Source organism: Tenrec ecaudatus, chromosome X (assembly GCF_050624435.1).
Source record: "Tenrec ecaudatus isolate mTenEca1 chromosome X, mTenEca1.hap1, whole genome shotgun sequence".
NCBI classification, from domain to species: Eukaryota; Metazoa; Chordata; class Mammalia; order Afrosoricida; family Tenrecidae; genus Tenrec; species Tenrec ecaudatus.
In genome coordinates, this window is record NC_134548.1 from 100,164,769 (window position 1) to 100,308,947 (window position 144,179).

Below are 144,179 nucleotides of genomic sequence, written 5' to 3' on the forward strand. Positions count from 1 at the left end.
GCAAGTCCATAGAGTAGAACTGCTGTCCATAATGTTTAAGGGCTTATCTATAAGAGGAAAATTGCTATATTTGGGTAGGATAAACATGCAAATGTTTCTTTATTTTGTTTTATTTTTTACTTTGTGTTTGCCTTTAATATCTTGTTGTTAGGTGCTACCAAATCTGTTGCAACTCATAGAGACTCTATGCACAACAGAGTGAAACATTGCCCACTCCTGCACCTTGAGCATAAACTCACTGCCAGCGAGTCAATAAGGAGTCATAGCGACCACTTGTGCATTTCTGAGACTGTTTACAGGATTAGGTAGTCCAGTCTATCCACCGCGGAGTTGCTGATGGTTTTGAAATGCTGACCAGGCAAATAACCACTACATCACCAGAGCTCCATACCAACTACCAATTTGAAGTTTAACAAATCTAATATTTGTAGAAATTTGTATATTTTGTAATACAGGTTATATTGCTATTAGAGTAATTCTAGTTCCTTAACGTACCTGAGTAAAACTGCTTCTTTACCAATGAAACAGAGCAAGTAAAACTTGGTCATGTGATCTGGATATTATTTTCACCACGTTGTTGTCCAGAAGCAAAGAGCTCCTTTTTTGGATGCTATTGATGACTAATAACCCTGAGATGTTCAGGAAATATTACTTCTAAGCTGTCCATTTAAAATTTAAATTAATTTATGCAAAAGCAATAGCCTTTCAATGAGCTTATTTTCCTCTTGATGACCTACTTTGGTACAAAAAATTCCTTGCAGGAATTAATTAGTCTGTAGGAAATCTGCCATTATAAATAGTTGTATATTGGTGTTTAAAAAGTTCCCTTAAAATTAAAGTAAAACCTTTTAGGAGTAGAAATTGGTGGTTAATGGTTTTATTAAGTAATATTCCCCCTTTATACAAGCCATATATAGGCTGATAGAAACATTCATAAAATACCAGACCTTATCTTCCCAATAAGATGTGCCCTGATTATGTAAAGAGATGCATCTTGGTCAATATGATGCAACTGGCATCACGACAGCTTAATGCGATAATAATAACACTGATCTAGGTCTCAGACAACCTAGGTCTGCTTCTATCCCTGCTAGTGGTGGGCAATTATTTATTGTATTTATTTAGTGTTATATGTTAGCTTCCTTATTTGTAAAACAATGTAGTAGTATTAATTAATTTTATAATTACCTTCTAGCCCTAATATCCTATAGTTATTTTTAAAATTTGTCATGGTAGACCTCATTTGGATCCTATTTACCTTTACTTTTAGTGCTTAATTTTTTAGGAAAATAAGGTTTTAATTACTTGTAGATATTCTATTGAATTGCAATTACCAGCTCAATATCTGGCTTTTCATTAAAAGCAGAGATATGGTTAAATTTGTTTGGTTTAATAATATATCACCAGTATATGCCAAATAAACAACGACAAACAAGCTCACTGCCATTGAGTTGATTCTGACTCATAGCAACCCTGTAAGACAGGGTAGAATTGCCCCTGTGAGTTTCCACGATAGAAGTAAAAAGTCTCATCTTTCTCCCTTGGAGCAGCTGGTGGTTTTGAACTGCTGACTTTTTGGACAGACCAATGCAAAACCACTAAGCGACCAGGGCTCCATATTGCATATAGTACCTAAAATAAAAAAGAGGTTTTGATCTATATAGGTCAATAATCCATAATGTTCATCAATAAAAAGATAATAAGGTCTCTAATATAGGCTAGGGACATATATAAATGATAGAAATACGAATGGATTTGAGCTCATACCTAATTTCAGACTTAATTTAAGAACAAGTAATTCTTATGATCTGGCCCTACTTGATACTTGCCCTCATGAAGAGATCACTGAAAATATGTATCCATAGCATGGTGAAGAAATCAGATTGTGGTCGAGTATCAGAAAGAATAGTGTCTGGAATTGTAAGGTTTACCAAGACTGTGAACTTTTAGAAGTAGATTGACAGCCAGGTAGTTCTTCTAAAGATCAGTGCTTTATCATTGCATCACTCAGGGACTCAATTTTGTAAAACATACTTGAATATTTGTAGAATGAATGAAGAGAATTTAAATGCTTTGTTTTTTATTGATTGGTGTTTTTCATCTCACTGTGTTTTAGAATTTTTGCTCAGTTTTTTAGATACCAGAGTAAGCAAGTTATCTCTTTTATCAGGACCTAGTATTCAAAACCTCCTAGTTTCTTGCACTTATGGTCTGTTTACATTACAAGTTGGATTCAGATCATTGCAAACATCAGCAGCTTCCTGACTAGGAAATTCTATGAAAAAAATTCTGAAGAATTAGAATATATCTCAAAAACTGTATACTCGAATATAAACCAGCCTGAGTATAAACCGAGGTACCTAATTATTACCTAGGAAACCAAAAAACTGATTGACTCGAGTATAAGCCTAGGGTGGAAAATGCAGCAGCTATTGGTGAGTTTCAATAATCAAAACAAAGAAAAATAAAATTACTAAAAATTGAGACATCAGTGGGGTGATGTATTTAAATATTTAAATAAAAAACAAAAATAAAAGGACAAGTCATTTAGCATTAGTAAACCAGCACAGTAAATGGAAAATAGGTTCAACAAAAACAATAAAGTATCAACAATGATACCTTAAGAGTACTATTCCCTGAGCTCAATCAGCAACCAAGCTAAAATGTAAAGAGTCAAATCCTTCAAAACTGGATTCCTCATCATCATCCATATCCCAATGCAGAGCTTCAGCTGGTGTGAGGTCATCATAGACGCTGTCCTCACTGAGATCGCCGTCATCACCATCACTGCTGTCCTTTTCATACAAAGCGCAGTCTTCACTGCCATCCATAGCATTACTAATACTACATTTCTGGAAGGCACGTCACACCATGATGTCTTCAAGGACGTCTTCCCACGCATCTTGAACCCCCTTTGCTATTAACTCTGTGTCAGGCTTCATGAGATTTCCTCCTTTTGTTAGTTGGGCTTGACCAGATGACATCCATTCATGCCACATCCTTTGCACACGGTCTTTAAAAGGCTTATTCAAAGATACACGTCATAGGATGGCTCTGAATGGTTAGATGTGAGTAAACAAACATTCAAAGCCCTGCAGTGTCAGCGGGGCTTTGAATGAACAGCGGAGAAAGGGCAATAACCTGTGAGATAAGGGGCGCTCATTCCATTACCTGTGGGGGGGGGTGGGCAACAGCGAGATGGTACACCTAACTGGGGCACCATTGACCCGTGTATAAGCTGAACCCCAGTTTTTTAACACATTTTTGTGCTGAAAAACTCGGCTTATCCACGAATATATTCGGTAATTAAAATATGAGACTTAGTTGACGAGAGAGCAAGAGAGAGATATTAGTTTCTGAAACCATTAGAAAAAGTGCTAGGTCACCAAGTACCCAATGACTGCATCAAGTCAATATTCCCTATAGCTCACCTATAATTTATTGTTAATAAGAGGAATAAGAATGAGGTTCATGATAGCATTTGTGGTGAATAATTTATATTTTCCATTAAAAAGCACTTAGAAGGCATGCCAAAATGATTCTTTTTAATTGTATATATACAGTTCCAATTAAAGACTCTCAAATAGTACCTCTATGCAGAAGGTAGGGGCCTTGGTGAATATTGTGCATCATTTGCAGCATATCTACCCAGTAAAATTAGATTAGACTAATGTGACAAAGCTACCTACTCAAGAGTAGAAACTACTTTTTTTGTGACCCATTCATGGTTTATTCAAAATACAGAAAACTACATAATTTTGTCACACTGACTCAACCTTGCTTTTTTATTAATGTTTACCTTTTAGAATTAGAGAATTTCTTTCATTTATGCAGCATTCAATTTTCAAAGGAATATCATGTCCATATTCTCTTAGAAATATTTTGTGGTATCCTTTTTAAAAGCAAAATTTACATTCAGGAGGAATTTATTTTGGTGTAAGGAACAAGAAATTAAGAAACTAGTTGCCCCAGTACAATTTATTGAATAATGTAATTGTATCGAAGTACCTTTCATTTCAAATGACAGAAACGATCATTCTGAGTTAAATAATAAAGCAGCCCTATTGACTCATGAATGGGAGAAAGACGGGGCTTTCTACGCCCATAAAGAGTTACAGTCCGCCGCAGCTTCAGCACCTCGGCCCAGAACCATGCTAAAGTAGCCTGCTGGGCGCTTCTGGAGGAATCGGGCAGCCCCTCTCACTTCTCCTGAAGAGCAGCCCCTTGGTGAGCCGCCTGACCATGTACGATACCACTCATACTCCTGGAGTAGCCGCCGACCTGAGCCACATCGAGACCAGAGCCCATGTGAAAGGGTGCCTTGGACCCGAACAGCTGCTCGACTGCTTGAAAGGTTACGACGTGGTGGTCATCCCAGCGGGAGTCCCAAGAAAGCCAGGCATGACGCGATACGACCTTTTCAACACCAACGCCACGATCGGGGCCACCCTGTGCCCAGCATTGCCCCGAAGCCGTGATCCGCATCATCGCCAATCCGGTCAGCGCCACCATCCCCATTACCATGGAGGTGTTCAAAAAGCACGGCGTGGACACCTCAAGAAGATCTTCAGCGTGACCACCCTGGACGTCGTCAGGGCCAGCACTTTCGTGCGGAGCTGAAGGGTTTGGACCTGGCTTGAGTCAACTTCCCTGATCTTCCAGTGAACGCCCAAGGTGGACTTTCCCCAGGATCAGCTGACGGCCTACACCGGGCGCATCCAGGAGGCCGGCACGGAGGTGGTCCAGGCAAAACCGAGGGCAGGCTCTGCCACCTTGTCCATGGCCTACACGGGCGCCCGCTTCATCTTCTCCATCGTGGATGTGTTGAACTGCAAGGAGGGCGTCATCCAGTGCTCCTTTGTAAAGTGCCAGGAGACGGACTGCACCTACTTCCCCACGCCGTTGCTGCTGGGGAAAAACGGGCTGGAGAAGAACCTGGGCATCGGCAAGGTGTCCTCGTTCGAGGAGAAGATGATTGCCGACGCCATCCCCAAGCTGAAAACCTCCATCAAGAAAGGGGAGGAGTTTGTGAAGAACACGAAGTAAGATGCCTGCCAGAGGAAGCCGCAGGTCCCTTAGCTTATTTGGGCTTCTTGTCACAGAAAGTCATTTCAAAGATCTTCGTTGCTTTTCTAACTTTCCCTGACAATGTTTGTTGTAAGAATGTTACCATCCCTTCCAAATCGGAGCATCAATAAAAGCCATCTTTGATTTCTTTTCCAAAGCCCCATAAAAAAAAAAAAGTTACAGTCTCAGAACCCAAAGGTTCAGACCCTGTCCTATAGGGTCACCATGAATCGGCATCAAGTCCATGGCAGTTAATTAGTTATGGACTCATTAAGAGAGCCTCGTGCAGGTTCCTCTGGGTAAGCATTGGACAGTTAACAGCAAAGTTGGCAGTTCAAACCTACCAGTCTTTCTTTGGGAGAAAGTTGAAATTGGTCTCTAAAGATTTACAGCCGCAGGCACCCTATAGGGTTGTTTTGAGTTTGAATGAACTCTATGAAAGTGGATTTGTGACAATCTATTGCCTAATATAATTGTTAGTTCAGCATTAAGGTACCTTAAGGCTTGGTACTTCTACTTAACTCTACTTACTTGCTATGCTTTGTCCTTAGGCCAGCTTCTCTCTGAGAAAAATTGCCTGAAGAAGTTTCAATCTCCCCTTAACTATCCTTTACCCTCTATCCTTTAACTCCTTCCTCTTATTTTAGTAATATTTGTCTCTCTTGTCATTAGGTGGCATCAAGTTGATTTTGATTCGTAGAGAGCCCAGGTTCAATGAAATGACGCACAGCCAGGTCCTCCATCATCTTCACAATTGTTATGTTTGAGCTATTGCTACAGGCACTGTGTCAATTAATCTCATCAAGGAACTTCCTCTCTTTCAGCAAGCCCCTAATGTCCTCTCACCACCCAGCATACTGTGCATTTCCAGGGATTGATATTTCCTAACAGCATGTCCGACGTATGTGGGCCGAAGTCGTGCCATCCTACTTTCTACAAAGTACTCTGCCTGCATTTCTTCCAAGACAGATTTGTTTGTTTTCTGACACTCCACGGTACTTTCAATATTGCTCATGAACAATATCACTGAAATGTATCCATTCTTCTCTGGTCTTCTTTATTTATCATTCAGCTGCCCTATGAAGGTGAGATCTCTAATTATGAAATATTTTGCATCTTAATTTTTAAAATTTTAAGTACTTTCTATTTTTTTTCACTCTGGACAATGCAGATACTTTTCTCTTCCATGACAGCCCACATTCCTAATGACTCCCGCTGAGTCCTTTCAGATCCATAAGACTTTGAAGAATATTAATATATATTTATGGCTTTATCATGATTTTACAACAGTAGAATTGAACACTGTTAAACTTTGATTATTTTTCATTTTTTAACTTCTCCCTAATTATTTTCACTTTTTGAAATCTGCTTTGCTTTTCCTTTAACTCTTATTACTTCAAACACAAATACTTGTCAATTTAAATGAATCTTCATTTAGCATACTGAGAAACATGCTACTTGATCTAGTTCATCTTTGATGATCACTCACTCCTATGATTTTTTTCAAGCACCCCAATCTAGACTAGGTTATCATCTCCACTGGTGCACAATATTGATCCTAGGACCTCTTTTCCCTGTCATCGTTGGGCTTACCCTTGTCTCTCTCTAATCTGGATTCCTGTATTTCATGGTCCACATCTTCATCATGTAAAAATGTTCTCCCTCATTTTGATGGATTACATCCTCCAATAAATTCCTAGCAACGTGTTAATGGAAAGAAATTTGTGGGCATGAATGTATGAAAATAACCTTTTGTCCTAATATATGTGGGGATAAATATCTAAATTATTGTCTAACTTTCATTGCTGCTGTTGTGAAGTTGAATGTCATTCTAATTCCTGATCATTTGTATGCTAATTTTTCTCTTTTGGGAACCTTGTAGATTTCCTTCATTTATCTTAGTGTTTTAAAATTTAATATTGAAGTCCTTTGCTACCTGGCTATTTTATTTCAAATATTGTATGGGGTATTCAGGGGGCCTTTTTGATCATTCCTTTCATTTCTAAAAATATGTATTTTAATTATTTAATTGATAGTCATTTCCTCTGCCATTTTTACTCTGCTCTCATTCTGGACTTTGTGGTTCTGCTGTCTAATTTTCTTATGTTTTCTGTTCTTAGTCCATCTCATTCCCTTTTTGCTTTCTGTTCAGAGTAATGCCTTCAATGTTACCTTCTAACATTTTAATAACTCAGCTACCATAATGTTTTCTAAAAGCACACTAATATTCTCTCATATTTCTTTTTCAAGTTTCCTTGAATGGTTCTCAATCCTGGAATGTTTGTTCATAATTAGGAGCAGAGACTAAAAATCTAATTTGAGCATTTGATCCCACGTGGGTTGTGAGTTGTCTTGCAAACCACTAGGTCAGCAGTTCAAAAAAACCAGCCTCTCCCTTGTGTCCACATGACAACTGCCTTCTCAAGTAGCAACTTTCATTCATTGCTGTAAGAATATACCCTTTAAAATAAATTGGCTACAGTAGTTGAGAAAGTGCTCAGTATCTCAGTTGGAAAATTTTAACTGCATTTTTGTTAGCATTTGTCTTTATTATTGTTAAAGATTTGTTTGTCTGTTTTAGACTTTCAGATATCTGCTCCTTCCACATATCTGCTCGGTTAGCTTGAATGTATAGTAAGTAGATAGTAAGCTACTTGAATATAATTATTCTTACACAAATGAACATATTATAATACATAGAGAGGAGAAGCGCAAGGGTCAGGATTTATACCACTAGATTTTAGGTCTAGACCCACCACTTACTAATAAGTATTTAATCTTGCTTAGCTTCAATATTCTCATATCTAAAACAGGAATAATTTAAGCCTATTATTATAGGACTGTTGTTAGTAGCAAATAAGAATGCGTGTTAAATGCCTGGCTTGTATGTGTAGTTCCTCACTGATACGACTTTCTGTTAATACATACTTTGAGCTTTTTAAAATAATGAGAATTCTTGATAATTTGATGATGTTAGTAAGTGAATTTTTATAATGACTACAGCATTAATATTGGTTCATCTATTTCACACTCTTTCCTGTCTTCACTTTTTTTTCCCCACAGGATCTCTTGATTGCTGGATAAACCAGTACTAACATGGTGACAGGGAGCCTTTCAGGTTATCTGCCTAATCAGATCCTGTGCTAGACTCAAGTGTGGGATAATCAAATTTTCAAAAACAATTAGGACGTTCTAACTAGCATGAAGGTTACAGTAATATTCATAGTGGCACTTGTAAGAAAAATCCCTGATCTTCAGTCTTGTAAGGGATAATAACGGCAGGTGAAATCTCAAAAAAGTGCAAATCAACATTCATAAGAACTCCACACACACACACCCTGAAGAATGCCAAGAAAGTTAAAACATTAGTAGAACTATTAAATACCAACCATCAATGGAGGGTATGTATCAGAAACACTGCACATATGCTTGATGCTGGGTCCAACGGTTGGGGTTATTTAGTTGAAGTTATCCTTGCCAACAGTTTAGCACACACTGCAGATGACAGCATGTGCTCATCTCAATGGGGCTCTCTATTTTAGGGTGCTTTCCTTGAATGTCAGCATAACTATAAAAGGAGAATTAAGGCTTTTAGACATGTTATAACTGAAACCTTTCTGACACTACATACTCCTTGGCTGATGAATGTCAACTGAAATTTCCTGTGTTGTGCTCAATGATGTATAATAAATCAACTAAAATACAATGGCAAGCATTCTGAAAAAAGGCAAGGGTCACAGAAGAATAAGTAAGTGTTTCATCCATGTCAATTATACTGCAGCCATTTGAAATGATAATCTTCAGGCTCAATTGATTAGACATTGACACTTATTTATATTAAGAGACACCCAAATAGTATTCTTCTGGTCTTTAAATGCACTTCTTTAACATAAAGTGGTGTTTGCCATATTTTTTCACTATAGAAGTAATTTTTTCTTCTTTGTAATTAAGAAAAAAGTAAGGATATGCTTGGCAAATAAATCAGAGAAAGATGAATGGTGTCAAACACAATGATTGTGAAGATGGCACAGGACTGAGCAGTGTTTCGTGCTGAAGAACAATGAATCAGAAGCAGCTAGATGCCACCTAACATCATTAGACTTGGCACAATGGTTACAGGCTTAGCAAATAACTGAAAGGTTGGCAGTTCAAGTAAATTAGTTACTCCAGGGGAGAAAGGGGATGTGGCAGTCCCCATGGAAACTCTATAGGGTCACTTTGCACACCATAATCAACTCAACAACAGTGAGCATTTAATTTTAAGTAAATATATTGAAACTTTATATATATTCTTATCCCTAGCAAATTCTCTTTCAATAAAACAATTAGAGGTAATTGATAGAGTTTTCCTGAATCAATTATTGCTATCATGGTCGTAGAAATGGTGATTTTCTAACTCAATCAATCCTCCGTTTATTACTTGGCATTCTACCAGTTTTATATTCAACAGATTATTATTGCTATTGATGATTAACAGACTTTGGATTAGGCTCTGCATTTGAATGCCATTACCCATTACAACTTGCTTATGAGCAATATTCAGAATCTAATTCCTTCTTTGTTTTCTATGTATTTTATTTTAAAACATCTCATGTTGACTGGACTACATATTGGTCATTTAACCAATTATTTTGGTATGCTAATGAAGAAAAGGAACAATTAACATAGGCTAGGATCAAGTATAACTATTATTTTGATGTATGAATAAGAATTATGAAGCTTGGAAATTTTACTTTTGCGTATCTTTCTAATTATGCTTTTAAAATGAAAGTACTCATTATATCACTATTAATTATTTTACTTCTGTAAACATAGGACCCTGTCTGTGAAATCTGATGGCCTTAAAGTGAAGTTATTTTCATAACAAATCTCTATTATAATACTTAAAGAATCTATTATTAAGATTAATCCACTTATAATTCAAAATAAGCACATTTATAGTACAGCTAAATTTTTCCTTAGAAATCAAAATGGTGAGATTGTGTCTCACATACTTTGGACATGCCATCAGGAAAGACTGGTCCCCTGAGCAGGGCATCATACTTCTTAGAGAATCAGTGAAAAGAGGAAGATCCTCAAGTACATTTCATTTCGCACAGACTCTAAAATTGAAACTCACTGCCTTTAAGTCTTGCCAACTCATAGTGTACCTACAGAGACTGTAACTCTTCACTGGAATAGAAAGTTCAGTCTTTCTACCTGCATTGGGCATATCTGCTGTGAAATACCTCTTTAAGATGTCAAAAAAAATATGTCCCTTTCAAGACCAAGGTGCAGTAGACTCAAGCCATGGTATTTTTATTTCCTTCATATGCATGTGAAAGCTGGACAATGAATAATTATGCTTTCAAAGTATGTCGAAAACAAAGAGGAAGATACACATGAGCTAGATTGACAATTACTGCAACATTTGGCTCACACAGAGCAACGATTTTGCGATTGCCACAGGACTAAGCAATGTTTTATTCTGTTGTACATTTTGGTTCTGTGTGATTTGTTACTTATTTGATGGCACCAAATAACAATGAAAATGTAAGTGTAGAAAAAAGTCAGCATTAATCAGATAGATCCTGTGGGAATGGAGCTTTGGGGATTTTCATTCGCTGATGGGGCACAAGTCAAGATAAGGAGAAAAACCTGCAAAAATCTGCAGAAATGAAACTAGAGATTGCATAATAAAATTTTGCAATATTAATGTCTTGTTCATAGCAAATCCCTACACATGAATCAGTTAGAATACACAGAAATCAAGTTGACTACATCTATAGGAAGAAACAATGGAGAAGCTCAATATCAGCAGCCAAAACCAGGACAATGACTGGCTGTAGAACAGGTCATCAGTTTCTTACACAGAAATTCAAGATAAAAGTTGAGGAAAAGTAAATCAGGACAATGAGAAGCAAAATGTGACCTTGAGACTATCCTGAATTTCAAAAACATCTCAAGAACAGATGTGAAGTGTGGAGCACTAATGACAGAAGACCTGATTAGCGGTGTAAGGACATTAAGAACATCATTCACAAAGAAAGCAAAAGGTCATTAAAATGACAGGAAAGAAAGAAAAGATCAAAGTAGATGTCAGAAATGATTGAAACTTGACCTTAATTGTAGAGAGCTAAAGCAAATGGAAGAAACAACTAAATCAGAGAGCTGACTAGAAAATTTCAAAGGGTCGCTTGAGAAGACAAAGCAAAATATTATAATTAAATGTGCAAAGACCTAGTATTAGAAAACCACAAGGGAAGAGCACACTTAGTTTATCTGAAATTGAAAGAACTGAAGAAATATTCAAGCCTTAATTGCAATATTGAAAGATCCTATAGGCTAAATATTGAATAATAAAGGAAGCATCAAAAGAAAATGGAAAGAATACACAGACTCACTGAACCAAAAAGAACTGGTTTATATCCCACCATTTCAGGAGGTAGCATATGAGCAAGAACCAGTGGTGCTGACAGAGAACTTTTCAGCTGTACTGAAAGCATTACCCCCAGACAAGGCGCTAGGAATAGATGGAATACCAAATGCTATGTTGCAGCATGCTGATGAAGAATGAAATCACTTACTTGTCTATACTAGGAAGTTTGGAAGACAACTAAAGAAAGATGACCCTACAGAATGCGTGAAGTATAGAACAATATCATTGATACTGCATGTAAGTGAAAGTCTACCGAAGAACATCCAACAATGGTTGTAAGCAGTACCTTGATAGCAAGCTGCCAGATGTTCACACTGGGTTCAGAAAAGGATGTGAAACAAGGGATATCATTGCTAATGTCAGATAATACCAGAAATGTGTTTACTTGTGTTTTATATTGGCTATGCCAAGGCAGCCAAATCAATGGAACACAATAAACTATGGATAAGCTTGAGATGAATGGGAATTCTTGAACTCTTCATTGTGCTCATGATGAATTTGTACATTAAGGATGAGGCAGTTATGCAAACAGAACAAGCAAATACTACATGGTTTAAAATCAAGAAAGATGTCAATCAAGGTTGTATCATCTCACCATATTTATTAAATCTGTATGCTGAGCAAATCATCCTAGAAGCTTTCTTATATGAAGAAGAATGTGGCATCAGAATTAGAGGAAGGTTTATCAAAACCTGAAATATGCAAATGACATAATCTTGCTTACGGACAGCAAGGACTTCTTGAAGTGCATGTTGATTAAGAACAAGGATTGTAACCTTCAGTGTGGATTACAACTCAATGTAAAAAAGATCAAAATACAACTGGACCAATACGGAACATCATGTTAAACGGTAGAAGATTAAAGTTGTCAAGGATTTTGTCTTGCTTGGATCCACAATCAATCCTCATGAAAACAGCAGTCAAGATATCAAGAGATGAGTTTCATTGGGTAAATCTACAGCAAAAGGCCTCTGTAGAGTATTGAAAAACAAGGATGTTCTTTTGAGGACTAAGCTGTGCCTGACCTAACACATGATATTTTCAAGTGCTTCATATGCATGTGAAAGTTGGACACTGAATAAGGAAGACCGAAGAAGAATTGACACACTTGAATGATAGTATTGGTTGAAGATTATTGAAAGTGCCAAAAGGACAAATCAATTTGTGTTAGAAGAAATAAGGGCACAGTGCCCCTTAGAGGCAATGATAGTGAGACTTTGTCTTACATATTTTGGACATATGTCAGGAGAGACCAGTCCCTGGAGAAGGACATCATGTTTGGTAAAGCAGAGGGGCAGGGAGAAAGAAGACCCTCAATGAAATGGTTTGACACCGTGGCTGCAACAATGGACTCTAGCACAGAAACGATTTTGAGGATGGTGCAGGACCAGGCAGTGTTTTGTTCTGTTGTACATAGGGTTGCTATGTTAGACAGGGTTCTCTAGAGAACAAAAACAGGACACTTATGAATATATATAACCAAACAGCTCATTATAGAGCAGTACAAATGGCTCAGTGCAACTCACTTTCGTGAAACACTGGCAGTCCTTCAAGTCTTGAGGGCCGCTGGGTGCAAGTTAAGGAAGCAGACAGCTATTCAGCCACAGGCAGCAAACAGCAAGGCAGGTCACCAACAGACAGCCAGATACCAGGGGTCCGACAGTCCCCAGCTCAAGTGATGTATGCTCCAGTAGCGTGGCGAAGCAGGCCTTGAAGGAACCTCAAACTACAGCGACACAGTCCACGGGTTAGGTGTCCCACAGGTAGCATAGCTTGCAAATTGAGGCAGAGAGCAAGCTAAGGCAGCCACACTCTGATCCAATCATAAAAGAGCGAGAGATCAGAGAACAAGAAAGGCGAGGCTTTTATGAGCCATTTCTCTCTCCGCCCTTCAATTATTCCCACATGTGTTTATCAGCCAGGTTGGCACAATAAACCTTACCTATCACAGTTGCTATGGATCGGAACTGACTCGATGGCACCTGACAACAACGTAAATTTAGAACCTGAGTTTTCAATGCCTACCATTTTCTAAAGCACATAAGATTATTTGTTATGCTTAAGCTTACACCATGCACTATTTCTGTGTGACATTCGATTACATTTTATATTTCTTTCAGAAATTCCTGGTGGCAGTGAGAAATAATGATTCTTAGCCAACTATGACACTTAGCAATTTTCAGTAAGTGAAAAGTCCTGCCATCGAGTTGATTCTGATAGAGTTACCCTTTGGACAGTGTTCCTCAGGGTTCCTGAGGTTGTGCCAGTGCAGAATGTCTCATGTTTCTCCCGAGAATTGGCTGATAAGTTTGAACAACTGACTTTTTGGTTAGCAGTCTCAAACACGACCAACTACAACAGGAGGATTCCTTCTTGAAGCTCTAAGAGGTTTCTTCCACTTACTCTCTTAGAAAAGATGTCAGGGCTTATTCAAGGTCACTGAATTGAAAACGAGAGATTCCTTCAGCATGAGGTAATTTTATAACATAATACTTTACTCCTGGGTTTTACGGGTCACTCTGAGCTGGTATCAACACAATGGCAGTGAGTTTGGAGGGGTTTTGTTTTGTTGAGATTTTAAAATGGCTGGATTAAATGTGCCTTTAAATGCATTCATGTGTGCCAAACAAATGTTTATAGTAGTCAGATGTCTTAATTGTAAGAGATTACTAAATCCATTATGGCTAGTTGAAATATGAAATCAATTTGTTAAAGGACATTAGGTAATTCAAAGGGTTATGAAAATGGACTTTAAGATAAGCTTCCAGTTGCAGAACTCAAAGCCACATCATAGAATTGAACTAAAGAAGAAGCAACTGCTACCATTGCTCTGCCCATGTTCCAGTGACCAGGAACTCACACTTTCTACAACAGTCGTAGCTGATTTTTAAAAACACAGATGCCAATGGTATAACATGAGCTAGGTCAATGCAAAGTTAATCCAAATCCTCTTTCCTCATACTGCTCACTCATAGTCAAAATCTGAACCTGGCATATGTGCTAAATAATATATGTGAGCCTGTCTAAAATCCAGTATTTTGCATCCAACTTTGAGGTAAGATTTATTGTCTGGAACAATAAAATGTAAAAATGTTTCTCAAAAGGTAGCCTCAAATGGTGGATGTCTATTATATAGAGTACTCTTTAAAAGTATGCATATACATGCATATATGCACAACCATGTGCATACACACAGAGAAACAGAGTTTCACCTTAGTATCTGGATGGCTTGTGCTATGATAACTAATATATCTAAACTCTAGTTTTTTCCTTAAGATGGAAATATTGTCTTTATGTCTTCCATATATTTTGCTTATTTGGTTGGTTAAAATTAAATGATATAAAGAAAGGAAATGTCATAAAATTGATTATGATGATGATTTCACAACTCTTAAATATGATCAAGTTAATGACTTATAATATATGTTCATTATGTGTCCATAAAACTGTTAAGAAAAAAAGGTAAATTGTATAATCCATGTAACGTTCTCAGCCCTCTGACTTACTCATAGCAATAGCCAAGTAAGGGTAAGCCATATTAATTATTTGTTTTCATTTCAGTGACTTATTTTTCTTAAATCCAGTGTGCAAAGTGTTTAATTCCAGGATTGAAGCAAAACAACACATTGCTGTCTGGTCAAATTCCATCTAATCGTGACATGGTAGGACAGAATACAATAGCCCCTGGGTTTCTGAGGATATAAATCTTTAGAGAAGCACAACCACTTCGTTTTGTGGCTTGTGGGTTCAAATTTTTGGTAAGCAATAAAATGCTTAATCACTGCACCACAATTCTGAGATAGCCCAATCACTTCCATGAAGTTAAATCTAACTTATTACTCCCTAGGATTTCTGAGACTTTAAAGGAACAAAGTCACATCTCTCTCCCATTGAGATCTGATGGTTCCAACTGCTGACCTTACAGTTAACAGGCCAGCATTTAACCCACTGTGCCACAACGTCTCCTTAATAGGAGGTTAGGAAAATGAATTGTTCTCATTTATAGTTAAAGGTAAATGTACCTTCTTGAGTTCCATTGCTTTGTCTTCCAAAGAATAGGTTTTTTTCCCCTTTATTCTTTGCTTTTTTTTTCAATCTTATAACACACGTGCTAAAATTTGTTCGCTGTGATTATAGCTTGTTCCCTGTACTGATGATAATTCACAGGTACTCATTCATAAGTGCTTCTTAATAATTTAACCCCCACATTAAAATAGTCATACACATTTTTTGTTAATCTTCTGCTATGCAAACTAAACAAAAGAACTAAAAGGTCATATTTATAACTATAATTTAAAACTTTTTGAATCACTGTGCTGATTTCTTTTAAGTAAGGAAATTATAAAGTTTCTGAAATTTAATAAGAAGCAAAAGACATTATTAACTTCAATCCATTTTCTGATATTATAATCTATCAATTGTCACAATGCCACTACTTGTCTGTCATGTTTGTCGTACTGTGATAACTTATGTGTTGCTGTTATGCTGGAAGCTATGCCACTGGTGTTTCAAATGCCAACAAAGTCACACAAAGTGATCCGATTTCAGTAGAGGTTCTAGACGAAGAACTAACAACAAAGCAAGACTCCGCTCCCCACATTGGAGGAAGGAGCCAATGAAAACCTTATGTATAGCTTTGGAATGGCAGATCTGATGAACTGATGAATGGTAGCAGAAAGTGCTCAATGATAGTTTAGAGGAAGGGCCCTTGGGTTTAGACAGCCCTAGAAATGTGATTGAGAAGGAACTGATTTCTAGGAGTGGAGTCAACAGTGGTGCTGTGAGATGGGTAAAAGCTGTGTAAATGGAGACTTCAGGATCTCCATTTGCAGATGGGACGTGACTCAAAATGTCCCCAAAAGGAGACAGAGTGACAAAAATCTGCTAAGTATCAGATTTTGGAATGTGCAATGTATAAATCTAGGAAAATTGGAAGTGATCAAAAATTAAATGAAATGCACAAAGATTGATATACTACACTGAGCTGAAATGGACTGGTATTGGCTATTTTGAATGAGAAAAGCATCTGATTTGCTATGCAGAGAATAACAAAATCAAGAGGAATGACTTAGCAATCATAGTCAAAGAGGACTTTGCAAGATCAATCAGAAGTACAATGCTGTCTGTGATAGGATTATATCTATTTACCTTCAAGGAAACTAAATCTATATGATTATTATTCAAATTTATGCTCACATCACAAAAACCAGTGATGAAGCTATTGAATATATCAATCAAGGTCTTCAGTCTGAAACTGATCAAACATGCAATCAAGATGCTTTGATAATTATTGGCGACTGGAATGCAAATGAAGAGGAATGAATAGTAGTTGGAAAATATGGACTTGGTGTTAGAAATAAAACTGGAGATTCTATGACAGAATTTCTGAAGACCAACAACTTGTTCATGGCAAATACCTTTTTTCAGCAACACGAACAGTGACTATACACATGAATTCCACCAAGTGAAATGCTCAGAAATCAAACTGACTATATCTGTGGGAAGAAACTATGCAGAAGCTCATTATTAGCAGCTAAAACCAGGCCAGGGGTTGCAAATGGAATGAACTATCAAATGCTCATATGTGAGTTCAGTATAAAATGGAGGAAAATTAAAACAAGCACACAAGAGCCAAAATATGACTTTGTGTCTATCTCACCTGAATTTTGAGACCATCTCAAGGGTGTATTTGATGCACTGAACACTAATAATAGAAGACTTGATGAGCTGTAGGAGGACATCAGGAACACCGTTTCTGAAGACAGCAAAGGTCATTGAAGAAGCAGGAAAGAAAAAAAGATCTTTGTGGATGTCATAAAAGACAGAAAATTCCTCTTAATGGTAGAATAGCTCAAGCAAATGGAAGAAATCATGAAGTGAAAGAGCTGAACACAAAGTTCCAAAGGGCATCTTGAAAAAACAGCCCAATATTATAAAGAAATGTGCGAAAACCTAGAATTAGAAAACAAAAGGTAAATACATGTTCAGCATATCTTAAATTGAAAGAGTTGAATAAAAAAGCAAGTCTCAAGTTGCAATATTGAATGATTCTATAGGAAAAACAAAGCAGAAATATCAAAATAATATAGACAATACACAGTCACAATACCAAAAAAAAAATCAACAATCTCGCTAATGCTCCACCATTTCAGATTGTAACATTTGATCAAGAACCAATTGTGCTGAAGAAAAACGTTGAAGCTGCACTGAAAGCATTAACCAAAACCAAGGCTATGGAATAACAAATGAAATATTTCAGCAAACTGATGAAACACTCATCTATGCCAGGTAATTTAAAAGACAGCTACATGGCCAATTGACTAGAAGAAATCCATATTTGTACCCATTCCAATGGAAAGTGACCCAACAGAATCCACACAGTGTAGAACAACATCATTGATTTCACATGTAAGTAAAAATTTACTGAAGCTCATCCAACAATGGTTGCAACCGTACATTGACGGGGAACAGCCCAAAGTTCAGGCTGGATTCAGAAGAGGATGCGGAACAAGAGATTTCATTGCTGATGTCAGATGGATCTTGGCCGAAAGCAAAGAATACCTGAAATATTTTTGCCTGTTTTTTTTTTTAATTGACCATACCAAGACATTCAACTTTGTGGAGCATAACAAGCTTTGGGTAACCTTGAGAAGAATGGGAATTCTTGAACACTTCGTTATGCCCATGAGGAATTTGTACATTAATGAAGAAGTAGTTGTGCCAACAGAACAAGGGAATACTGCGTGTTTTAAAAGCAAGAAAGATGTGAGTCAATATGTATGCTGAGTAAATTATCCTAGAAGCGGGCTTATATGAAGAAGAATGTGGCATCAGGATTGGAGGAAGGCAATATGCAGGTGACATAATCTTGCTTACTGAAAGTAAAGAAGACTTGAAGTACATGCTAATGAAGATTAAGAATTGCAGCCTTCAGTATGACTTTTGACTCAATGTAAAAAAATACTCACAAATAGATCTATAGGTAACACGACACTAAATGGAGTAAAGCTTGAAGTTGTCAAACATTTTGTCTTGCTTGGATCCATCATCAATCCTCATGGAAGCAGTAGTCAAGAGATCATTGGGTAAATTTAGTGAGCAAGACATCTTTAGAAGATAGAAAAACAAGGATGTCACCTTGAGGTCTAAGGTGTGCTTGAACCAAGCCATGGTATTTTCCAATTTCCACATATGCATGTGAAAGCTGTACGTTGAATAAGAAAGACTGAAGAAGAATCAACAAATTTGAATTGTGGTGCTGAAGAGGACTATTGAAAGTGCTGCTGAAACGAGATACCGACCGATCATGGAAGAAGTACAGCCGCAGTGCTCCTTAGAGACCAGGATGGCAAGGTTTCACCTTACATACTTTGGATATGTCAGGAGACACCAGTTCCTGGAGAAGGAGCTCATGTTTAATAAAGTGGAGGGGCAATAAAAAAGAGGAACACCCTTGATGAGATGGATTGACACAGTGGTTGTCACAATGGGCGCAGGAATGGGACCAATTCTGATGATGGAACAGGACTGGGCAAGTTATACATAAGGTCACTATTAGAACTGCTTCAGTGACATCTAACAACAATAGCATGCTATCTATAGTATCCGACAGTATATGAAGAAAAAACCTATTTGCATATTGTGGTAGTTACCTAAACTCCTGTGGAGTCTAGCCTGTCAATCAAATTGCAGCTTGAAGACCTCATCTGGAGGCTCAAGGAGATAAATAGCTCACTGGAGGCCAGACCCACACAGATTCTCTCTGCTTCGTCTTCCAGCTTACAAGCCGCATTGGCTACACTGATGCAGCCACAGCCCTGGAACTGGAGGAGCCATGTGGAGACCCACACCAGCACTGAGATGCTTCCACCAGTGTGGATCCACAAGACCTTCCACCTACTGGCCTATGATCTTCCTGCTTTCAGTATCACTGCATGGCTGTGTGAGTATAAAGAGGAATTTATGGAATGACTAGTATTGACATATGGGATAATATTGGACTTTTGAACTTGATCTGGACTGGGCTAGGATGTTTCCTTAATGTACAATTGCTTTTTGATATAAAATTCTCTCTTACACACATATGAGTATCTCTGGAGTTGTTTCTCTCATCAACCCGGACTATGTTAGACAGGGTTCTCTAAAGAAACAAAACCAGAATGCTAATAATTTATATATATTTGTACAGATAGAGATATAAGAAATAAACAGTTAATTAAATTATAAAGCAGTACAAATAGCTTAGTGCTACTCACTCCTGTGAGACAGTTGTGAGACACTGGCAGTCCTTCAAGTGTTGAGGGCTGCTGAGTAGTCCTCTGTAGAGCAATTCAGGCTATCCTGGCACAGTCAGCAAACAGCAAGGCAGGTCACCAACACTCAGCCAGATGACTGGGTCTGACAGTCCCTAGCTCAAGAGATGTAAATTCCAATGGTGTGGCGAAGCAGGTCTGAAGGATCCTCAATTTACAGTGAAACGGTCCATGGGTTAAGTGTCCCACAGGTAGTGTAGCTTGCAAATTGAGGCACAGAACAAATAAGGCAGCCACACACTGGTTGGATGATCAAAGAGCAGGAGACAAGAAAGGCGAATCTCACTGAGCCATTTATCTCTCCGCCCTTTAATTAATTAATTGCACATGTGTTTATCAGCCAGCTTGGAACAATAAACTACCTCAATTCATCCCTTGCCAACTTGGCACCTGTACACAATTCTTTAGCCATATATAATTCCTGAACATTAATGAAATCACTGATATTTAACATCAAACATCTACCATACATATAAATGAAAAGATATCCAATAAGCACATATAAAGAAAATACAGTGAGAATTACAAACCTTGATTTTACAATTGCTCACATGGTCGTACTGATAGGTAGAACTATCTTCTTGTACTAGCCACTCTGTATTACCTTCGCCCTCGGCAAGCATTTCAGCTGGCTGTGCTTTTTGCCTGGTAGGGTGGCCAAGACCTTCATTCCTGTAGGGGTCTGGGTCATTATACATCCTGTCAGGATTGGGTTGCTGTAAATTACCACTTAGTTTAATCACAGGGCATGATAACAGAAAGAGTTGGCCTATGGATCTAATGGATTCCAGACATATCTTCTTTACCTCCATTATGTAGCACCATTCCAATTTCCCAAGATCAATCACACCATTCAGTACAGTGACACATTTCCTGGCCTGTTGATCAAAAGGCATGAGAAGCCCAAAGTGGTCAGGGGGCATTCTCAGCTGCCAGTTCAGTGAAATCCGTGCTGTTTCCGGGCGGGAGAATTCCTTCTCTTAGGACCAGAACCTCCAGGCCTGAAGCACAAAGAGTTTCTGGGAGAAGCAGCAAAAATGCTGCAAATGGATCACTAGGAGTAATAGTCACTGGTGCCAATCCAGCTTCTACCCCTTGTTTCCTGAACTCATGAATTCTGGCTATGCTATTGGAGACACAGCACCATATATTGGCCACTGGTTTAGAGCATATACAGCGTCCTGGAGAACATTGCCCCAGGCCCACAAGTTGTTGCCACCTAGTTGGCATCATAATTGTCTCTCTAGGAGCCCATTCTGCCGTTCTATCAAGCCAGCAGCTTCAGGATGATGAGGAACATGATCCGACCAGTGGAATCCATGGGCATGGGCCCATTGCCACACTGCATTTGCTGTGAAGTAAGTTCCTTGATCTGAAGCAATGCTACGTGGGATGCCATGATAGTGGATGAGGCAGTCTGTAAGTCCACGAATGATAGTTTTGGGAGAAGCATCACGTGCAGGGAAAGCAAATCCATATCCAGAGTAGGTATCTATTCCAGTAAGAGAAAAATGCTGCCCCCTCCGTAACGGAAGTGGCCCTATGTAATCAACCTGCCACCAACTTGCTGGTTGATCTCCCTGAGGAATGGTCCCATATCATGGACTTAGTGTTGGTTTGTGCTGCTGGCAAATGGGGCACTCAGCAGTGGCAGTGGCCAAGTCAGCCTGGGTGAGTGGAAGTCCATATTGCTGCGCCCATGCATAATCTCCATCCCTTCCACCATGTCCACTTTGTTCATGTGCCCATTGGGTGATAACAGGACTGGAAGAGAAAAGAGGAGGACCAATCTCCACAGTGCATGTCATCTAATCCCCTTGATTGTTTAAGTCCTCCTCTTCAGAGGTAACCCTTTGGTGAGTGTTCACATGAGATACAATTACCTTTACATTCTTGGCCCATTCAGAAAGATCTATCCACATACCTCTTCCCCATACCTCCCTGTCACCAAAAATCATGTTCCTTCCAATTCCCTGACCATCCAGCCAAGCCATCAACCACAGCCTATGAATCAGGATACAGTCTCACATCTGGCCATTTTTCCCTCTAGGCAAACTGAACGGCCAGGTGCCCTGCTCGAAGTTCTTCCCATTGGAAATATTTCCCTTCACCACTGTCCTTTAGGGAGATTCCCAAAAGGGGCTGTAGTGCTGCTGCTGTCCACTTATGAGTGGCACCTGCACATCATGCAGAGCCATCCATAAACAAAGCATAGAAAGAAGGTAATGTGGTAGAAAGAAGTTAATGTGACAGGAGTGGAGGCTGTGGGCATTTGGGCCACTTCTTCATGCAGCGTACTTGTCCCTTCAGGTCCTCCTTTGGCCCGATCTCATATATACCACTTCCATGTAACAATGGAGTGTTGCTGTGCACGTCCAACTTTATGAGTCTATGGGTCAGACAATAGCCAGTTCTTTTTGGGTGGTTCAGTCCTCATGGTGACTTGGTGGCCCATGGTGAGTAACCAAGGTGCAGTAACAAGCCAGCAGCTGTTTTTCAAAGGGGGGGTAGTTGTCTACAGAGGATGGCAGGACTTTACTCCAAAATCCCAATAGACTACACTGTGATTCACCAATAGGGGTCTGCTAAAGACCACACATTGCATCTTTATCTACAAATGACACTTCTAGCACCATCAGATCAGCTGGATCATATGGTTGCATAGGCAAAGCAGCTTGTGTGACAGCCTGAACCTCTTGAAGAGCCATTTCTTGTTCTGGGCCCCACTCAAAATCAGAGGCTTTTCAGGTCACTTGATGGATAGGTTGAAGTAGAACATCCAAGTGAGGGACATGTTGCCTCCGAAATTTGAAAAAAGTCCACTAGGCATTGTGCCTCTTTTTGGTCATGGGGGGGGGGGGGGTTGTCAAATGCAATAGCTTATTCTTCACTTTAGTAGGAATATCTTGACATGCCCCATATTCCCTGCACCCCTAGACATTTTACTGAGGTGGAGGGTGCCTGAATCTTCGTTGGGTTAATTTCCCAACCTCTTGTACACAGATGTTGTACCAATGAATCTAGAATCTTTGATATATCTTCCTTAATGGGTCCAATTAGCATAATATCATCAATAAAGTGGACCAGTGTGACATTTTGTGAAATACACAGGTGATAGGTGAATTAAACGGGAATGGGGTAGGAATCACCACACTTGCATCTTTCAAGTCTTTGATGGTGGCACTGATCTCTGCAGTCTCTCCAGGAGTGCGGTACTACTTTGGGTTTACTATTTTCCTAGGATATGGCAGTTCTAGTGGTGTCCACTTGGCCTTTCTTACCATGCTAGCCCTTATTCCACATTTCAGGGATCCAATATGGGGGCTCTGCCAGTTAGTAAGAATGCCTATTCCAATGATGCTTTCTGGAACTGGGGAAGTAACCACAGGATGGGTCCGGGGGCCCACTGGACCCACAGTGAGGCATACTTGAGCTAAAACACCATTGACATCTTGACCTCCATAAGCCCCCACTCTGACTGGTGGGCCTTTGAAACACTTTGGGTCTCCTGGAACTAGTGTCAGTAGCGAGCCAGTGTCCAGTAATCCCCTAAAAAGTTTGATTATTTCCTTTCCCCCAAAGAATACCAACTCTTGTGAAAAGCCACAGGTCCCTTTGGGGAAGACTAGAAGAAAGACTAACAGTATAGACCTTCGGTGATGTAGCAGGGCCCTCCTTCAAAGGGACCCAACTTTCCCCTCATTCAAGGAGTGTGGGTCTGTAAATTGGCTCAGGTCTGGGAATAGATTGAGTGATCATGACGGTCTATTTTGCTGTTCACCTGATATACCATTCTTCTGCCTGTATAGATCACATACATATTTAGTAGGTTTCCCATCAATTTCACTCCTAGGGACACTGTGGCTAAGTAGCCAATGCCATAATTCCACATGAGACAGGTTGCTTTGATTATTATTGAAAACTTATTGTCTATTATAACCACGCCCACCCTGTCTCTGCTGCTTCAGTGCTGACACCTGCCTACTACCACCACGGGGACCAATCAGCCCATGTGGGCAAAAGTCGGAGTTCGCTTAGGGCAGTTCCCACTGTTCAACCTGATGCACATAAAACAGAAATTACAGGAGTCTTAAGAGATGCTGGGGCCCACTTCACAAAGTCGTTCCCTTATGGTTGTGGTAAAGGGCATGCCCCTTTTGGGTCTATGGGAATATCCTTATAGATCCATTCCAACATACCAATGTCCCTAAGCTTTTGGATGCCTTCTTCTACAGTGTACCAAGGTAGGTCAGGTACTTCAAATTGGTTTAATCTAGGCCATCTGGCAGTCCATGCTTCAGCGAACCAACCAAATAAAGAATTAGATCCTCTCTTAGCCTCTCTAGCAGAGATATTGAAAGAAGAATCTGTGCTTAGGGTTCCCTTAATCCAGAAACTCAGACCAGTCTAATATTCCATTTTGTGCACCAGTATCCCACACCCTTAGTAACCATTCCCAGGGATATTCCCCAGGCTTCTGCTTGAAAACTCGAGACCTTTGTGAGTATAGCATGCTTCTTCTTCTTAACTTAATAACAATTAAGTTACAGGTCTAGAGGAAATAATGGGTGGTGAGGGTGTTTCTGGGGTGCTCTCAGCAATATCTTTTAAGGCATTTCCCTCAGGCAATGCTGCCAATTAAGCCCCACCCAGCATTTCAGCTTGAACAGTTTGGTTAATCTTCTCAGGTGTGGATTGTTTTATTGATAGTAAATTAATACCTTCAGCTTGGCGGGGTGGATCTATTGATTAGGGTGGGTCGATTGTTTTTAGGGGCTCAATATCCACCTCTTCTGGATCATCAGCCCATATGCTCCCATCCCATGTTTCAGGGTCCCAACGTTTTCTGATCAATGCCCTCACTTTGGTATCAGACACTGCTCTAGATGTGCAATTCAGCTGACGTTGTAATTCAGTCACTCACATAATGAGACTTCGGACCTGGTTCTCAGCTCTTTTACTAGAGGAGAAAAGGCTCTCATTTGTAGCACAGATGGAAGCTTTCAAATCTGCTGGTCGGCACCGGGGCATGCTTCTGAGGCTCTGAGACCATCCCTCTCCTTAAACACACTTTCCATTGTAAGAAAGACCAGCCAAACAGCTTCCCTATACTTGTCACCCTGACAAAATTCCTGGAGAATAGCAAAGATACAATCAGTCAAAGCCTCTGGTTTAACCAGCACCTCATCTATCAGAGGTGATACTGTAGATACTAGCTTTGCTATTTCACACCATGGATTAGAAAGAGTAGCATGCATATCCAATCTTTTGGGCATAGAAGTAGCATTAGTAGTGCTTTTAAGAATAATCAGGCTGGAAAGCCAATTTAAGAAGCCACTATTTATGATTTTACTTCTCTAGAAGCACTCCTGATACCAAATGTGTTAGACAGGGTTCTCTAAAGAAACAAAACAAGAATGCTAATAATTATATAGATAGATAATATAAGAAATAAACAATTAATTAAATTATAAAGCTGTAAAAATGGCTCAGTGTTACTCACTCCCATGAGACAGTTGTCAGACACTGGCAGTCCTTCAAGTCTTGAGGGCCGCCGGGTAGTCCTCTGTAGAGAAATTCAGGCTCTGGGTAATGGCAGCAAACAGCAAAGCAGGTCACCAACAATCAGCCAGATGACAGGGTCTGACAGTCCCCAGCTCAAGAGATGTAAATTCCAATGGTGTGGCGAAGAAGGTCTTGAAGGAACCTCAAATTATAGCGACACAGTCAACGGGTTAGGTGTCCCACAGATAGTGTAGTTTGCAAATTGAGGCACAGAACAAGCGAGGCAGCCACACACTGGTCTGATGATCAAAGAGTGAGAGACAAGAAAGGTGAGTCTCACCGAGCCATTTATCTCTCCGCCCTTCAATTAATCCCACATGTGTTTATCGGCCAGGTTGGCACAATAAAAAACTATCTCATGAACTAACACTCATATACTAATAATTGCAACCTATATATCAAAAGAAAACATTTGATATGCATATATTTTATATCCAACTATCAAAACTTGATATAGAAGACAGCTGTTCATTTGATGTTATGTAGAATTTTTTTTAAAGCAAATGATGATAATAGCAGGTTCTTCTGACCGGCTCCTGATATCAATAGTCTCTGGGTCTACAATGTCAATCGGGATCTCTTTTGAACATTTTATTATGATTTGGATGAAAGTTTACAAATCATACTAGTTTCTCATTCAACAATTTATAAACCTTTTGTTTCATGACATTGATTGAATGTCCCTCCTTTTAATAACACTTTCCCTATTCTTTCATTCCTTTTTCCCAGCTGTTCTTCTTTCCTGACTTATCCTATGGTCTGAAATTTGTTTTAAAGCAAATATTGCCCTTTAGTATTGTATGGTTGATTGTTCTGAAGAGTATAGACCCCACATATGATATTGTTGACTCTGTTGTTTGACTGGGCAGGGACCCCAGAGTATTCTTCAGTGCCAAGGTTGAAGGATTTTAAGGGCTATAGTCTCATTAGCTCTTCCAGTCTCTATTAGCCAGTAATTCTGGTCTTTTAAAAATGATTTTAATGTGTTATATAGTTTTCTCCAACTCTGCCCTAAACTATCTCTTGTGATTCAGATAAGATGGATCTATTGTGCTCCATAGTCATAGTCAGGCACCATGTAGTTCTGGCCTCAGACTAGTGGAAGCAGTGATTCATATGGTCCATTCACCCAAGATCAAATTTTAGAGCACAAGAAGAGTCAGAAAGAAAGATTCCCATGTGTAAGATAGCATAGAGACTAGCTCATCTTACAAATAGCACGGGTTAGAGGGTATGATCTGCAAGGAGAAAATTTATATAAAAAAGGACAGCCAAATTTGAGGCTCAGGGGACAGTGCAGTATAGACTCTCCATGGCTTCAAACTTTACTAGAGGCAGGCTTAAATACATTCCATGCACATAGCCTGCAACATTTGACAGAATTCCACAAAGGGACAGTTCACTATTCTTTGAAGGTTTACAAAGAAACATTGACACAGCAGCCAAGTTATTAACAGATGAGAGGGGAGGATAAGGTTGGAAACATGGAATACCTGATATGTTTGCAGACTGCTGCTTTCTGCAACTTTTTTCAGGGAACTGGAGGCAAGTGTCCATTTATCTCAGGAGGAGAGACAGGCCAGCCATTGCTTCATCAGCACCCAGGACTGAGCCATCAACATTCTCGCATGGGCCATGAACTGTGGAAGGTGGTGGTCTTGCCCCATTTGCCTAAGAAACAAACAGCTTTACCCTCCCATTCATGAATGTTCTTTTTTTAAAAAAAAACATTTTATTAGGGGTCATACAACTCATCACAATCCATGCATACATCAATTGTATAAAGCACATCTATACATTCATGAATGTTTTTGTTCACTTTATGGGCCTATTGTTTGACTGAAAGGTAGTCTATGAGAGGGGGTTCAGTTCCAGGTTTGATGTTGGTGTAAGGGCCATTATCTAGGGGATCATTATTCTCTATTATAGTAATATGTCTACTATTTTTAATGATTTTTATTTTTGTTCAATAATTCACTCACATTCCATAAAAGAATTTGCTTTGTGAAACTATGGTTCCCATAGTACATTAGTCCTTGGAATGAGTGCTTCCTTGACTCTGATTTTCTTTACTCTCCTTTGCTTCAAATAACTTGACAGTAATTGTTACCTTTTAGGCGGCCACTCTAAGATTTGAAGTCCCAGTTGCTATGCACCAAATATGATGTTGCAGAAAGAGTGTGGGGTGGTATGTGACCTCCTCTGACTTCACAAGGGGGGGATGAGAATCAAACTCAATATCAGCCCAAGGAAAATTCCTATGAGGTAGAAGTAAGACATGTATCTCCCAGCCAACATTCTTTACTGATTCCAATAGCAACTATTCCATCCAAGACACTCTCTTCTTCTCTACTGGGGAGGGAGATTCATCTCAATATCTACACAGAAGTCACAAACGATAATTACAAGAATAGGGGTTTATTAAGAAATTTAACAACCATTGATTGCCAGTTTATATTACTATGGTGAAATGTGTGTTGCTGTGATGCTGGAAGCTGTGTCACTGGTATGCCAGAGACCATCAGGGTCAACCAAGTGAGCAGGTTTCAGTGGAGCTTCAAAACTAAGAACAGACGATGAAGAAGAACTAGGTTGCCCTTTTTGAAGCAGGTAGCCACTGAAAACCTCATGCATATCTTTGAAATATTATCAGATATTAAATGCTTAATGAATGGAAGCAGAACACTGTTAGAGATAGTGCTAGAGGATGGGCCTCTCAGTTTAGAAGGCGCTCAAAATGTGGCAGAGGGGAGCTGATTTCTCAAAAAAGTGTAAACTATGGTGTAAAACCTGTGAGAGTAGAAACTTCCTGATCTTTATTTGCTGAAAAGGCATGGTTCAAGGCAAGAGGAAACAACTGAAAAAATCTAATAATTAGAGTTTGAAATGTATCTGGGAAAATTCTAAGTTGTCAAAAAGGAAATATAATGCACAATGATCCATGTTCTAGTGGTTAGGAAGCTGAAATTGGCTGATATAGAACATTTTAAATCAGAAAATCATATGGTTTACTATGCTGCAAATGTCACAATCAAGAGGAAAGTTTTTGAACTCAAAGTTAAAAAGAGTATTTCAAAATATAATTTGAAGGATAAATCTGTGATAGGATTTTAGCTATATACTTTCAAGTAAATTCAATCAATGCAACTATTATTCAAATTTATGCACCAACCATAAAAGTTAGTGATAAAGAAACTGAAGATTTCTACCAATGTTTACAGTCTAAAATTGATCAAACATATAATCAAGATGCATTGTTAATTATTGGAGACTGGAATGTAAAAATTGGAAGCAAGAAGGAAGGAACAGTAGTTGGAAAATATGGGCTTACTGATAGAAACTAAGCTGGAGAACACATGATAAGATTTTGAAAGACGAACAACTTGTTTATAGAAAATATCTTTTTTTTCAACAACACAAACAGCGATTATACACATGGACATCTTAAGATGGAATACACAGAAATTTACTACATCTGTGAGAAGAAACAATGGTGAAGCTCAAAATTAGCAGCTAAAACCAGGCCAAGGACTGACAGTAGAACAGACCATTAATTGCTCATATGTAAGTCAATACTGAAACAAAAAGAAAGTTCTAGGTCCACAAGAGCCAAAATATGACCTTGGATCAATCCTACCTGAATTTTGAGAACATCACAAGAGTAGATCTGATACATTGAATGCTAATGATGGAAGACCGACCTGTTGAGTTATGGCAGGACTTAAATTCTGGAAGAAAGTAAACGGTCCATTAAAAGACAAGAAAGAAGAAGGAAAAAATTAAGTGGAATGCAAACTCTAAAGAGACTCTAAAATTTGCTCTTTACCTTAGGGCAGCTAAGGCACATGGACAAAATTATGATGTCAAAGACCTCAACAGAAAATTTCAAAGGCAAGTTCAAGGAAACAAAGTCAAATATTATAATGAAATGTGCAAAAACCTAGCTAGAGTTAGAAAATCAGAAAGGAGGAACATGCTCAGTATATCTTAAACTGGATGAACCAAAGAAAAATTCAAACCTTGAGTTGCAATAGTGAAAGATTCTATGAACAAAATATCGAAAGATTCAGGCTGCATCAAAAGAAGATGGAAAGAGTCAACAGAGTCACTGTACCCCCCAAAACTAGTTGATATCCTACCATTTAAGGAAGTCGCATAGGATCAAGGACCACTGGTACTAAAGAAAGAAATACAATTATACTAAATGCATTTCTCCAAAAACAGGAATCCAGGAATTGGTGAGAAATTCAAATTAAAATGTTTCAACAAGCTGATAAAGCACTTACTGATCTTTGTCAGGAAATATGGAAGACAGCTACATGGCCAACGGACTGAAAAAGATCCATATTTGTACCCATTCCAAAGAAAAGTGACCCAACGGAATGCTCAAATTATAGAACAATGTCACTGATACCACATGCAATTAAAATTTTGGTGAAGATCATCCACCGATGGTTGTAGCAGTACATTGACAGGGAGGTGATAGAGATTCAGACTAAATTCAGGAAAAAAAATGTGTAATGAGGGATATCACTGCTGATGTCAGATGGAGCTTGTCTGAAAGCAGAGAGTACCAGAAAGATGTTTACTTGTATTTTATTGAATATGCTAAGGTATTTAATGGCGTAAATCATTAAAAAAACAACCTCTGGATGACCTTGAGAAGAATCAGAATCCTGAACCATCCATTGTGCTCATGAGGAATCTGTAGATGGATCAAGAGGCAATTTTGTGAACAGAACAAGGGAATGCTGCGTGGTTTAAAATCAGGAAAGGTGTGTGTCAGGGTTGTATCCTCTCACCATACTTACTCAAACTTCGTGTGGAGCAAATATTCAGAGAAACTGGATTATATGCAGAAGTATGTGGGATCAGGATTGGAAGAAGGCTTATTAGCAACTGCAATATGCAGATTACACAAATATGCTTGCTGAAGGTGTGGAAGACTTGAAGCACTTACTGTTGAAGATCAAGGATTGCAACCTTCCCTATGAATTACAACTCAATATAAAGAAGACCAAAATCCTCATGAGTGGACCAACAGTTAACATCATGATAAATGGAGAAACGTTTGAAGCTGCCAAAGATTTCGTCGTGCTTTGATCCACAATCAATCCTCATGGAAGCAGAAGTTGAGATTAAAAGAAGAGTTTCAGTAGGTTAATCTTTGGCACAAGACCTCTTTAAAATACTGAAAAGCAAGGACATACTTTGAGGAATAAGATGTGCTGGGCTCAAGGCATGGTATGTTCAAATGTCTCATTTGCATAAGAAAGTTGAACATTGAATAAGAAAGACTGAAAGAGAGTCTATGCATTTAAATTGAGGCATTGGTGAAGAATATTGAAAGTACCATGCATGGACTGACACAAAGATGAACTAATCTGTCTTGAGAGAATATGGCCATAGTGCTCTGCATAAGCAAGTATGGTGACATTTAGTTTTACATGCTTTTGACATTCCGTAAGGAGATATCAGTGCCTAGAGAAAGACATCATGCATGTTAATTAGCGGGGCAGTGAAAAGGAGGAAGGTCCTCAATGAGATGAATTGACAGAGTGGCTGCAACAATGGGCTCACAGATAGGAGCTATTATGAGGATGGCACAGGAGTGGGGGGGGTGATTTGTTCTGTTGTGTATAGGGCTTCTATTGATCAGAACAGCCTCGATGGCACCTAACAACCAGGGAAGTTAACAGCTTAGGTCTGAAAATTAGAAGTGCTCATGATACAATTTTTCTTTCTGTTCAGGATGTCCTCTTCTCAACTGTAATTGCAGAAAGCCCCTTGTTCTTTTAGTGCTGCTGATAAAATGAGTGTGCCACTCTGCCATACACCTCAGCCCAAAGGTGCTTGGCTCTAGCTCTGTGGAACAGCAAACATAGCTACTTAATTGTCTGGCAGCACCACACTTCACAAGTGAGCCTCTTGCCTGAGGGCGCTCAAAGGTTACTGAATCCACTGAAGCCCACAGTTCTGTAATGCTCTCGGTGCAGCTGCCTCTCATACAATCACTTCACCTCATCTCTGATTCACAGCCTTCTGAGTTAAGAAGGTCCAATGGCGGTATCTCGGGGTCCAGAGGAAAGCTTCCACTCCCAGCTCTACTTTGTGGCTTGCAGTAACATCCTTATAACAGCTTCTCAGAGGGCTCTTTTAAAATTCAACATGGTGGCCAACGGACCAATCCCTTCCTTAAAATGTCATAAGCCTTATTTGCATATTTCTATTCACTCACTTAGTGGGAGTTACAAATACTATGGCTAGCAAAGCCATAAAAAATAAGTCACTGAACCACAGATGTAGAACATTGTCTATATGGACTGTACGGCCAATTCATACCCCTTGAGACTTTGTTCCTAAACCTCAAGCTCAGTGACTCACTCATCTCTTCAGGAATATTGTCATGACTAAGAAGTTTTTATAATATTGCCACCTGCATGTTCTACCATGTACATTAATATCTTTGTAGGACAGGCAAATATATATGTAAAAGTATCCTCTAACAAACTTACTGCATGCTGGTTGGTGTACTTCCATATGCCATCCCATTCCTGTTCAGTTTTCATATTTATTTATATATCCACTTATATATTATTTAATACCTTGTAGCTTTGCCTTTGCTCTTGTGCATCTTCCAGTGTTTTCCATTCTCTTCATCATGTTATGTTAACTACTCAAATTGCATATTTTCTGTCACTTCACCTAAATTAATACATGTCTACTATTTCCTTAGTGATTTTCCCTTTCTCCTGCTCTCATCCCTGGAAATCACAAAAGAATGCTTTTTTGCCTGGGTAAACTTTTTCTTGACTCTTTACTATAGTGATCTCATGCAATATTTTCCCTTTTCTAAGTGACTGAATTCATTCAGTGTAAGTCTTCCAAGCTCATCAATGTTGTGAGGCGTTGCACAGATTCATTGTTACGCTGTCATGTTCCATAGGATTGCACTGTGTGTGTACCATAGTTTGTTTTCCCGCCATCCATTGATGGACACTTGTGTTACTTCTATCCTTTTGTTCTTTTGAATAATGCTAACATGGACATGAGTATACATATATCATTTTGGATCAAATATCTTATTTTTCTAGGATATACACCTAGTAGTGGGATGGGTGGGTCACATGGCATACCTTTTTTTTAATTTTTAAGGAAGAGCTTTACCGTTTTTCCCACAGTGGTTTGCTTTTTCACAACCCCCCACAGCATGGTACGGTATTTTGAATCTCTTAACAGCCTGTCCTGCATTTGTCATTTGCATTCTTTTTGAAATTCCCTACTATTGCTGGGGTGGAGTAAGAGCTCATTGTTAGTTTGGTGTGAATGTCTCTAATTACTATTTATCCTGAGAATTTCTTCTTGTATGTGTTGACTGCCTGAATGTCTTCTTTAATGAATTGTCTGTTCCTATGTGTATTTGTATGTTGATATTGTACTCTAACACGTTGCTGATTTCAATTATTAGTGCTAGCTGCTTTCTTATGGAATCATTGCGTTTCTATGTATAGGAGTTTATCATCCACAAATATAATTTTATTTATCTCTTACCAATTCAGATGCATTTTATTTCCACTCTTGCCTCATTGTTCTGGCTAGCACTTTCAATACAATATTGAATATGAGTGGTGAAAGGTCATTTTTGTCCAGTTACTGTTCTCAAGGGCAATGTTTTAAGTCTCTCTCCTTGAGAATAATATTGGTTGTTAGTTTGGTTCATGTACCCTTAGTTATGTTGAGGAATATCCCTTCTATTTGTTTTTTTAAAGATATAATTTTATTGGGGGCTCTAACAGCTCTTGTAACAATCAATACATCAACTGTATCAAGCATATTTGTTCATATGTCGCTATCATTATTTCTGAACATTTACATTCTGTTTGAGCCCTTGGTACCAGCTCCTCTTTTTCCCCTCCCCCACCTTCATGATACCTTGATAAGTTATAAATTATTATTAATTTTATATCTTACACAGATCACTGTCTCCCTTCCCCCACAGTTTCTCACACACACATTAACCTCCCCCCCACCCATCTGGTATTACTACTCCCATTTCTGTTCCTGAGGGGTTTATCTGACCTGGATTCCATGTATCCTTAGCTCTTAGCTATACCTGTGTACATGCTCCAGTGTACCTGCAGTGAAAGGTATGATTGGGGTCATGATAGTGGGGGCTAAGAAAGCCTTAAGGAGCCAGAGGAATATTTTGTGTCTCATTGGTGCTATACTTCACCCTGGTTGACTCATACCTTCCTAGTGACTCTACTATAAGAGGCTGTCCCATTGTCTATAGATGGATTTGGGGTCTCTGCTCCAACCCCCATCATTCTCAACAATATGTTTTATTTGTTTGTTTATTTGTTTTAGATCTTCTGATGCCTGTTACCTGATCCTGTTGATACTACATGATCACACATGCTGGTATGTTTCTTTTATGTGGGCTTGTTGCTTCTCAGACTACTTTTTTAACTTCAAGCCTTTAAGACCCCAGATGCTATATCTTTTGATAGCCGGCCACCATCGGACATCTTCACCACATTTGCTTGTGCATCCATTTGTCTTCAGCAATCTTGCAAGGAGGGTGAGCATCACAGAATGACAGGTTGTTATAACAAAGTGTTCTTGTATTGAGTGAGGGCTTGAGCAGAGGCCCAAAGTCCATCCATTTCCTCAATTTATTGCCATATAATATATGTACCCATGTGAATACCTCTATTTTTATGAATTAATATATTTACATAAGTGCACATCTATGTTGACATCTCTTTCTATAGCTTTGCTTCCTAGTTCTTTCCTCTGCTTCCTAGTTCTTTCCTTTGTTTCCTTTTACCTTCCTTCTTTCCCACCATCACACTCACCCTTCTTCTGCCTCTTAGTAATTCCTCTCAGCTAGATTGCCATTGATGCAACACCCCCAGGATCTCTATGTCCTGATTTTAATTCCCTCGTTGTTCTTCTCTCTATGGCGTTGTTTGCTCACCACTCCCTTCCCCCACTTCATCCTCACCCTAAGTCCCTCCAGAACCTTCAGTCCTGTTGTTTTCTCTCGGGTTTGCTTCCCATACCTATCTTATACAGGTAGGCAAGCCAACAATAAGTTAGCAGCACAAAAAGAAAACAAAAAAATAATATAAAGAGGAAAAAAGAAATAGAAAAAATATATTTTTCTATATATATATATAAAATAACTAACAAAAATGTAAAAGTATAGATAATTCCAGGTCTGTCTGCTGACCTTTATGATAATCCCCACTGGTCGTGGGGGATTCCAGGAACTGACCTCCTAGCCTGAAGTCTATTTTGGGGGCTCCTGAAGGTCTTTGTGACTTGGCTTTGCTCCCGTTGCTGATCAGTTATGTTCCCTTCTTGGTTTGCCCTGCTGTGGAGGATTCATACTGGATTCACTGCTCGCCCTGTGTCCCCAGTATTGTCCTCTGTCACAGTATGCTCCAGTGAGGTGGTCATCATGTCTTGAGCTGTTGTTGGCCCTACAGTCCTCTTGGTGCAGGGACATTGTGCTTAAGGCTTGATGTGCCGATATGGGGTCTAGAACCTAAATCTGGCTTTTTCTTTCTTGGTTTGCTTCCGTGTGGGCATGGCAGGCAGGCCCCTCTCCCCAACCTGTAGGTTTAGTGTTGTCCTCTGTAGCACGTACTTTTAGGGAGGGGGTCAGTTTGGCTGTGATTGGGCCAGCCCTCTGGCCAACTCTGTTCACGCGTTGCTCCATGTGGTTATGTTGCCCTCAAGGTTTGGTGTGTCGTGGTGGGGTCTGCATGCACACTCCCAACTCTTAATTTTCTGGTCTAACAACAGGAGCGCTGGGCAGGTGATTTAACCTGAATGCCACTTTGACTCTGACCCCTTCTATTCTTATTTCACTGAGAGAGTTTATCAAGAATGGATGCTGGGTTTTGACAAATGCCTTTCTACATCAATCGATATTATAATGTTCCCTCATCCTCTTTTATTTATGTAGTGGATTAAGTTGCTTGTTTTGTGTAGGATCATCCTGTACACATAATATGAATCCCACTTTGTCATGATGTAGATGTATCATATTTTGTTTCTGAATTCTACTGGTTAGGATTTTGGTTAGAATGTTTACATAAATGTTATTGAGGGAGATTTGTATATAATTTTCCTTTTAAGTGTTGTGTTTGCCTAGCTCAATACCAGGGTTATGCTTATTTGATAGAATGAATTTGGTAATATTGCACCCTTTTTTTCCTAACTCATGTAACTGCAGGGCAAGTGTGCCCAAGATTTACAGGAAGGCAACAGGCTAGTGACTACAGAAACTAAAGAATCCAAGATTAGCAGGGGAGACTTTGATGACAGAGTTTGATTATTTCAAAGTCAGCAAGTCGGGTTTGGCTGCAGAGGTTAATAAATCCATGTTTGGCATGTCACATAGCAGGCCACTGAAGATGCCCAGGAAGAGCAGACACTATGCCAGGCAATTGACTCAGGTCAGTGAACTAGGTGCAGGATCCAAACCCAGGCAAAATCAAGCAAGCTTTCCTACAGCATTTATATTAGAAGCAGGCCACGGCTCTGACACCATGAATGGCATCATGTCTGAGTCCTGAATAAGAGTGTTTTAGTCCATCCTAATATTAAACCATTATTTAGGCTTACAACTAATTGGTTGTAATTACGTTGCACTAGGTCAGGTCATGGGTAATTAATAGATGTTAACTGCCAAACCACTGATAACCGTGACCTAGCCAAGTTGACATAAAACATTAACTATCATGCGTTACATTGAAATGTAATTCATACTGAATACCTTTATCTTTGATTCAATCAGTAAGGGTTTCAATTCTTCACTTCCGGCAAACAATGTCCTGTTATCTGCATATGACAGGTTGTTAATGAGTCTTTCTTCAATCCTGATGCCACATTTTAAAAATATAGCTTAGCTAATTATCTGCTCCACACACAAATTGAATAACTATGGTAGAAGACTATAACCCTAGAGAATATATTTTCTGGTTTTATATGGAAAAACTTGCTTAGCATTTCTCAAGCTGAAAGTAAACTTCAAGCCTCAAGTTTCAAAGCTGTAGATTTCCATGAGCATAATGTTGAGCAATTCTGGAAGCATCAAAAGATGATATAAGGAATACAAAGTCACTATACCAAAAAGAAATGGTCAATATGCAACTACATCGGAGGTAGCATATTATCAGGAACTGATACTGAAGGGAAAATATCCAAGCTGCTATGAAAGCATTAGTGAAAATCAAGGCTACAGGAATTCGTGAAATAGTAATTGAGATATTTCAACAAGTAGATATGCTACCCACTTGTCTATGCCGAGAAATTTGGAAGACATGGTTATTCAACGGGAAGAGATTCATGTTAGCACCCATTTCAAAGAAGGTGTAGAAAGTATCAAACAGTATAATCAATATCCCACAGAAATAAATTTTGTTGAAGATATTTCAAAAATATTTATATTAGCACATCAACAGGGAACTACCATAAATTCTAATACAGTGCAGAAGAGGGCATGGAATAAAGAATATCAAAACTGATATCAGATGGATATTTGCTAAAATTAGAAAATATAAGAATGATGTTTATCCGTTTTACTTACTATGTAATTTATTTGGCTGTGTGGAATCTAACAAATTATGGATAACTGTGTGAAGCACGAGGATTTCAATCCATCTAATCATTCTTATACAGAACCAGTGCATAGACCCAGAATAAAAAAAAAGAACAAGGATATAAATCCACCCTAACAAAGTCTAACTCTGTTTTCTTGAGACTATCCTGATCTATTAGAACAAAATTCAACATGTTTTAGAAATGGATCACAGAGCCCATAGTCTCCATAAAACAAGCAGGAAAATAGCCCATTTAAGCTAAAACCCAAACTCACTGCCATCAAGTTGATTCCAACTCATCATTATCATGTGCAGGGTTTCCAAAGTCATAAATCTTGACGGGAACAGATAGCCTCATCGCTCTCCTGCTGAATGAGTGGTGCGTTCGAATTGCCAACCGTGTGGCTAGCAGGCTATAGTAACCCCCAGATACTATCAGAATACCTCATTAAGAAACTATTTCTAGAAATTATAGAGTTGAAAAAATATGATATCTGAAGTACAAAATGTGTTTAATATATAAAGCAGATTAGTTAAACAGAAGAAACAATGAGTGTATTTAAAGATCATAGTAATCATTTATACTGACAGATTAAAAATTAAGTAAAACATTAAAATATCTTCAAATGTTTATAGTCTTCAGTAGTCTGAAGTACATAATCAGAGTCTCCAAAGGAGAGGAGAGGTATGGACCAAAATTATTTAAAGAAACATTGGTTTAGATTTTTCCAAATTTGAGTAGAACAAAACTCAACTCTCTATAGTTCCAGAAACCACCCAAAGAAAACACTTAGCATGAAAATTACCCCCAAAGGCCATACTTTTGGAGCTTCATTGGACTTCAGAGCAATGGGTTACAATATAAATCTATTGGGAATTACTGATGTATCTTCATTTCAGTTTTCCAAGAATTATGACATTGTGTCTCCCATATTAATTTTATGAACTTCTTTATGGGTATATGCTTGTACAAAGCAAACACACAAACAAAGTAAAGGTGCTTCTGTGAAGTCCATTTTGGCTGACAACTTATATATACTTATAATAGTAAATCGCTATTAATTTGGTTTGCAATTTTCATTAGAGCAGAGTTCAGATTCTCCTGAATATAGATGTGTTTTTTTCTCCCTTTTTCTTCCTTCCTTCCTTTCTTTCTTTCCAAAATCCTTATGTAACTGTCCAATGCATCATGGCTTGTGCTAATCCATTTGGAGGGTTTTTGTTTTCAAAGAGAAGAAGAAAAAAACTGCATTTTATTCTGTATAATAGTAACCAGAGCATGGTTTCTCTTGCTTCAGCCCTTTGGCTCTTATATAGTTAGTTAACTACAAAATTGTACTTATAATACTGTGCATTCTAATACTCTAGTTTACATATTATTTCCATATTGTATAGTAGATGTATATATCAGTGTGGTACCACAGTGCAATGAATTATTTAATATGACTCTCTGCTTTGTGAAACCAGAAATCTGATGTGAGCCTTAGGTATATATTGTGGGGTGTGTGTGTGTGTGCGTGTGTGTGTGTGTGTGTGTGTGTGTGGATGTGTGTGGGGGGTGGAGGCGCAGGGGGATAATTAAAGGGTTTGTGAAAAAAGGAGAAAAGAACTTTTGGGGGAGGGGGAAGAAAGAAACACTTCTTAGTAGTTACTATTTGGATTTTTCCTTTAAAAAATAGGATTGACTGCAAAGAATTTTCTTTTTTCAATGTCCTGCTTTTTCATTATTCAGATTTGGTCATTATTTATTTATATATTCTAATTCTGACAAACCCTATATCAAGTATCGTTATTAGAAACAATTGCATTGAAGAAGGATAATGTTCTTCAATAGGCTGACTATAAAACCTTGAAGCACAACAATTGCTCCAATGTTAACTTCACATTTCGCTATTTAGAAAAATATATAACTAATTATCAGCAAAATTGAAATGCTTCAAATGCCAATTGTAACAGAGAACATCAATTACTAATCCAATTCTATGAATTTATTACATATTTTTGCTTCAGTGGAAGACTGGGCAATTTTTATGAATGCTTTTAAAAATTAACATGTAATTTATTAAGAATAAGAAATGCCTTTGCTACTTCACTATTACACCCAATTTCCTAAAAATATTTTAATAGTATACCATTAATTTCTGTTACTGCCCATCATGAATAAAGCAGATGAGTTTGACCTATCAAAAACATTTTAAGGAAATTATCAGCCTAACTTTTAAAAAATAGTGGTTCCTAAATCAACGATCACCAACTATAGCATCATTATATCTTGCAATAAATGCAACTCTAACAACTTTTGATCAGTAAATAATCTATTCTTAATTTAGGCCATATAACTTGCATTCCTATATGGTGACAATAATAGGGAATGTCACCCTAAATTGTTGTACATTAGAAATATGTTATATATATATATATATATAACATATGTAATTGGGAAATATGTGAGCAATCCCTTCTCTCCAATTGGCAATTTCTGAAACCATCTTTGCTTGCCAAAATAATGAAAGCGAACTACTGACATATAGTGGATAGAGGCAAGGATTTTAGAAATATGCAATAATGTACAGTACAGGCACTCTGCCTGAACACAAAGAATCATCTAGACAAATGTGCTAACAGTGACAGGATGAACGCATTATGGTTTAAGTCTATGTATTTTACAATTAAATAAGGAAAGCATTATTGTAACTGCATTGTGATTAGATATTATCAGAATGCCTCACTTTATGTGTTGTTGCTAGGTACCATCAAGTTGGTTCTGACCCCCAGTGACACTATGTATAATAGAACGAAATCCTGCCCAGTCTTTTGCCATCCTCACAATTGTTCCTATGACTGAGCCCATTGTTTCAGTCACTGTGTCGATACATCTTCTTGGGGGATTTCCTCTTTTTCACAAGGACAAAATGACCTATCCGAGGTGTGGATCACCTGTGAAGAAGTGTTTTTAGATTTAAAAATACAGGAGCGATAACCAGTTCATGCGCATTAGACAGTCACATCACAACATTGTTTGGGAGACCATAATAAATGATTACATGATCGGAGAATAGGTGCTCTGTCTTGGTGTTTACTATTATAGTAGTAGTCTCATATAATGTTTGTTCTTTTGTGATTGTCCAGCTTTGCTCAGCATAATGTTATATCCATGTCATAAGGTACTTTGTGATTTCTTCAATACTTTTTAGAGATACATAGCATTCCATTGTGTGTATGTACCAAAGTTTCTTTATCTAATCTACTGTTGGGTTTCTGAGTTTTTTCCAACCTCTTGCTCGTGTGAACAGTGCTGTGATGAACATGGGAGTGCATATGTCTGTTTATGATATGTCTCTTCATTCATTAGGGCATCTACCCATCTACACTGCTGAAGCTTAAGGAATTTTTGTTCCCATTTGATTGGCATATCGTCATCATGCTTCCCACAGTGGTTGTGCATATTTACACACCCACCAACAGTGGATGAGAGTTCCAATCTCTCCTCCCACTTCGCAGCATTTCTTGTTTTTTTTTAGAAATGGTATATCATTGTTGGTGTAAAGTGATACCTCATCACTGTTTTGATTTGCAACTCCCCTATGGAAAATGATTGTGGGCATTTTTTCATGTACGTGTTTGCCATTCAAATGTCTACTTTGGTGAAATGTTTTTTCATCTCTTAAGGTTACCTAGACATGCACATATTCCTTTTCACACCAGTATTTTAAATTTTATACCATTAACTAGATTAAGAATATTATTAATAGAATTACTTTATATCCGCGGTATGTTATTCATCATATTTTTCAAGAACCTCATGATGCTGCCTCTAAAGTAAACCAAGCATATATGTAAACAATAGACATACAGATGGATTTTGAGCTCGCCCTTAAACATAAGCTCTAATCCAAGAACAATTCCTTCGATGGTGAACCTGCTCGATGAAATGAACACTGAAGGTATGGGTGCTAGAGCAAAGTGTGGTGAAGAAATCAGATGATATACAGCTTCCAGAAAGTATACTGTTGGGGATCGTAAAGGTTTGTCTTTAAAAAGCAGCCATTCAAATGAGGTGCCAACTAAATCCACAAGGAAGAAGTACATCATCCCCCTGTGATTCAATGATTTCAAATGGTAGTTCCTAAGATAAGACGAGGATATGGTATCAAAGCATAAATTCTGAATATTCAGCTTGCAGAAGGTTAAGGATGACAGTGAAAACCCAAAATCCATTTAAAGAGTCCCCACATGGAATAAGTCTCCACTAAATTCCTTATATGACTGAACAGGGATATGAACAGTCTTATTCACAGACAGGGTGAATTGGAAAGGAGGTTAATGCTGATACAGTTTTATTTAAATTTAACACCATCCTGTTTATTTGTCCTTTAAGAAGGGAAGACTGTCCGGAGCCATGAGGCCTGGCCATTACTTGGAATTTATTAGCCTGACAGAGCACTGCAGTTGTAAAGCTTGAGCAAACAAGGGGTGATGCTCTTTAGATAAGCGCCCATGCGCTGCGTACCCTTGATTGGGCAAAAGATCGTCCTCCCCTGTGCTTGATTTGCATGTACATGCCACTCCTCTGCATACCTAATTGAAGACTGTAAGCCCTTACTGACTCATGGGCAGGGCACGCTCCCCTGAACTCCCTGATTGGCCTGTTGCCAAGGTAGCCTAATCTGCATGTGCTGCTGAGGCTTCCCCCCCTTTGTTGGCCATTATAAGCTGTGACTCTGTTCATTAAAACAGGACTTGATCAGGATATTGTCTTGTCCTCATTCTCCGTGCCTCTTGTACCCCCCCACCCCCCCAATTCCCACTCTCTCCTCCAGAATCCACAGTGAATGTCCCGCGGGACGGGACAGAAGACCAAAGAAGAATTGATGCATTTGAATGATGATCCTGGTGAAGAATATTGAAAGGAGGATGGACTACAAAAAGAACAAACAAATCTGTCTTGAAAGAAGTGCAATCAGAATGCTCCTTAGGAACAAGATGGCAAGAGTTCTGCTCATGCGCTTTGGACATGTTATCAAGAGACACCAATCCCTGGAAAAGGACATCAGACTTGCTGAAGCAGATGGGCAGCAAAAAAGAGCAGGACACCTGACAAGATGGCTACAGTAGTGGGTTCAAACATAACCACAACTGGGAGGCTGGCACAGGAGCAGGGTGTCATGCTATGGCACAGAGGCTTGCTATGACTCGACACCATTTAACAGCTTGTACACTTTCAGCAGGAACTGGGTAATTGGCTACCAATAAAAGTTGTATTTTTCTAACGAAAATTATTTTATTTTTGTGAGAGTTTATAGAATATCCTGAATAGCGGTGCAAAATAACCTTTTATTAATAAGCCTCACAGTTTACTTAAGCCAATGTAATTCTGCCGTATGCTAAACTTGATGCTCTACTTATTTCAGATTGCACATAAAAAGGTAAATAGGCTTTTGTAAAGGTTAATCAGGCACTATTGTTTGAATGTGGTTTTTTCAGGAGTCTGTGCCCTTTAAATATGCTCCTTGCTATGTTCCCACTTTCCTGTTGTTTGCTTCTTTTAAAGCATAACATATTATTAGTTGATCTGTTAATCTCAAAAGAACACTGGGGCTAATTACATGAAAAATGTTCACTCACTGGAAAATAAGATACAAAAGTCAGCAGTTGTTTTTTTCACACTCCCAGAACATCCTAAGGATGGCATCTCTTGAGGAACAATTAACTTTGGCAGGGCACTGAATTCAAACACACTGAGATTTCATTTTCTGTACATGGAGAATCATAATTAATAAAGAAATGGTATCATGTTGTCAAAGACTATCCAATTACTTTGATAACATTCCTTTTCTCTGAAAGCTTGAGGGGAAACATTTTTAAATCACTGAGGTGGCAGTAGAAAGTGCTTTTAGGTTTCTTACATAGTTAAAATACAGTATGAATGACTGGTGAGGAATATGTTTCAAGTAGTTATAATATTAACATATAATTTTTAAAAGTCCATTTGTTTCACTTATGAGTAAAATACGACTGTTTTCTTATCTAGATATTATGAGTATTTTCTTATTCAGACAAAACACCCAAAGTCCAAACCACACTAGAAAAATACACAAGATTTTTGTTCTGAAACACATGGTTTAAAATCAAGAAAGGTGTGACTCAGTGTTATATTGCCATTAAACTTATTTAATCTGTATGCTGAGAAAATAATCGGAGATGCAGGGTTATAGGAAGAAAGTGGTATTAGGATTGGAGACAGGCTTACTGGTAACCTTCAATATTCAGATGCCACAGCCTTACTTGCTGAGAGTGGAGGACTTGAAGCATTGCTTAATAAGATAGAGGATCACAGCCTTCGATGCTATTAAACTCAAAGAAAAGAAACCAAAATCGTCACAAATGGTCCAATAGGTTATATCATAATAAACAGAGCAAAGATTGAAGTTTGTAAGTATTTTGTTTTGCTTTGATTCAGTCAATGCTGATGAAATCAGCAGTCCTGAGATCAAATGATACATTACACTGATTAAATCTGCTACATAAGACCTACTTAAAAGTGTTGAAAAGGACGTTACTTTGAGGCCTAAGGTGTGCCTGACCCAAACCATGGTATTTTCAATCGCTTCATAGCCTCATATGCATGTGAATGTTAGACATTTAATAAGAACGATTGAAAAATTGATGCATTTGATTTATGGTGCTGGCAAAGACTTGAAAGTACTATTGACAAAAGAAAATAGAAATTCCTATTCTAGCACTCTGTCTTAGAGTTGTCGCCTGCGCCAGAACCTCCCCGAGTGTTGTCTGGTCTTCCTGTGAGAAGGGCATCATGTTTAGTAAAGTGGAGGGGCAGTGAAAAAGAGGGAAACCCTTGACAAGACGGATTGACACAGTGGTTGCTCCAATGGGCTCAAACATCAGAACATTTATGAGGACGATGCAGGACCTGGCGGTGATTCATACTGTATGTGTAGAGTCGGTATGGGTCAGAACTGACTTAACAGCACTTAACAAGGGAAGAAATGGGTAATTTTCTAGAAATGTATGAGCTACAAAACTTGAATGCAAAAAAGGAAAAGAAAAAGAAAGAAAGAAGTAAACAAAAAGAACAGACCTATAACAAAAGAAAATATTGATCTGGTTGGTAGGAACTCCTCCCCAAAGGGCAGACAGCATTGTTTGCATTTCCTAACAACATTCAGATAAGAGCTGATGCCAATTCTACTCAAACTAATAGAAAATTCAGAAAAATCTGGCAGAGTACTGAATTGATTTTATGGAGTATCACCCAGATACCAGATAACAGACAAAGACATCACACACAAAAAAGAAAATTATAGACTAGTGCTCTTTATGACCACAGAAGCAAAAATTCTCAATAAAATTCCAGTCAATAGAATACAACAAATTATTTTTTAAAATGCATCAACTTAGGTTCAAAGAGGTATCCAGATTGACATAATAACTCAAATTTAAAAACTATTTATTTGCTCGTTCTTCGTTCTTCTTGCCGACCTTTGTCCGTCTGTCTCCACGCCTCTGCAATCTCTGCGTCACATGCGCAGCTCAGCTCCACCGCCGCGGCTGCGTGGACTCCTTCTCTGGGGTCCCGCAGGCCAGAGGGAGCCAGTGAGCCCAGCCTCGATGCAGGGCCAGGTGCTGCTCACCCAGAACATGGCGCCCCCTCTGAGGCAAAGCGGTCTGGTCCAGGACTACACCCAGATGAAGACCTGCAGCGGCGCCTCGGCTCCGGGGCCTGGTCGTGCTAGGTGTCCTTTGCAACCAGTTTGGGCATCAGGAGAAAGCCAAGAACGAAGAGATTCTGAATTCCCTCAAGTACATCCTACCAGGCAGTGGGTTCGAGCCCAACTTCTGCCTGTTTGAGAAGTGCGAGGTGAACGGCGCCAATGCACACCCGCTCTTTGCCTTCCTCCAGGAGGCCCTGCCGGCGCCCAGCAACAATGCCACCTATCTCATGACCGACCCCAAGCTTATCACCTGGTTGCCCATGTGCCGCAAACACATCGCCTGGAACTTCGAGAAGTTCCTGGTGTGCCTGTGCACAGGTACAGCTGCTTCCCCACCACCGAAGTCTAGCCGGACCTCCAGGTCCAGCTCTCCAAGGGCCCCCGCAGTGCCTAGGGCGCACCGCCCTCCAGCAGGCTGCCTGGAGGGCACTACGCTGCCTGCCTCGCGTGGGGACTTCATCAATGAGTGTTTCTTCTAAACCTGAATGGAGGAACCGCCGATGTCCGGGAAAGCCCCCACAGGTGGGCACTATCCCTGCCCGTCCCAGCCTCCCCTCCCAGACCAAATAGAATTGCTCCGCGTGTAAGGAAAAAATACTATTAATTTGCAGATATGATTCTATACTCAGAAAACAACAATGAATTGAAAAAGAAATAGAACTAATTGAAAAATTCAATAACGTGGCAGGGTAGATGAACAACATGAAAAATCCCTGTATACTAATGAAGAGAACTTTCAAAAAGAATTCAAGAAAACAATATTATTCACAATAAACCAAACAAAACCAAAACCCCAAAGACTCAAATTCCTTGGCATTGAGTCAGTTCTGATTCAGAGACCTCATCGAACAGGATAGAACTGACTTTGTAGGTTTCTGAGACTGATTGTTTCAGGAGTCAACAGCCTGTGCGTTCTCCTACGGAGTGGTTGGTGGTTTCAAATGATTCATCTTGCAGTTAAGAGCCCAGTGCATAACCATCACGCCAACAGGGCTCCTTTTACAATAGCCACCCCCAAAGATATAGTATGTTGGGCTAGGTCATCTGGGAGAAGCAAAACGAGTGACACTTATATGTGCATATTGAGAAAGAAATTTATATCAAGAAAGTGACTCGCCCAGTGGTAGAAGGGAGTAAGCCCGTTTAGGTTCAAGCCTGTGGGTCAGATGTTCCGCAGGAGGCCTCTCCTTTCCTGACGCATGTAGCTGTTGCTGGTGCTGGGTGTTCTGCCTCATAGTGACCCCAAGTGAAACACGGCACCCTTTGCACGATTGTTCCTAGGCTTGAACCAATTGGTGCAGCTGCTGTGTCTGTTCATTTTGCTGAGGCTCTCCCGCTTTTTCACTGCTCCTCTACTTTAACACGCATGATTCCGTTTTCAGAACACGTCTCTCCTGACAACATGCCCTAAGTATGTAAGAAAAAGTCTCACCATCCTTGCCTCTAAGAAGCACTCTGCCCAGACTTCTTCTAAGGCAGATTGATGTGGCTGTTGGCAGTCTACAGTGCTCTCGATATTCTTTGCCGTAATTCAAATGCATAGGTCCTTCTTCAGTTTTCCCAATTCAATGTCTACCTTCCACATGCATATGAGGCAACTGAAAATATTATGGTCTGGGTCAGGCACACCTCAGTCCTCAAAGTTACGTCCCTGCTGTGCAACATTCTAAAGTGGTTTTCTACAGCAGTTGTGCAAAACAGAAAAAGAGAATGTTGCATGGTTTTAAATCAGAAAAGTTGCATGGCAAAGTTGTATTTTCTTACCATGCTTCTTCAACCTGTATGTGAACAAATAATCAAAGAAGATGGATTATATGAAGTCCAATTTGACATCAACACTCGCAATAAGCCTTATTAACAGCCTGAGTTATGCAGATGGCCCAACCTTGCTTGCTGAAAGCGAGGACTTGAAGAACTTGCTGTTGAAGATCAAGGATTACAGCCTTCAGTGTAGATTACAACTCAATATAAACAAGACCAAAGTTCTCACAACTGGACCAATAAGTAATATCATAGTAAATTGAGAAAAGATTGAAGTTGTCAAGGATTTTGTGGTGCTTGGATCCAGAATATGCTTTGTAGCTGTTGAAGCTAACACACCAGGAAGCCGGAATACTATAAATGGGTAGGTGTATAATTCAGGGAATGTATCCCGATGATGACTCTTTGGAATATCAGGCAACATACCCCCACACTACTGGGCACCTAGAAATTTAACTGACATGGAAGGTGCCTGAAATTTTTTTCGATTAATTTCCCATTCTGTAGCCCACAAATATTTTGCCTATAAGTCTAGAGGCATAGATACTTCCTCCTTCCAAATCCAATATTGGCAAAATGTCACCAATGTAATGGACAAGTGTGACGTTTTGTTGAAAGGAAAGTCAATCAATTTTCCTTTGGACTAAATTGTGACATGGTGCTGGAACGTAGATATTACGGAGTGAGAATCATGAAAACGTACATATAAAAGAATTGTTTTCTTTTCTAACAGAAGCAAATTGCTTCTGGTGGTCCTTAGAAACTGGAATTGAGAAACAGGCATTTGCTAGCTCAAGCTGTACATACCAGGTAGGAGAAGAATAAATTTCCTCAAACACTGAAACCACATTTGGAACAGCAGCTGCAATTGGAGTCATTACCTGATGATGTTTATGATAATCTGTTGTCATTTTCTGAGAGTCATCGTTTTCTGTACAAATCAGATAGGCAAGTTAAATGGCGATGTGGTGGGAATCACCTCCCCTGCACCCCTCAAGTCCATGATAATGGTTATCATCTCTGTAATTCCTCCAGGAATGTGATACTGCTTTTGGTTTATCATTTCCCTAAATAGAGACATTCTAATGGCTTCCAGTTAGCTTTTCCTACCACAGTAGCCCCTATTACACATGTCAATATGGGGGTTTTGCTAGTTGCTGAGTATATTTATTTCAATTATTCATTTTGGCACCAGGGAAATTACTACAGAACATGTTTGTGGACTCACAAGAACCACTGTGAGGTGTCCCTGAGTTAGGACTCTAATGATAACTTGACCTCCATACACTCCCACTCTGACTCATGGGCTGTCAAAACATTTTGAGTCTCCTGGGTTAGTTGCAATTCCAAGCTAATGTCCCACCCCCACCCCCCATTTCTGATGATTTTCTTTACTACAATGAACAGTCACTATTGTAAAATGTCTCAGATCCCGTTGGGTAATGTTGGGAGAAGAACTAATGGTATAAAATGTTGGTGGTGCAGTGGATCCTTTCTTGAAGGGGCTTTGTCTCCCCTTCAATCACAGGGTGTGGGTCTGCAAACTTTCTCAAGCCTGGGAACTGAATTGCAGGACTATGAATCCCTGCTCTGCTTATCTCAGTTAGATTGCCACTTATGGGATGTTGAAATCCACCACTTGTTCTGATCAAGCAAATATTTGTAGGGTTCCCATCAAATTCACTTTTAGGACCACTCTACTTAAGTAGCCAAAGACTTAAATCCATAAGAATCATTACTATTCTGATTATAACTTTGAATTTATTGTCCATTACAGGAACCATGTCCAGCCAATCTTTGTCATTTAAGTGCTGTTACTGACTGCTACTCCCAGGGGGCCCAATCTTCCCATTGCAATTAGGTATCTTAATTCAATTAGAGTAGTTCCCACTGCCAAACCTGGCTAACATAAATAACAATTACATGAATCTTCAGAGATACTGGTTGATGCTTTCTTTCAACTTCATCAGGATTGTGACATGATCCTGGGTGCCACATTCCACCAGGACTACTAGCTGCTCTCTAAGTTAATTGTGTTATGTTAAATCCAAACTTGGAGCTAATTGCGTTATGTTAGATCACATAACGGAAGACGATGGAAAACACTGACCCAGCCAAGTTGAAACAGAACCTAACCATCATACTTATGAATAAACATAACGAGAAAAACAAAAGAATTGTATAGAGAAAAGTATAAAATACTATTAATACAAACCAAAAGAGACCTACATAAATGAAAGAAAATACCATGTTTGTAAATAGTAGGAATTGACATTGGGAAAATGTCAGTACTATCTAAAGCAATCTATAAATATAATGCAATTCTCATCCAGATCCCAGTATCAATTCTTCAAAGAGATGAAAAAAATAATCAATAACTTTATATGGAAAGAGACCCAGGGTAAGCAAAGCACTATTAAATAAGAATAAGGTAAAAGCCTATCTCTTCCTGTTCTCAAAACATACTACATAACCACAGTAGTCAAAACAGCCTGGTACTGGTACAATGAGAGACACAAAGGCCAATGGAATAAGTGAGAGAACTCAGATAAGTACATCCACCTACTGACAACAAATATTTGACAAAGGAGTGAAGCACTTTAAATAGTGAAGAAATTGCCAATTCTACGATTGGCAAAATTGGATTCCATTTGCAGATGACTGAATTTGTACCCATACTGTACTCTTTATATGAAAACAAGCTCAAGATGGATAAAAGACATAAGTATAAACCTCAGCACTATAAAGATAATCAATGGGGAAAAAAGTGAGAGAGCGACAAATGTAGGGAACCTGATACATAGTATAAACACACTATCAAACATAATGAAAAATATGTCCACGGCAGAAGGCATAAGAATAGCTGACTGTGACCTCCTATAGACAAGACATAAAAGACATAAAAATAATTTCACCCAAGGACTGGGGAAAATATTGGGCCGTGATCTATCAGAGAAAGGACTAATTTCTAAAAGGCATAGAAAACTTCAATAGTTCTGTAAGAAAAAGGCAAATCACCCTGTTGAAAAATTGTACAGAAGGTATGCACAGTTAACCAAAGAAAGCATACAGGCAGCCAATAAACATGAAGAAATGTTTGAAGTCACTCGCCAGCCACAAGATAACACCTGAACCCTGCATTGATAGCATAGTTCAAAAAAGCAGAAAACAAATGCTAGACGGAGTGCAGAGAAACTATTCGTCGTACTTGGCCTGTAAATGAGTACTCCACCGAGGAAAGCAAAGGAAAGGAAGGGAAATGCCACAGGACACAGTGATAACATACTTGGTGTATGCTCTCAGGAAATAAGGAACACCACTTAATCAAGTATATCTGCACATATGTTCATTGCAGAACTATTCACAATAGCAGGAAGATGGCTACAACTTAAATGGCAATTATGTAAATAAACTTTGGTACATATATCCCTACATGCTTCACTAAAGAATAATGATGGAATTGCGAAATACTACAAGACATGGATGGACTTATGAGTCATTCCAATACGAAAGAACAAACATTATGTGATTCCACTGTTATTAAAGAAATCAAGAAAATGTTTTTATACCAAAAGAAATAGACTTTTAAAAAACATTTTACATGGCCTATAAATCGCATATCACTTAATTCAAGAGTTCAGTCACATCGAGAAGCGTTGTATAATCTTCTCTACAGTTTTGAGACATTTTCTGCATTCTTCTTTTCATTTCTCCTCAACCTCCTCTCCACAACCCCAAGAAACCATAAATTCAGCTACGGTCTCTCTACATTTCCCTTACCTGGATTCATATACAAAACAACACCTAACAACAATAACAAAATAAAGCCTCAATCTAAAGGAAAGCAGAAAACATTACAAACTAGTCGTGAAGTTCTGTCTAGTGTTTCTAAGAAGGCAATGATGTGCCTTTGGGAGAAAACCCATGTGCGAGGGAAGTTTCAGGAATCCTGGTGGCATAGTGGTTACACATTGGGCTGTGATTTACAAGGTTGTTCAAAACCACGAGTGCCTCCATGGAAAAAGATAGGGCTTTCTACTCCTGTAAACAGTGCACAGTCTTGGAAACTCACAGTCACTGTTCTACCTTATCTTATAGGCTTTCTTTGAGTCAGTATCGACTCAATGGCAGTGAAGGAAGTTTCATTCAGGCATGAGTTAAAGTACTAGTGGCCATGCATATAATTTTAATTATATATTAAATCAATGTGTATTAAATGTTTTTAAACAGAAATGCATATAAAACCAGTTTATGTATTGCTCAGCTGATGAAAATTTGGGGAACAGAAACTCACAGGAATCCAACCCTGTATTTCCCCTAAGGGGCATAGTTCAAATTTAGAACTGGTTGCTATCGAGTCAATTCCAACTCATAGTAACCCTATAGGACTGAGTAGGGTTCCCAGGGCTGTAATCTTTTTTTTAAAAGAACGATTTTATTAGGACATAATCTAAACATCATATCATTCAATAGTTCTGTCATATTAAACAGTGTTTTATAATAGCTACCACAATCACTTTCAAAATATTTTCTTCCTTTTTCAACTCCTTAATATTGTCCCCCCATTATCTCCTTCTTCCCCTGCCATCGCCCCCAGAAACCCTTATTCTAGTGAGAAATAGATTTTGATGGTTGCCAGAGATAGGTGAAGAAAGGAGGAAATTGGAGTCATAGGCTAGATGAGTGAAGGGGAACATCATATACTTTGAGAGTGAGATGGGAAGAAGAGTGAGGAGAACAGAGCAAGCCATTAGGAGTTTCGATACATTTTTAAAGTTATTGAATGCAAAAATATTGATGTAATATGCAAACCACCAGCTAATTAGTAATAAAAAATGGAGAGAAAATCTTCATAACGTGATCGATGGAAAGCATTATGATCAACAGAGACAGGATTGAGGTTGTCCAGGATTTTTTATTGCTTGGTGTGTTAGTCTGGTATGATTAGAGAAACAAATTCAGGAAGACTCATATGTGAATAAGAAAAAGGTTTATATATAAAAGCAACTGAATATTGAGAAAATGTCCCAGCCCAGTCCAGATCAAGTCCATAAATCTGATATTAGCCCATATATCCAATACCAATCTATAAAGTCCTCTTCAGACTCAAGAAACACATGCAATGACACCAAATTCAGGAAGACAGGCCAGTGGGTGGCAAGTCTTGTGAATCTAGTGGCTTTGCAAGCATCTCAGCATTGGCAGGGGTCTATGTCTCATAGGGAGTGAGGAGAGTGAGAGTGAGTGAGTGAGAGAGAGAGAGAGAGAGAAAGAGAGAGAGAGAGAAGAAGAAGAAGAAGAAGAAGAAGAAGAAGAAGAAGAAGAAGAAGAAGAAGAAGAAGAAGAAGAAGAAGAAGAAGAAGAAGAAGAAGAAGATGATGAAGAAGAAGAAGAAGAAGAAGAAGAAAAGAGGGAAGAAAAGGAAAGGGCGAAGAGGGAAGAGAGAATGTCTTCCACCTCCAAGGAGGAAATCCAGGAATTCCTAGGATTCTCAGGAGAAGGCCATGCTCACACAGATTGACACACTAGACTCCACCTCTTCACTCTTAATGATCTCAAGTCCCAATTGACACCAAATTATGTAACTACCACACTTGGATACACAGGCAAAGCTCATGATGAAAATCAAATGATGTACTGAACTGAAAAATCTGCTGCATAAGGAGCCAAGTTAACACGTTGTTAGCTAGCGTGACTCAAGGCATGGTCTATGCATGTAAACAGTGGGCAGTAAATGATGAAGACCATTGGAAAATTGATGCATTTGAAGACTGTACAGTGAAGACTTTTGAAAGTATTCTGTCAGAAAACCAAGAAGATCTGTCATGGAAGAAGCAGTCAGACTGTTCCTTTGAGATGAGGATGGTGAGACTTCGTCTTACCTATTTTTGGCATGTTATCAAAAGAGACTAGTCCCTGGGAAAAGACATAATGCTCAGTGAAGTGAAATAACAGTGAAAAACACTAAGACACTCAAAGACATGGTGATGGCAATTATGGGCTCAAACAACAGCATTTGTGAGGATGACAAAGGACTGGATTCTGCTTCATTGTAGATAGGATCACTATGAGTATATGAGTCAGATATTATGTGATTTACATAACAAGAAAAGCAACGTATATACATATGTAAGCATATATACATATGCACACATATGCATACATGAGGGAACTCTCAAATAGTTCATGGAAAAATTTAATTAAATCATAAGGGAATTTTTTCATGAACTTTTTAAAGCCTTTCTGTGTGTGTTTGTGTGTGTTGTTGTTGTTAGGGGCCATCGAGTCAGTTCTGACCCATAGTAACATAGTGTGGACAACAATGAAACACTGCATGGCCCTTTACCATCCTCACAATGACTCTTCTGTTTGAGCCCATTGTTACAGCCACTGCATCTATCCATCTCATTGAGGGCCTTCCTCTCTTTCACTGCTCCTCTACTTCATCAGCATAATGTCCTTGTACAGGTACTGGTCTCTCCTGAAAACATGTCCAAAGTATGTAAGATGAAGTCGCACCATTCTTGCCTCTTAGGAGCACTCTGGTCATACTTCTTCCAAGACAAATTGGTTTATCCTTTTAGCAGTCTATAGTACGTTCAATAATAGTCACTAGTAATGTAATTCCAATGTATCAATTTTTCTTGTCTTTCTTATTCAATCTCCAACGTACACATGCATATGGGGCAATTGAAAATACAATGACTGGGGTCAGGGCCACCTCAGTCCTCAAAGTAACATCCTTGCTTTTCAAAATTCTAAAGAGGTCTTGTGCAGCAGATTTACCCAACATGATGTGTTATTTGATCTCTTTACTGCTGCTTCTAGGAGGCATGGTTATAGATTCAAGCAAGACAAAATCCTTGACAACTTCCTTCTTTTCTCTGTATTTCATGAATTATCTGTTATGCTTTGAAATAAATGAAAGCCACGATAATCTCTTGAGAATTTAGAAGAGTGTTTATTCAGTTTAACTGGACTGCTGGAATCTAAAAGTGATTCTTTGATTGCAGTCCTGACAAAAACTCATTTATCATTTCTTATTATTAGGACTGAAGCAAGCATGGACTGAAGCAAGCATGGACAGAAGCAGAAAGGAAAATTAATGTTACTATTCTTTACAGTTAGTGAGCGTTACAGGGTATAGCATTGATTATAACAACCTGGACCCTGGTTACAACATCAAAAGGAACAATATTATTAATTACAATGCTCTGATTTAGAGAACCTGAGAGTACATTCACAAATCAACCACGAGTGGAACTTTCTTACATTGGAGGCAGAAGAAGGCAGGTCATTCAGCAGCTAACAAAAATGAATTTTCTTTTGCTAGTCTGCCTCACCAACCATCATTCTGTTACAATACTGTACCCCCTATCCCCGGCCTAGGTCAGAGGGCTGCCTTATCTGGTCATCAGCACTGGCTGTGGCAAACCTATTCCCATCAGAGGAGAATGTCACATAGTTGACAAAGTGCCTCTGGTCCTTCAGGAAACAGAGCACTTACTGACGTGAACAACAGGCCCTGCCTGGACACTGAGGTTCTGGAATGCCTGCTATAAACAGAAAGCCAGCTCCAATTACCAGTGGACACCATTCAGTGGACACCATTCACCTTCTAAGAACTGACTGAACTTCAGGAAACCTACACCACCACCCAAGGTTGATCCTGTGGCCAGCCCCCACTTTGGGGACATTCCTGAACATGTGCCATCAGCACAGTGTCACCTTGGCTATGAACCCATCCCTCATCTTCACACACAGAAAGGACCCCACTTTCCCCTGGCCCCAAAGGAGTGCTTCCTCTGAGCCCAAGGGCACAGTGTGGGTGTGTGGTAAGGCCACGCAGAGACTCACAAGGACCAGGGTCTCTGCTACTCTGTGGAGGGTGGAGGCCTATGTGTATGAAAACCTCGTCCTCAGGAACAACTGCATTCAATGTGCAAGCTGGCCCCTGGGCAGAGCAGGACAGCGGTAAGAGGTGAGCTGCTGTGGCAGGAAGCGCTGCTTGCCCTGGGCAGGGAAGGGCCTGGCAGCTCTGTGAGGAGAAGCAGCCCATCTGACAGATGAAGACCGTGGATCTTGGAGGAGACCCATGTCTTGGGACTACAGCAAGGCCTCCCAAGTCAGAAAGGAACCCGTGAATCTCTGGCAAAGCGCTGTGACTTCACCGAGCAACCTTCCTGAGGGCCTGGGTCGGAAAGCAGGACACTAATGGAGCAGGGGGCTGAGCTCTGAGCGTCTGCCGCTCAAAAGCACAGGGAAGGATCTCACTATCAGTGAGGGTCTCTCTGGGGTGCAGTGGGCTCCTCATTGGGCTCCTTACCACAAAGTCCAAGGTTTGAACCCAATAGCTGCTCCACAGTCCAGGACAAAGCAGTCCAGATTCCTGTCCAGATTCTATCTCTGAAACCCAAGGGAGCATCCTACTGTCCCCGAGAACTGAATGACAGTGGATTTGGTTTGGGCGGAGAGAAGAACCAGGAGTATAGCACCTCATTTGGACCTCAAGATCCCTGGACAATGAGCCACCTGACCACGGAGACAGCTGTGATGCTAGAGGATCAGCAGCAGCTGAACCAGGAGCCAGAGCAGTGGCCTGCCCGGCCCACAGAACAACAAAAGCAGAGGGGTTTGGAGCACCAGGCTGCCTTGTGAAGGTGGGTGCCTCTGGTCACTTAATTGGGGGGGCTTGGTTTGCTGACCCAAGGAGGTGGAGCTGAGTACCTTTAGGCTGAGCCTTATTGTGGTGTGGCATGCCCTTAGCTAATGGCAGCCCTAAAAAAGCTGGGTAACAATGTGTGAGCAGGGCACAGAAGGAACAGTCACGACTGAAGTTATGCTAAATATTTATTTCCTGAATTGTAACCTGTAAAATTGCATATTATCATCTGGGAGTACTGTGTGGCCATTGCCATGAGTTCCTGAACCTGTACAGAGAGTAAGCAAGCGGTGCGAGCGTACCTGGGGTCATAACAGGCAGCAAGGCTGGAGGGAGCCCCAGGAGGTTGGGTGTGACCCCTGGGACTTTCTGTGGCACATCAGAGCCAAAGGAGCAGCCCCAGAATGTGGAAGTAGCAGTCACCATACCAAACCACCACGGAGTATCCAGACACTTGCTACCCACCCTGAAGAGGACACAAAGACACTTCCTTCCAGACAGGGACCCAGACCCACAACACCAGCGCCCATTTCTGTTCCTCAGCTTCTCCCACAGATGTGGACAGGTCAGACTGGCTGACCATGGTCTGCAAGTGCGCCATCCCCCCACCCCCAGCCCCACCGGTCTGATTGTGAAGGGAAGGCGTTTCGTTCAGTGTTGGAAGCATAGGGACATCCTGGTTCACTGGCTAGGCTGGTTAGCATGCCTTGGACTGCCCCGCTACCATCTATTCTGGTACACAGGGCCTGCTGTGCTCACAGAGCAGCCATCCAAAGTAGGGCAGTAGGTCTGTGTGCCTGGAGCCAGAGGAGGACGACACCAGAAACAGCAGGTGGAAGCTGCAGGAGGATGGTGGCCCACGGGAGGGGGCTCAATCTGCTCAGCTTTTACTCCTCTCTCCCCCAACCCCAGGACAGTGTTCAGAGGGTCACATCCTGCCATCCTGAGCTGCACTAGCTCTGGACTGCGTACGTGTGTGTTACTATTCATTCTGCGGGGAACCCAGTATTAAGGAGGAAGCAGCACAGAAGCCTGAAACACTAGTCCCCCACACCAGACCTTCGAATACACTGCCCTTTTAACTCTCAGGAGGACGGGGCTCACAGACCCCTTACCCCTAAGAATGGAAAACCACCAGGCCTTCAAAAGCCATCGCTGGAATAATAGGGAGCTCTGGTGGCACAGTGGTTAAGGCGCTGGGCTCTTCAGAAGAGAGATGGTGGCTGGAGAAACCCTCTAGGCAGTTCTCTGCCCTACAGGGTCCCAGAGGCCGGAATCAACTACATGGCAGTGGGGATGGGGACGTGACAAACTTCTACTTCTCACAGCTGACCAGACCACCGCTTGCTGCTTACACTCCACAGGGCCCACTGATCTCCCAGGCCCGTCCCTGTACTCTCTGTTCCTCTGTCTCCCCAAAGGTCCTTGTTGCTAGCACAGATCACAACCTGCGGCGAACTGTCATTTAGGAGAGGATTTGGTGAATGTGGTGCATGCCTGGTGCTGTGAATGGGTTTGTGTAGGTGGGGGTAAGGTGTGGTGTGCATGTGTGGGTTCCAATTTGTCTGTGCTGAAAACATGCAGTTGTCGAAGGCCACACTGCTGAATCATGCCCATCTTCCTACAGCCTCCATCTTCCTATTCCTCCTCCTCAGAGATACAAGCAAGAGCCAGTGAGCTCCACACTTATCACAGATGGGCAGACCACTAGCACTCAAACTATGCGCTCTCCACCCGCCCCCCCGTGGACCCCGCCCCCGTGGACCCCGCCCCCGTGGACCCCGCCCCCGTGGACCCCGCCCCCGTGGACCCCGCCCCCGTGGACCCCGCCCCCGTGGGCCCTGCCCCCGTGGGCCCCGCCCCCGTGGGCCCCGCCCCCCGGTGGGACCCGCCCCCCGGTGGGACCCGCCCCCCGGTGGGACCCGCCCCCGGTGGGACCCGCCCCCGTCGGGACCTGCCTAGTGACCCGCCCAGGAAATGACATTTCTGAGCACACCTCCCTCAGCCCCTTGTAAAGGCAGCAGCAGCCGCGCTTTACGCAGAAGTGTCTTGGGAAACAAAGCTAGGGGTAGCTTCAGTGAAGCAGGGTCTTAAAAGCTAGGAGGGTGGATGTAACTAACCAGCAATGTAAATGGGGACTGGCCGCTTCTGGTTGCTGTTAGTTTCGGGCTGGGCCGTGCAGAAAAAAGTGGGGCGACCTTGGAAGCACGGCTGAACTCAGACTGTCTTCATGGCCTGGCCCACGTGGCTGGAGGCGGAGAAGCCGCCAGGAGCTCCAGACTTCCGGTGACCTCTGCACCCTGGAGTTTGCGCAGCTTGCTTGGGCTGGCAAACACGCGGGGAGTTTGTTTTTCTTTCTTGAAAGTATGCTCTCACAGAAGAAAGTACTCTTGTTTGAGTTGAACGCTTTCAGAACACGCTTTCAAAAAGCTACGAAGCTACAAGGGCAAATGATGTAAGAAAGCTTTAGGTCACAAAATTAAAAGTAAAGTGAGGGGGGGGGCATGGGATTTGAAACCCAAAAGTCTGGTGGGCAAGGGAAGGCAGGGGGCCGTGAGTGGGTGGTGGGGAAGAAGCGGGGTGGGGGGACGGTCACAAGGTCGGGTTTGGGAAGAAGTAAAATGGGGCTCTAGTGTGTACTGTAGATTCACATTAACTACCAAGTCTCGTTCGACTTCATCGCTAATTTATCTCACCAACAGCCTGAATAAGTCTGTAGAATTAAGATTTGAAACCTTTGTAGCTTCCAAAAATTCGCTGCTGTCTATGAGGTGCTGACTCAGTGTCCCTAGGACACTAGAACGGCCAGGAGTTTCAGAGAATAAGTCTCAACAGGAGTGGCTGCTTGTTTTGAATTGCTGACCTTGCAGGTCAAAACCCACCTTGTACTAAATCCAGTTCGTGTTGGTCCCTGGAGTACAAATTACTGAGGCTTCTGTCAACCGTGGCCTGGAAGCAGCCGGCCTTTCTGTGTGCCTTCTGAACTGGTAGAGCTTCAAAAGCCTTCGGAACTCCACACCCCCAACTCTGCCACTCATGGGTGCCAACTTCAAAGCTGGCCCTGTAAGGGAGGAGAATTGTCTCACTAAGATTTTCTTAGGTTATAGGTAATTGGTACTGAAGCAAGAATGCCTTATTTTTCTTTCACTGCACCCTGTAATGGCTCATAATATGAGCTAAAGTCTTTCCTAAGTTATCGAACCCCATTTTCCTACCCACAGTCTTATGCTGTGTACCCACTATTAGCTATCAAACAACTTGGTCCAGGAATGTTCAAACCTCCTGCCTCCCATGGGCCTTGATAGCATCCTCCATGCAGATCGACCTGGCTAGTCTGCACATGTCCTTCCTTCCTCAATAGTCATCAATGAGTGTCCCGTGCTCCTAACTGCCTTTAAAATGGCACTCTCCTAGTCATGCCATGCGAGACACCTTACCTTTCTTTCTCGACCTTAGATCTTAATGGCTGTGCAGGGTTTGTGCATGACCCATGGTCCCTACTCAAGCTGGCTGAGTCCTTGTTCAGTTTGTAACGGAAACAGCGCCCTGAGACTCTTGAGCTTGAAATGGCTGTCCTTGGAGGAAACCTGAATTCCTCAAGCAAAAACACAAAATAGAGGGTGGGAAAGGGGGTAATGCTGTATTGATTGGAGGAACCAGCTGGCTTGAACTCTCGTCTGCTGGGGCAGGGATTTATTCAGAGCAAGTGCTTCCACACCAGAGGGCTGCTCCCAATCAAGGGAGAAGGGAAGGGAACTCGGACTGGGATTTGATTGCAGAGCTGATGACGGCTTATGGCACATTGTTCTGGCTCTTCAACTGCTGCAAAGGGGACCACAAAGCAAACGTAGGATTTCAAACTGAACGATTCGTGGGGAGTGCTAGGCAAACTTCTATAGTGTATTTGCTGTTCATGAGGAAGTTGGGGTGGGAGAGAGGAGGGGGTTGCTATAAAAGGCTGACTTGACGCAGCTGCTGCACTTTTCAAACGCCACCGCTTGACAGTTTACAGATGGGATGTCTGGAGAGCTGCTTCTGGGCATTGAGCTGCCCAGCTCTTGAGAGGAGGGGGCTGTGTGTTCAACTGGGTACAGGGTAGGCAGAGTTGAAGGCCAGTACTGCACGTGAGTGTTCCCTGAGACACAAGGAAATGGTTCCGGAAGCTGGGAGTCTTTTGAGACCAGTGAAAGAAGCCTTCCCTGGAAAGTAAGGGGGGCTGTTGCGTAAAGACAGAGGAAGGGCCAGCTGCTCACCTTTAACACTGTAGGATGAAGCTCAGGCTTCATTAACTGATAAGCCGGAAGTTGCGTGGCAAGTGCTGGCACAAGGGTTGTAAGTGGAGGGGGAGGTGTGGAGAAAGCAGTCCATTACACACTTCCGTGCCAGACGTGGTTTCTGGGTACATGAAAAGGACTCAAGTGCCTTGAGTCAAGTCTGACTCATGATGTGATTCCCTGTGTATTTCCAAGTCAGTTTTTGAGAATGGAAATAAGATACTTGGCATCAATGCTGACTCAGATAGTGACCCTTATGGCAGAGTGGAACTGTCCCTGTTTTCAGTGAACTCTTGAACCTGGAGTAGAATAACCCCATCTGCTATGGAGAGGGACTGGTTTTAAACTTGGGACATTGTAGATCGCCTGGAACTGGGCATAATTACCGTGTCACCAAGGGTTCCTTACGGGAAATAGAAAGCCTTTCTTACCTTGGAGAAGGAGGGCACTTGGGGACTGCTGCATTTGAAGTGCCTGCCTTGTAGTTGGCAGCTCAATGCCAAATCCCCACTACTCCACCAAGCACTCTGGTTCAAGGCCAGGTGTGTTTATTTGCACTTGATATGGGATGAATGGATTGTATCTGCAGCAAAGCCAGGGGCATGGGGTGAGGTTTTAATGTGTGTTGATGTTGGGGTGAAACTGGCGGTCCAACCATGCACCTGACAGTGCCAGCAGTACTCCTGGTTAGCACAAGCTAAGCACCGACTCTTGTCTCCTGTGTGACAAGCACTTAAACTTGACAAGGCAAACTGGGGGCTGTCATTTAGCCAATAATGACTCAGCAAACTTACAGGACCTGGGACACAGTGAGATCTGCCCCTGTGGGTTTCTGAAGCTGTAAATCTCTCATAGGCATAGTATGCCTCATCTTTGTTTCTCTGAGGAGTGGCTTGGTCATTTTGAACTGCTAACCTTAAACACCACCACAGATCTAGCTTGATGCTGAACTTGAAAATCACCCTTCCAGTTATAGTTCTGGGACACAGCAGCCATTTCGTTGATCAAATTGCCTGTTGGAATTTTGCTTCCACAGAACATTATTTAAACCTATGGGTGGTATAAAATGTGGGTAAAAAAAATCCTATGCAGACTCATTTGTATGTACATGTTTTTTTTGTCAAATTAGGAGAACACAGACTGGGGAAAATGGCAGTGATCTATCACACAAGGAACTTGTTTCTGAAATCTATAGAAAACTTCAGCTCCACAAAGGTAAATAACCCAATTATTAAAAATGGGCAGATGCTGAGAACTAAAAAAAAGAAAGAGGTTTGAACCAATAGATAATAAAAGGGCCTATTGCCTGTTCACTATCTTAACGGAAATACTCATCTACTCTGGGTCAGATAATAAAACTTGGAACTATTAATTGTATGATCTTAATTTTTAAATTTTTTTCTATAAAATAGGCAGGATAAGCAATCCCAAGTAGACATAAACAGGACCAATGGGGGTGTGGGGGACTTGACATTGGACGAGGAGGGTAGAAGAAGGGGAGGGGCAGTGAGTTAATTATGACAGCAACAGGGGAATAGCAAGGGATCTAAAAGTGACAGTGAGGAGGGCAGTAGCATACGTGGTCATGTTTGATCAATTGAAATATATCTGAGAGGAATTTGAAGTGAACTGACTATAGGTAACCATGAAAGTTGGGCAGAAAGAAAGAACAAAGAACAAATGATACATACAGGTATAAATACAGGTAGATAATATATATATATGTAAATATATAAAGATATAAAGATAGGTATATTTGTATATGAATATACATCTAGATATAACAAAGAATGAAGATGGACTTTGGGCCTCTACTTAAATCTTACCTCAGTACAAGAACAGTTTGTTCTAATAATGTGGCTGTGCATTATACCGTCCTGACATGACCGCTGAAGACAAAGTGGGTGCATAAGCAAATGTGGTGATGAAAAAACTGATGGTGCCTATCTATCAAAAGATACAGCGTCTGGGGTCTTAAAGGCTTGATGTCAAACAAGTGCCCATCTAGTAGAGAAGCAACAAAGCCCACATGGAAGAAACACACCAGCCTGTGTGATCATGTGTCAATGGGAATAAATATCACAATTTCAAAACTAAGCAATTACATTGATGTGGAATGTGGACAAAGTGGAGACCCAAAACCCATCAGCAAGGAAATTGGACAGCCCTCATAGAAGGGCCACACTGAAGGGATGATATATCCAGGGTGTAGAATAGCACAGAAAAAACACGTAACTGTAACCATCCTCTAGTTTTTTAGTATTTCTTCCCCTCACTCTTAGGTTCTTTATTTAATGCCATTAATCCTATTAAAAGACCTGTGTATGTTCATTTGTATAATTCATATTGTTTGATGCCAAAAAGCCAAGATGGAAAACCCTTGAGAAATAGTAATGGGAGTAATGATTCCCTGAGGGTATTGGAAAGGGGCAGGAGATGGGGGGGAACAGATAGTAGTGACTGTAGAACCCCACTGATGTGTGGAACAAAACATTGTAAAGGTATAGCAAAAATAAAACATAATGGTTCCTGGGTGGCGGGTATGCTGGGGGAAGAGAAAAGGGAGCTGATATGAGTGCAAGAAGAATAAATGTTTTGAACTCAGCAACAATCATACAGTTATGCTTGATCTAATTGAATTATGGATTGTTCATATATCTGTAAAAGCTCCCAATAAAATAATAACGAGTTGCCCATCTCATTTGTTAGGGGCAAGGAGGTGCCATATGGTTTTGCTTTGGGCTGCTAAACACAATGTCAGTAGTTGGGGACCACTGGCTCATCTTCAGGAGGAAGATGAGACCCTACCTACCCCACTCTACCATGTGGAAAATGTATAGGGAAGGCTGGGGTGTGTGGAATCCTGTCCTGTCCTCCTTAGGTTTCTATGAGTTGGCATTGACTACATGGCATTTTTGTTTGTTTGTCTTTAGTAGAATATCTATAACACTGCCCTCGGGGGTGGCCATGGGGGGCAGGGGGAAGCCGTGGTGTTCTGATGGTCTGTCTTCAACCTTTCTGATTCTTGCCACCTAGGAACAACTAATGGCTCATTGTGGCAGTGAACTCACTTGTCCTTACATGTCCTGGACTTGGCTGAGGCTGTTTTGGGTCCCTGTGGCCATGTTGGGCTGTGCATGCTCTCCTTCCATGCAAATGTTTGGTGTGTTGTACAGACAACTGAATCTGCTTGTGGCATAGGATGAGAGTTTGCTCACATTAAACTGCTCTGGTTTACCTGAGCCTGTGTGTTGACCCATTGTCCATGGCAGTTGTTGGGCATGCCAGGAGAACACTGGTGAATCACTGAGGACCCAGTGAGGGGGGTTTTGCCTGCTGAGACAGCTGAGCTCTAGGCACTTCTCAGCCTTGATCTCTAGTTGGTCCTGGACTTGGCAGTTCGTCCTCTATTCCCCCCCTGCCCCACCCAGCTATTCATCCTTGATATATGGGGTGTGGTTTTCACAGCCCTCTGGCTATGTGATGGGTGGGCTCTGTGGAAACTCTCGTAAATCTCAAGTGGAACAACTTTTTCTTCTGCTTCTACTGGCTTCTGCTGCCAGTAGCTTGGATGAAAAATTAAGCTGGGACATCCATCTCATGGACTGTTACTGAAGTGGCTTTGAAAGGACTCTGCCACCCCTAACTGGGATCAAGAGTTAACCTGGTCCATCAAAGCAGACTTGCCTAGCACCCTCAGTCTGAGCAGAGAAAGCTTCCTCCGTCAGGTGTTAGGTGAAAACAAAGGTGTAGCTTGGACCCCCGAAGAAAGCCCCACCCCCAGCCTAATATTATACTGCAAACATGTTGACAAAGCCTGTAGAGAGGCTGTTATTGCTGGGGTCCTTCTTGGTGGGCTCTCAAATCCGGTGATGGTCAGGGAGGGGAAGAGGGTCAGAAGCACTGCTTTAGGGATATCTGGACAGTTTTTGAGATGCTTCTTGGTGTGAGATGGGCTAGGTTGGTGCCCTCTGGGTGGGAGTAAGTATATACCCAGAGAGGAAACCTGCAGGGCCTGTGAGGCTCACTTCAAGAACGTTCAGTGTATCAATAGGGAGGACGAAGAAACCCCCCAGTCCTGAGCTCACTTCCCTGTGGGCTTTTGCATGTTATGTCTGAGTAGCCTGGGAGTTGATCCAGGGTCGGTGAACCTTGCTGTCCTTAGCACAGTAAAGGCGGTGGGGTGAGTGGGGGCGAGTGTCTGTGCCTCCTGTATGCCCTGTGTGCTTCAGTAGCCCTTGACTGCTCTGCCCCCGCGTGCCCCCCACCCCTTAGCACCTTATGGAGGCGCCTGGACTAATAGGCTGCTCATAAAACCCAGTAGAATTTTGGAGCCTGACTGGCAATTGAACTGGGTGGATCCTTCTCGCTGTGCAAGAGGTGTTGCTTTTAGAACGCAACTACCCCATCTCAGCAGAGCATCAGTGACACAGAAGCCAGGCCCTGGCTCCTGTTGGAGCACACAATGCCCTGTGAATGTTGTCGTGAAGATTTCAGGGGTTCCTTTGACCCTAGGAAAAAGGCGGGGGTTGGCACACAGAGGGTGGCGACTATGGCAGAAATCCAAATATCCTTAGTGTGAACGGCCTCTTAACACCTGCTCACTCTTGGGAAAGGCTTGTGTGCTCAAGTGGAGAAGGACCCTAAGGATGGTAGCGGAAGTGGGAGGAGGGGACATAATGGGGATAAACCTAAAAGTTGTGACCATGGGGGGTGGGTTGTCTTCACTTTTCCCTGTTCAAAGTGATAGGTAGTGACAGAAATAGAAATACATGAAGTGTAGAAAAGACTTCGTGTCCACTTCCCTTGTCCTGCCCTGTGGGCTCATGATGAGTTGAATATGGTGATTACCTCTAGACTTTACCCTGGAGGGAAAAGCATGCTGGGGAGGGACAAGTCGGTGGGAGGGGAACAGGGGTGGCTTTTGGAACTGGGAGCTTCAGTGTTGACTACCACTACCTCTCTGGTATCTTGTTCTTAATGTGTGCTGCAAATTTCCTGGAGGTGGGATATGGGATAGTTCATTAGTTTGCCAGGACTGCTACAAAGTGGTTTCCTGGAAGATCTTGATTCTCAATGTCTCCATGGAAGCAATCACCCCCAGCCCTACCCCACTCCATTGGATGGTCTGTTGCAAGTTCAAGTATTAAAACCGCAGCATTCTCTTCTAGGCAAGGTTTATTCAGTACGAAATGGCACTTGAAGGGCAAAACAGAAAAGTGGGTGTGCAGTGTTGCCTGGTATTGTAGTCACTCTTGCTTTGCTCTCTGGTGGGTGTCACGTGGGTCTGGATCTAGAAAATACCTCCCTGCTGGGCTACCACTCTGCCAGGAAACTCACATTAGGGCTGTAGTATTGACTGAACCCTCTTATGGGTGCCAAAGGACCCGTCCTCTTGTTAGGCTGTGGGGCGATGGAGCTACATCAGGTATCCTGGGAGGAGGGAAGGGCATAATACTATGCCAACTTGCCACCAAGTTTGTGGAAGACTGCTGGTCTTTGACCTAATCCCAAGTGTGATGTGCCCTGGCCTATGAAACTGCAGGTGTGCTCAAAAAGGGGGTTGGGTGGGTGTGAGAGGGTAGACTTGCTGCCAGTCAAGTCAACAAAACAAAGTCTGAGCCACATTGAGCTGAGACTTTTAGAAGGTCATCACATGGGCTAGCTAATTGGCAGGGCTTAGGGGTGTGCAGCTGGTTATAAAGGAAGTCTTTCAAGTAGAAGGTAATCAATGGAAACAGGCAGAACATGAATTTCAACAACCTCTGGCCATCTTGTTACACAGTATTCATAGGACCACAGAAGGGTGGCGCTCCTGGTGCGACAGGGTTAGATGCTCCTGGAAACTTCTGTCGGCATACTTAACTAAAAATGAACTTTCTCTTATAACGGAAGGAAGGACTACATGTTAGACAGGGTTCTCTAGAGAAAAAAAAAACAGGACACTTATGATTATATATATATATATATATATATATATATATATATATATATATATATATATAAACTAACCTACTGTATTACTCTGGGTACTTTAGAGAAACAAATGACAGAAATTCATGTATAAGAGATTTTTATATAAAGGGTAAGTGCACATCAAGAAAACATCCCAACCCTGTGCTGCCCAAGCCCACAAGGCCAACATTAACCCATATGTCTGACACCAATCCACAAAGTCCTCCTCCATCTCACAAAACACACACTATGATGCAGACTGCAGAAGGAAAACCAAATTAGTGAATGTGTAAGCATCTTAGCACTGGCAGGGGTCTCCACACTGCTGCTCCAGCACTCAAGGCTGCATTGGGGTAGGTCCATGTGGCTTCTTGGGGATGTCTTGCAGGAAGTGAGCCTTGCCAGCTGAAGCAAGGACCTGGCTAAGTCAGCTGCACCCTGATCTGACCATCACAAAGCAAAAGACCTGAGAACTAGAAAGGTGAGGCTCACAGCCATTTATATCTCTGCCCTTCAATTAACCCCACATGTGTTTATTGTCCAGGTTGGCACAATAAACTAACTCACCTACCTTGGTGTACACTGTAGAAGAAAGGCATCCAAAATCTTAGATCCATTGCTACATACCAATTTCCCTATCAGGATACTCCCATAGACCCAAAAAGGGAGTGGCTTGAGGACATATCTTTCACCACAACCATAAGGAACAAGTTTGTGAAGTGAGCCCCAGCATTTCTGATGGCTCCTGTGATTGCTATATTATGTAAACCAGGATTAACACTGGGAACTGCCCCACATGAACTCTGACATTTGCCTACAATGGGGCTGATTGGACCCCGTGGTAGTAGAGAGACTGGGAAAGATGGTGGTTGCAGTATTGGGAGACTTGGGTGCTGTGTGGATGCAGAGCCAGAGCCTCAGTACCTGAAAACTTGGCCTTGGGGCTTTTTCATCTCAGAATGTTTTTCTCCAGTCACATACTCATACAAATGCTACCCACTCCAGGCAGTAATCTTTACACAGGGTACTCTTGAGACAGTTAATACACTGGCAGTCTTTCAACTCATGAGGGCCGCTGGGTGCCAGTCAAGGAAGCAGACAGATGCATCTTGTAGAGCAATAGAGGCAATCCTACACAGGCAGCAAGCAGGGCAAGTCACCAACAGTTAGTCCGATGACAGGGTCCGATTGTCCCCAGCTCAATTGATGTATACACGAGCAGTGTGCTGAAGCAGGTCTCGAAGGAACCTCAAACTAGAGCGACATGGTCCACAGATTGGCTGTCCCACAGGTCATGTAGCTCACAGGTTGAGGCAGAGAACTAGCTAAGACTGCGGCAGACTGGTCTGGTCATCAGAGCAAGAAACGGAAAGGCAAGGCTCACCGAGCCATTTATGTTTTTACTCTTTAATTAAACTGCAACCTTATTAAGCTCATATATGTTTTGGGGGCACGTTGATGCAATAAACCTACAAGCTACTTTAGGAGTCTGACAACCAGTTTGTACAGGAGCCCCCCCTCCCCAACCACCCCGTGTAAATGGGAGTCTGAGTCTCTGAGGACAACCCATGGCACATATTGGCATGGCTCACACAGTGTCTGCTCTGGAACAGTTTGGTTGCCAGCTGCTTGGGACAGGGAGACTGGGTGGTTTGGGACATTATGACAGGTGATTTCTCGCATGTGCTTGTATGTGTGGTTTATCTTTAGAGTTCCTCTCTCACATCCGATCCAGTCTTCAGGCACAGGGTGCATGGAGACTGAGCACAGAGCATGTGCTTTGGTGAAATATGTCAGGTTCTGGTCTTGAGTTCTTGTGCTTTCAGAATGTAGATGCTTACCTCTGTAGCTGGTGTCAGTTCCCAAACATTCAGGCAGCTTTTCCTCCAGGGTTGGGTGGGCTCTTAACTTCCCAGGGTTGGGTCCCCAGGAAAAGACCATTTAAAGGGCAGGATCAAGTAGGGTGTGCTCAGACTTCCTGTAGGGCAGAAGCCAGCTCTGTGGACTGATGTGTGACTGAAGTCACTCAATACTTCAAACATTCTCATGGTAGTTCAAACGCTCAATACTTTAAACATTGTCATGGCACTTCAAACGGACCTTGAAGTTTGTTTTCCCAAGGACTTACATTTCTCAGGAATGAGAGTGTGGGGACCCCTCATAACTTACTGCCATTGATCCTATTTTGACATGGAGGCCCCTCTGTACATATACAGGGTTTCCCAGACTGGAAAATCCTTATTGCCATGTGCCCATGTTACTCCAGCTTTCCTGCCTCTGAGGAGCTGGCTCTAGAGAGCCATGTATGACAGGACATTCGTAGGCCATAAAGCAAAGCACAAAAATTCAATAAGCAAAAGCACATGTAGAGACCAAAGCGGGAGTTTCTTGAGTTGAAGAGCTGATGGGAGGCAAAAGCACCCGGTTTAATAGGCAATGGGACCAGCATTCCGTACAATACAATGAGGTGATTTCCCTGGACAGTTTGCTGTGTGTGTTTGGGGGTTGGGGGAGAGCAGTTAATGGCAGGAGCCAGATGAGCTACCCTTGCTCCTCCTGCAAGGGGCATGCTGATGCACATGGCCGTGTCCAGCAATGTAACTGGGTTTCACATGCTTCTTCACTTTAAAGGGCCTGCTGCTTGCTGTCAACAGCCACACAGATTCCTACACCACTACTAAACTCTGGATGTTCCTAGTATAAGGAAGAAGCAGTGGGAAGTGGCAGGTAAGCCTGTGTGGCTGGCATCCAGGAGTGACGATAATCTCTCTAATGTCTTAGTTACAAGGACATCCCAGGAGGATGTCAGACAGCCCTCCAGGCTGTCTCAGTGCACTGGCTTAGGACCCCTTCAGTGCAAGATAAAAGGGCACTGCTGGTACCCACAGCAAAGAGCCATTTGGATGCGTAATGCAAAGAGCCTCTGCACATAAATCTGAGCAAGAACCAGCTGATTCAGCCTGGCCTCCCTGACTAGAGGTCTAGGGCACTGTCTCCTCCCTCACTCCCCTGAAGAGAGGCAAGCCTGGGTGATTGAGGTTTGAGAACAAAGTAGAAAGGAAGGAAGAGGATTGTCAGGTGGGAGGGGTACGGTTTCCCAGTGACACACTCCTAGGACAGCCCTTGCTTCTCCTCAAGGGTCATGTGCATTAGGATGGAGTAGAAATCCCTGGGTGACATTTCCTGGCCTTTGTCTGACCAATGGCAGCTCTGTGGGTGTGAAACTGCTTCAGAATGAGCCCATCCGGATCTTGTGCCCTTTAAGGAAAACCTTCGAACTCTCCCTAAAATATCCACCCCCCCCCCCAACCTTTGAGCTGACCTCTGTCCCTTAAACTGAACTGGCCCAGGGCGTCCCCTTGGAAGTCACTGCTTTGATCAGGACTGCTCCAGCTGGATTGAATTGGTAAAACAAGGCTTTGTCCTGATTCTCTCCCTCAAATATGCCTTCGTTCCCTTGCATGTTGCTTCAAAGGGCTCCTGGGGAGTGCTTGGAGCTTGCTGAGGTCCCTGCTGTACCTCTGAACTGAACCCAATCCCTGCTGGTGTTTTGCCAATGCTGTTCCTGTGCAGTGAAAATGCCCACCGGGAGCCCAGTGTGAGGAGTGGTTCCATCAGCAGGCAGTCCTAGTCTTCCATGCCTGTCTGACTTGAGCTGCTTTTTTCATTGGTGGAAGTTGACGCTCCTCATGGACTTTTACAAGGTTGGCTCAACCGAGAAACTGTTCGACAGCACAGATAGTTTGGGAAGGGGAACCATTTTGAGCTGCATTAAAAATTAGGATATTAGCCCAATCTTGGATCACTTTACCATGGCAATTTTTAAGTGCACCCTAGTGACCCATACTGTATTACTGAGCTACCTTGTGTGTAGCCAGACCTCTCCTGTGGGGAGCAGAGACCTAAGCAAACACAGTTGTATGAAGTATACATGGGAGAGATGCCCAGAGTGAAATGGAACCACCCCCTCCCTCTTCAACATACTTGTTGGACCCTGAGCCACCCTAAGTGCTTCAAAAATCATTCTCCCAGGACTTTAATGTAAAATTGCTACAACCCGCTCCCCAGGCTGTGCAAATAACCTCTGAATCAACTTAAAGACCTAGACTTCATAAAATACAGTTCAAAATTTTTGCTCAGCAACTTTTACAATTGACTTGGAATCTCCTGACATATTGGAAATTTGTGTAGTAACATAGCTAAACTCCATCTTGTTCCAAAACTGCCTCTAAGCCCTGATAGCAGCTGCCCTTCTCTTCCCTCTCCCGGCTTTCCCAACAAGACCTTGACTTTTTCAAAGACCAAAACCTGCCTGCCAAGTTAGCAAGAAATGTATACTATCTTGAATTAGCAGCTTTGCTCTACCCCACAATACCGTTACCCTGAAAACCTGTGAATGTAATGTCTAGAATATCCCCATCCACTTGAGCAAGCCCTCTAATCTGAACTATTAAAAAGTTTGCAATTTATTTGTCCTGATTAGGCTTCTTTAAAGTATCCATGAATTCAAAGTGTCTGAGGTCCTAAAGGCTCATCTTCAAAGCAACCATCTAAGTGGTGAGGCATCATCAAGTCCACGCAGAAGCACACCAAAGCCTGTGTTTCAAACCAACAAACTACCAGAGCTTAAATTGTGAACACAACTTGTAGAAGGCAATGGAGGACAGTGGAAGGCGAAAATCAAAAGTCCATCTGCAGACCCAGACTAGTATTTTTAGTCACAGGCAAGGAAAACAGGGCCTCCAACAGCTTTAAGATCCAGATTATTGTGAACTTGATTATTGTGGATCAAATCATGGTATAATCCTTGTCAGATAATTTCCCTCCTGACTAAGCCTGCATTTCCTCTAGGCTTGAGTTGTTCCATCCCCTCACAGAAGCGTCTCCAGGAGGAGACAAGCTAGTCAGTACAGTGTAGCAGCGATGAAACATACAACTTTTTCCTCTTTTTTTAATGCTTCCTCCCCCTACTATCATGACCCTAATTCTACCTTAACAAATCTGGCTAGATCAAACAGCATGTACAGATAAGAGCTGGAAACACAGGGATTGAGAGGTTTTGCAGGTGCTAGCCTGCCTACTCGGTCCAGCTGTTTAAGAAAGGTGTTATTTATTAATATAGTGGTGGTGGTGGATCTCTCCCATTTCCAACACTTGCAGTGAAGGCATTGGAGGAGAAACCTGTATTTGGAAAGGGTCTCTACAAAGTCTCCTTCCACAATGATTTATGGAAATATATACTCAGTGATCTTTTTTTTCCCTTGTACTCATTGATGATTTTTTCTACAAATTGTCCAATTCCATAACTTGTATGTGTACAATAAAATGTACATACATCACAATCAGTTCTAGTAATCCCTCCCCACTCCTACATTGTTAGCTCCCCACGTCCCCCCTCTCCCTCCCCCCAATAAAATATTGCCATCCCTGATAATCTGTTACATCAGTTACTGTCACTATGCATCTACTCCTGTTTAACAAACTGGGGAAACCCAACAAAAAAGAATAAATGGCAAGAAAAAATATATAAAATTTCTGTCATGGCAATACAGGCAATCCAGGACAGATAAATCCCTTGGGACCAATATTGAGGGTAGCCATACCAGGAGGGTAAGGGGAAGGTGGGAGGAGAGAGGATGAACTGATCATAATGATCTACATATAACTCCCTCCCAGGGGGATGGACAACAGAAAAGTGGGTAAAGGGAGACATAAATTATCAAGGGTTCGTGAGGGAGGGGAGGTGGAAATGAGCTTATACCAAAGGCTCAAGAAGAAAGAAAATGTTTTACAAATGTACAAATGTGCTGGACACAATGGATAGATATATGGATTGTGATAAGAGTTGTATGGGCCCCCAATAAAATTATCTATTAAAAAAAAGTCTGTGTCTGAAAGGTGTTCGTATTAGCTGCAGGCATTTTAGGTAGTGAGCAGAGGTGAGCGGCGAGAGAGAGAGAGAGAGAGAGAGAGAGAGAGAGAGAGAGAGAGAGAGAGAGAGAGAGAGAGATGAAATTCCAGAGTATATGTTTTTGGCCGTCTATTAGTTTTGTAGATATGATGAATCCCACGCACCTTTCCAGTTGGTGCCCTTCACTCCAATGGGCTGGGCTCCAGCTTCGGTGAACTGATGTCACTTAATCAGGAGGGAAGACAGGCAGAGTAAGCTTTGTAAACAGAAGCGAGGCCTGCTTCGGCCACCGGACCCTAGATCCCTGCCTTTTGAAAATATGAAATATGGCCAAAGATCTCTCTGTAGTGAACTTCCAGCTTGCCATGAGCGACAAAAACCTAAAGTTGTCCTATCTTGGCAGGGTCTGGTGAACGCTTTGACTTTGAATCCAGCCATGTACAGCTCCATGTAAATCTGATTGGCAAAGACAATGTGTACAACTGCAAACAATTTTGATAACACTGAAAGAAACAAGCATGCCCCCAAACACAGAAATACACACATTAAACCAAAAAGTCCTCGGAGTGGCAGAACCCACAATGAGAGATATACAATAGTAAAGGGGAGTCTCCAGAGGTCATAGGAGCTGAATCACCTCTACCCCCCTCCCCCTGCTGAGCCCCACCAGGATCTCTGCTCCGAGTGGCATCAACTAATGGCCATGTAATCCAGCTCAGTCGCTGGTTCTGTGAGGGGAATCTGACGTGTGTGAGAGGAATCCTCATGCTTCGGGTGTCTGAGCTATCTCAAGTATAAGGTGGAAGAATTGCAGTGCCTTTTGGGGGGGAGGAATTATGACTGGATGTGAGCATACTACTCATCACCCTCTGGGCAGAGGACTTCATGGTCTGGGGGCCCAACCTGCACAGACTCGGATGGAGATGGCTGCTGTGCTTTCTTCAGATCCTGTGATGGCCGTTTGGAACCAAAACCCCCCTGACCCCCTCAACCTATTTAGTTCATAGGCAAGACAATACAAATGGTGTGGCACCCCAAGGTTTGCACAGAAATCCTACTAAAGTGAACTGGAAAGGTCACGTAGCATGGTTGTGAAAGAAGGTCGTCGGGGAGTCCACTGCTGAGAGCAGAGCTCCACAAGGACTAGGAGGTCATGGCGGATTAGAGAGGGGTGGGAGGGGAAACTGGGGAAATCCGTGGAAAAGCTTCTGAGGGTGGCTGCTGAGGGACAGGATGAACTGATTCCCAAAGTATTAAGCTTCAAGGTCTCATCTGAAGATCTTAGGGTCACCCATGCAGCCATTGACCCCTTCTCCTGGGTGGGTGGAGCGCATGTTCCTGGGACACTTTGGGGGAGGGCTGTGTTTGCAATAACATATCCTGCGGTATACTTCCCATAATTCCAGGTGGGCGTTTCTAGGAAGCGTGGATAGAATGAGAAAGCAGCCCAACAACCACACTCAGGAATGAATGCTGGAGCATTTGCAGTCCTACTGTTAGGGGTTCCAATAAAGGAACAGCCTTAATAATTTAGTGGCGTCTTTATTCAGTTATAATCAGACTGCTAGGACCTAAAAGTGATTCTTTGATGGCAGTCTTGAGTACACATTTCTGTGCATCTTTAAAGGTAGAAATTCATGTATCACCTGTCTAGGATTCAAGCAAGTGTGAATAGATGCAGGAAGCAAAGTGAATGGATTAATTGTAACGTCAAGAGAGCAAGCATGCATTACAAGGTACATTCCTTATCATAAAAGAACCAATGCAAAAATGGATCATAACATCCTGGTTACCATAACAAGATTATCTCTCTAAAACTGAATGTTACATTCTGGTTATCATGACAAGATTAACTACACCATTCAGATTACAACATCAAAGGGAACAATATTTTAAAAATAATCAAACGATATATTGAATAGTTGAAACTAGTTGCAGTGTCCAACACCTGGGAACATTGGAGTACATTCTAAAATTGATCACCAGCAGAGACTTTCTCAAAAAGGGGAGGGGGAGAATAGGTAGGTCAACTAGCTGTCAACTTTCTGAGGGAAGGAGAAATGGACAAGTTACTTAGCTAACAAAAATGGAGTTTCTTTTGCTAGTCTGCCTCACTACAAGCAGTTTGTGCATCAGTGAAAAGAAGCAGGTGGGACTGGAGACTGCCCCTTCCCCAATGTTTGCAAGAGAAAAGTGGAGAGGGATATCAAGACCCTAGGTTCCTCTGACCCCCATAGTTCTAGAGCCATTGGACAGTACCACCTCTGTTGAAGATAACTGTCTTGGGCCTCCAGTGGTAGGAAGTGCTCTTCCGTCATTTCTGCCCTCTTTAAACATTGAACTGTCCTAATTGTTTTGTCTTGTAATCACTCCTATTCTGATGGCCTGGGAAGTCTTAAAAGAAATGTGTGGGTGTGTGGAGAGGTGGTGGTGTTAGTCTGGGTAGACTAGAAAAACAAAATTCATACTCATGCGTATAAGAGTATATAAAAGAGAAACTGAATATTGAGAAAACCTCCCAGCCCAGTCCAGATCAATTCTATAAGTCTGATATTAGCCCCTATGTCTGATACCATATTTCTTCAGAATCAAGAAACACAGGTGATGACTCTGAATGCAGGAAGATCACAGGCCAGTGGGTCGGGGGAGGTCTTGTGGATCCAGTGGCGGTGTAAGCATCTCAGTGCTGGCAGGGGTTTCCATGTGGCTCCTTTAGCTCCAGGGCTCTAGCATTGCACCGCATATCTTCTCAATGGTCATGTTTCACAGAGTATGTGTGTCCAGGCTCCACCAAGCTACTTAGTTCCTTAGTGCTTCCAAATGAGGTCATCAAGCTGCTACCTGATCGACAGCCTAAACTCCACCTCTTCACTCTTTAAATCTCAAATTATAACTACCACAAGGGGCTGTGGGGCATAAGATTATACAAAACAAAAAACCACTATAGAGGCAAAGAACAGTGTGAAGGGGTGTGTGGCAGGTCCCCAAGTAATGCTGCCAAAGTCTCCATCTAGTAATTTTAGGGGACACGGTGCCTACCTACCTTTTGGGCAGTTATTTCAAGGGTAGAAATTAACATAAAGAACTTGGATGGGGAGGGGCCTTGCCAGTCGGGGTGGAAATATGGTGACTCTTTTGTTTGCATGACTGCTCTTTCAAGATGTGTGGAGATGGTTGGCAATTAGCCAAGGAGCTGTCTTCCACATTTCCTGGCATAAACAGTGCTTCATCAGCTTGCATAGAAGCATATGAAACACTTCCATTGGTAGTCCATCAATAATTCCTGGAACCTGGTTTTTGACTGCCTTCAGTGCAGTTTGAACGTATTCCTTCAATACGATTGGTACTTGCTCATATATTACCTTCTGAACTGGAATATTGACTAGTTTTTGGTTTTTTTTGGAACAGTGACACTTTGCCTCTTTTGATGCATCTTGCATCATTCAATATTTTAGCTGTAACTATAGGTATAGAAGAAAAGCCACTTATCTCACACAAGATGTGGATTGATGTACAGGCAGTTAGGTGGAGGTCAGATCAAACTCAAAGGGGGTACATGTTAATCAAACACAAAAAAGGGGAAGGGGGAGGGAGAAGAGAGGGGAAATAGTGAAAGGATAGCATGGGGGGGAGCAGGGCACTAACCCACCCAAAGGGGCCGAGTATTGGTTATGTCTCCAGTGTTCATACAGACCCCACCACAGTGTACCAAGCTGAGGGCAATGTAAGCATGAGGAGGTATGAATGAAAATATTGGGCTACAGGGATGGCCCAAACTAGAGCCAAAGTGGACCCCCTCCCTAGAAGAATGTATGACAAAGAACACTAAACCTACAGGTTGAGGTGAGGACCTGCATATCACGCCCACACAAAAGAAAGCCAAGAATGAGAAAAGGACATCGATCTAGACCCCATATTGGCATATCAAGCACAGATGATGATATCCCGGCATGTAATTGCTAAGGCACAGAGAGAACTGTAGGGCTAAGAACAGATCATGACATATGTCCCCTTACTGGAGCATACTGCAATAGGAAAATACTAGGGACACACGGTGCAGTCTGAACACCCCACCCCACCTCCCATACAGTGGGGCAAATCAAGAAGGGAACATAACACATCAGAAACTGGAGCCAAAGCAAGCCACACATCCCCTAAAGATCCCCCCAAATAGACTGCAGGCTAGGAGGACAGCTCCCGGAATTCCCCAGGACCAGTGGGAAGATAAGTCATAAAGGTCAGCGGACAGACCTGGAACTATGTAAATTTTTTTCTCTTTTCTTTTTTCAATCTTTTGTTTTCTTTTTGTTTGGTCTATGCCATCATAGGTTTGTTACTTATATAAGACAGGCATGGGAAGCAAGCTCGAGGAGAAAGCAACAGAACCAAAGGTCCCAGAGGGACTTGGTGGGAGAAGGGTGCAGTGAACAAACAATGCTACAGACAGAGGAACAACCAGGGAATAAAAATCAACAACAAGGAGGATATAGAGATCCTGTTGGTGTTGGAACAACAACAATATAGCTGAGAGGAAGTACTATGAGGCAGAATTAGGGCGAGCACGAAGGAAATGGGAATGATCTAGGAAGCAAAGTTAATGGATAGAGATATAAGCATAGGTGTGTCCATATATAAATGCATTAATCCATAAAAATAGAGGTATTGGCTTATGTATTTGTATGTCAATACACTGAAGTAGTGCACAGACTTCTAGCCCCTGCTCATATCCTCCCTTAATACAAAAATGTTTTGTTCTAACTCATTCTGTGATGCCCACCCTCCCAGGACAATCATTGAAGACAAAATGGGTGCATAAGCAAATGTGGTGAAGAAGGCAGATGGTACTCGGCTATTAAAAGATAGTGTCTGGGGTCTTGAAGGCTTGAAGTGAAACAAGGGGCCATCCAGCAGAGAAACAAGCCCACATGGAAGAAGCACACCAGCCTGTGTGATCATGAGGTGATAGTGGGACCGGGTAACAGGCATCAGAAGACCTATAACAAGCAAACTAACCACAAGAAAACATAATGAGAATGAGGGAGGTCGGAACAGAGTCCCAAAGTCCATCTCTAGACAATGGAACCATCACTCCAGAGAGGTGTCACAGGGACGGGATGAATCAAACAGAGTGCAGTAAAGCACCGATGAAACACAATATTCCTCGGGTTCCTTGAGGAATATTGAGGCTTCCCAGTGCTGCTTCTCACTTCGAACTAGGCTGGAACATGTACACAGGTAGAGATAAGAGCTCATGACACAGGCAACCCAAGAGCAGGAATGGAAATAGCAATACTAGAAGGGTAGGGAGAATAGGGAGGGAGGGGATGAAGGGGGAATGGATCATTATGATGGAAACGCAACCATACATACAAACCCTTCCCTCCAGGGGGAAGAACAACAGAAACCATGGGGGAAGGGAGACAGTGGTCAGTGTGAGATAGGAAATAATTTATAATGAAGGGGTCGGGGTGGGGGAGGGAGAAACTGATACTAGGGGATCAATAGAAAATAATTGGCTAGAAAAGAATGATGACAACATATGTTCAAAAGCCTGACACAATTGATGTATGGATTGTAATAAGAGTTGGAAGAGCCCCCAATGAAATGATCTTTTAATAAAAAAGAATACCAAATATCTATATAAATATTTTAGTTACAGACCCTATCAATATTGCAACCAGAGGCTTGATATTTTTCTTCAGTTCTATTTAAGAATGTTGAATATGTTCTTCCTTTTGGGTTTTCTCGCTCTAAGGTTCTTGCACATTTCATAATATTTGACTGTTCAACCTGCTCTTTGAAATGTTCTATTCAGCTGTTTGCTTCATCACTTCTTCCATTTGTCTTAGTTGCTCTATGATTAAGAGAAAGTTTGAGTCTCTCTGACCTCCACGTTTTTCTTTTCCTGTCTTTTGACCTTTAGCTTTCTTCATGAATTATATATATTTTTATGTCCTCCCCAGCTCATTAGGTTTTCTTTCATTAATGTTCAATGCAGCAAATTTGTGCTTGAGATGTTCTCAAATTTCAGGTGGGATAACCTTGGGTAGTATTTTCTGAACTTACTTTCATTTTCTGCAGTTTCAACCTGAAATTACATATGAGTAATTGGTGGTCTGGTTCCACATTCAGTTCCTGGACTCTTTAGCTACTGATATTGAGCTTTGCCAGCCTCTTCCCACAGATTTACTCAATTTTATTTCTCTGTATTCATCTGGAGAGACCCACCTGTATATTTCCCTTTGGGTTGTACATAATTGGTGTTTGCCATTATGAACTCGTTGGTCTTGCAAAATTATATTATGTGGTCTCCAGCTGGGTGTCTTGTCACCAAGACCACATTTTCTAACTACTTTGCCTTCCAATTTGTTTCCAAAATTGCATTCAAGTTGCTAATAATTATCAATGTATGAGTGACTACTTTCAGACTGAAGATAACTTCTGCAGCTCTAGTGGTGGTGCCTAAATTTGAATGATACTTGTATGGGATTCATCAGACAGCATTGTATTTCACTATAGATCTTGAAATGTCTTTTTCTGATGAATGCAATGCTATTCCCTCTTGTGTCATTCCTAGAATAGTAAATTGCATGATTTTCTGATTCAAAATCATCAGTACTAGTACATTTCAACTCACTAACACCTACGATATCGATCTTTATATATCCCATTTCATTTTTTCAAAACCTCCAATTTTCCTGGATCCATACTTCATTCATTTCAGGTTCTGCTTATTAATTGATTCTTGCAGCTGTTATTTTTGAGTTGTGCCTCATCAGACGAAGGTCACTCCCACAGGGTTTGTGCCATTCATTTCATGACATTAAACTTCACCCTGAGGAAGCAACTCTTCCTCAGTCATATTTTGAGTGCCTTCTGTCATGAGAAGCTCATCTTCTGGCACTATCTCTGACAATGTCCTGCTTCAATCCAATAATCCTGAAAGTGTCTGACAGTGTTCAGATGTTACATATAATGCTTTCAGCAGCTAATTCCTCTGAAGTTAGCAGTCACTTCCTTCTTTCTAGTGTGTACAATCTACTGAAATGCATTCCCTTTGGGTGACCTTGCTGGCATTTGAAATACCAGTGACAGCTTCTAGCATCACAACACACACAAGCCACCAAACTATGACAAACTGACAGACAAATGGTGCTCTTGACTCCTAGAAGAGAGTTTTCTCTGAGAGGCATAAACTTTTCTCGCCTGGATTGATCCAAAAGAAAACCACTGGCTTGAAATATGAAAAAGCCAAATAGTTTTTTTGTTCGGTTGCTGGCCTTTACTTCAAGTGTAAATTTCCTATTCTCTAAGGCAATTTGGGGTGGAGGTGGGGGTGTCTTTTCAAATGCAAATTTCCTGATGTTAAAAATTCAGTGGGGAAAAGTGGGTGAAGGGAGACCTCAGACAGTGTAAGATATGACAAAATAATTTATAAATTATCAAGGGTTCATGAGGGAGGGGAGAGCAGGAAGGGAATGGGGAAAATGAGGAGTTAATGCCAAGGGCTTAAGTGGAGAGCAAATATTTTGAGAATGATGAGGGCAACGAATGTACAAATGTGCTTTACACAATTTCTGTATGTATGGATTGTGACAAGAGTTGTATGAGCCCCCAATAAAATGATTTAAAAAATTCTGTGGGACTCAAATTTTCCACCTAAGGCTCCATTTTTTATATTAGTTTAAAACTAGAAGTCTATTCTAAATATTGACTGACTTCCTTCTAGCAAGCCTAATTAAGTATAAAAAGTCTCAAGATGGCCTTACAAACACTCTGTAATCATAATTCCCAACACATCACATGTATGTGGTCAGAGAAGAAAAATTTCAATCTCCAGGAAAGAAAGTATAGAAAGTGATTTTCTTGGCGAAGCACTGGACTGTTTAACTACTTCACCAATGGCTCAAGGGAAAAAATTAAGGATGTTTCTGTACCTGCAGGAATATCACTCATTTTGTTTCTCTTCTCAACCAGGTTTACCTGTGCCCCAATCATGGTCCCATTCCCATTTCCGTAGTCCCTTATGAATCCAAAAAAACTCACTGCCACCGAGTCAGTTTTTACTCATGGCAACCCAGTAAGTTAGGGTCGCAGTGCCCTTGTGATTCTGTGAGAGTAACGATGGCAGTAGAAAACCTCATCTTTTTCCCATGGAGTGGTTCATGGATTCTAACTACTGACCTTGTAGTTAGCAGCTCAATGCCTAACTACACAACCAGGGCTCCTAAGATGAACTGATCCATCGCCAATCAGGCTTTTGTGAGCGTTTTCTTTGCCCTCCCATAAGCCCCGTACCCCAGCAAATCCTCACACACTATTATGACTTCATGCTAATTCCCCTCATCCAGATCATGTGTCTTTGTCTTGCCTTTGCTCTGTTTAAGATTTGGTAAATGTTCTCCTTAAATGATCTTCGGAGACTGAAGGTTTCTTTTGCACTCTAACCACTTAGCTGCTGCTTTTGTTAAGCCATCACAATGTCCACACAGAGCTCACTTTATTCATGATTATGAAGTTTATTAGGGAAATTGTTAGATGTCATCAAATTGGTTCTGCCTCATAGCACCACCTGGCCCTGTGACAGCCTCACAAATGTTCTTACATTGTAACCCATTGTTGCAGTCACTGTGTCAATCCATCTTGTTAAGGGTTTTCCTTTTTTTTTTTTTTTGCTGCTCCTCCACTTTACCAAGCATGGTATCCTCCTCCAGGGACTAGTTTTTCTTGATAACATGTCCGGGTTACTTTCAGGTTCAGAAAGCAATTCTCTGATTAGTAACATATTTTCTCAGTCATGCTGACAAACATGGTTCTCTCTGGTGTTCAACCTCTCAGCCATAAGACACTTTGGCCTCAACCCTGATAGGGTAGGTGCTAACAAAGCCTCTTTAGTACTACCACATGCCCTAAGGATGCCCCACTCCGCAAGCCAGCCTCTCCAAAGGCACTGGACTTTATGCCTTCCTTAATCCAGGAAGTCTGCCATTATGCCCCATGGTCTTTATGCCTCTGCTTCTATTACCAACTCTTCTCTACACGGAGATCTTGAGGTCAGAAAGATGTTCTTCACTCATGGCTCTTTGTGATCTTGAGATTCCCCATTCTTCTGAGATGCCTCACTTTATACCTGATGGCATAGCAACAATGACTAATATCTATACATATTTTTTGTAGGCTCACACCTATTCATCCAGTAGAAGTTACAAAGACAACAGCTAGAAAGCCATACCAAGCAATTCAACTGCAACACAGAAATCATAGAACTTTTGTTTCATAGAAAAGTGTAGATGATTTTGAATCCTTAAAATTAACTGGCTATTACCTATAGGAATTAGCTCAGTAATATATTAAAATAGTATTTGATGAATGCTTATATATTTTGAAATATATAAACAAAGTAAGCAGATAAAGAACTCCCCCTGAGGTCATAGACAGATTTGGAAGAAATATATTGTGACAGGAATGGAGACAATGAGCACTTGGGCCACTTTCTCACATAACTTACTTGTATCCGCAGGTCCTGCTGATGACCAATCTCAAATATGCCTGTCCATTTAATGACATAGTGCTGTGAATTTACAATTTCATGACTTCATGGGTCATACAAAATCTTCGTTCATGATGGATACCTCAGGCTCCATGATATTTTGGTAGCCCATGGTTAGGTATTCCGTCTTTCCTAAGATCAAAGAACAAGCCAAAATCTCCTCTAAAAGAGAAGAATTATCTACAGGGGATGGCAGGTCTGTGTTCTAAAATCTTTAGGGGTCCGTTATTCAATAATAGGAGCCTTCAAAGGACTCCGACTACATGTCTATCCGCCACGGATACTTCAGACCCCATTTTGTCAACTGGATCTTATGGTTCAAGCGGAAAACTGTTGTATGGAGCTTCCACTTGTAGAGCCTTCTTTCATGCTGGACCCTCTCAAAAGTAGCAGCACTTGATAAGTAGCCACTCAAATCAAGGATATGTTACCTCCCACATCCATAAATGTCTGCTAGGCATTGTGCCTTCTTTGTAGCTATGGGAGTTGAGCAGATTCAAACATTTATCCTTTGCTTTATTAAGACTGTCTTAACATGCTCCACAACTGGAAGCCTAAAAATTTCACTGAAGTAGGAGCTTGAATTTTTCCTGGGTTAACCCAATCTCCATCCTTAGCATGCAGATATATCACCAATAAGTCTTATTAGGTCCTGTCAGCATAGTGTCATCAATGTAATTGACCGTACAATATCATGTGAAAGGGAAAGGGGATCAAGCTCCCTGCAGGCTAACCTAAGATGGAGTGTTAGAAAGTTCATGCACCTCTGACATTGGACATTATAACTCAATGGTTGGACTTTTCAGCTGACAGCAAGCTGCTTTGGTGATCCTTAGAAACCAGAATTGGGAAAGAATCACTGGCTAGATCAACAGCTGCCAACCAGATATCAGGAGATAGATTAATTTACTCAAGCAAAAAAAACATATCTACAACAGTAGCTGCTTTGAAAATAACTGCCTGGTTAGGTTTATAATAATTCACTGTATTTAAAAAAAATTTTGTCCAGGCCAAATAGGTGGGTGAAAAGTGGATGTGATGGGAACCAGTATCCCTGCAATTTTAAAGTACTTGATGATGGTACTAATCTCTAAAATCCCTCCAGGAATAAGATAATGCTTTTGGTATACTATTTTTCTAGGTGGAAGAAATTCTGATGGCTTTGACTTGGCTTTTCCGAACATAATAATACTTATTTCACATGTCAACAATTCAATATAAGGGTTTTTCCATTGGCTGAGTATGTCTATTTCAGTGATGTGTTCTGGAATTGGGAAATAACTACAGGATGAGGTTGGGGACCTCCTAACCCCACTGTGAAATAGATCTGAGGTAAACTCCATTAATACATTGACCTCCTTATGCACCCACTCTGACTGGTAGGCTATTATGATGATTTAAGTAAATATAGCTTAGGTCAAGTGCATCTTAGCCTTCAAAAACGACATCCTTGTTCTTCAACCCTTTAAAAATATTGTGAAGCATCATTGTTTTGATTTGCAACACCTAGATGACTAGTAATAGTGAGCATTTTTTCATGTGCTTTTTAGCCATTTGAATGTCATTTTAGTTAACTCTATAGTTTCTTTGGTTTTATTCTTATTGAAGTCTTACAGCGTTCTATGTATTTGATAATAGTCACTTGTCTTTGATAAATAATTTTTCCAGTCCATGGGCTCCTTTTACTCTTTTCATGAAGTCTTTTGCACATAAGTGCCTTTCTTTTAGTAGGCCCCAGGCATCTATTTGCCTCCTATGTGTTTCGTACATTATATTCGAAATTATGTGTATGCACTACAATAGGGCCCTTAAGTTTGTTCCTATTTTCACATTGATGATTTTTATAGCTCTGGGATTTACATTTAGGTCTCAAGATCCATCTTGAGTTTGTTTATGGTTATGGGGCAAGGTATAGGTACTAGTTCATATTTCTGCAACAGATCCAAATTTGCCAACACCATTTGTAAAAGAGACTGTTTCTTTCCCATTGATTGTTTGGCACTTTGTCGAACAATTGCCTGTAAGTGTATGTATTTATTTCTAGGTTTTCTAGTTTTTTACTTCAGTCTGTGTACCTATTATTTTTTAGTATATTCTACCATTTTCCATGCATGTTAACAATACTCAATTAATCTATTTAATATGAGAAAATACACATAGCACCTGAGGATCAGATATGGCCATGTAGTTGGAAGCTTCGTGAAACCCTCTTCAAAGAAAACTTCAGAAAAAGCAGAGGGGAGACAGTAACATGTCTTCTAGACCTCCCATGATGAGTAGATTAATTTATCAAGTAGACCTTGATGGTCTGCTTGGCCAGCCCCAATCCAAACTGTGGACAGTCACACCCCCTTCCTTCCCAGAAGAATGCACTACAAAGGACAGCATTGAAGCTACAGCTCAGTGCTTCTGATCAGAGCACACAGAGGGAAGGAGAGTGGAACACATCCTGGCCGACCAAGTCCCGAGGACGATATTCCTGCTCAGAGCAGCCAATGCACAGGGAGGACCATAGGGCCGGCCCCACCATGAGACTCGAAGTCCCTCACTGACCCATAGTGCTTTGAGGGATAATACTGGAGGCACAGTGTGGGAATTGTGCCCTATCTGACCCCACCACTCGGGTCAAACCCTAATGGCATGCAACAGTGCAGCAAAGGGAGCAAAGTAATGAAGTCCCCAGGGAATAACAATAATAGACTTTGGGGCCAGGGCACACCCCAGCATACCTTACCAGAAAACACTCCTAAAGGTTAACAAACAGACCTGGAACTATTAATAGGCTTTTTTTTTTTTTTTTGTCTTTGGATTTTTGTTTTTGTTTGCTCTCTTGTTTTTCTGCTTGTCTCTGCATGCCTAACTAGATAAGATAGCCAAGATAAACAATCCAAAGGAGAACACAAAGGGACCGATGGTTCAGGTGGGGGTGGGGAGGAAGTGTGGGTATTAACAAACCCAGAGACAAGGAAACAAGTGATCCAAATTGATGGCGAGGAGGTCATAGTATGCCAGGTAGGACTTGATCAAGGGCAATGTAACTGAGAGGAATTACTCAAACCCAAATGAGGGCTGAGCATGATAGTAGGACAAGTGGAAAGTAAAAGGAAGCAGAGGAAAGAACTAGGAGAGAAAGGGCATTTATAGAGGTCTAAATACAGACCTCTACCTATGTAAATAAATTTATATATGATGATGAGGAAATAGATCAATGTGCATATATTTATAGGTTTAGAATTAAGGTAGCAGATTGACATTGGGACTCCATTCAAGTACTCCCTCAATGCAAGAACACTTTGTTTTACTAAACTGGCATTCCATGATGCTCACCTTCCTGATAAGATCACTGAAGACAAAGCAGGTGCATAAACAAATGTGTTGAAGAAAGCTGTTGGTGTCTGGCTATCAAAAAATATCTCATATCTGTGGTCTTAAAGGCTTGAAGATAAACAAATGGCCATCTAGCCGAGAAGCAAGAAGGCCCACATGGAAGAAGCACAGCAACCTGTGTGATGACGAGGTGTTGAAGAGATCTGGTCTCAAGAATCAAAGAACAAAAAATCATATCATTGTGCATGAGTGGGAGAGCAGAGTGGAGACCCAAAGCCCATCTGTAAACAATTGGACATCCCCTTACAGAAGGGTTACAAGGAAGAGACGAGCCAGTCAAGGTTCAGTAGAGCACCTATGAAACGTACAACTTTTCTCTCATTCTTTAATACTTCCTCTCCCCACTCCCCACCCCTTCATGATCCCAATTCTACCTTACAAATCTGGCTAGCATGTACACAATGACAAAGAGCTGGAAACACAGGGGATCCAGGATAGATAAATCGCTCAGGATCAATATTAAGCGTGGTCATACCAGGAGGGCAAAGGGAAGATGGGGAGATGGGGTGGAACTGATCAAAATGATCTACATATAACCCTCTCCCAATGGGTACGGATGACAGAAAAGTGGTGAAGCAGGGGAGCCATTGATAAGTGTAAGACAAAAAATACTGATTATAAATTATCAGGGGTTCATCAGGGAGGGAGGGTGTGAGAGGGAGGGGAACAATGAACTGATACTAGGGGCTTAAGTAGAAAAAAAAGTTTTGAAAAGGATGACAACAAATGTACAAATGTGCTTGACACAATGGATGCATGCATGGATTGTGATAAGAGCTGTATGAGCCCCTAATAAACTTATTTTAAAAATTGATGTTTTTTAAAAATGTTTTATTAGGGGCTCATACAACTCATCACAATCCATACATACATCAATTGTGTAAAGCACATCTGTATATTCATTGCCCTCATCATTTTCAAAGCATTTGCTCTCCCCTTAAGCCCTTGGCATCAGGTCTTTTTTTCCCTCTCCGTCATGAGCCCTTGATAATTTATAAATTATTATTTTGTCATATCTCGCCCAGTCCGACTTCTCCCTTCACCCCCTTTTCTGTTTTCCATCCCCTAGGGAGGAGGTCACATGTAGATCCTTGTAACCGGTTCCCTCTTTCTAACCCACTCCCCATCTACCCTCCCAGTATCGCCACTCACACCCCTGGTCCTGAAGGTATCATATGCCCTGGGTTCCCTGTGCCTCTAGTTCCCATCTGCACCTGTGTACATCCTCTGGTCTAGCCAGACCTGCAAGGTAGAATTCAGAGCATGATGGGGGGGGGGGAGAGGAAGCATTTAGGAACTAGAGGAAAGCTGTATTCTTCATCAGTGCTACATTGCATCCTGACTGACTCATCTCCTCCCCTAGACCCCTCTTCAAGGGGATCTCCAGTGGCCCACAAAATTTGATGTTTCATAGGGAGAAATTGTACCACTTAAAAAGATATAGATTCTGTCCTACCATGTTCTCCTCCCCTGAATTCTTCAGATATTCTACCCTGGGGTTCCACATAAGTATTATTTAGCATTTTTTCCCATCGGGAGGTTACTTCTCCCCATTTTTCTACCAGCAGATATGTAATTGCCTTCTCTGAGGAATACATGTCCCCTCCCCCTATATTACATTGAATTTCCAGTGGGAATGTCTGTTGTTGTGGGAAGACCTAGCACAATTTTACAGAGCAGTAATGGAATATTCTATTCCCTCAGCTTATATCTTGAAAAACTAAGGGTGAGATCCCCTCTGTTGAAGGGATAAATTTTAAGATGTACATATAGAAGTTGTGATAGGTTTCTTGAATGGTAGGCAGGCTCTCTATCTCATTGCTTATGGGACTGGGTTAGAAGGATTCATGCCCTTGAAGCAATGACCTTCCTTCATCTTGGGGGTTATTCTATAATGGAATCATGCAATATTTGTCATTTATGATTGTAAATATACTCTGCATGATGGTTTCCAGGTCCCCCCATGTCATGAGGAGTTTTGCCGTTGTCTTTTAGTATGTGCAGTATTCTATTGTGTTAAATGTACCATAGTTTCTCGCTCCATTCTTCTAGTGTGCATTTAGGCTTCTTCCAGCTTCTTGCTATTGTGAACCTGTGGTGCAGTGAACACGAGAGTGCATATTTGTTTGTGTTCTGCCTCATCTCTCTGAAGGATAGCTCTAGCAGATTTATTGCTGAGTGGAATGGGTGGCACAGTTGTTTCAGTTATTAGATCACTTTCCACAATGGCTGTACACATTTACAAGCCCACCAGCAGTATGAGTTCAAATTTCTCTGTACCTTCTCCAACATTTGTTGTCCGTTTTGTTTAGTTTGTTTTTGAATTGGCTATTGGTGTGGGTGTAACATGCTATCTCACGTTTGTTTTGGAATGCATCTTCTGGATGACTAGTGAAAGAAAGCATTTCCTCGTGTTTGTTAGCCATTGAATGTTCTTTCAATTGTCAATTCATGTCCTTTGCTGCTCACCTTTTATTGGATTATTTTTCCTTATTGAGGTGTCCCAGAGTTCTGTAGATATTAGTAATTAGTTCTTTTTGTGTCATTACTAAAGTTTTTCACTATCAGTGGGATCTCATTTTACTCTTTAGATGAAATCTTTTGCTGTGCATGAGGAGTTTTATTTTAATAGATTCCAGTCATCTGTTTTGTCCTCCACTTTGTGCTTCCTTTATTGTATATGATAGTCTGTATATGCTTTGCAATAAGACCCTCAAGTTGGTCCCAATTTTTATTGTATATTTCCTTCCCTTAATCCCAAGTTAACAACACTTGTCTACCCTCTAGCCTGTGCCTTCCTCTCCCTCCTTTTCCCTCCTACCCTTGTTAACCATCAAATAACATTTCTTTTATGATGAAAAACTATTAATTTTTTATAATTGCCTCATATATTATGTGCCCCTTTGTGCTTGATTAATATTAGTATACACAATACATGTTATGAAGTATTTTCCAGATCCATTGTTCATCAATGTTCATAGTATTCCATTGTGCATATACAACAAAGTTAATCCATTCTTTCAGTGATGGACATTGAGGTTGTTGCCATTTTTTGCTGTTGTGAAAAAGTGCGTGTATCTATTTCCGTTACAACTCTTCTTTCTCTAAGATAGGCACCAAGTAGAGGGATTGCAAGGTCATATTATATTTCCATTCATACACTTTTGAGGAAGCACCATACTGATTTCCACATTGATTGCACTGCTCTACTGTGCAGCAGATGAGTTTCAGTCACTCAACACCATCACCGGAATTTACTACCTGTATTTTCTTAAACTCCGCTGCTATTAATGCTGGGATGTGGTGCTGCCTTGCAGTTTGGATTTGTATATCCTGAATAGCTAATGACCATTTTATGTTTGAGGACAACCTGGAAGCCTTCTTTAGAAAAGTGTATGTTTATGTCTTCTGAATATTATCCAACTGGGTTATTTACCTTTTCTTAGGGTGTTATATTTTCTATGCATTTTAGAGATTAGTCCCTTGTCTGATATCATGGCCAAAAATATCTTAACCACTCTGTGGTTTTCAGTTTTCGGTGAAATGTTTTGATGTACATAAGTGTCTAATAAGGTTCCGGCCTCTTCTACTTCAAATGGCTATCCAGTTTACCAGTATCATATGTTAAAGACATGATCTCCTCTTCATTTGATGTACTGGGCTCTTTGTCAAAGAGCAACTCTATAGACTGATATTTACTTAAGGGTTTCCATCCCCTCCCCCCCCCCCCCCCGCCCATTGGTCTGTGTATCATTGTAACAGCACCAGGCTGTAGATTGGAAAGTCAAAGTCTCACTTTGTTCTTCTTTAATGGTGTGTTGTTATTCAGGGCCCTATTGCCCTTCCATATAAAATTATTGATTTATTTTTCTGTTTATTGAAAGATGTTGGAATCTGGATCAGGGTTGCATTCTAGCTAAGACTTCCAGCACAATATTGAATAGGAATGGTGGTAAAATTCACCTTTGTATGGGTCTCATTCATAAGTGAAATGCTTTCAGTTCCCCTTTGCTGAGAGTTATGTTGGATTTTGGCCTGAATAGATAAAGGTTTAATTTTAAATTCTGGAAATACATTTATAACATTGGGATTATAAAATTGGTTCAATGTATTAAAGGCTTAATTTGAAAAATGACATTTTATTCTACCATAATATTGTTTAAATTCTCAGGCTATGTGGAAAAAGGAATTTCAAGTCATAGGCTAAATTGTACTGCAAATTTGAAGAATAGGAAAAAGTTAAACAGACTGTTAATTGATATTCTCTTAATATATATCTAGGAGTCTAAAAAACTGCAGTAATCACAAATTTTCAACTTTCTATCAAAATTCATTTCTGTTTTTTGAGAGTGTTCCATAGTGTTGACACTTGTTGCTTTTATCATAAAACACAAATAAGTGGTAGTTCTTCCTTCTCTAAGAAAATACCATTTGGTTCTGTAATAGGCAATGTGATTTTTCTTACACAGATGCTAGCTGAAGCAATGAATGGAAACAAATGGTATCAATTTGCGATTAAAGCTAAAGTACATTTGTTTAACTGTGAGCAACTGCTGACTATGTTGGAGGCTTGTGGAGAAAAAAATAGTGCCCTAAACTATAAGAGAAATTTTATTTCAATAATACATATAATATCCATTAAATTTTATAAAAGTATTTACCAAATAGTCAAAATTGATAAGTGACTGAAATATTTTCATATCAAATGCTATTTTCAAAAATGGTATTTGTTTCCTTAATAAAAACAGGCCAGGGTTAGTTTAGTGAGGTTCCAATAGCATGTTTGCAAATTATTTTTCTTTTACAAATCTTTTTCAGGAACATAGGAGTATTTAGGATATTTTATGGATTAAATTGTGTCTCCATAATATATGGAGTTTCAATAAGTTCATGGATCTATTCCAGTGTCTTTGGTTTCATGTTCCCTATTCTTTTTGAAATCCCTTCCTCTATGTTGCAAATTCTAATCTTTGTACCTGCAGGTAAAATCAGATTTGGCAAGAGATTTTCTTTGCTAAGAGATCATCCATTTCTGTGTCCATTGTATTTAAGTGAATGACTTTTGAGATAGAAAACAGACTAGAACATAAAAAAGCAAAAATGAGAGAAGAGAGATGCCAAACCGCATGGAGCTGACCCTGAAGCAGAAGGTCAAAATGGACAAGGGCATTCTTTCAGAGCCAACAGAGAGAGAAAGCCTTCCCCTAGAGCTAGCATTCTGAAACCTTCCAGAGCAGTGGTTCTCAACCTTCCAAATGCCGCGACACTTTAATACAGTTCCTCACATTGTGGTGACACCCCCCCACCATAAAATTATTTTCATTGATACTTCACAACTAATTTTTCTACTGTTATGAATCTGGCTACCCTGCAAAAGGGTGGTTTGACCCCCAAAGGGGTCGCAACCCACAGGTTGAGAACCACTGTTCTAGTGTTTACATGCAGCCCTGGTTACACTGTGTATTAGGTGTTGGACTTAGACCCACCATGTTGACCATTCAAACCCACCAGCCTCTCTGTGGGGAAAGCAGATGAGGCTGGCTGCTTCCATTACATATATTTATAAGTTACAAAATTCTAACAGGGTTGCTAAAAGTTAGAATTGATTCAATAGTTCTGGCAGTGAGAAGCTTCCTAAACTTTGAGAAACTGAGCCTTGTGGCTCAAGATATTCACTGATGGTATTTTTGTTCTGACAGCACTAAATAGCTAAAACAGAGGAGTAAACAACAAACCTTATGATTATACATATTTTTCCCTAGGCTCTGTAACAAGTGTACTTTATGGATCAAATACAAGGAAAGCAAGACGGTCACTTTCCTTCAGGTTCACATCTATTGATTTCTGTGCTCTCTGTAGTTTCCCAAAGGCAGGTCATATGCTGGGGAGTGGGGCTGATAATAAACAGTGCTACAGAAATGTTGTTACTTAGGTTTCTATTCCTAGAAGCAATTTTATTAATATATTTTATGTCAGTATCAGGCTTAGAGGCAAGATAAGGAAAACAATAATTTTTGAACCTCATTAGGGATAGGAACTGAATGATTTAGATCTAGGCTAAAAGGCAGAGGTCCTGGTGTATTTTTAAGAGCTGGTTCAGGACAGTCCTCAGAAGGATAGTTTTATAGACAGAACCAAGCCAAACAAGTTCCTTTTCAGTGCCATGTATACTCACCTCTTTCAAAACTAATAACTCCTTTCAACAAATATCAACACACTAATCGCATATATAAACTTTGCTTAATACAAGATTGAACTAATTTCCCTGGCTATAGTTTTGAAAAGATAACTCTAGAGGAACTTATTTAACTTAATAAACCTTTTAGCAGCAAATTCCTCATTATAGTCATCAATCATCTTATTCAAAAGCATATTCACAGGATAACAAAATTGTAATGGGTTAAATTTCACTGGTCAAAATTACGGGTTGAACCACCTAAGGGTATTATTCCATTTTGGAATTGGATTTTTTAGAATGAGAAAAGAACCTCTTTTGAGTTGCATAAGCAAGCAAAGCAGAGCTAGGGCAAGATTTGTGGAAAGTCCCATAGATATTTCCAAGAAGCGGAAAACAAGATGAAAAAGCAAAGACATTTCTTTAGCGCTGACAGAAATTATCTCCTAGGGCTATGAGGTCGTGTTGCAATACTTGTGAACAAGATTGCAGGCATGCTGATTCAAACCTGCCATTTTTAAGTATAATCAATTTTTATACATTTATCACGGGATGTTTTGACTCTTTCCAAGGGTTCAAACAAGAGTTTGGAAATAAAATTACTAATTGAATTTTACTTGAAGTTGAATTGATCCTTCTGGCCTTTTCAGTTATTGATAAGGAGTAGTCAGTTGGAAAGTAGATGTCAGGATAGTGATTTATGGATATATTTTATGTACTCATTGGTGATATTTTTATGTGGGGAGATCTGGTGCCATAGTATACTGCTAGGCACAAAGTCATCTCTGAAGTTACCAACCACTCCATGGGAAAAAGCTGAGGGTTTCTTCTCTCATAAAGAGTTACTGTCCTGTAGGGTCACTCTGAGTCAGAATTAACTTGATGACAGTGATTGTGGTTTTCTGAGTTCATGTTTTATGCACTCAGTGTGTCTTATGATTTTGTACTGTCATAAAGTTTAAAAATTGTAACTCACTTGCATGTAACATGTGATCAATATTAGAAGAAATCAGTATGAATGTCACCTGGAAATTAGGATGACACAAGCACCCAACAGTCTCCTAAAGAAAAGTGTCTCTCATTCTCTGTTCTGCTTGGAGTGGTTGTGAATGATGCTCATCACTCCAGGGCATAGACCCAATATTTGGAATAATAAGGCTGCACCCTGAATTTGGATTTCTACTTAAACTAGTAAAATTAATTATCTGCTTGTCAAAATCATTCACTAGGGGTATTTCTTTTATTGCAGTACTATATTAATACAACATAATTTGGTACTGAGAAATAAGGGTATTATTATAACAAATACCTAAAATGGGGCAGTGTTTTTGGAATTCCCTAATACATAGAGGCTAGAAGATATTAAGTGCCTGATAGTAAAAGCCTAGAGTGTCTTAAAGAGACAGTAGGCAGACAAATGGATTTCAATGTAGTGACTGTTAGTAAAATAAAGGATGTCAAATGCAATGCTGTTGAGCACTCAGAAGGAAGAGAGGACAGCTATAAAGTCTCTTATCTTGCATGGTAAGGCACCTACAATATAATGCTACAATTTTAGGCTTTAAATATGCCTTCCTTTAAATTTATCCATAGATACTGCTAATGTCTAAATTATTCCTGTCCCACCTTGTGATAATCAAGGTTTTCTATCAACTTGGTTGGGCAAATATTCTCAAAGGTTTAGCAGTTAAAACTCAGTACTGTTCCAGCATGATTTTTCTTAGCAGGTATGGCTTGCTTCCTCTATAAATGGATGTTTGGGAAAATTTTGCTTATTTTTTGGTTTTTGATCTTGCATCTGGCTTGTCAACCTCTGGTTCTTTAAAGTTGAGCCAGTAAGCTGCCATCTTGCTGGCCAATCATTGAAGTCATCATTGCATACTCTCATGTATATGCCAACTTCGTATCTAGAAGTCAGATTTGCCAATATTGGAATCCTTTCTGCTGTAGCCACAAATCTGTCATTGAGCACTGGTCTTAGTTTTATCAGCCCCTGTATCAAGATAAGCCTTGATCATGAAAACTGACTTGGAATGTGTCTGGTCTCTAAAATAATGTGAGCCATGTCCTTGATATAAACCTCTGTATAAGTGCACATAATGGAGCCCTAGGGATGCTTGTGGATAAGCATTGTACTGCTAAGCACGGGTTAAGAGGCTAAAATCCACCAGCAATTTTGACAGAGGAAAATGAAGCTGTGCTGCTCCTATAAAAGTGTACATCCTTGGAAAGCCTATATATGGTTGCTGAGTCTGAATCTACTTGATTACAGTGGGTTTGGTTCTTTGGTTTATTTATCCATATGTAAATATCACTGGTTTTGCTTCTCTACTGAATGAACCCAGCTATAAGAAAATTTAATATCAAGAAGTAAAGTTATATATCAAGAAAATATCCCAGTCCAATCCAACTCAAGTCCATAAGCCCGATGCTAGCCCAAGACCTTCAGACTCCTGTAGTCAAATGCAATGATGCAGAATGCAGGAATATTCACAGACAGGTGTTTGCAAAGTAGTGTGGATCCAGAGTCAGTGGAAACATGGCAGGGTTCTGGTACCTCTGTGGACACTCTCTATGAGAAAACCATGCCCACAAGGAGCCACCATCAGGTTGTGACCTGATTGTCAAGTTAGATGCCTCCCCTACACTTTTATATATATTCAAGTTGACAGAAAAAATGTATTTCCTTTGAAAATCATTTAATTGGGGGATTTCACAATTCTTACCACAAGAAATACATACATGTATTTTCTCAAGCACATTCGTACATTTGTTGCCATCATTTTCTTTCTACTTGAGTCCTTCGTATCAGCTCCTCCATTTTCCCCTCCATCCCGCCTCCCCTCCCTCACGAACCCTTGATAACTTATAAATTATTATTGTTATGCCTTACACTTTATGACATCTACCTTCACCCATTTTTCTGTTGTCGATTCCCCAGGGAGGGGGTTTATATGTAGATCCTTGTTATCGGTTCCCCTTTCTGCCCCACCTTACCCTTACCCTCATGGTATTGCTACTCTCATTATTGGTCCTGAGGGGTATATCTGTCCTGGATTCTCTGTGTTTCCAGTTCCGATCTGTACCTGTTTACATCCTCTGTTCTAGCAGGATTTGTAAGGCAGAATTGGGATTATGCTAAAGCAAGGAGGACAGGTGTTCTAAAATTGATGGTGAGGAGGGTGTAGGAGGCCTCGTAGGGCTTGATCAAGGGCAGTGTAACCAAGAGGAATTACTGAAATACAAATTAAGGCTGAGCATGATAGTTGGATAAGAGGGAAAAAGGAAATAACTAGAAGGCAAAGGGCATTTATAGAGTTCTAAATACAGGCATCTACCTATGTAAATATATTTATATATGATGAGGAAGAAATAAATCTATGTACCTATATTTATAGGTTTAGGGTTAAGGTAGCAGATAATCATTGGGCTTCTACTCAAGTACTGCCTCAATGTAAGAATACTTTGTTCTATTAACCTGGCATTCCATGATGCTCACCTTCCCGACATGATCACTGAAGACAAAGCGGGTGCATAAGCAAATGTGGTGAAGAAAGCTGATGGTGCCCGGCTGTCAAAAGATATAGTGTCTGGGGTCTTAAAGTCTTGAAGATAAACAAACGGCCATCTAGCTGAGAAGCAACAAAGCTCACATGGAAAAAACACACCAGCCTATGTGATCACAAGGTGTTGAAGGCATCAGGTAGCAGACATCAAAGAACAAAAAAATCATACCATTGTTAATGAGGGGGAATGCAGAGTGGAGACCCAAAGCCTATCTGTAGACAACTGGACATCCCCTTACTGAAGGGTTGCAGGAAGGAGATGAGCCAATCAGGGTGCAGTATAGCAATGAGGAAACATACAATTTTCCTCTAATTCTTTAATACTTCCTCCCCCACCCAACTATCATCCCAATTCTAATTTACAAATCCAGCTAGACAGAAAATTATCTAACTACCACACCAGTCTTAAACAGTTGGTTCTACGTGTAATCCTAGAGAAACAAAATAAGGATGAGTCTTCAAAATTTAAGGACACCAATAAATTCCCTCTATTAGTGTAGAGAGGGCATTGCTAATCCATGTCTAAGGTTAAAGTATTGTAAGATTAAAAACTACATGATAATTTGTTTGACATATTTCTTAAATTATGTCAGATTGAGAAGTATAGACAAACCAATAGGTTGATTGGTCCTACTAAAAATAGATATAGCGGTAAGGACAGAGATGGGCTTATGGCCTCAGAGTCACAGCTGAGATACTTCAAACTTAGTGTGATGCTTATCTGGAAACTTGGGACAGAGACGTATGGTTAGACGGAAACATAATTTGTAGCATAGATTTCACTGCTTCATAGATGAAGAATTTTGCCTAGATTGGAATGCACCTAAAGTCTCACATATTTGATTTAGAAAGAAATTTTGAACTTGATTTAACATTTTTGTATTAATGTGATAGGGTGAATGTTTAGCACATGATTAACATGAATGTGGGATCAAAAGGTTTAGTGTTATGAATCAAATTGTGACTCCCTAATCTCTGCTGGAGCCCTGGTGGTATAAGAGCCCTGGGTAGTCTAGTGGTTAAACACTGGGCTGCACTCTGCTTGGTCGGCAGTTGGAAACCACATACCACTTGCAGGGAGAGAGTCTGGATTTTCTACTCCCTTACAGTCTCAGAATCCCAAAGACATGTCACTGAGTCTGCACTGACTCCAGAGCATTGAGTTTGTTTGGGTTGATTATTATTATTATTATTAATTCTTTGCTTCCTTTGAACCCCTCTCTGTTTGAGGGTACAATGTATTTGGAAATAGGCTGACTTTGCTATGTTAATAAAACAGGATTAGTAGGATATGTATTATCCTCTTTTGATATATAAAAGAGCTTCAACAAGCAAACAAAGCAGAAATGGGCAAAGATTGATGCAAAATCCACACAGAGATCTCTAAGGAACCAGGGAAGTAAAGGTGAAGAGAAAAGACAAGAACCTTCCTCCAAAACTTTACAGAGAAATCCTTCCACTGCAGCCCACATCCTCAATTAGGCATTTTTAGTGTGAGAAAATAAAGGTCTACTTATAACACCCTTCAGGTGGTTTTCTATTTATATTAGGACTAGATGAACCAAGACACAAACTATCTTTTCTGATAGGAGCCCTGGTGGTGTGGTGTTTATACATTGGACTGTGATCCTCAAGGTCAGCAGTTCAAAACCACCAGTAGTACCTCAGGAAAAAGATGAGGTGTTCTCCTGTAAAAACAATTACAGTCTCAAACTCACAGGGGCAGCTTTACCCTGTTGTGTTAGTCTTGGTAGACTAGAGAAAAAAATCCATGGACACAAATATGTGTATAAAAAGAGATTTATATACAAGCGCTATTGAACATTGAGAAAACATCCCAGCCCAGTCCAGATCAAGTCCGTAAGTCTGATATTAGCCCATATGTCTGATACCAATCTATAAAGTCTTCTTCAGACTTGTGAAACACATGCAATGACTCTGAATGTAGAAGATCACAGGCCAGTGGGTAGAAAGTCTTTGGATCCAGTGGCATTGTAAACATCTCAGTGCTGGCAGGGGTCTCTGCATGGCTTTTGCAGCCCCCAGGGTTGCATCATGATGGGCCCATGTGTCTTGTCAGCTGCTATGTCTCCTAGGGTGTGAGCAGAGAGTCTCCCACCTCAAAGGAGAAAATTCCAGCAATTCCCTGAATCCTGAAGGGAAGGCCATGCCCACACAGATTTCATTGGCCATATCCTTGATTAACAGCTTAGACTCCACCCCTACAATCTTAATCCTCAGATTATTAATATTAGATTATATAACTACCACACCTGTCCTGTAGGATCACTATGGGCCAGCATTGACTGAAGTGGGCTGGGGAGAGAGAGAGAGAGACATTTGGCGATAAAGCTCCTAACCAGAGAGTGTATGATGAAAGTGCATTAGACCCTAATGATTAAGAGGGTGCTTACAATGAAGCTATAGATGAATTCGCTTCTGACTTCAATAGACAAACTTATGCCGAGATTCTCAACACAATATCAGAGAGACCTCATGAGAGAACAGTGTGACCGTGAGCAGCTCTGCACTGTTATACTAAACTTGCATGCTTATCACAGAACAGGTCTGGCTCTCAAATAAGTATTCCTCAGTGCATCTCAAGAGATTGATAACTGTAAAACACCAGATTTATTTGTAGACACTTGCCACATAGTCCCGGGGCTCATTTTGAAATGAGAAGTGTTCCTGTGGGTAAAGAAATGAAGATTGGTGGCAAGAAACTCACACAGACCACGTGCCTAATTAATTAGTCTGACAGCATGGCGGGGGTCAATGTGCTGGGCATGTTTGCGTCCTCTTTCCCCAGGACCCTCAGTTGACTGGATGGCAAGTTGCCACATTCCACAACCAATGGGATTATATCACTTTTAGATTTCACAGATACATATTCAAAAGTTAAAAGAAAGTGGAAATTCAGGAACTTGGACCACATGTTACCTTAAAATTCTCATCTCTTTCGGTAGTAACCTTTGATTCTAAATCTAGAAAATATAAATGGAACTACACCTCCAGGGAAGTGGATACACATAGAAGAAAATTCCAGTTATAAATTTCACAGGGAATATTATTGGATTTTGCAGAATAGTAATATCTTGAACTTAGTAAATTCTGACAAAAGACCCTTTTTAAAATTGCAGTTTTGTAAACATTTTATGTCTGAAAAAATTACAAAATTCCATGACTTGCCAGTTTTTAATGTAGCACATAGGAATAAAATTTATTTTGGATAAAGCTTCTAAAGTTGTAGTTTAGAGGTCCAAAAATATCTTCTCATTTTGAGGTCATTGTGGATAAATTGGAACCAAGAGTCTGTTATTTGCATTTTTATGGAGCAAGGGTGAAGAGGAAAAAGATACTTGATACATCTGTAACCAACTGGTTCTGTAGCAGACAAATGTTGGAACCCAGTGTTTGGCACATAGTTTCAACACAGCGTTTCTTGAGAAAGTGGATACTGGAGATCATAATTCTGAGCTGTGGTAAATCAACTCCATGGCAGTGAGGTTTTAGTTTTTAGTCTTTCAGAAGGGTAAGAAATTTAAAACAAAATGATATGCAAAAGATTAAAAGCCAAGCTTGGTAATCCAGTGGGTTCAGCTAGTTTTTGGTTCAGTCTCATTGCCACTTTTTACCCCGTCATAATGTACTAGAGTGCTCCATCCAACACTGTCTACAGTTTTTAAGTTTTTCTTATGTCTTAATGTGGCACAATGGTTGAAGCAGAATAATACAAATGTACAAGAATATCAACAATTAACAAGAGATGTTACACATAACCCTTATGAAAATTCAGAGGTGTATTTTAAGGACTGTCAAAAGTAGAATTTTGTATAGAATGGCACATGGTGTGCTGTAGGGATAAGCTTTTGTACAGGCTCCAAATTAAATCTCCTTTGAATATTTCATTAATAAAAAGTGACTTAGGAAACCTGAAAATGGAAAAAAAACAAGTGAATAATAATTTTATTTAAGGAATAATTAGAAATGTGTACTTCTCAGTCTTTTATAAATTGCTCATGTCCTTTTCTTACTCTAAAGAACAGTACATCCTGTATAAATTATTTGTAATAAAATATGAAACTTGAGGCTGAAAGGGCCATAACTGAGGATATAATAAAAATTCAATTCAGTAGGCCTTCCCTATGATAGCACATACAATATTTTGCCCAAGGCCTAAAACATATGCTGAAAGCGTGCAATACTATAATTAGAGTATAAGTCAATCCGTTTTGTGATAGCATTGGGTAGCATGAAAATTACGGAAACTTAATGCAGTAAATGTAGCTACTTGTTCTTCTGCATGAAAGAAAAAACATGTTCCTGTTAGATCTCTCCCATGGGAGGAATACCTCGGACCTTGGCTTCACACGAGAAAGAATTTGACTCTGAAGCCTAGGTCGTGATCCAATTTTTATGAAAGATAGAAGTTTCATGTTTACACAGGCACCCTCAGGGCCCTTCATTACTGCACAGCCTGCTGAGTAGCTGTTCAAGAGATGAAAAAAGTCACTCAATGGGCACCGGATCCTGCCTTTTCAATTCCTTTGCTGGGAGGTGTGGCTGGCAATACTGGTTGACCCCATTGTTGAATTGAATTCACCTGTCCCAGATGGGCCAATCCAGGTGTAACACCCATCTAGGTGTACCACCCCTTCCTGGCCAGAAGCTCAAACCTCTGAGCACAGGTAATGGACACCCCAGTCCCTAACATTTCCCCCCTGAAGAGATATGGACCTAAATCTTTCAGGTACTGGGTGACAATATCTCTAGCTACTTCCTGCTGGCAAAAGGAGAAAAGTGGGGTTTGGGGTCCACACCCTTCCTACTCTGTTGGAAGGGGTTGTCCATTGAGGGCCCAGGATGGATAAGGTTGAGGTGGTCCAGGAGTTGGTGGTCCTGAAGCTGGCACATTTGGTTCAGAAACCTTGGTAACCTGAGAACTTCTGAAAAAAGAAACAGGTGAACAGTTTCAGTGAGATGGGTAAGGTTGTGAGGTGGCAGTGCCCTTAATTTTTAAATATCTTAGGACTGACAGGAATGGGTGTTTTTTCACTGAAAACACAGGCACCGGGGTGAAACATTCACTGACTTACAGGCTGGGAAGGGCCTGAGGTAGAGTTCTCTGGAGAGCACTCATCTGCCCTGGGGTGACATTGAAATACCATCCTAAGACAGTCCAATGGCTCACAGGAGTACTTGTCTGTGGCCTTTGCCTTGGAGGGGTCTGCTTGTGACGGTTTCCAGCGTTTCACCGTGAATGGTAGATTCAAGCACTTTGCCCTGGAATTGATGGTTGAGATTACGTTGGCCCCAGAAACTGTAGAGTGAGTAGGGTCAAAGAAGGTTGGTGACTTAGATGAGTGGCATCATGGAAGGCTTTCACGACTTTCTACTGTTACCTTTGTGCTAAGAGGAGCTTGTTGTCTTTCTCACACCATCCATCAGGGTGAGAGTAGAATTCCTGAGTCTTCTTTTGTTCCACTGTGGGAAACAGAAGGATTTCTCCCAAGTTGTCTCCTCCAAATATGTCCCAAACTTAGCTGCTTGCTACATGTGGCCAATGACTATACACTTGGAGGTCAAAAGAAGTAGGTCAGGGGTTATTCTCCCTAAGGGTTAACAGCCATCCAGAGCAAGCACACACCACCATTTATCCCACAACAAGTAGGGCCCACTCGCTTCTGTTAAGGATAGTAGTAAATTGTTTCCCTAAAAGAGAGCCCTGGGAGGTCAAGTCCACCCAAGGGTGACCAAGGTTAGGCTGCCATCACTGAGTCTAGGGTCCGCCCATCTTGTCACATGCACACCCCTAGCTCATCCCATTCCTGTCATGCTTATGCCTATTTATTGTCCTGCCCCTTCCTGTGACCTGTAACCACACCCCCTAAGTAGATATAAGCCTTGGTTAGCAACAAACAGGGTCTCAACCCCACCTCACCTCGGCTCATGCTATGCATGGACCTGACTGGCAAGATCGTGGCCATCCAGGAGGTGAGCATGCTACCATGAAATGTGTTTGAGTCCATTATTTCAATCTCTCTTGTCTCTCTCATGCTCTCTATGATTTTATAATAATCTTTATGTATCTCAACTGTACAATTGCACTTACCAGACCCGTGATGATTTTGGGGGGGGGGGTGGCTCTCTTCCCCCACAGTTCCACTTCTTCTGGTGAGTAATCTGGAAGAGGAAGCTGGTTTGGGGTAATTAGGGCATTTATGGAGGCTAAGGGACTGGTGCTCAGGGCTGCCTGCCTGGTGGTCCCGTCAGCAGCTCGGTTGCCCAATGACCCCTGAGTCACCCTTCTGGTGCCCTCGGTAGTACACTACTGCCACATCAGCTGGTCTTTAGACAGCTTCCAAGAGTGCCTCGACCTGGCTCCCATACTTAATGGGGCTTCCCTGAGTGGTGAGATGTCCTCTTTCCTCCCAGATAGAAGAGTGAGCGTGGATAACCACAAAACCATATTTGGAGTAAGTAAATAATGTTAATGTTTCCTCTCTGCTAGTTCAAGGCCTCAAGTTAAGGCTATGAAGTTGAGCCAGCTGGGCTGAAGCTCTGGGGGTGGGGAGGGGGGAGCAGGGGATTAACTTCAATGACTTGGTCAAGGGAGACAATGGCATAACCTGCCTTGCGCACCCCCTCTATCACAAAGCTGCTTCCATCTGAGAACTAGACACAACTCTGCTACCACCAGTGGTTGATCTTTGAGGTCTGGTCGAGGCAAGTAATTACTAGACCGCAGCTCAAAGCAGGAATGAAGGGCCTTAGTGTCCTCCCTAGGGTCAGGGAGTAACATAGCTGGATTGAGTGTGCTACCAGTCTGGACAGTGACATCGGAGTTCTGTATAAGAAGAACCTGGTACTTCAATAGTCAGGTATTAGAAAGCCAGTTAAAGCCGTTAGCTTGTAGCACTTCGGAGATCCTATAATTAGTCAGGACATTTACAGCTCCTCCTGTGGTGATCTTTACTGCCTCTTGGACCAAGAGGGCCACGGCAGCTATTGCTCATAGACAAGGTGGCCAGCCTTCTGAGGTAGGATCTAACCTCTTTGGTAGGTAGGCCACTGGCTGAGGCTGAGGTCCTAGCTTCTGGACCAGCACCCCCAGAGCTACCCCCTTTCTCTCATGAGCATACAGGAAAAACTTCTTTGTGGAGTGTGGGAGACCCAGCGCTGGAGCTTGAAGCAGAAGAGTTTTAAGATAGTTTACTGCTTCCCTTTTCTCCATGCCCCACAGTAGGGGTTCTAGATCATTCCTCCCTTTGAGGCTCACAGCTGCTTCCACATTTCCAACTCATGCACCTCCACAATTGCCCTTATCTAGAAGAAAATTTACTGACCCACCTGCCACAGCTGCTTACCTTAGACACCAGACCACTAACAGTTATCTCCTGCTGCTGGGCCATCTGGGCCAGGTGCCTTCAATCCCATTAGCAGCTGCACATTACCTGTGGGCACCTCTCTTCCAGGTTTTTGACCTTAGAACAGAGTGCAGCCCAATGGCCTATCTGGTTACAATGGTAACATGGTGCTCGAGGAGGCTTGTTCTGGATAGGGCAATTCCTAGCCCAATGACCCGGCTGCTGGCAAAGGTGGCACTTTGTACCTGGCTCAGGTATCTGAGAAACCTGGGAGACATTCGATGGGCGTCGGTTAGTTAGAGCAGCTAATACCTGGGCATGCTTGATGTCCTCCTTTCTCGTCTTCTTCTTGACCTGAACTTCTCCTTCCTGCTTCCTGTTGTAAAAGGCCGAATTAGCACAAGTAGCTATCTCCTTTAGGGTGACTCCTTCAGGTTTCTGTACTAGTTTTAGAGCTTCTTGCGAATGTTTCGTGCAGCCATGTGAGAAACTTGTCTCTGAGTAAGACTTGCCCGTCATAGAAATCTTCATCTACAGCAGTGTGATTCTTCAGGGCCTCCTTTACTGGCTCTAAAAAGCCTACAGGAGGTTCTGCAGTCCCTGGTGGATGGCTGTCACTTTGGCATAATTAATGGCTTTTTGGCTACCTGACTTTAGTCCACTTGTGATGCAAACCAGGAAATTTTCCCGTGCCTACTTGTCCTCAGGATCTCTATGATTCCAGGCCAGGTCAGTTAAAGGCACAGCTGTTTCCCCTACTGGGTACTTATCATTCATCATCACATGTAAGTAACTCCTCTGCAAACTTCCTAGCACCTTTGACCACTCTCTTTCTTTCTCAAAGTCTGTCATAGTCTGTCCCAGTATGACCATTACATCCCTCCAGGTTAACTCATAGGCTAAGGTGAGGTGCTGGAAGTCTTCTATGTACTGTTCCGGTTTGTTAGAGTAACTTCCCGAGTTACTTTGAATTTGCTTGAGTTCAATTAGAATGAAAGGCTTGTAGACTGCCTGGGGACCAAACTCCCCAGCGGCCTCTGCTACGGGTAGAACATTGGCAGGTTCAGGGCTGGGGGAATAGTAGCCCCTAACTTCAGGGTCCCTTAGGGTTCCTGGGTGCACTGGAAATGAAGATCGTTACTGCTCCTCAAACGGTAAAGTGCTCTAGCATATGGCATCTCCACCCACTTCCCCATCACTCCACAGGAGAGTTTAGTTGAATCAGGATTGGAAGGGAAACTGTGCTATTCTCTGGCCACAATTCTCCTTTTTCTAAAAGATACTGCGGCCAAATAGAGTTGCAAAATGAAATCAGCTTCTGTTTGTCCAGCATCTCCGGATCAAATCTATGCCAATTAGGTATGATAAATCAGAGGAGGCAATTCCTGGGTATCAAGCTGCTAAGTCCCATTTAGAAAATACAAAACAAGGATGTTTTGAGAGCTTGATGTCTCAAGGTCAATAACTGCAGTTTCAGCGCGCACCTGTAGGGTGCCGTGAATCTGAGGCCTCAGGCAGGTGCCTCCGCCTGAGTGAGGGGTCAGGGACCAGTCTCTGCATTTGACATAGGTCTGGATCGTATCAAAGAATCTAGATTCATTGGTACAATATCTGCATTCAATAGGGTGGGATATTAACCCAAGAAATATTCAGGCACCCTCTACTTCAGTAAAATTTCTAGGGGGTCCAGTGGTGTGGGGCATGTCGAGATATTCCTACTAAAGTGAAGAATAAGCTATTGCATCTGTATACCTCCCAAGAGTTAAATAGGAGACACAATGCCTAGTGGGCCTCGTCTGATTTTGGAGGCAACATATCTGTCATTTGGGTGTTCTACTTTGGCCTATTTATAAAGTGACATGAAAGCCATCCAATTTTGAGTGGGGCCCAGAACAAGGAAAGGTACTGTATTAGGTTCAGGCTGCCGTGCAAGCTGCTTTGCCACTGGGACCATATTATCCAGCTGACCCAGTGGTGCTAGAGATGTCAGTTGTAGATGGGGTCTGCCAAAGATTCCACACTGCATCTCTATCTAGTGAATAACAGCGCAGATGTTTGGGATTTGGGAGTAAAGTCTTGCCATCCTCTGCAGAAAACTACTCCCCTTTTGAAAAACAGCTGTTGGCCTGTTACTGGGCCTTAGTGGAGACTGAATGTGTCACCATGAGGCCTCAGCTGCCCATCATGAACTGGGTATTGTCTGACCCACAGAGTCATAAAGTTGGATGTGCGCAGCAATACTCTATTGTAAAATGTAAGTGGTGTATATGAGATCAGGCTAAATCAGGACCTGAAGGCACAAGCAAACTACATGAAGAAGTTGCCCAAATGCCCACAAGTCACCACTTCTGTCACACTACCTTCCTTCTACCAGTCTGTACCTATGGCCTTCTGTGGAGTTCCTTATGACAATTTAACTGAAAAACAGAATATCCATGCGTGGTTTATTGATTACTCGCGAGATATGCAGGTGCCACTCGTAAGTGGACAGCAGCAGCACTACAGCTCTTTTCTGGGATCTCTCTCTAAAGGAGACTGGTGAAGGGAAGTCCTCCCAATTGGCAGATCTCCGAGCAGGGCACGTGGACAGTCAGTTTGCCTGCAATGAGAAATGGCTAGATGTGAGACTGTATAATGTTTCATGGACTGTAGCTAATTGCTTGGCTGAATGGTCAGGGAATTGGAAGGACCATGATTGGAAAATTGGTGGCAAGGTGGCGTGAGGAAGAAATATGTGGATAGACCTATCTGAATGGGCCAAGAAAGTAAAGATAACTGTCTCATGTGAATGCTCACCAAATGGTTACCTCTGAAGAGGAAGACTTTAACAATCAAGTGTCCATGCACTATGGAGACTGGTCCTGCTCTTTCCTCTGCCACTCCTTTCATCGCCCAATGGGCACATAAACAAAGTGAACATGGTGGCAGGGATGGAGGTTATGCATGGGCACAGCAACATGGACTTACACTCACCAAGGCTGACTTGGCCACTGCCACTGCTGCGTGCCCCATTTGCCAGCAGCAGAAACCAACATTGAGTCCAAGATATGGGACCATTCCTCCAGGATATCAACTGGCAACGTGGTGGCAGGTTGTTTATATAGGACCACTTCCATCATGGAGGGGACACCGTTTTGTTCTTACTGGAATAGACACCTACTCTGGATATGGATTTGCCTTCCCTGCACGCAATGATTCTGCCAAAACTACCAATGCCTATCCACGGACATGGCATCCCACATAGATCAAGGAATTCACTTCACAGCAAATAAAGTGCAGCAATGGGCCCATTCCCATGGAATCCACTGTCGTATCATGTTCCTCATCCTGGACCATCTGGCTTGATAGAAGAATGGAATGGGTTCCTAAAGACACAATTACAGTACCAGCTAGGTGTCAACAGCTTGCGGAGTTGGGACAATGTTCTCCAGGAGGCTGTATACGCTCTAAACCAGCGGCCAATATATGGTGCTGTGTCTCCAATAGCCGGATTCATGGGTCCAGGAACCAAGGTGGGGAGGGGCTGTGTGTATGTGGAAGCTAGCATGCACTACTCGCTATTACCTCTAGTGATCCTCTTGCAGCATTTTTGCTTCCTGTCCCAGCAACCTTATGTGCTTCAGGCCTGGAGGTCCTGTTCCCAAAGGAAGGAACTCTCCCACCTGGAAACACGGCATGGATTCCACTGAAGTGGCGGTTGAGAATGCCCTCTGGCCACTTTGGGCTTCTCATGCCTTTGGATCAACAGGTCAGGAAGGGTGTCACTCTACTGAGGGGTGTGATTGATCCTGATCACCAAGGAGAAATTGGACTGGTGTTACATAATGGGCATAAAGAAGAATATGTCTGGAATCCAGGAGATATCCCTTAGGCTGTCTCTTAGTGTTACCATGCCCTGTGATTAAAGTAAATGGTTATCCACAGCAACCCCACTCCTGGGACCATAATGTGTTATCCGGGTAGACTAGAGAAACAAATCCATAGAAACTCATGTTTCTATAAAGGGTAATTGTACATTAAGAAAGCATCCCCACCCAGTCCAGTCCAAGCCCATAAGTCTGATATTAGCTCATATGTCTCATACCAATCTATAAATCTTCTGACTCAAGAAACACTAGCAATGACACCGAATGTCGAACGATCAAAGGCCAATTGGAAGAACATCTTTGGTTCCAGTAGTGTTGTAAAGATCTCAGCGCTGGCAGGGTCTTCCCGTTCCCAAGGCAAGGGGTTTATCAGCATAGTGCCATATGTCTTGTCCTCAGGGATGTCTTAGAGGAAGTCTATGTTGTCAGTAGAGTGTCTCCTAGGAAGTGGGAAGAGTGAAAAAAGTGTCTCCCGTCTCCAAGGAGGAAATAAGAAAATAAGAGTTTTCCCAGAATCCTTAGGGAAAGGCCAAGCCTACAGAGGCCTCATTGACTAAAATATGATTGACAGGCTAGACTGAACCCTTCACTCCCAATCCTCAAATTGGCAAACAATTATATAACTATCACAATCACCAAGTTCATGTGAAACTCAGACTTTGTACTATGCAAAGAATCTACTCATAATGGAACAGTCTCTCACACACACACACATTTTGTTGAACAATAGAATAAATGACATCTGAAACCTTGATGAAAAGTGGCTATAATTGTGTTGTGGATTTGTGGAGTTTAGGACCATTAATGTGTGGCATGCCAACTGGAGCACTACCATTCACTGGGGAGAATAGAAAGACTATTGACAAAATTCTCTAGTATAGGCTTAATTTGTCTACCCAACTGACACAAAAATTCACGTCCATTTAAAAACCTGCTAAAAAGAATCACTGCTTCACATCTTGGACCTGGTCTTGGGGATGCTGGGGAAGATGAGGCACATCCAATTTTTAGATATATATTACGTGGGAAGAATTCTGTCTTGAGTGCCAGCCAGGTCTTTCTAAGTTTTACATATGTGGCTCCATCTGCTTGAAAACGTAAAAGAAAAGTTTTCCTTTGAACCAAAAACTCTGATCACCTTGGCAGCCCATGAATACTAGTCAGCCAGTCAAGTTTTCGCTTGGGGTTTTCCAGGAAAGAGCACAGGAAATCCTCAGACACCTGTGGAATCCTCAATTAAAACAAGCTGAAGAGAGCAGATGGATGTGAGGGAGTGTGAGGGGGAATCAATGCCACTTTCAGTAGGCAGCCAAACTCCTGGTCACCCAAATATAAACTGTCTCCATGATTTCTAAATGGGCGGGTATTTCGCATACAAATGTACAACAAAACAACGCTTTTAATGAATTACAAGGAAGGGAGAGTGGAATAAGGGAGTTTCATGCAAGGGTAAACAAGAAGACACAAAATGACAATCTCAAAGAGCCAATGTCTTTATAGAGAACAAACACTTTCAACAGAAGGAAAAAGAAACATGGACTTTGAAAAATCAAATGGTGCAAAAAAAAGAGAAAAACTTAAAACAGTATTGTGGAACATCAATTAGGGACACCTTCTCAAGCTTAGCAAAGTTTTTCATGCTAAGGTTCAAAAATGACAATATTAAGGATAAGATGTTGCTTCTGAATCACTGTTGTATTCTGATAGTGTCGAAGAAGGGTTATCCTTTCATTAGACAAAGAAGTTGCCTGTAATACTTGATACAAAAACAAATCAGCATGCAAGCTCAGTTAATCTTTTCCATCAACATAGGATCAAAGATGAAGAAACCTGTCAAGTGATGTTTTACATGCAAACAACCGAAATATTTTTTTAGTATAAAATATATTGTCAGAGACCTTTGATTCAGCTCATTATGAAATCCATACCAAACTTTAAAATGTAAAATTTGGGGTGGTTTGAAGAAATCCAGACAATTTCTGTTCTTCACTTGGTAAAATAATAAGATGCCAATGAATCATTGTTAAAAAAAAAAGGAGCAAAAAAATTCAGTTGCTGTCTCTAGATTTACCTATTCATTCCATATAAAGAAAATCATTCTAAAAATATAGTGAAATACAAAACCTAAATCCAAATGAAAGCACAAAAGAATTAAAAGTAGAACAATTTTTAAATGGGTTAAAAGAACAAATGATAAAATATTAAATTTTAACTAAATCTGCACTAATCCCCTTCCTAGTGCATTCTGTCTCACAGCAAGGTTACGCACATCCCTGGTCAATGATCAGAGGGAATTCACCAGAGGCTAAATCCATGTGGAGACTCTGCAAATAGATTTTGGGCTTTCATTGTCATCCAGAGACCCTGCAAACTCGGTGCTCAGAATTTAAGCTGTAATACAATTCCTTACTCTGATCTTGGATTTTATTCTTTACAATCCTTGAACCACACAGGCTGGTGTGCTTCTTCAATATGGAATTAGCTGACACTTCACTTAGATGACTGCTTGTTCTAAGACAAGTTTTTAAGATTCCAGCTGCTCTTCTTTCTGATACCTAGGTAAGATATATTTTCTTCACCACTACAACATCCAAATCCTCAGTGATCTCTTCAAAAGGCAAGATCAATTAGAGCCATATCATAAGAATAATTGGTCTTAGATTAGGGCCATGATTAAGCCTGCTCTCAAAATTCATTCATGTAGCTATAGGTCTAGATATGCTGGTTCATTTTAAAGACGTCATTGTCATTTTATTGGAAAATATTTTAATAGTCACCATGGAGCATGTAATAATTCTTTGATAATATTAATTCATGGCCTATGAAAAATATGCACACCAAAAGGGCAAAGTTTAAAGTCCATGTTGTCTATAGAATTCAGCCTGGGTCAGCCAGGGCTGGGTAGAAACTCAGTCAAAAGCATCTGGTTATTCTTTTGGGGATCTAAATAAGTAATGTTAAGCATTTTCCCCCATGGCAAGTGGCCCTTCTTTGTTTACCAACCATCAGAAGTGAAATTGCCTTCTCCAAGACAGACATGCCTCTCCCCAACCCTTTTCTTGAATTTCCATTGAGGTTCACTGAGCATCGTTGTAAGAGTGTCTCTTACTTTGTGGTGACCATAGAACAATGGCATCTATATGGCAGGAACTAAATCCCTCCTTCCTCCTGCCCCAACATGATAAACTGACTCCAACTGAGATGAGGCCTCTTCAGTCAGAGAGTTATTTTAAAGATGTATTAACAAGTGAGATATATAGATTATGAGCAATAGGCAGTCACACCACCTCATTGCTTGGGTGCTCAGATTAGAGGATTACATGGTTTGAGAACAAATGCCTGTCTTTGTCTTGATGTTCTTTCTTATGGCTGTGGTCTCATAGGATATCTGTCTTTTTGTTATTGAATGCCTACCCTCAGTATAATGGTTTCCAGGTCCATCCATGTCGTGAGTTGTTTTGGGTTTTCATAAGTTTTTTAGGGCTACATACTCTTCTGTTGTATGTATATACCAGAGTTTCTGTATGCATTCTACGACTGATGGGCATTTCGGCCATTTCCAACTGCTTATTGTGAACTATACTGCAATAAGCATAGGAGAGCATATGTCTGCTGATGTGTCTCTTTTTATCCAGTGTATATATCTCATGGAGGTATATCTAGATAATACGGGATTTCTATTCCCAGTTGTGTGATACCAAGTTTAAAAACTCACCAGTAGTGTATAAGACATCCATTCTCTCCACAGCAAAGCCAGTGTTTTTTGGTTTTGTTTGTAATTAGGCTGTCCTTATCCATGACAGGCAGTGGTTCTCAACCTATGGGTAGCGACCACTTTGGGGGTCAAAATGACCCTTTCACAGGGACTGCCTGATTTATAACAATAGCAAAATTTCAGTTATGATGTAGCAGTGAAACTCATTTTATGGTTGGGCGGTCACCATGACATGAGGAACTGTACGAAAGGGTTGTGGCATCAGGAAGTTTGAGGACCACTGAGGTAAGGTGATATTTCATCGTTTGACTTGCAGCTCCCAGATGGCTACTGAATGTGAGCATTTCCCCATATGTTTGTAAGCCATTTGAAGATCATTTTTGGTGGGCTGTGTGATCATGTTTTTTGTCTACTTTTTAGAGGATTATTGATTATTTTTTATTGAAGTTATACAAAATTCTATAGAATTTAGTAATTAGTCCCTTGTCCTTTGTGTTGTTGCTAAAGATTTTCCCAATATGTAGACTTTATAGGCTTTTGATGAAGACTTTTGATAAAGATGCTTATTTTTAGTTGGTCACCAAAATCTATTTTGTCTTCTACTGTGTGTACTTCATTTATTCAGTGCTCATTTATTATTAAGAGCTCATGTGTTTGTTACCTGGTGGCCATGTCCTTATAGTTTTTAATTGACCATGTTCTTTCTACAAACTTGAAGTTAAAATTATTTTCCCATGTCCATTTACATGCCAAATAGTAGGGAAATTTTTTATTTTCAATTTCTGCCTCCTGTTTCTTCCCCTCCATACTCTGAAGTTTAAGTCTTATTATCTAACTATAAGAACTGATATTTTGAAGTGTTTCCAATATGTATTACCTAATGTGGTATGTTTAGAACCCAGACATAATAACCCCACATATAAATTCTCCAGTGCCCAATGAAAGCTTTATGATTGATAAAGGGATGCAGACAAACCTATCATCAAGCAAATGTTCACAATGTAGTTTATCTTTTTTTAAAATTCAGACTGTTCTCTTTTGGTTATTTAAAAAGAAAAGTCTCTTGTAGTCAACCATGGTTTCCCATATTTATTGAAGACCTGCCATGTTCAGGGCACTGTTAGAACTTTTGTCATTACAGAAATGTCAAAAGAAAAAAAAGCAGTGCTACCATAGACTCACATTCTAGAGCAGGGTGGTTTCCATTGTCTGAGGATACCTTTAAGCATGAGCAATACACTACTGTGCTTTCATTTTCCCCTGTGTTTGCTAGTATCCTTTAATATAATCACTACTTTGCAAACACCCTCAACATTGATGTCCTTGTCACCTTTCATTTTGCTCACTTGGCAAAACTCCAACCCTTACTACATCTAGTTCTACAACTCTCTGCTGACCTATCAGGGAGTATTTGGTAAGAAGTGGAGAAAAATACACTGATATTTTTTCTGGTTTTTATATTAATGACCATTTATAGAAAGTGGAAAGTTAGAGATGCCCTGCAGCTCTACTGTATTTTGCTAGTTAATAAGGATTTCCAGTATCTTAGATGCTGACAATTTCACATCTCTTATTTTCGATTGAAATGTCTCTCCAAAAATAGAAACAATCAGAAAGTAATAGAATTTCCATTCCTTCAACATTATATCTATCTACAAGCTACTTACATCTCTAATTACATACACTGTCCTCTTTTCTTAGGGATGAGCTGCCCATGCGCATATCCCAGAGTAATTACTACTCTTAATAGGTAGGTCACAACAATTTTATTTACATGTGCAACATCACTCCTATTTTTATGATTCCTTTTCTCTGCCACTTCAAAAATTTTCTTTCTCTAAAAACAGGTTGTAATTTCTCTCAGTATTAAAAACACATATGTACCCTTCCAACTACCTGTCACCACAGTTTCTGCTTTTCTTTCAGCAAATATTCCAAGGAAGAGTTTATAAACATTTTGATTTTCTCACATATTTTCATGGAGCTCACTCAAAGCAGGCTTTTGTTCCCACTATTTGCCTGAAATTACAGCTATCAGACTCATCTGTGATATCTGTTATCTAATGGAATGACCACTTGGCTTGTATTTTATTTAGCTATTGGTAGCATCTGCCCACGTTCACTTCTTTCTTAAAATATTTTCACCTCAGGAACCTTCTGCTTTGTCTTTCTACCTTTATTGACAGGTCAGTCCTTCTTGTATTTCCTTCCTCTCAGGCTGAAAGTGCAATAATGCACAAATCCTGACCCTATTATGGTGTAAATACAGTGGTTCTCAACCTTCCCAATGTCGTGATCCCTTAATACAGTTGCTCATGTTGTGGTGACCCCAACCATAAAATTATTTTCATTGCTACTTCTCAACTGTAATTTTGCTACACTTATGAATTGGGTGGCTCCTGTGAAAGGGTCATTCAAACCCTAAAGGTGTCACGACACACAGGTTGAGAACTGCTGGTGTAGTAGGTTATGTTTGGGCTGTTAACTGCACAATCAATAATTAAAACCCACCAGTCACTCTGAGAAAGATAAGACTTTCTGCTGCTGAAAAGATTTATTGCTGGTAAATTATGGCTAGTATGCTTTTTTCTGTGGTTCTGGAAGCTATAGAGCTGGTAGTTGAAATACCAGCAGAGTCACACAAAGAATAGGTTTCAGCAAAGCATCCAAGCTAAGAAGTGACTACAAGAAGGTATAGGTTGTTTACTTTGCAGGAATAAACCACTGAAAACATTATGATTAGTAGTGGAACATTGTCAGATTACTAAAAACCATATGAATAGCAGCATACATTGTCAGAAATGGTGTCAGAATATGAAACTCTCATGTCAAAAGACTTTCAAAATATGTCTGAGGAGTATCTGCCTCCTCAAAGTGGAGTCAGCCATAATACTGAAGTTGAAATGAAAATAAATGGTTGTAAACATCTAATCATTGGACGTTAGAATGCACAGAGTATAAAATTACTAAAATTGGAAGTCACCAAAACCTAAATATAATATATATATAAAGATCAATATCTTAGAAATGGACTGGCCATTTTGAATCAGAAAATCATATGGTTTACTAGTTGGGAATGACAAGTTCAAGAGGAATGGCATTGTATTCATCAAAAAGGATATTTCAAGATCTATTTTGATGTACAATGCTACCTGTGATAGGATATTTGTGTACAAGTAAAATCAGTCAATACAACTATTCATTTATATACCAACCACTAAAGCTAGCGATGATGAAATTCAAGAATTCTCTTTGTCTTCAGTCTGAAAATGATCAAACAATCAAGATGCATTGATAAATATTGGATATCAAAATGCAAAAGTTGAAAACAAACTCAACAGTGTTTTAAAATAAGGCCTAGATGACAGAAACCAAGTTGAAGTTTGCATGAGAGGATTTTCTAAGACCACAGAAGGCACTGTTACATATGGACTTCACTAGATGGCATACACAGAAATCAAATTGATTACATCTATGAAAAGAGACAGGAGAGAAGCTCAATAACAGCAAGTAAAACAAGGCCAGGGGCCAATTGGGGAACAGACAATCAATTGCTTACATTCAAGTAAAAATTGAAGATGAAGAAAATTATAACAAGTCTGTGAGCCAAAATTCCACCTAAATTTTGAGAAAGTCTCAAGAACAGATCTGATACATTGAGTAGCTAAAGCAAATGGAAGAAATGAGGAAGTAAAACAGCTAAACAGAAAATTTCAAAAGGCACCTAAAAAGTAAAATGTTTTAATTTACACAGTTCTTAGAAATAGAAAACCAAAAAGGAATGTCAGTATGTCTTAAAATGAGAGAACTAAAGAAAAAATCCAATGCTCAAGTTGAGATATTGAAAGATTCTATGGGCAAAATATCGAATAACTAGGGAAATATCAAAAGGATACAGAAAGAATATATAGAGCCACTGTACCAAAAAACAACGAGTTGACATTGAACCATTTCAAGAGGTAGCATATCATCACATAAGAATGGTACTGAAGGAAGTCCAAGATGCATTTATGGCATTAATTGAAAAAAACAAGACTCAAGTAATTGATGGAATACCAATTGAAATGTTACAACAAGCTGATGAAGCACTCATTCTTGCAGGCCCAGAAATTTGGAAGACAGTTACCTGGCCAACTAACTAGAAGAGAAATTTGTTCAGTATCCAAAAAAAGGTGACAGAATGGAATGTACAAATTATAGAACAATATCACTGATATCACCTGCAAGTAAAATTTTGCTGAAGATCATGTAACTATGGTTGAAATAATATCTTAATAGAAAATTGTCATAAACTCCGGCCATATTCAGAAGAGAACTTGGAACATGGGATATCATTGCTGATGTGAGATGGATCTTGCCCCGAAAAACCCAACAAGAGAAAATTATTTGTGTTTTATTGACTATACAAAGGCATTCAATCATGGACGGTAACACATATAGACTGGAGAAGAATGGGAATTACAGAACACTTAATTGTGCTCATTCAGATAACATACATGGATCAAGAGACCATTGTACAAAAAAAAATAAGGAAACCATGTATGCTTAAAATCAAGAAGGGTACATGTCAAGTTTGTATCCTCTCATCACACTTGTTCATTCTGTATGCTGAGCAAATAACCAGTGAATCTGGATTATGGGTAATTTATCATCAACATTGGAGGAAGGCTTATTAACAACCTTTGATATGCAGATGACACAACCTTGCTTGCTGAAAGTGAGGACATGAAGCACTTGCTGAGGAAGATCAAGGATTGCAGTCTTAATTCAATGTGCATTGCAATTTAATGTAAAGATAAACAATATCTTCACAACTGGACCAATACATAACATCATGATAAACATATTCATAATACCTTGAAATTTTCATGGAAGCAGCAGTGAAGTGATCAAATAGCACATTTCATTGGGTAAATCTGCTTCATAAGACTTATTGTGAGTCGGTGTTGAACCAACTCAAACATAACAACATGCCCTGAAATACAGACTTTCACACAGTTATTGATTTGCTATTTTCTCCCCTCTAAAATACCACCTCTGGTCTCTTCTCAGTAAATGGCAACTTAACAGTTTCAAATAATCCCTCTGTTTCTTCAATTCCCGCTCTGAGCTGACCTTCATCTCCACTACTTCTGACTTCATTTCTGCTCTTGAAATGCAATAGGCATGCTCTTATCCTTGAATGCTTACACTGTATCTCCATCTGTCCCCAGATAGTTTTTCCCTAGATCCCTTCAGGACTCTATGCACATGTCACCTACTCAGAAGCATTTCCTGACCTTTCACAAATCACTATCACTTCCTCGTGGTCTCACTTTCTATTGTCTTGTTTTACCTTTTGCATTTATCAGCATTTTTATTATATACTTGTATTATATCGGTCCTGTCTTTGTAAAATATAAGATCTATGAGAACAAAAACTTTACAGGTTTTCTTCACCATGGTATTCTTATCTTGTGAATGAATGAATGAATGAATCAGGAATAGAAAAAGATAACTATATCTTGAACAAATGGAAGGAACATAGCATAATTAAGTTGGAGAGGAAAAAATGTAGGCCACGATAAGAATATTGGATTACTTAAGTATCTTATCTGTTCACTATATAATGGAACTGACTGTATGAGAAAGAGGCATTTGTGTATTGGGGAAAAAATCAAAGCGGTTTGTTTTTCTCCTCAATAAACTCACAATGTACGATTGTAGTCAGATTTTTACAGAAAATAGTAACGGTTAGTTTCTTTATGAAACAATGGAAAATGAAAGAATTACTTGAGACCGTGCCTGTGAAATTATTCTATAAAGAGTGAAATTGCTTGGTCCTGCCAGCTACAACACGCCCTGCCTGTCAGCTGTTAGTGGCGGCCTTGATGGACACAGGTGTGCAAAGTAGAACTGCACTCTGTAGTTTTCTCAATGCTGTGACTTCTTGGAAGCAACTTCAGGTTTTGCTCCACACTAACAAAGTTTTGAGAGCCATTAGTTGCCATTGACTAGATTCTGTAAAGGTCATGGAGCCTTTGGGGAAGCAAATCATTGGACCTTTCTTTTGATGAGTCTTTGGGTAGGTTCAAAAAAGTATCTTTTTCCAGTTAGTAGCCCAGTGCTTAATTGTTTGCAAATCCCAGGGACTTTGTGCTTCAAACACCAGGTGAAAATTGGGAAATGCTCATCAAATTATTATGCTATGAATGAGGTATATACTAGATAAATTTTGCTTTTATTCACTAATTGAACTTTTAAAAAATCTGTACCTAAAATATGGACTCAATATTTTCTTCACTGAAATTTCATCTGCTCACATGGCTTCACTTATAAGGTTTATGCACATACATTTTGACTGTACCATAAGGAATGACAGTAATTACATATGTCTTCTTAGTTTGCTAATACTATAAATAATGTAACTTATTACATATTTGATGAAATAATCATAAATCATTGAATGGAGATTCTCTGAATGAGCATACACTTGCAAAAACTATTGAGAATCATACATACCAACAAGCACATTTCTAGTGCCAATTTCCAAAACCTACTTTTGATTGAGTGTCAAAAACTTGACTAAATTCTTTGTGTTTTATGTACTCCAATGGTTTGTATCTTGTTTTCATAGAATGTTAATGTTTTTAAGTTGCTTTTTCCCACATTTCTCCTCTCAGCAGGCTAACTGAGAAATGAGATCAGGCTGTGTGTGCATCTTTACCATGCCTGGATTGAGGAGTTACTCTATAGACTCGAGTATAAGCTGACCCTAATATCAGTTGAGGGACCTACTTTTACCACAAAAACTGCATTAAAAAATGTGCTGAAAAACTCGGCTTACACACGAGTATGTACGGTATTTATTAAACAATTAATAAATAAAATCACTAGAAGAGGACCCATGCTTTGGAGGTTTATTTAACTATAGAGATTGCTTCCATCAATTTCATATGTGCTGTTCAATTTCATAAGTTGTGACTATATAGCTGCATTAAAGCTACTGAATGAACTAAAAAAAAAGTTAACGTTTTGCCTCTTTTTGTGAATATATGATGAGTGCCCCCCCAAAAAAACAGATGTTGTGTGAGGAGGATAGTGCATTTGGAGTTCATTCCTCCAGGTCAGACTGTTAATCAATCTTTCTATTTAGAGACTATGAAAATATTGTGCACAAAAAAGTGTGCAACAAAATAGGCCTGAGTTGTGGCAAACGGGACTGGTTTTGCTACCAGGACAATGCACCTGCTCTTGCAGCCATCTCACAGTGTGCTAGTTTTTGGGAAAAACAGCTGCCTCTCTTTCCCCATGAACTTTACTCGCCTGATCTCACTCTGTGTAACTACCTTTTGTTTCCACGCATGAAGAGGGACATGTAAGGACAGTGATTTGATGGCATAACAGAGTTGAAGAAAAAAAATGAGGGAAGTGTTGTAGGCCATCCAAACAGATGAGTTTGAAAAAGTCTCCAAGAATGGAATTGCAGATTTGACAAATATATTAGGTGTAATGGGGAGAGTGCGTTGAAAGTGATTAAGGCCATTAAAAAATTGTTACATATATAGCTTTGAAAAAACTCCAGTATTTTTGTGTATTCCCTTGTATGAATATGTATATATTTGTATACATATACATACACATGAAGGGGCTGCAAAATATGTGTATACATTGAATTATAGGATAATTTACAGGAATTTCTTAAGGCATCAGATGTTTAGCTAGCTAGTTAGCTAGCTATATGACTGAGTTGCTTCCAAAACCTTAATTTTTTTCCAAGATGCTCCACACATTGACTTTTTTTCAAAAAGGTTAATACTCTCACAGAGGCCCAATTCATTAAAAACAAAAATCAAAGAGAAATGACTGTAGCCTGCTGTCCAAATATATGTATATTTGATATCCATATATATACAGCTCAGCATCCTTTTTAATACACTTTTTTCCTTTCTAGGTGTATATGTAGAGATTTCTTTATTGACTACCAATTAGTCATAACTAAGTAAATGGAGTTTATATGAAATAAACACGATATGGGATGAGCAGGGGATCAACATTCTCTAGTATACTGGAAACCTTTATCTTCCACAGCCTTAAAATATTTAATGAACAAAACAAAAATTGCTATTGAATATCATTCAGATTGTTTCATTTTTTAGGATGTAAATTCTTTGAGAATCTTGTTTACGCCTCTTACGTATTGAATTACAAAGTATATACCATAGTTGCTAATTAAAAGAATAAATGGATGACTTTGGCTTTTTGCTTTACCAGGTCAAAATTATCTCATCATTTGATGACACTGAATATTAAAATGTAATCCAGTACAACTTGCATAGCAATCACCAAAATATTTTCCAAAAAATGTACTGTTCTAGGTCTTCATTTTTAAAACAATCTTCCTGGTTATTTTTATGTACTTTGCATGAAAGTTTTAAAGCATGGCTAATTAGAAGATTTATTCCACAAAACAATTAAAGGGGACAGGGATAATGCTTAACTTTCCTCTTAGTATATTGCTTTGTTACTCTTGTGACATTTGGTAGACTTGAGAATTGCAGTGCTCATTCTTGTCTTGCAGCTAATAAAGAGCAGTGGAGACACTCATGCAAACAGTGGCTGCCTCCAGCTAAACACAAATCAACTAGAAAAAAAATCAAGAAGGATTACATCTCTTCGCATTTTATATTTTAATCTGTTATTGTGTCCTCACTAACCTGTTGCCAAATCCTGTAGACTTCTGATTGACTGAACACTGCTTTTTTGGGAGAGAGTGGGTGGCAAGTTTTCAGATACCTTTTAAATTCAGTGCACATTTATTAAAGCTGTACTGACATTCACTAACAAACTCTATGGATCCTTATTGTGGCTTCTGTGGTATTTTTAATGGGTGAAATCATGATTACATTAATTCTTTTTGTTTTAATCATTTTATTGGTGGCACGTACAACTCTTATCACAATCCACACATCCATGCAAATGTATGGCATAAAAGTTTCTAATATAAACCTCTCCCAATTTTATGCCTTAAGGAAATAGATTTATTTCCCTAAAGCAAAGGCCTTATTTCATAACCCTTTAATATCTTCCACTGCACAAACCATAGCTTAGTAAACACTGAGTAGATCTGTCACTTGACTAGAGTAGTTTATTTTGCTAACAATTGTAAAACACATAGGAAATATAATTACAAAATAATATAGTATCATTAGTTGTAACACTTAAATTTATGAGTTCTAGCCATTTTCATTCTTTGTTAAAATATCTTTATAAAAAATCAAGGATTCACCACAAACTAAGTTTTTGAAATTCCTGAAGGATTGACTAAGTAAGGCAGAGTGACACTGAAACCTCAAATTATGGTTTTATATTTGAGTGGTTAGTGAATGTGTTATGTTCAAAATTTGACAAATTACGTAGACCTTTTAAATTAATGGTAGTAAGAGGAATCATGAAATGGAAGAAATTATATTGAATGGGAGGAAGAGGTTAAGTCCAAAGCAGATGTGATTAGTAGCCTATTAAAGATTTTAAAAATCAATGATTTTAATTGGTAACCAGACTTTTTACCTCTTGGTTGACTTAAACAGCAGCTTCAAACATGCCTTTTCCAAGTTAAATGAAACATAAATTATATATATAATTTCATATAGCTGAAATCCTTATATAATTTATGTATCTAATTTCATAGATGAAATTATTATAGAAGACATATTTGAAATTGAAAAATAGTAGACATCTTATTTTGGTCTGTTCACCACCTTCACTTCTTGTGGGAAACTAATCCTATTCTATTCATTTGGATCTGTTAACAGCAGTATTCTGCTCCTTTCGCCAACAGGATGAGAACATAAATCACGACTGGTATGGCATACTATTCCACCACCATGAAACGATGACTCTAGGTGTAAGAGCATAACCATTAAAGAAAACCATTAAAAACACCTTATTATAGACTCAAAGGAATATTGTCACCAGATACTAAGCATGGGAAGATCTCTTCAACAACTACCAGTGAGGTCTTGCTCTCCCTGAAACTCATAACAGCCACTTAAAAGCCACAAATACCAAAGTTTCTTAAAATTAGAGTTCAACAATTCCTGTTGGATGTTACTGACTCACCTTAGACATTGCCCATTGTCTTCAGCTGCTTCTGTGCACCTCCCTCCCATGCACAAACTGATCCTTTCCTGTCCCTGATCCAACTCACCCAGCCTAATCCCTTCTCTGGTCTCTGGGGGTCCAGCAATGGATATCCTGCAATGGGGAGCAGACTGTGCGGGCAGCTTGGTGCAGATGTTATCACTAAATAAACTTCATTTTTCACCATTCAAAAAATTTTCTTTCTGGTGTCCCTCCTCCCACATCCATTTTACCCCACATGGTAGACATGTACACACAACACCACCAAAGGATCAGGAATCCCAGCTCAGAATGTGGGTTTATTTTTTCCCCTTTGGTATTGTTTGTGACCTATTTAATTTTTTTTACCTCATGCTTATTCTTCCCCTGCAGCCCTACACCCTGCCAATACACACACCTACTAGGCAAACTCCACAAGAAACAGAATAACTGTAAAACTGGCAGATGCAATGGTTCACATAAAGAAAGATGAGCCCACTCAACAGGTCAAGGAAGTCATTGGGAAAGGTACTGGCCAAGAAGCTGGAACACACCTAGCCAACAAGGATGTGAATGTTAATGGTTTAGATGAGAGTGGAGTGCCTCCTCTAATGCATGCTGCATATACAGCAAAGCTGAATGTGTGTAATTTGCTTGTGGGACATAGAACTGATGTCAACTATTGGCAACATCAAAGTGGACATACAGCCCGCAGGCTTGATGCACTTTCTAGTAATAAAGACATCACGTGGGCAATGCCTGAGGCTGGTGCTGAGACAGACGTTGTCAACTCTGTAGGAAGAAGAGCAGCGCAAATGGCAGCCTTTATGGGTCAAGGTGATGGCATAACTATAATCAATCTCTTTCCTTGAGAGAGACTGGATTATTATACAAATATCCAGGGACCGTGTAAAGAACCAAAACTGCCCCCACATTTGGCAGGTCCCTTGCATAAAATTATCAACACCACCCATCTTTATCCTGTCAGGATTGTGGTGCCTGTAAATGAGAATCCCCTGCTGGCTGATGAAGCATCCCTGAACAAATGCTACAAGATGATGAATTTACTTTATGAGAAATTGACGAAGCAAGGAGACATAGATCAAATATTGGCTATGAAAAGGCACTACATTAGCTGCATCTTTCAGAAATGCATTAACTTCTTAAAAGATGGAGAGAATAAATTAAACACTCAGTTCAAAAACTTGTTAAAAGGCCAAGAAACTGATGGATTTCCAACATATCATGAAAGGACCATTAGAGACAGTATCAGAAAATTTCCATACTGTGAAGCTATGCTCCTCCAGCAACTGGTGTGAAGCATTGGTTCTAATTTCACTGCCTTCCCTGTACTTAATGAAGCCATCACTGGTCAGGTGGGTTTTGTGACTGTTGAGTTTTGCACAACCTGTGGACAAAAAGAGGCAAGTGAAAGATGTTCAGTACGCAAAATCATAATATTTGTGTCCAAACCTGCCAAAAAACACACTGGTTTTCATTTTTTAAAAATATGTAAGATTCAGAAGGACAGCTATAAGAAGCAACAAGGAGGTGTCAAGAGAAACAATAAACTTTGTACTCTTGTCTATCTGTTGATGTCAGGGGCTTTGGGAATTTTTTTTTAATCTAGGTCTCACACAAAAAAGAAAGAACCAATTAAGAGGAGAATGATGGCAAACTCAATTTCAATTCTAATTGTGTTAATGAAGAGCAGCCAAATGTGGAGACCAAAGCCTCCTAAGGTGATGCCAATTAAGGATATTCCAATACTAAAGATTTTATGGGAAGGGAGAAACAGTCTCTCCAGAGAGTGATGCTGGCTTGGACGATGTACATACAGAAGGTCCTGCAGGCCCAAAGGCATTGGAGGACTAAGATACAGCAAGTGCTCCTCACCCTAGCAGGTAGCTAGGAAACTGATGTGACCATTCCCTAATTGCCTCCTGATACCTGGACAGCACTAGAACGGCATTGAATATTTCCTAGAATAGGTGCTTTCAAGAAGAGCTTTACTTTACCCAAAATTCTTCCTGATGTCTGGTCTGTAATTGGACAAATATTCCTATAAAAAATTCCCCCCATCCTCACACACAATTGGTGAAATCATTCCTACTTCCTTTTTGAGGCTTGATTTTCAGCTGGTTTCTCAAAGAGAAAGAAAATATACCTTTAGAGAACCAAGGAGGAAGTAGAATAGACATACAAGATAGGTGGTTTTTATAGAAGACAATCACCAAGAAGTAATTCAGAGTTATTTATTTGCAAATAGAATTAATCCAACTCTGAAGGTAAGTCAAAAAGTATGTATACTTGGGTTCTAGTCTATATATGCACAGATTTATTCCAAACAAATTATGTTTAAATATGTCTGCTATTAGTGGGTGACTACAGACAAGTTTTTTCACTAATATATGCTTCTCCTAGTCTCATTATTAGGATGCCTTCAACAAAAAGGTCCAGTTAAAACAATGACTTCCAAGGGAAATTTAAAGTTAAGTTCAGAGGAGAGGTCAACTCAAAAAGTTAAGTTGGCTTTTGATTTGATTCCAAAGGGATGATCTTAATTGACATTTTAAAGAACACAGCGCTATTTTTTTCCTTTTAAAAATAGTTTTACTGACATATTCACATATCATACAATTCAATAGTTAAATCACATCAAGAAGAATTGTACAATATCACCACAATTCGTTTTAGAACATTTTCTTTTTAAAAAAAAAAAATCGTCTTTTTGGAGGCTTTTAAAACTCGTTACAATCCATACATCAATTGCATCCGACATATTGGTACATATATTCCATCGTTCTCTTCGAGACATTTGCTTTCTATTGAGCCCTTGGGATAAGCTCTTCTTTTTTCCCCCTCTCTCCTCTCCCCCTGCCCCCAACCCTCGTAGGCCCTTGATTGTAGATTGCTAATTATTCTCCAATCTCACACCATTATTTGCCAATCTCACACCGACCGCTGTCTCCCTTCCCCTCTGGGGCCTGCATGGGTGTGTGTGGTTATGTGCTATTCATTGCTATCAGAAGCTCCTCCCTCCCCATCTCTCCCCCCCTTCCCCCTACCCTTTTGGTATCTCTATTCCCATTCCTCTTCCTGGGTTCCATGTGTTGTGAGTCTTATCTCTTGCCCATACCTCTGTACATGCTCGCATGTAGGCTAGATTGGGAAGAGGCACTGGGTTCATGATAGCGGGGATGTGCAGAGTGGGGAGGCCTCAATGGATCAAAGGTATATTGTGGAACACAGCGCTATTATGGGGGCTTAGTAAGGGAAAGTTTGAAGAAAGAATATTGCATTGGAGAGAAAAAGGTCAGGAATGATGGGCCAGGGGATGTTTCTCCCCTCAAGATGATACTCCTGCTCCTTCTTCAAGTCACAAAGGCTGTACTATGAGAATTTCATTGAGAAACTATACTCCTTTCTATACTCTTCATCTTTCCCTTTTAGACTTTTTCCCCCAAAACTCAAACTTTGAAAAGAACATGATTTGAGTTCTGTGAGGATGCCCAAATTGCCTTTTAGATGGAGTGTAAATCCAAGAGCACAGAGTTTTCTGAGGGACAGAAACACCACTTTTAAAAGACCTAGATGGATTATATGTTTAGAAGCCATAATTTCACATTTTGATACGTTTAATACAGGTTTCTGTGATTTTTATAACAACATCTTATGACTTACCGTCAGAGAATTTGTAAAAGTGAACTTCTACTTATCAAAGTACAATGTAATGAAAATATATATATACTCGAGTATAAGCCAACCGAATATCTGCTGAGGCACCTAATTTTACCACAAAACTGCATTAAAATATGCTGAAAAACTGCTTATACACAAGTACATATGGAATGTTGAAATATATTTTGCTATAGTTGAGCTGATTGTAGTATTTTTATAGAAATTATCCTGAGCCATCTGAACTGTGTTTATTTCCTTCAGTGACTTTTTATTCAGAGTATTTGAACTTTCAGAATTGACAGATCCTTCAGAAGGAACTACAGCATAGCTAGATTATCTGCATATGAGCAGTAAGAGGGATGGTTCATCACATTTTTAAATGCTAAACATAGCTTTGTCACAGTAATCCATGTGCCATACTCCCATCTGAAAAATATTATTTCATGTATTTTTATATGACTTTTCCTGTGCAGAAATTGTGATTTACAACTATCATTTTTGGAAATTTCTGGAATTATTTTTAGTATATGCAGTATTTAAACCACAAAAGTAATGGATATCTGAAGATAATGTTTTAAAGTTTCTTGTCTTGATTATAAAATAAGTTGTTTTATTATTATAAAAATAAATGTGATGATTAGATTTTGTCAATTTGATGGTATCTATGTGAAGGTGGGCAGTGGGGGTGGGGGGAGTCCATCTTATCAATCAGGTCCTAGCTTGGTAATGCCTCCTTGAGGATGTGGATTTTTATAACAGAGACAGAACTTTTCTCTTGGGGCTTCTTCACTTCCTGGTTGGCTGGATTGCACCAGTTCACAGCCCATTCAGGCTGCTGACCCTGGGTGCTGGGGAGCTTTGCCATATTGCTTTGGACCTTGGATCCACAAGGCTCTGCACCCACCAGCCTTTGCTTTACTAGCATCCTGCTTTACCTTTCTGTTTCATCCACCAGCAACTGTGTGTCTGAAGAGGTCTCAGACCGGTGGACTTAAGTTGGGATACTTTTTGAAGTCAAATTCTTTCTGAATATAAAGCCATTTCTTATACATATAAGAATGTCATTGTTTCATTGCTCTGGAAAACTCAACCTAACACAACGGAATTTTAAATGTTTGACAAATCCAAAAAGTAAATGAGGAGTGACCAAAATTCTCATGAAAATTTGAAAGCGTAAAAGTTAAAAAAGTACAAAATCATTTGTTGATTTCTTATACTTTTGGGTCTTCACTGACTGTAAAATCCAGCAATTTCATTTGTAGATTTTACTCAAGAAAAATGAAAGAAGGTTCATCAAAAAGAATAATAATGTTCATAGGAGCTTAATTCCCCAAATCCTCAACTTGAAGTAATGCACATGTTCTTCACTAGAAAAATAAACAAATTGTGGTATATTCACAAAGTAGAATATTATTCAGCATTAAATCAAGTCCCAGGTTAAATAAAAAAACACAGCTACCAAATCATAGAAATCTTTACTAAACAAGGTATCAAAATATGAAGCTATTGTTTCTTGACTTATCTTCTATTTCGGTCTTTACTTCTGAAGGTAATGTTTCCTTCTTTTCAATTTATACTATCTCAAAAGAGCAGTTTGGCATCCTTGAAGAATTCAAATTGCATTTCTTTTATATAAATGTTCTTTGAGTTTGGAGGGAAAAGTAAAATAAAATAAATCTGAAGAGACACGATTAGTGTTGTGGGGTTAATGGAATGTGTTTTTCCAATGAAATTCTCATTGGACAATTTATGATTCTCTCAAAAAATTAGCGGATGCATTGTGATGGAAAGACAAATCTTCAGCAAACCTTTCCTGCCTTTTTCTCACCAATTCAGTTTTTCAGTTTCCTTAAATCTGCTTCCTAATAAGCCACCATGATCATCCATTATCTATTGAGAAAATCTATCAAGATTGCCCCTTTGAAATGACACTAACAGTCACCAATAACCTTCTGACTTCTCTGCCTGGAAATTAACTGGTAGATCCACTTGGAATCTGTTTTCTCTGGACTTTTTTTTTCCTTAGAAGGTATCCTCCACAGGTCTTTATAAATAAGATAGGCTGGATGAACAATCGTGGGGAGAAAACAACAGGACCTACATTTCCAGGGGGACATGGGGGAGGGGGAAGTGTGGGAAAGGTAGTGCTGCTAACAAACCCAGGGACAAGGGAACAACAAGTGATCCAAATCAGCAGTGAGGAAGGTGTAGGAGGTGTAGGAGGTGTAGGAGGCCTGGTAGGGCGTGATAAAGGGTAATGTAACCAAGAAGAATTACTCAAACCCAAATGAAGAATGAGCATGATAGTGGGACAAGAGGAAAGTCAAAGGAAATGGAGGAAAGAACTAGGAGGCAAAGGGCATTTCTAGAAGTCTAAACAAAGGCATGTACACATGTAAATATATTTATATATGAGGATGGGGAATTGGATCCATGTGTTTATATTTATAGGATTAGTATTAAGGCAGCAGAAGGACATTATAACTCCACTCAAGTACTCACTCAATGCAAGAATACTTTCTTCTATTAAATTGGCATTCTATGATGTTCACCTTCCCGACACAAGCGCTAAAGACAACACAGGTGAATAAGCAATTCTGGTGAAGAAAGCTGATGGTGCCCGGCTACCAAAAGATATAGTGTCTGGGGTCTTAAAGACTTGAAGGTAAACAAGAGGCCATCTAGCTCAGAAGCAACAAAGCCCACATGGATGAAGCACACCAGCCTGAGTGATCACAAGGTGCTGAAAGGATCAGTTATCAGGCATCAAAGAACAAAATATCATATCATTGTGTGTTCATCTCCCTGATACGATCACTGAAGACAAATGGGTGCATAAGCAAATGTGGCAAAGAAAGCTGATGGTGTCCAGCTATCAAAAGATATAGCATCTGGGGCCTTAAAGGCTTGAAGATAAACAAGCGGCCATCTAGCTCAGAAGCAACAAAGCCCACATGGAAGAAGCACACCAGCCTGTGCAATCATGAGTTGTCGAAGAGATCACGTATCGGGCATCATCACAACAAAAAATCATATCATTGTGAATGAGGGGGGGAGTGTTGAGTAGAGACCCAAAGCCTATTTGTAGGCCACTGGGCACCCCCTTACAGGAGGATCTCAGGGAGGAGATGAGCCAGTCAGGGTGTGATGTAGCAATGATGAAACATACAACTTTCCTCTAGTTTCTAAATGCTCCCCCACACTATCATGATCCCAATTCTACCTCACAAATCTGGCTAGACCAGAGGATGTACACGGTACAGATAGGAACTGGAAACACAGGGAATCCATAGCAGATGATCCCTTCTAGACCAGTGGTGTGAGTGGCGACACTGAGAGGGTGGTGGACGGGTGGATTGGAAAGGGGGAACCGCTTACAAGAATCTATATATCACCTCCTCCCTGACGGATGGACAACAGAAAAGTGGGTGAAGGGAGACGTCGGACAGGGCAAGATATGACAAAATAATAATTTATAAATTATCAAGGATTCAAGATAGGGCGAGGAGCAGGGAGGGAGGGGGGAAATGAGGAGCTGATGTCAGGGGCTTAGGTGGAGAGCAAATGTTTGAGAATTATGAGGGCAATGAATGTACAAATGTGTTTTGCACAATTGATGTATGTATAGATTGTGATAAAAGTTGCATGAACCCCTAATACAATTACATGTATATGAAGGCATCCTCTGGAGACTAAGACAAGCTGTATGACTGAGAACTTATCTGCAGCTATGCGCTGATCACAGAGACATGTTTACACACATTTTGTTTGGAATAAGCCCACACATACATGAACTGCAATCTGGTAGCAATGCCCTTGTTTGATAAAAGGAATGAGTAGATGCATTGCTATTTTTAAGAGGGACATCCTGGTATACGGTTCCTGTGCATTTTTTTCGGCTAAAGCTTTGGCTGGATTCTTCAAGCATTTTCATACTAAGCAAATATTATCATTCTTTAGGTCTCCAGAAATATAACAAGCCAAACGAATTAAACATCTCCCCAAATAACTGACCTGATCTTTTCTCTAGACCAGTTCACTTTTACTGGCCATTTGGTAGCTTTACTTTGATTATACTTTCTCTTGAGGGCCCTACTGGTAAAGCCATGTTTCATCTCCAGTTACAGTTCTTGATCTCATTTCTTTAAAATTTCTTTTTGTTGACAGTTGGTCTGGGAACAAAGTATTTCTGCACCCATCATGCTGACAATTTTCTCAACTTTTATTTTTCCAGTCAGAATTCTGTTAACTGAGTCAGTTAAGATGTCAATGATGTGGATTATTGTTTCTGCTGCTAACTGTTGGTACTCTTCAGTTAGAGCATAGGCAAGATTGATTCCTGTAAAATTGATGTGGATGTCGGCTTCAGCTTCTACATCTCATTTTTAACACTGTCTTCTCCTTCTCAAAACAAATTATCCATTTGTAAATTGCTGATTTCTTTGGGGCATTGTCCCCACAAAATTTTCAAAAAACATCAATAATTTCACTATTCTTTCCCTCAAGCTTCACCATAATGTCAATGTTTATTTTTGTTTCAATTACAGTCCTTCTCATTGCCTCAAATTATATCCTGTTCAGAAATGAAAGTAATTTGCTGCAAAAAACTTTTGAAATCCAAGTATAATTTTTCACTATGCATTTTCCATAAACTTTGTGAAGCATCTTTACACCTAGTATCACATCTATGTTTACATTTGTAAATACTTTTTTCCTTTTAAAGAGTATTTCATAGTTCTTTTAAAATTTAAAGATATTTAAAAATGAATATTTAGGTTTGTCAACACAATACAACAAATACTTCAGGCTTCCAACGTTAAATATCCATATATTTATACATTGTTTTGTAATTTATTTTTCTCCATTGTCTATATGTAACATTTTGTCAGCTATAGTTTTTCCCCAGTAGAATTTTATATCTGTTAGAAATGCTTTATATAATTCTTTCCCTTTGCTATAAAAGAGCATGTCTTTCTTACTCTTCTGTAGGAATTTATCAAGGGTTTTTTGGTTTGGGTTTTTAAATAAGGAAAATGTCCTTGACAGTTTTGTAATTGACCCTTTCTATTCATCCATGTTTCAAAGAGAGGTCCTCTAGGACCTAAACTTATTACACATTTTAAAGATTGCTGAAACTTAATCATTATGGCAATATAGTAATTATCTAACTATTCCATTCCTAAGTTTCTGTGAGAGCTCCTCAGACCTCATGCTAATTAGGTTAAAAGTGGCATCTTTATGCAGCAAATTAGTTTCTAGTATGAGTACGGTAAAATGATCATAAACTGAGGTTTAAAAGCAAGAAGAGTGCACTAGTAATCAGTTATCTACTAGCAAGAAGAAGCATGTCAATATAAGTTGTAGGAATTTGACCTATCAAGTTTTCAATATTTTGCTCATCAAGTCCTCATCTCTATTCTGTAGATATATTAAGTGACTTGGAATATTGCAATAATAGAAAATGAATTTAGGATTTGAAAAAAAATCTCCCAGATGTTCAAAAATTCAAATGAGCAGAAGTAAGCATATAAACAAAATTGCAAGCAGAAGCAGCAATTACTCAAAACGGACTCCTCTGAAGGAAATGTAGAGAGGTTACTAAACTATCAAAAAATTCCACAAAAGCACTCCAAAGAGGCTTTTATGGTCAAACTAAAGAAACAAGTTTCCTAGGAGTGAGTTTACCATTCTTTTTGCGTATGCCCTAGAAATGCAACCAAACTTCACAAGACAAACTTTATAATATAAAAAGAATATGTATGGAGATAAATTATAGGGGCTTTATCAAAACAAAATTAAGTGGCCATTAAATATACCTATAAATCATATTTAAATATTTACTGGGTTATTTTACATCTTCAAAGATGTCATTCTAGAATCATAAATAAAAAACAAGACAAGATCACTGAGGACAAAGTGGGTGCATAAGCAAAAGTTGTGAACAAAGCTGGCACCCAGCTACCAAAAGATACAGCACCTGAAGTCTTAAAGTCCTGAAGATAAACAAGCAGCCATCTAGCTAAGAGACAACAATACCCACTTGGAAGAAGCACACCGGCCTGTCCCGACTAGATCACTGAGGACAAAGTGGGTCCATAAGAAAAAGTTGTGTACGAAGCTGATGGTGCCCGGCTATCAAATGATATAGCATCAAGGGTCTTAAAGGTTTGAAGACAATCAGGCAGCCATCTAGATAAGAAACAACAAAACCCACAAGGAAGAAGCACATCAACTTACCTTGACACGAATGCTGAAGACAAAGCGGTGCATGGGCAAATGTGGTGAAGAAAGCTGATGGTGCCCAGTTGTCAAAATATAAAGAATCTCGGGCCCCATAGGCTGGAAGTTAAACAAGGGGCTATCTAAATGAAAAACAACAAAGCCCACATGGAAAATGCACACCAGCCTGGGAGATGACAAGGCATCGAAGGGATCAGGTATCAGGCATCAAAGGCAAAAAAAATCATAGTATTGTGAATGAGGGGATGTGCAGAGTGGGGACCCAGGGCCCATCTGGGGGAAATTGGACATCCCCTTGCAGAAGGGCTGTGGGGAGGTGACGAACCAGTCAGAGTGCAGTGTAGCAATGATGAAACATACAATTTTCCTCTAGTTCTTTAATGCTTCCCCCTCCTCCACTATCATGATCCCAATTCTACCTTACATAACCGGCTGGATCGGGAGATGTACACTGGCATGGATAGGAACTGGAAATAAGGGGAATCAAGGACAGATGAGCCCCTCAGGACCAGTGGTGAGAGTGGTGATATCGGGAAGGTGGAGGGAGGGTGAGGGAGAAATGGGAAACAGATGACAAGGTCTACATGTCACCTCCTCCCTGGAGGACAGACAGCGGAGAACTGGGTGAGGAAGACGTCGGATGGTGTAAGATGTGATAAAATAATCATTATTTATAAATTATCAAGCGTTCGTGGGGAAGGGGAGTGGGGAGGGAGGATAAAATGAGGAGCTGATGCCAGGGGCTCAGGTGGAGAATGGGTGGTTTGAGAATGATGATGGCAACATATGTACAAATGTGCTGGACACAAATGATGTATGTATGGATTGTAAAAAGAGTTGTATGAGCCCCTAATAAAGTGATTTTAAAAAAAGAATGGGACCAATGGTCCCAGGGCATGGGGAGTAGGGGAGGGATGCAGGAGACGTGAAGGGAGGGGGCTGGAACAACCCAGGGATAAGGGAACAACAAGTGAACTAAAATCAATGGAGAGAAGGGCATAGAATGCCTATTGAGACTTAATCAAGGGCAATGTAGCGGTGAGGAATTACTAAACCTGAATAAAGTCCAAACATAATGGTGGGACAAGAAGAAAGTAAAAAGAAATAGGGGAAAGAAACAGGAGGCAAAGTACATTTATAGAGGCCTAAATACAGGCATGTACACATGTAAATATATTTATATATAACGAGAGGAGAATAGATCTGTGTACTTATATGTTAAGAATTAAGGTTTCAGATGGACATTGGGCCCCTCTCTACTCATGTACTTCTTCAACACAAGAACACTTTGTTCTAATAATCCAGCATTCTCTGATACTCACCTTCCTGATACAATCGCTGAAGACAAAATGGGTGCATATGCAAATGTGGTGCAGAAAGCTGATGGTGCCCGGCTATCAAAAGATATAGCATCTGGGGTCTTAAAGGCTTGAAGATAAACAAGTGATCATGTAGCTGAGAAGCACCAAAGCCTACATGGAAGAAGCACACCAGCCTGAGTGATCATGAGGTGTAGATGGGATCAGGTATCAGGCATCTAACATCTAGAATAAATTCATACCCAAGGTGAATGGTGGATCTGTGGGATGTGAAGTGGAGACCCAAAGCCAATCTGTAGACAATTGACCATCCCCACATAGAAGGGTCCCATGGAAGAGATGAGCCTGTCAAGGTGCAGTATAGCACCGAAAAAACACACAACTTTCCTCTAGGTTCTTTTTTTATGTGTGTGTTTTTTTAAAAAAAACATTTTATTAGGGAATCATACAACTCTTATCACAATCCATACATACATCAATTGTATAAAGCACATCTGTACATTCTTTGCCCTCATCATTTTCAAAGTATTTGCTCTCCACTTAAGCCCTTGGCATCAAGTCCTCTTTTTTCCCCTCCCTCCCCACTCCCCACTCCCTCATGCACCCTAAATAATTTATAAATTATTATTTTGTCATACCTTGTCCTGTCCGGTGTCTCCCTTCACTCCTATTTTCTGTTGTCCATCCCCCAGGGAGGAGGTCACATGTAGGTCCTTGTAATAGGTTCTCTCTTTCCAACCCACTCACCCTCTACCCTTCCAGTATTGCCACTCACACCCCTGGTCCTGAAGGTATCATCTGTCCTGGATTCCCTGTGCCTCCAGCTCCTATCTGCACCAGTGTACATCCTCTGCTCTATCCAGACTTGCAAGGTAGAATTCAAATCTTGGTAGTTGGGGCTGGGGGAGCGGGGAAAGCATTTAGGAACTGGAGGAAAGCTGTATTCTTCATTGGTGCTACCTCCCACCCGGACTGACTCATCTCGTTCCCTAGATCCCTCTGCGAGGGTATTTCCAGCGGCCGACAAATGGGCTTTGGGTCTCCATTCTGCACTTCCCCCTTCATTAACTATGGTAAGGTTTTTTTTTCTGTTAATTTCCTTATACCTGATCCCTTCGACACCTCGTGATAGCACAGGCTGGTGTGCTTCTTCCATATGGGTTTTGTTGCTTCTGAGCTAGATGGCCACTTGTTTACCTTCAAGCATATAAGACCCCAGACACTATCTCTTTTGATAGCCAGGCACCATCAGCTTTCTTTGCCACATTTGATTAGGCACCTGTTTGTCCTTGGCGATTATATCATGGAGGTGTGCGCCCAATGATATGAATTTTTGTTCTTTTATGCCTGATAACTGATCCCTTCAGAACCATGTGATCACATAGGCTGATGTGTTCTTCCATGTGGGTTTTTTTGCTTCTGAGCTAGATGGCCGATTGTTTATCTTCAAGCCTTTAAGACCCTAGACGCTATCTCTTGTGATAGCCAGGCACCATCAGCTTTCTTCACCACATTTGCTTGTTCACCCACTTTGGCTTCAGCGGTTGTGTCGGGAGGGTGAGCATCACAGAATGCCATTTTAATAGAAGAAAGTATTCATGCATTGAGGAAGTGCTTGTGTAGAGGCCCAAGGTCCTTCCACCACCTGAATACTAAACCTATAAATATAGGCACATAGATCTCTTTCCCCATCCTCATATATATATTTGCTTATGTACATGTCTGTGTCTAGACCTCTGTAAATGCCCTTTGCCTCCTAGCTCTTTCCTCTATTTCCCTTGACTTTCCTCCTGTCTCACTATCATGCTCCGTCCCCACCTGGGTTACAGCTATACCTCTTCGTTACCGTAACCTTGATCATTCTCTACCAGGCCTGCCACTCCCACCTCACCACCAATTTGGACCACTTGTTGATCCCTTGTCCCTGGGTTTATTAACACCCCTTCCTTACCCCCCACCTCCCCCTATCCCACGTCCCCTGGAACTGTCGGTCCCATTGTTTTTCCTCTAGATAGTTAATCCAGCTTATCTTATTTAGACAGACCTGTGGAGATAATCACATGCACAAAAACAAGACAGAGGAAAACAAAGCAGCAGCATACAACAACAACAAATCACTGACAAAGAACAAAACAAAACACATCAAGAATGAAAAGCTTGTAGTTAGTTCAAGGATTGTTTGTTGACCTTTAGGAGTGTTTTCCATTCCAGTCTGTTGGGGCACCAAGCTCTGACCCCAAAGTCCACTTTCAGCATTCCCTGGGGGACCTTGCCACTCCATTCCCTTTCTGTTCCGCTGCACTCCCCCAGTGCTTTGCCTCGGTGTGGTGGGATCAGGTTGGGCGCAATTACAACACTGTGTCTCTGGTGTTGTCCCCTTTAGGGCCATGGGTCAGTGAGGGGCGTCATGTCTCATAGTAGGGCTGGCCATGTGGTCCTCTCTGTGGACTGGCTGCTCTAATTGGGGTCATTGTCGTCAGGGCCCTGGTGGGCCAGGCTGTGCTCCACTCTCTCCTCCTCCTCCTTCATCTGCTCCCGTGTGCTCTGGTCAGATATGTCCCTCTCCCGGAGCTGCAGAATCAATATCGTCCTTTGAAACAAACACCAAATATTAAGTGGATGCCTGCCCCTCCCCTCTAGTTTCTTAATGCTTACTTCCCCCAACTATCATGACCTCAATTCTACCTTACAAATCAAATTAGACCAGAGCATGCACACTGCTACAAATAAGTGGCCTCAACAACGGGAATCCAGGATAGATAAACCCCTCAGGACCAACAGTGATAATAGAGATACCAGGAGGATAAGGGGAAGGTGGGGAGAGAAAGGGGAGGTTGGTCACAAGGATCAATCTATATCCCCCACCAGGGGACGAACAACAGAAAAGTGTGTGAAGGGCGGCAGAGGACAATGTAAGATATGAAAATAATAATTTATAGCTTAGTAAGGGAGGGAGCATGCGGGAGGGAGGGGGGAAATGAGGAGCTGATATCAAAGGCTCAAGTAGAAAGAAAATGCTTTGAAAATGATGATGGCAGCATATGTACAAATGTGCTTGACACAATGGATGATTTTATGAATTGTGATAAGACATGTAAGCATGCTCAATAAAAGTATTTTAAAAAGACAAAAAATCCTGCCAGATTAAAAACAACAATAACAACAATTCAAAGTAAGGAATATATATATATATATATATATATATATATATATATATATATAAAATGTTTATGCATCATTAGAAAAAAAAGGCAGATTAGACTTGCCCCTGGTATATTCATGTTTAAAGAAAATGAATACCATGGGGGGAGGAAAAAGAAGGGAGAAAATTATGTGACCTAAATTCTAGCACTCCTCAAAACTCCAGTAACACCCTAAATGTTCTAGGAGTCCCATCACTAAAAACTGGCTTGATTTTACCAGGCATATTCTCTTTTCTGAGAAACACATAATAGTTCGTAATACAAAATTTGGGGCATGCTGCCATAGAGGGTGGTATTATCTTTACACAAAAGAAAAACACATTATTTTTATTTACATCTCAAAGGGAAAAATTTAAACCGCTGGTCTGAACAAGAAAACAAATATCAAAAGCATAGTTTTATTATTAGCGTACTGGAAGATTATTATGCCGTTAACTGCAGAGGTCACTTGAGTTTCATTTGATTCTAAGGCTTAGAGGGAGATATCATGAATAAGTGAATGGGTATCTTACTTTATTTTTTTTAATGTTTTAATTAATCACCTTATTGGTAGCTTTTACAGATATAACACTCCAGAGTTCAATCACATCACACCGTATTGCACAATTGCTACCACAATTAGTTTCAAAACACTTTTCTTCAATTCCTTGATAACAGCTGCCCTTTATCCCCTCCCTCCCCCACCCAAACCCCCAGGCACCCTTATGCATTTGTTCTTATATTAGTTACTTTACCCCCCCATACCTTACACAATCCAATATATACATTCACATGCAATTCTGTTGTTTGATCCCATTGAGTGGGGTTATATATCATAAATGCTATCTCCTTATGTCCCCCTTCTCATCTCCCTCTCTTCCAGTTACTATTTTGAAAGGGTTATCTATCTTGGATTTCATATATGGAGTGATTTTTTTTTTTTGCTCAGTGACTCCTTTTTGTTTGTTTATTTATTCATCTATTTATTTATTTATTTATTTAAATCATTTTATTGGGGGCTCATAAAACTCATCACAATCCATACATACATCCATTGTGTCAAGCATCTTTGTACATTTGTTGCCCTCATCATTCTCAAAACATTTGATTTTCTTGATAATTTATAAATTATTATTTTGTCATGTTTTAACACTGTCTGACTTCTATGGAGTGATCTTAAATATACAAATGAACATAAGCAAATCTTACACGATGAATGAAGTAAAATAAAACCTATAATCATAGGGGAGGAGATATTAAAGAAAAAATAGAGGATAGTTATGTGGTTCATAAATACTATATTGAACCCTGAATTTTTCATCCCTTCCATGTGTCCCTTCAGAGAGGGGCTGTTCAATTATCTTACAGGTGGGTTTGGGGTCTGCATTACATCCACATCCCTTCCCATCAATTTGGCTGCCTTTTTTAACTTCTGATACCTCTTTCCCCTGTTTCGGCACCTCATGATCACACACGAGCTGGTGTGCTTCTTCCCTGTGGGTCTTGTTGCTTCCCTGCTGGATGGCTGCTTGTTTAACTTCAAGCCTTTAAGACTCCAGATGCTATATCTTTTAATACCCTGGCAAGATCAGATTTATTCACCTCAGTTGCATATACACCTATTTTGTCTTCAGCTATTGCTCATGTCAGGGAGGTATCAAGCAATCCAACATTATTAGAACAAACGATTCTTATATTGAGGCAAGATTTAAGTAGATGCCCAACGTCCATCTGATTCCTTGTTGCATTTGCTCATATATACATATATAAACATTTATTTATATATTTGCATGTGTATTTTTCCCTTTCTTCCCTCCTTTTCCCCCTCCTGTCCCAGAATAGGTATCTATTTTAAAAGTAGCTATCAATTGATATGTATATGTGCGTGTACATATGTGTATACATACACACACTCAGGAGAGAGGGGTTTTTATTATCCCATCTCATACAACTAAAAGTAGCTTTTCTCTTTTAATGAAGCATGTTTGCTTCCACATCTCTCATGCCTCTAGGCACTCCTTTCACCAAAAAAAAACATGGACATTTTAAACAAATAGCATTCCTGGTTTTCCTGTGGGTATATTAATTTAATAAGCCTTTGCTAATAATAAATAATTGCTATTTATAAACCCTTTTAAAACATGTAGAAATTTCCAGAACTATGATGTAAGTCAGGAGGCCTGGTGGTGTTGCTTATGCAATAGGCTGCAATTCACATGGTTGGCAGCTCAAAGCTCCACAGGAAAAAGACTGGGCTTTCTACTCCTCTAATTTGTTACAGTCTCAGAAACCCATAGGGGGTCGCTATGAGTCAACCATGACTTGATGGGAGTGAGTTTGTTATGTTGGTTTATGATGTTAGTGAATTAGACTAGAGAGAAATCCTAACTCACCTTAAAGTAACATAGTTTGAATGCATTATTTCATGGGAAAGGGGATATTATAAAACATATAGACTAGAACTTAGCCCAGAAGTTCTAAGTAGTATTGCACTGCTGCAAGTCTATTCTTCAAGAAGACGCAAGAATCTGGAAAGTTTAGCTTCAAAAACGGTACCTGTTCTTGGTTTGGATAAGGAATGCATTAATTTGAGATTAGGTTGCAGAAGAAGACACCATGGTTTGTTTGGTTTTGTTTTCAACAAATATATAAACCACAGGATTAGGAGAAATGAGAGTTATTGATCTAATTGCTTACACCCTGCAGAATATAGTTGTTTTCCTTTTACAACTACTATACCATGTTCTAAAACTTATACAGTAATAGCATCTCAATGAGTTCTCCAGGCAAATCTTTCTTCGTTAACAATGTCCTTGCCCTTAAGAATCATTGTTTAAAACAGCACTTTCCTCCAAAGTCAGATAAAGATTCTGAAGGTGAATCTGAGGCAAATAATCATAGAATACTTACAAGAACATATGAGGAACTTGTTCTAATTGACACAAAATGACCTCAGTGGATTCTTGAATCTCAAGGTACTCATTTGAGTGGTAATACTGCATTTTAACATTCCCGTCTGGAATTACAGGTAAGAAACTTGTAAAAATGATGCATATGCATAACATCCTTTTCCCCTTTCTCTTACGTTACTGTATCTTTTCTAAAGAAAAAGGTGATTTAAGTAACTGTTTTTGTTTTTTCTTTTATATAATTTTTTACTTTTTAATATATGCAAAATAAAGACCTAATAGTTCTCAGACCATCTTTTGAGGGAGAGAAGAATGCAGACAAAAATAAATTAAACCATGATGATTTTTGTAATAGCCAAGTTAAATATTTTTTAATGATATATACATTTCCCAGTCTCACCTATGTTTAGAAAATTGACTTTTATCTGCTAGCTTTGAAGAAGCATCTGTTGCAATATGCTAAAATATTCATATAAATTGTGAGGTAATAGCTAATTAATGTCTGCCAAATATGATAAAATTGAAATATAGAATTTAAATCACCACATTTTTCAACATAGGCAGTTTACATCAATTTGCCTGTGATCAGAAAGCATAGGCTTGAAGATTTAACTTCTTAGTGATAAAATTTTATGCTCTCTTAGACATCTGCACAAAAATGCATTTTGGCTGCTTTTCCAAAATAACGAAAAACAATTAACTAAGTACAGGTAATTTTCCATTGCCATTTAGAGTTGATGTTTGAAATGAGATGTTTGAAATTAAAAATAAATCTCAATTACTTACCTGTGATGCATGTGAGTAAAATGTAAGTGTGCTAAATATTGTTATAGAATATAATAAAATGATGTGTGAACCTAAATCACATTTTTTAAATGGTTAAGAATTTTCTGTGATTATTTTATTATGATCCATAGCCCATTCTTGTGAATTGATCATTTAATTCAGGTCTTAGGTTCTGGAACAATATTCTGCAAAAATAGATGAAATATAAGTTAATAAAATTTGCATATATTCTTTAGAAGTACTCTAAGTACAGGCAAAGTAATGTGAAAGAACACAAAATCAAATGAAAACCAATAGTTCTTGAAAACAAAATCTTTTTTTTAAAGGAGACAAGAAAACTAAAGCATGACTTCAGTTTATAATAGGGACTCATAAACGTATCCAAAGTCGATGCCATAAAATCTATTGTGACTCATCTGGATCCCACATGGTATATAACAGAAATGCTCCATCAAGGGTTGTCTTTATTTTTCTTTTTGGCTATATTTGTGAAGGAAGACTACCAGTCTGCTTCCATTGATACTACTGGGATCAAACCAACAAACAACTTTTAGCACATCAGCCAAGTGAAAACACTCAGTCAGTGATAATTAGCAGACATTGTGGTGAGTACACACACATTCTTTACATGAATATATGTCCCTTTCTGAATATATATATATGAATGTGTACTCAATGAAATTTTCCTTACTATTGATTTATGTTTTCTTTTTCATGTGCACATGCAAACTTTCCCTAAATTCCTACAAGTTTGACATTAAAAAAATTTTGCCATCATTTGAAAAGTTTAAACATGGAAATCAGGAAAAAAAAGATCAAAATGTTAAACAAATAACAAATAAAGATGGCTAGGAGAATGTAATTGAGGCCAGAATCAACTTTTCTGCAGATCAAAATCAACTGGATGGCAGCAGGTTTGGTTTCAGTTTTTCTGGAAGAATCCTGGTGGTGTAGTGTGTTATGAGTTCTCATGTTAACTGCAAGATCAGCAGTTCAAAACTATAGGCTACTCCATGAGAGAAAGATGATACTTTCTGTTCTGGTGAAGATGTACAGTCTCACAAACTCACAAGGGCAGTTCCACTTTAACCTATAGGATCACTATGTATCAGTATCAACTTGACGGAAATTGGTTTTTTTATAGCTATGTAGTCACTAAAAATTACAAATATTTATTGCATGCATAAGAACCTCAGCACTCAAGCACAGACTCAGGTTCCTCAAACAAATACTAACATCTGACATCTAGAAATAGTGATTTTAACATTTTCTATTTAAAATGTAGTCAATAAACTAGGGCATTCTCTCTATATGAAAGGCTGTTATTAATACAGAATCTGAATCCTTATCCAATACTTACTGAATAAGAATCAGAATTTTAACAAAACCCTCAACTTAAGCAATACGGACTTCTCAAAGTTTTGCAACATGATCATTTGAGGAGTTTAAAGAAACCAATGATGCCTAGGTTTCACATCAAGATATTCTGAGCTAATTGATATGAAATGTGGCCTGAACATTTAGAATTTTTATATATCCACAGGTGATTCCTATGTGCAGTCCAGTTTGAGAACTACTAATTAAGTATATTAACGTCAAGAGGAACTGAATAAAATATCCATTAATAAATAACCTTTCTTAAATGTACTGTCATTTGTGGTCATTCACTTTTTCCTTCTGAGATATCTATTAACTCTGCCATTTAAAAGACCAGTTGCTAGAAAAGGACTTCATATTTGATAAACTAAAACAGTTAGCAAAAACAAGGGAGCTCCTCAATGAAGTTAACTGAGACAGTAGTCCCAACAATAGTAGGCACAGGATCAGCTAACAGTTTTTTCTCTTATGCATAAGGTTTCCATGAAGCAGAGGCAACTCAATGATAATCAAGAACAACAAATCTGTGTGCATATATATATATTGCATGGTTTATAGCCTGTGAATTTATGTGATGTACATTGTGCTTCACTTAAAACTAAATATCACCAGTTTAAAAAGGAGCATGAATCTGTCAGCTATAAACTTAAAGACAAATGAAGCCGTTTAAAGAAAATTAAGTTATGTAATATCAACATTTAAACGTGCATTTTATATACAAATTTTAATTTTCTAATCAAACAATATATTTGTGTTAAACTAGGGTAAAAAATTCCCTATCAAACCATTGTTTAGTAACTAATCTAGGTTTATAATAAATGCATTCTTAATTCTTTATGTCCACTATTCCATGGTGCCAATCATCCTGAGCTGGTTTTTCTTTTTAAGGTATTTTTATTACTGGTATTTAATACATATATCATTCGAAATTTCAATCATTTCCAGTAGAATGTACAATTGTGACAACAGTTTCCAAGCATTCTGTTTCTACATGAACTCCTTGATGTTGTCTCCTTTTTAACCCACCTCTACCACAGTAACCCCTCCCTGTAAACCCCTTATTTTACTTGCTGTCCCTCTAAGTTCATTGGTCTTGGATTCATATACCCCAAAGCAGAAAATTTTATAACACAGCTTCAAGAGGGTGACATAATACCTCTATTGACCTGGTCTTTTTAATGAGAAAATATTTGGATTATATGAACATAGTATGTAATCATCAATCCTAAAGTCTCTCTCTGTTTTCAAACAGTGCGCTCATTTGCTCTGCTAAGTTCTGATATCCTCTAGAGACCACTTTTAGGGTTCTGTTATTCACTCGTTGCCAGAGTAAAAGTGAATGATACACACTCAATTCACAGAATCATCAACTCAATTCAAGTCATTTCGTAATTTTCCATGTTTTCTTTGATAATGTCAATGCAATATAGGGAAAGTGGTTTTCCAAGTACAGATCATTAATCTTTGAAGAATCATAAAATATTTCCAATGCATTAACTCCCTGCCATGGAGTCAATTCAGAGAACTGTGTACAAATTGTGCCTCTGTGGATTTCTGAGAAAATGGATCTTAATTTATTGCTGTGTATGCTGAACTTTTATACCGATCAAGAAGCAGTTGTTTGAACAGAATATGGGAATACTGAAAGGCTCAAAGTCAGAGGGATAAAAAGCATGACAGTGTTGTATCCCCTAACCATCTGTATTAGCCATGGTTCTCTAGAGAAATGAAACCAGGACACATATGATTATTATATAGGTTTATTCAGCGAGAAGGAATATAACAGTTTATTGTCCACACAGCGATACAGAGGGTTCAATTCAACTCACTTCCGTGGAACAGTTAATATATTGGAACTCCTTGACCTCACATGGGCTGCTGGGTCCAAAGTCAAGGAAACTGACAGCCGAATCCTCCTTGGGACAATGCAAGCAAAGTTTGCCCACAGGCAGCAAGAAACAGGGTGGATCACCACAGCCAGTAGCTCAGGAGCTTAGTAAAGCAGGCCCAGATGGCATATGGAACGCAAGTAATACAAGGCAATGGAATGCACCAGCCTCAAGCTCAATCAATGTACGTACAAGCAGCAAGGTGAAGGAGGTCTTGAAGGAGTCTCAAGCTCTAGCAAAACGATCCAAAAATTGGTCTGACTCACAGGTAGTGCAACCCACGGTTGAGGCAGAGAACTAGCTATAGCAGCAGCACACACGCTTCTATCACCCAAGAGCAAGGGGCAGCGGGCACGGAGGCAGGCTTTGCAGAGCCATTTATCTCTTTGCCCTCCGATCAAACTGATACCTGCTTAATCCCACATGTTCCTATTAGCCAGGCTGGCATAATAAACCTACCTATCACACCATCGTAATTCAGTCTGTATGATAAGCATCTTACCTCAATGTCATGGAATCAATTCTGACTCATAGTGACCCTGTAGGGCAGGGTAGAACTACTACTTTAGGTTTACAAAACTGTAGCTCTTTATAGGAGTTGAGGTAAATATAAACTGCTGACCTTGCAGATTGTCATCTAACACATAACCCACTACACCACTCGGGCTCCTATGATGAGTATATAGCCCTAGAATCTCATCTACATGAAGGAGAATGTGTTATCAGGATTGGAGTAAGAATCACTAGCTACCTGAAGACTATATAATATAGCCTCCGGGGTTGATTGCACCCTAATGTGAAAGATAAACAAAAATCCTCATAACTAGACTGATAAAAATATCATTATACATGGAGGAATTTGAAGCTTTCAATTACTTTATTCTACTCAGATCAACAATGTTCATGGAATCAGGAGTCAAAATTTAAGTGATATATATTGCATTGTGCAAATGTATCAACAGTCTTCTTAATATTTTAACAATCAAAGATGTCACTAGATGACTAAGGTATGTTTGACTTCAAAATCAAATCCATTTCCGTGGAGTAGATTCTGACTCATGCTGTTACTATGTGTGTTAGTATAATTATGCTCCATGAAGTTTATAATTTCTAAATTTCCAGAATTTGATAGCCAGGTATTTCTTCTGATGTTCCTTTGGGCAGCTAATCTTTTGGTTAGAAACTGAGCCAACTAAACTTTGCATGACCCAAGGATACCAGTTGTGATATTTTTTATCTCATATGCATGCAGAAGCTTAACAGTTAAAATGAAGAAATATTGATATACTAGAACTGTGGTGTGGGCAAAATACATTGAATATCCCACGAACTGCACAAACTATTTAAGTCAGTCAGGAAAAATATAGCCAGAATGGGAAAACTCTGGCTCACCTATTTTGAATATGTCATCAGCAAAGACCAATTGTTAGGAACGGGCATTAATAAAATAGTAACAGACCTGATGCAAAGGGCTTAAGTGGAGAGCAAATGCTTTGAAAATGATTAGGGCAAAGAGTGTACAAATGTGCTTTATACAATTGATGTATGGATTGTGATGAGAGTTGTATGAGCCCCTAATAAAATGTAAAAAAATAAAATAAAATAAAGAAAGAAAATGATAAGGGCAAAGAAAAAAACCAATAAAAAATAAATAAAATAGTAACAGAAACTCAGAATGAGAGAGGTCAACAAGAGATTCACAACAATGGACTCAAACAAAACAAAAATCCTGAAGATAGCACAAGACCAGGGAACATTTAATTCAGTGATACATAATTTTGTCGTGATTCAGGACCAATTCAAAAGCAACTAATAACAAAAATAACCTAAAGTTGTACTATTAATAGTAATATTATCATTTACATTTTTGCTCTGTATTCAAAAACATAGTAGCCCTGATGGTGTTGTCAGGTAAGCATTGGGTTGCTAACCACCATATCAGTGGTTTACGCCCATCAGTTGAGATTATGTGTTCCCTTGGAGCACTGGCCTGTTAACTGCAAGGTCAGCAGTTTGAAGCCACCAGATGAGGCTGTCTACACCCCTACAGACTTATAGTCTCAGAAACCCACAGGGGCACTTTTCTGTCCTATGGAAGCACTATGGTCAGCATAGACTCAATGGCAGTGCGCTTGGTTGGAGGATCTGCTTCTGTAAAGATTTACAGCCTCAGGAACCCTATAAAGGGTCACTATGTTAGCAGTGGGGACATTATCTATATTTAGATTCTAAAGGTAAAGCAATTAACAGCTATTATAATACAACTGGTATGCAATCATTGTAATTATTCCACTAGATACGCAAGACGGTAAGCCTGGGGGCACAGTGGCCAATAACTGAAAGGCTGAGCAGTTTCAACCCATCAGCATCTTTGTGGCATGAAGATGTGATAGTTGGCTTCCGTAAAGGTTTACAGCTTTAGAAACTACAGAATAGTTCTACTCTTTCCTATAGAGTTGCTATGAGTCAGAATTGTCTTGATAGCAATGAGTTTGCATTTTTTAAGTTTTAGAGAGGCAAATAATGTGATGTGGTGAGATTATATTTCCTTCTCTATGGACTCAATGGTATGATGTCTATGATGTTTAAACATATTATTTGTTTAAATGATGGTTTCCTGTCCAAAATATAAAATTGTTAAGAGGCAATACATGAAAGAATATGGACCAGATTGATTTTAAATTATTAAAGTACCAAATAATAGTTCATTTTAAATAACTTTACTATGTAACAAATTGTAGTACTATGAAAATATAAAATCTAATATTTTCCTAGCAATAAAATTAAATCTTTGAAACAAATCCAAACCAAACTCACTGCCATCCAGTCAGTGCTCACTCAAGTAGGTTTCTGAGACTGTTTTAAGGGAGTAGAGAATCCAGTCTTTCTCCCACAGAGTTGTTGGTGGTTTTGAACTGCCGACCATGTGGACGGCAGCCCAACATGTAACCATTACAACACCAGGGCTCCAAGGCTCTTAACTTTTGATAAGTGTAGTTAAAATCATTCTTTAGCTAACATTTGAATTCAGAAATGATAACTGCAATTTGTCATTTTGAAGAAATGAACAACAAATGGCAGAATTTATGTGGACTAGTTTTTAAAAAGTTGATTTCTTCATATTCCTTTCTTATTCATTCTATGATTTCATTTGAATGTTCTTTCTCCCACAGAATTTTTCTTGTTCAAGCTGTGAACACATAAAATAGAATGTCAACTTTTAATTTATGCAGTGAATTGAGCAATGGATTATTGAATGCAGTGAGAAATACTTTATAATGTCAGAGTGAGGTATACAATGTTTTTATGAAAATGCATGTGGATGAGGAAACAATAGTTGTGAACTCTCAACAATCTCAGCCACTTTCTGTATATGCCATAAAATTCAGAAAATAAGAAAACCAAAAACCTAGTTTCCACAAACATAATATTTTTCATTAAATTAAAGATAGTTTGGCCATCATAAGCCATGTCTGTTTCTTTCAAGGGGATATAGTGAATCCCAAGTTATGACAAGAGCATATTCAAGAAATGTAAGCAAAATACATTTTAATTAAATTCATGCATTTACATGACCTCAGGTAAAATAAAGAATATCATTCCTGGTATCAGATCTTGACTGAAAGCATAGAAAAGCAGAAAGATGTTTACTTGTGTTTTGATTATTCCAGATAATTAAATTGTATTGATTATTACTATCGAGATCCTTGAGAATAATGGGAATTCCAGAACATTGCATTGTGCTCATGCGAGGCTCTTATGTGGATCAAGAGGCAGTTGTGCAAATAGAAGAAGG

The 144,179-nt window shown here is 40.1% G+C and overlaps 4 pseudogenes; all 4 read left to right on the top strand.

Annotated features, from left to right (window-relative positions):
• Window positions 1–4,401: 4,401 nt before the first annotated feature.
• On the top strand, window positions 4,402–5,046 carry LOC142434766 (malate dehydrogenase, mitochondrial pseudogene; annotated as a pseudogene).
• A 39,473-nt stretch (window positions 5,047–44,519) lies between these two features.
• Window positions 44,520–45,104, top strand: LOC142433573 (glutathione peroxidase 1-like; annotated as a pseudogene).
• A 7,070-nt stretch (window positions 45,105–52,174) lies between these two features.
• LOC142433574 (ribosome production factor 1 pseudogene) lies at window positions 52,175–97,003 on the top strand (annotated as a pseudogene).
• Window positions 97,004–119,470: 22,467 nt separating this feature from the next.
• Window positions 119,471–120,875, top strand: LOC142434951 (ankyrin repeat and MYND domain-containing protein 2-like; annotated as a pseudogene).
• The last annotated feature ends 23,304 nt before the right edge of the window (window positions 120,876–144,179 follow it).